The 139,040-nt window shown below is 38.4% G+C and overlaps 19 protein-coding genes across 29 annotated transcripts in view; 9 read left to right on the plus strand and 10 right to left on the minus strand.

The window, feature by feature from the left end:
* The first annotated feature begins 10,330 nt into the window (after positions 1-10,330).
* Positions 10,331-13,316, plus strand: LOC135583241 (uncharacterized). Of its 5 annotated transcripts, none has more exons than XM_065103647.1 (4): positions 10,331-10,616; positions 11,177-11,956; positions 12,785-12,845; positions 12,909-13,276. In XM_065103647.1, exons 1-4 carry the CDS (start codon positions 10,437-10,439, stop codon positions 13,142-13,144), a joined length of 1,257 nt encoding a protein of 418 aa, XP_064959719.1. In that variant the 5' UTR covers positions 10,331-10,436; the 3' UTR covers positions 13,145-13,276. The 5 variants fall into 5 exon arrangements, with proteins under 5 accessions (XP_064959719.1, XP_064959721.1, XP_064959718.1 ...); XM_065103649.1 differs by having other exon boundaries at positions 12,914-13,098; XM_065103650.1 differs by having other exon boundaries at positions 10,333-10,616; positions 12,798-12,845; positions 12,909-13,048.
* Positions 13,317-13,846: 530 nt separating this feature from the next.
* On the minus strand, positions 13,847-17,341 carry LOC135609879 (uncharacterized). The gene is made up of 5 exons (XM_065103651.1): positions 16,985-17,341; positions 16,349-16,538; positions 15,970-16,176; positions 14,418-14,612; positions 13,847-14,324 (listed from the first exon to the last, which is right to left on the minus strand). Exons 1-5 carry the CDS (start codon positions 17,065-17,067, stop codon positions 14,190-14,192), a joined length of 810 nt encoding a protein of 269 aa, XP_064959723.1. The 5' UTR covers positions 17,068-17,341; the 3' UTR covers positions 13,847-14,189.
* Positions 17,342-20,741: 3,400 nt separating this feature from the next.
* Positions 20,742-28,416, plus strand: LOC135585771 (uncharacterized). 2 transcript variants are annotated; one of them, XM_065103645.1, is made up of 9 exons: positions 20,742-21,175; positions 21,733-21,778; positions 21,923-21,989; positions 22,120-22,165; positions 22,249-22,347; positions 26,338-26,406; positions 26,504-26,855; positions 26,962-27,119; positions 27,350-28,416. In XM_065103645.1, exons 1-9 carry the CDS (start codon positions 20,813-20,815, stop codon positions 28,208-28,210), a joined length of 2,061 nt encoding a protein of 686 aa, XP_064959717.1. In that variant the 5' UTR covers positions 20,742-20,812; the 3' UTR covers positions 28,211-28,416. The 2 variants fall into 2 exon arrangements, with proteins under 2 accessions (XP_064959717.1, XP_064959716.1); XM_065103644.1 differs by having other exon boundaries at positions 20,751-21,175; positions 21,712-21,778.
* A 910-nt stretch (positions 28,417-29,326) lies between these two features.
* Positions 29,327-40,194, plus strand: LOC135609881 (probable serine/threonine-protein kinase PIX13). The gene is made up of 6 exons (XM_065103652.1): positions 29,327-29,478; positions 29,748-30,097; positions 30,328-30,463; positions 30,702-30,844; positions 30,930-31,053; positions 39,652-40,194. Exons 1-6 carry the CDS (start codon positions 29,427-29,429, stop codon positions 40,035-40,037), a joined length of 1,191 nt encoding a protein of 396 aa, XP_064959724.1. The 5' UTR covers positions 29,327-29,426; the 3' UTR covers positions 40,038-40,194.
* Positions 40,195-41,889: 1,695 nt separating this feature from the next.
* LOC103981223 (protein indeterminate-domain 5, chloroplastic) lies at positions 41,890-45,412 on the minus strand. Its single transcript, XM_009397872.3, has 3 exons — positions 44,563-45,412; positions 44,029-44,425; positions 41,890-43,156 (listed from the first exon to the last, which is right to left on the minus strand). Exons 1-3 carry the CDS (start codon positions 44,711-44,713, stop codon positions 42,049-42,051), a joined length of 1,656 nt encoding a protein of 551 aa, XP_009396147.2. The 5' UTR covers positions 44,714-45,412; the 3' UTR covers positions 41,890-42,048.
* Positions 45,413-53,150: 7,738 nt separating this feature from the next.
* LOC135608984 (lignin-forming anionic peroxidase-like) lies at positions 53,151-55,051 on the minus strand. The gene is made up of 4 exons (XM_065102073.1): positions 54,525-55,051; positions 54,242-54,433; positions 53,927-54,095; positions 53,151-53,741 (listed from the first exon to the last, which is right to left on the minus strand). The coding sequence occupies exons 1-4, from the start codon at positions 54,738-54,740 to the stop codon at positions 53,353-53,355; spliced, it is 966 nt and encodes a 321-aa protein (XP_064958145.1). The 5' UTR covers positions 54,741-55,051; the 3' UTR covers positions 53,151-53,352.
* A 1,693-nt stretch (positions 55,052-56,744) lies between these two features.
* Positions 56,745-58,611, plus strand: LOC135608985 (lignin-forming anionic peroxidase-like). Its single transcript, XM_065102074.1, has 4 exons — positions 56,745-57,247; positions 57,339-57,530; positions 57,677-57,845; positions 57,959-58,611. Exons 1-4 carry the CDS (start codon positions 57,032-57,034, stop codon positions 58,345-58,347), a joined length of 966 nt encoding a protein of 321 aa, XP_064958146.1. The 5' UTR covers positions 56,745-57,031; the 3' UTR covers positions 58,348-58,611.
* An 854-nt stretch (positions 58,612-59,465) lies between these two features.
* On the plus strand, positions 59,466-62,412 carry LOC135609882 (large ribosomal RNA subunit accumulation protein YCED homolog 1, chloroplastic-like). The gene is made up of 2 exons (XM_065103653.1): positions 59,466-60,100; positions 61,794-62,412. The coding sequence occupies exons 1-2, from the start codon at positions 59,562-59,564 to the stop codon at positions 62,206-62,208; spliced, it is 954 nt and encodes a 317-aa protein (XP_064959725.1). The 5' UTR covers positions 59,466-59,561; the 3' UTR covers positions 62,209-62,412.
* A 332-nt stretch (positions 62,413-62,744) lies between these two features.
* On the minus strand, positions 62,745-66,857 carry LOC135609883 (putative 4-hydroxy-4-methyl-2-oxoglutarate aldolase 2). The gene is made up of 2 exons (XM_065103654.1): positions 66,694-66,857; positions 62,745-63,524 (listed from the first exon to the last, which is right to left on the minus strand). Exons 1-2 carry the CDS (start codon positions 66,837-66,839, stop codon positions 63,014-63,016), a joined length of 657 nt encoding a protein of 218 aa, XP_064959726.1. The 5' UTR covers positions 66,840-66,857; the 3' UTR covers positions 62,745-63,013.
* Positions 66,858-67,571: 714 nt separating this feature from the next.
* On the minus strand, positions 67,572-71,218 carry LOC103981226 (uncharacterized). 2 transcript variants are annotated; one of them, XM_009397876.3, is made up of 5 exons: positions 71,043-71,218; positions 69,153-69,254; positions 68,930-69,023; positions 68,312-68,489; positions 67,572-68,096 (listed from the first exon to the last, which is right to left on the minus strand). In XM_009397876.3, exons 2-5 carry the CDS (start codon positions 69,237-69,239, stop codon positions 68,018-68,020), a joined length of 438 nt encoding a protein of 145 aa, XP_009396151.1. In that variant the 5' UTR covers positions 69,240-69,254; positions 71,043-71,218; the 3' UTR covers positions 67,572-68,017. The 2 variants fall into 2 exon arrangements, with proteins under 2 accessions (XP_009396151.1, XP_018680479.1); XM_018824934.2 differs by having other exon boundaries at positions 67,885-68,096; positions 68,312-68,486; positions 71,043-71,178.
* A 1,688-nt stretch (positions 71,219-72,906) lies between these two features.
* Positions 72,907-76,004, plus strand: LOC135609884 (protein BRICK 1). Its single transcript, XM_065103656.1, has 2 exons — positions 72,907-73,110; positions 75,787-76,004. The coding sequence occupies exons 1-2, from the start codon at positions 72,978-72,980 to the stop codon at positions 75,906-75,908; spliced, it is 255 nt and encodes an 84-aa protein (XP_064959728.1). The 5' UTR covers positions 72,907-72,977; the 3' UTR covers positions 75,909-76,004.
* A 4,225-nt stretch (positions 76,005-80,229) lies between these two features.
* On the minus strand, positions 80,230-83,784 carry LOC135608986 (vacuolar protein sorting-associated protein 41 homolog). Its single transcript, XM_065102075.1, has 2 exons — positions 83,389-83,784; positions 80,230-81,395 (listed from the first exon to the last, which is right to left on the minus strand). The coding sequence occupies exons 1-2, from the start codon at positions 83,611-83,613 to the stop codon at positions 81,273-81,275; spliced, it is 348 nt and encodes a 115-aa protein (XP_064958147.1). The 5' UTR covers positions 83,614-83,784; the 3' UTR covers positions 80,230-81,272.
* Positions 83,785-91,983: 8,199 nt separating this feature from the next.
* Positions 91,984-103,000, minus strand: LOC103981229 (ENHANCER OF AG-4 protein 2). 3 transcript variants are annotated; one of them, XM_009397879.3, is made up of 12 exons: positions 102,528-103,000; positions 101,974-102,050; positions 98,128-100,224; positions 97,521-98,034; positions 97,335-97,443; positions 96,685-96,797; positions 96,428-96,615; positions 93,435-94,017; positions 92,831-93,359; positions 92,616-92,711; positions 92,426-92,525; positions 91,984-92,283 (listed from the first exon to the last, which is right to left on the minus strand). In XM_009397879.3, the coding sequence occupies exons 1-11, from the start codon at positions 102,636-102,638 to the stop codon at positions 92,455-92,457; spliced, it is 4,488 nt and encodes a 1,495-aa protein (XP_009396154.2). In that variant the 5' UTR covers positions 102,639-103,000; the 3' UTR covers positions 91,984-92,283; positions 92,426-92,454. The 3 variants fall into 3 exon arrangements, with proteins under 3 accessions (XP_009396154.2, XP_009396155.2, XP_064959729.1); XM_009397880.3 differs by having other exon boundaries at positions 91,984-92,303; XM_065103657.1 differs by having other exon boundaries at positions 102,331-103,000.
* An 890-nt stretch (positions 103,001-103,890) lies between these two features.
* LOC135608987 (pentatricopeptide repeat-containing protein At5g66520-like) lies at positions 103,891-106,204 on the plus strand. The gene has a single exon (XM_065102076.1). It carries the CDS (start codon positions 104,045-104,047, stop codon positions 105,638-105,640), a length of 1,596 nt encoding a protein of 531 aa, XP_064958148.1. The 5' UTR covers positions 103,891-104,044; the 3' UTR covers positions 105,641-106,204.
* A 2,024-nt stretch (positions 106,205-108,228) lies between these two features.
* On the plus strand, positions 108,229-119,385 carry LOC135609885 (uncharacterized). Of its 2 annotated transcripts, none has more exons than XM_065103659.1 (15): positions 108,229-108,463; positions 108,911-109,573; positions 109,660-109,972; positions 111,805-111,951; positions 112,041-112,129; positions 112,211-112,303; positions 113,849-113,975; positions 114,724-114,788; positions 114,861-115,032; positions 115,339-115,536; positions 115,650-115,697; positions 115,779-115,925; positions 116,731-116,813; positions 118,839-118,954; positions 119,038-119,385. In XM_065103659.1, exons 2-15 carry the CDS (start codon positions 108,972-108,974, stop codon positions 119,118-119,120), a joined length of 2,283 nt encoding a protein of 760 aa, XP_064959731.1. In that variant the 5' UTR covers positions 108,229-108,463; positions 108,911-108,971; the 3' UTR covers positions 119,121-119,385. The 2 variants fall into 2 exon arrangements, with proteins under 2 accessions (XP_064959731.1, XP_064959732.1); XM_065103660.1 differs by having other exon boundaries at positions 108,256-108,280; positions 119,038-119,335.
* A 296-nt stretch (positions 119,386-119,681) lies between these two features.
* On the minus strand, positions 119,682-120,354 carry LOC135608988 (agamous-like MADS-box protein AGL61). Its single transcript, XM_065102078.1, has one exon. The coding sequence runs from the start codon at positions 120,145-120,147 to the stop codon at positions 119,689-119,691; it is 459 nt and encodes a 152-aa protein (XP_064958150.1). The 5' UTR covers positions 120,148-120,354; the 3' UTR covers positions 119,682-119,688.
* Positions 120,355-121,393: 1,039 nt separating this feature from the next.
* LOC103981232 (uncharacterized) lies at positions 121,394-128,674 on the plus strand. The gene is made up of 12 exons (XM_009397885.3): positions 121,394-121,881; positions 122,758-123,026; positions 123,101-123,175; positions 123,278-123,336; positions 123,422-123,557; positions 123,718-123,814; positions 123,958-124,024; positions 124,613-124,711; positions 125,711-125,800; positions 126,565-126,719; positions 127,212-127,313; positions 128,280-128,674. The coding sequence occupies exons 2-12, from the start codon at positions 122,774-122,776 to the stop codon at positions 128,371-128,373; spliced, it is 1,227 nt and encodes a 408-aa protein (XP_009396160.2). The 5' UTR covers positions 121,394-121,881; positions 122,758-122,773; the 3' UTR covers positions 128,374-128,674.
* A 405-nt stretch (positions 128,675-129,079) lies between these two features.
* LOC103981233 (uncharacterized) lies at positions 129,080-136,058 on the minus strand. The gene is made up of 7 exons (XM_009397886.3): positions 135,975-136,058; positions 135,733-135,905; positions 132,683-132,835; positions 129,871-130,003; positions 129,680-129,794; positions 129,530-129,592; positions 129,080-129,335 (listed from the first exon to the last, which is right to left on the minus strand). The coding sequence occupies exons 2-6, from the start codon at positions 135,888-135,890 to the stop codon at positions 129,534-129,536; spliced, it is 618 nt and encodes a 205-aa protein (XP_009396161.2). The 5' UTR covers positions 135,891-135,905; positions 135,975-136,058; the 3' UTR covers positions 129,080-129,335; positions 129,530-129,533.
* Positions 136,059-136,908: 850 nt separating this feature from the next.
* Positions 136,909-139,040, minus strand: part of LOC135609886 (uncharacterized) — a 12,848-nt gene continuing 10,716 nt past the window's right edge. Inside the window, exons 11-15 of one of the 2 annotated variants that reach the window (XM_065103663.1) lie at positions 138,521-138,610; positions 137,790-137,825; positions 137,478-137,691; positions 137,195-137,398; positions 136,909-137,094 (exon numbers count right to left, since the gene is read on the minus strand). In XM_065103663.1, the coding sequence (XP_064959735.1) occupies positions 137,599-137,691; positions 137,790-137,825; positions 138,521-138,610 (219 nt within the window). In that variant the 3' untranslated portion in view covers positions 136,909-137,094; positions 137,195-137,398; positions 137,478-137,598. Of the gene's footprint in view, positions 137,399-137,477; positions 137,692-137,789; positions 137,826-138,520; positions 138,611-139,040 lie in introns of both variants that reach the window. The other variant, XM_065103662.1, reaches the window with a different exon arrangement.

A 139,040-nucleotide genomic window follows, 5' to 3' on the forward strand; every position in this document is an offset into this window, starting at 1 on the left:
GTATGTAATCTTATAAAACACTTTGTATAACCAAGACATACAACAAATAATAAATATAATCATATAAATATATAATAATAATAATAATATTTTTTTTAAAAATAAAAATAAATAAAATTTTATTTTATTATTAATATAAATCATGTTGGTTTCTCACTAAATCATTTTGACAATATTATAATTTTATATAATGTCACATGATACTTTAATTTTTTTAAAAATTATATTAATATCTCATAAATATTAAAATACTAATATTACCTTAGCATTTCTAGTATAACGTATAAGTCATATATGATTTTAAAAAAATATTTATCAAATATTAATTCATATTTGACATGTTCTTTAGACACTCTTAAATAAGTTTCAAATATATTCTCAAAGGGATACTTTGATTGTGATATCCCAAATGTAATACCAACATCACAAAAGTATATATATTGATGTCATAGTTCTCAATACGTAACTAATATAACAAATTACTTCTTTAGATAATTCTTAAAAACCATCATTAAATCATATAAATGGAGAGTATATATATATATATATATATATATATATATATATATATATATATATATATATATATATTGAACGTGATATATTTTTTTAAAGGTTTATTTTAGTTCTTATGATTTTGATCATGAACCACTAAAGTTCTTATAATGTACTCATGTCTAAAATAATATTTATATTTTAAAAAATATAACATATAAGTCCCTCTCATTAAGTCTAAGTTAATAGATATCATGCCGACTCATAATAAATTATTAATATAATGACATATATAATTTAAGTTTAAAAATGGATGAAAGTCAATTTCAACCTCTATGGTTTTGGTCATAGATCACTTAAGCACTTATTGTTTACTCATATCTAAAATAACCTATATATTTTAAAAAATATATCATATAAGCTCCTCTTGTCAAGTCTGAGTTAATAGATGTTAGAATATATTTAGGTGGTTTGTTGACTCATAATAAATCATTAATATAATAATATATATATAATTTAAATTTAAAAAAGGGTTAATGTCCACCTTGTCGAGAAAGAAGAAGTGATAGAGACCATAACAATGGATGAAGGTGAAAAAGCAGAGGTATGAGAGGCCGGAGGTGAAGGTGAGGGAGAGCTAAACCACCACGTTATAGGCACAATGGGTGGGGTGGGGGTGCAAGAGAGGACAAAGTGAGAGGTGATGGAGACGAAGACGCCCAAAAGGAGGAAGAGAGACTAAGAGATCATTACGTATCTACCGTTAGACTCGTCGACACATATTTACCTAAAGTATGACTAGAAGCTCCCGAGTTTATCATCGGTATAGGAAAGACTGTGTGTGTACAATGCCCTACTAGGCAATAACAACTAGATGCTACTGTTGGTGGTCACTTCCATAATGATGCCTCATTCTATCATTGATGGTGGTCTTAGTTTTTTTTTAAAACTTAAATTACATGTATCATTATATTAATAGTTTATTATGAGTCAACATACCACATAAACAGACTTTAACATCATTTAACTTATACTTGATGAGAGAGACTTATATGTTATGTTTTTTTATAATATAGGGTTATTTTAGACATGAATAAATCATAAGGCTTAAGTGGTCTATGGCCAAAATTACAAGGGTCAAAATTGATATTAACCTTTTTTCTAAACTTAAATTACATGTATCATTATATTAACGATTTATTATGAGCCAGCATGTCACGTAAATAAACTCTAATGATTATTAATTTAGATTTGATGAAAATGGCTTATATGCTATATTTTTAAAAATAAAAAGATTATTTTATGTACGAGTAAATCATAATGACTTAAGTAGTCTATAATCAAAACCATACGAGCTAAAATGGATAACTTTTTTTTTATCCTTAAAATTTTGATATAGTATATATATCATGTTTTTTTCATATTATATTTTACAATATGAGTTGGGCAGTAATAAAAGGTTAAATGTCATTATTACAAGATTGGATGGGAGAGTCCAGCCAATTCATGAATGTAAATTCTGGTTGCTCGATTTGTTAGGGGTCAAGAACCGATGAAAGTTTAGCACCTAAGCTTATAACAAGCTTTGGTATCAATGATAATGTAATTCAATGAGATTTTCTATAAAACTTTATTGGAAAATATATCGATAATGTACTAGCTCAATATTACAAAATTATCAAATAATATTCTATCATAGAAAGGTCTACTAAATGTTAGGATCGAGTCGACACTAAGAGGGGGGAGTGAATTAGTGCAGCAGATAAAAGTGTCGGTTTAAAAATCTTCGTACGTTAAAAAGAAAACCGATCTCGGAAGATGGTTTGAAAGCATATTTGTTTGTAAGGGTAGTGAAAGCTAAGGAGGAAGTGAAGCAATTTACAAAGTAAGTAAATGACAATAATAGAAATGCAAAATAGAATTTATAGTGGTTCGATCGTTGTGACATACATCCACTTTCGATTCCTCCTCCGTCGAGGTCACTAGCGTCCACTAATGGTCTTCCTTCAATAGGCGAAGACCAACACCTCTTTACAGTGCTTTCTCCTTTTCATGGGTTTAGAAGATAATCCTTACAAGCCTCACACATCTCTTGAATGATCACAACACTAGAAAGGGAGGAGGAATCGAAAATTATACTTTTACAATACTTTTAACACCCTAAGATTTTAAGAAATTATTTAAACTTTCGTGCTCTTTCATACAAAAAAGGGTATGATATTTATATGCATCAATAGCTTCAAAATTGGAGCCAAATAATATCATATCCCCGGATTTCGAGGTACTAGCGGTACCACCGCCATTATTGGGCAGTACCACCATCTGCAGACTGACACTAAGTGGTACGATCGCCTGACAGAGCTCAGAGACTGAACTCTGGTGGTACCACCACCTGACAAGGATGGTACCACCACTTGGCAGTATTAACTATCAACGTTACCACCGCATGACAGTATTAACTGTCGACAGTACCACCGCCTAGACCACCTGGGAGACTGAGTCACCAAGTGGTGCCACCACCGACCATGACTTCAAGTACTGAATGAGCTGTTTAATTGGCCCAATTCAGCTCTGTTAAGGGCCCAATTGGTCCCTAACTGAGTTAGTTGGATTACCTCCCAATTCTAACTAAACTTAAGGTTTAACTATAATAATTAAGATATTTAAACAAGCAATCTCTGTCTGGTATGTCAATTGTTCTTTCGGCGATCTTCCAGTGAACTTCCAGCGAACTCCTGATGAACTCTCAGTAAACTCCTGACAAACTCTCGGCGAGCTCCTGACGAACTCTTGGCGAGCTTCCGACAAACTTCCGGCACATCGTTCGATTCTTCGACATATCATCTGATCTTTGACTTCGGCCCAACATCTGTTTTATGACTTACTGCTATCGTAGTTAATCCTGCACACTTATCTCAACATATAGATTAGATCAAATAATTTACTAATTGATTTCATCATTAAAATTCAAGATTTAACAATCTTCCCCTTTTTGATGATGACAAAGTTAACCTTAACTCCCCTTATCTATATAATATACTTGAGAAAAGATATTCTTGAATTCAAGGCCTTTAAATTCAAGTATCAAATCGATAAGTTATATTCATTTAAACTTATCAACATGCACATCATGGTACTTATCATAATTTACCAATTTAAAATACGATACCACGTATTTATAAAAAAAATGATATCATGACATCCATTTTCAAGTTTAATGATGATAGGCAATCATCATTTTCAAGTATGATATGAATTTCAAATATGAAATTTAGCAAGATGACAATTCTTAATAAAAATAATAATAATTCATCATTCTGAGATATGATATCGATTGTAAATAGTAAATTAAGCTCTTGATACCATATCATAATGATAGACAATTGTCATTCATGAAACATTTCAAGTATCTACAATGCATATGAAATACATTTTGATATGTTTCAAGTATTTGCGATGTGTTGTGACGTATTTGACGATTCCAATTATATTTCAAGCATTCGTAAAACATTCAAGCATTTACGATAAGATATATTTTATACATTTATCTCAAACATTTATAATGATAATTTGTCATCAATTTACCACATTTCTCCCCCTTTGTCATCAACAAAAAGGAGAATCATTCAACAATACAAATGTGGTAAATAAAATTAAGTAAGTTTCACACCAATTTATCTAAGCCATAAAGGAAGGTAAGCAAAAACTTTGCATGATAACCTTTTTGGATAAACTAATATTTTTACTCCAGGGCTTTTTGGTTCTTCTTTAGATGTACAAGTTTCTTTCTTCCTTTGTCACAAAAATAAGAAGAAGAAGAAGAAAGATAAGGAAAGAATCCATTAAGAACCAAATTTATGAAATGATTTGAACCAAGTCAAATTCAAGACAATAAATGAGTTTCATTAAATCATGCTTCAATTTTAACAAAAAGAATGGATTCATGAAAAGGATCAAGATATCTATGTGAAATTAAATCACCATTCTTGCAAGTAATCATTACACACTAAAATTCATCTTTCAAGGATCAAGATATCTATGTGAATTCATAAAATTCATCTTTTATGAGAAGAGTAAGAAAGAATTCATGGGAAGAGAGCATCATATAAAAAAGAAGTTTACGAATAAAACTTCATAAATCAAATCTATTTCTCATTAAAAATTCACAAGAGTGAAATCCGTAAGAGATGCATTTGTCAATGAATTCTATGAGTGAAGTGATTAAGTGTCTCAAAAATCATTTAAGTGATGGAATAAGGGTATGAAATAAATTTGATACTAAGTAAATTGATATTCCAGATTTCATGAAGGCTTTTTTTTTTAAATCGAGAAAGTCCGAAAAAGATATACAACAAACTCATGCATTCAGACAATTTAACATCCCTAACTCTCTTCTAATAAAATTAAATTATTCTTCATTTAAAAAGAAAATCAAGAAATTTGAAGAATGTATCAAGGAATTTATGCATTCGAAGATTTATCAAGTCTAATTCTCAAAGTGATTAAATCATCATCAAGAAGTGCATCATAATATTGAAAAGCACATGACGTCAAAGGTTATGTCATAGAATGTAAAAGTATAGTATATCAAGGAGTACAACTCATTATAGTACTTTTTAGTTCTCTACTCTCTTTTATCAGTAAAAGGAAATATATAATCTATTCAGGTGGTGGTAAATCAAAATGCTTAAACAAAGTATTCAGTTGCCGACGAATTTGCTGCGTCTCGGTTAAGATTTGATCTTGACGTAGTTCAATTCAATCCAGTCGAGTCACTATTGGATCGGTAGATGAGGAGGGTGCTTGCTCTGTTGAAGGTGTTGCCTTAAGGGGACTGGTAGGAGGAGAATGACTTTTCCTATAGATAGGTGTTTCTGGTTCTAGTTCAGGTGGGGAAAATTTAGTTCTCATATGTAATCTAGTCTGGATTCCATTTCTTACTACACATCTTAATCTCCTTAATAGGTTTCCATTGATGACATTGAATCGATCTAGTTTTAAGGTTCATTCATCAGATGGAATAACCATGTTATGTGCACACATTAGTCTAGTGATTAAACCACCATAAGGAAGTATCATATCTTTTGTTAATAGTTCAATCATGTTTTGTTTTATCAGATATCCAAAACAGTTATTGTGTCCTCTCATAATCCAATACATTATTTCTAATTCTATTTGACTAATTTCATCGTGATGGTATTATTTTGGAAGTAGAATACTTATCACTATGTGATGTAGCAATTTTGTGCTAAAGGGTAGCAAATGTTCATAACTTTTTTGAACAATAGAAAGATTTGGGTTACCAAAGATAGTTCCTAATGCCTCAGAATACATAACCCTAACTGATTCTTCAACCCATAGCCCTCTAAAGTAGCAACCTATTCTTTTCTCAGGAATTCTTATAAGATTACAAATTATACTATCTGTGATGGGTATGTGATGCCCTAAGAGATAAGTGGACACCCTATCATTTTCATCTACTTATAAGTTGTTATAAAATAACCAAACAAGTCAAGGATAAATGAGTTCACTTATTTGGAGGATTGAAAATGCATCTAAATCGGTAAACCATTGAATTGATTCTAAATTATCTAATTCTTCTAAATCTACATATTTTCCCTTATAAACACTTCTAGATTCAAAGGTTGAGAATTTAAGAGCATATTGGGGGGAATCAAATAATGTGGAGTCATAGGTTTCATTTACTCTCCTCTTACCTTTGTCCCTTAAGGATCTTCTAGATGCCATAGAACTATACATATTATTAATGAGAAAATTGTAAGAAGCAAGATCTAAATATTGAGAGAAAGGTTTTTGAGGATTACCCTTGTAGTGATCTCTTGAAAGATTGAGATTGATCTTTACATTCGCAAGAGATGAGGGTTTTCTTGAGTTTCTAGAGGAAGAACAAGGAGAATGAAAGGTGGAGAAGGGTTTTGAGGTGTGGGGAAGAGGTCTAGAAAGGCTTGGGGGCGGTTCTACCATCGGCCCTAAAAGCCCTTTTATAGGGTAGAGCTGCTGGTGGTGCCACCGCCTATAACCAGTGCTTACTTATGGTGCCACCGCTGGTGCACTATTTTTCACAACTTATTAGTTTTTCTTTTCTAGCATCATTGCTTTTCTTTTGAGATACAATAGGTAAGAATTCTTGTCTCCTCTTTTAAGCAAGATCATAGTCATTTTGTAGTACGAGCGCTTATTCGCATAAATTTCGTATCAAGTCAAAATGAAGTTCGATTTTCGTAAATGGGAGGAAGAACTTTTATTAAAATAATCAATTCATAAAAGACCAAACATACTAATGTTCCAAGAATCAGATTTCCCTTTTTGCAATGAGTAGAAATAATAGTAGAAAAAGAAGACTCAATTTTTAAATATCGAGAAATCCAAAAATTAGGAAAATGTAAGAAAGGAACTCATGAAAGAATTCACAAGTTTAAAATATTGAGAGATCAAGATCAAATGTTTATCAGGATTTCAAATAATTATTGCATCATTAAGTCATCAAACATGATTGGAATATAAAATATCTTTCCTTTATTATTTTGGCTATAGAGCTTTATGAAATATTTTGGATCTTGGTCATAAGCCTTAATAATCCATTATCAAGGTATTATTTTTGCTCCTAACTTGTTATGGTAGACACTTCTACAAAAAAAATGATGATTTTTAGGTACTCATTTGATCTTGGGTGCCTCAAAAATCGGTATATAGTGAGCAACTTGCTCTTTGTTGGTTGGCTCCTCTTCTTCGGATGCACTTGAGTTATCTCAAGTTTCTTTAAGTGCTTTCTTCTTCTTTGGTTGTTTCTTCTTTAGTTAGAGACATTCACTTTTGAAATGTCCCAACTTCTTGCATTCGTAGCATATAACTTGTTCTTTCTTGGGTTCAATTATTTTTTTTATGTCATTTTTAAATTTATTTTTTTTTATGAATTTTTTTAATCTTCTTGTCAAGAGTGCCAAATCATCATCATAGTCCTCATCACTTGAATTTTCTTTCAAATGATCTTCATGAGTTCTTAGTGTCATATCCTTCCTGTTCTTTGGAAGGTAGTTCTCAATTTCTTCATGAGCGTTGCAAGTCATCTCATAGGTCATTAGTGACCCAATAAGTTCTTCAAGAGGGAAGTTATTCAAATCTTTTGCTTTTTGAATAGCGGTTACTTTAGGATCCCAACTCTTTGGAAGAGTTCTTAGTATCTTGTTAACAAGTTCAACATTAGAAAAACTTTTACCAAAGGTTTTTAGACCATTGACGACATCCGTAAACTGAGTGTACATGTCTTCAATGGTCTCACTTGGTTTCATACGGAACAATTCATAACTATGAACCAAAAGATTGATTTTTGACTCCTTAACCCTATTTATACCTTCGTGTGTGATTTCAAGTGTATGCCAAATGTTATAAGTCATTTTGTAAATAGAAACTCGATTGACTTTGTTTTTATCCAAAGACAAAACAAAGCATTCATAGCTTTGGCGTTCAAAGAGAAAGTCTTCTTCTTCAAGTCATTCCATTCGCTCATTCGAAGAGAAGATATTTGAAATCCGTTTTCAATGATATTCCATAACTCGAAATCCATAGAAATTAAGAAGATCTTCATCCTAGTTTTCCAATACGTGTAATCCGTCCCATTGATCATGAGAGGACGAGTGATAGAATGACCCTCTTGATTGCCAGCAAAAACCATCTCTCTTAGATTTTAAACCAAATCAAGAGTAACCGAGCTTTGATACCAATTGTTAGGATCGAGTCGGCACTAAGAGGAGAGGTGAATTAGTGTAGTGGATAAAAGTATCGATTTAAAAATCTTCGTACGTTAAAAAGAAAACTGATCTCGGAAGATAGCTTGAAAGTGTGTTTGTTCGTAAGGGTAGTGAAAGTCAAGTAAGGAGGAAGTGAAGCAATTTGCAAAGTAAGTAAATGACAATAATAGAAATACAAATCAGAATTTATAGTGGTTCGATCGTTGTGACAAACATCTACTTCCGATTCCTCCTCAATCGAGGTCACCAACGTCCACTAATGGTCTTTCTTCAATAGGCGTAGACCAACCACCTCTTTACATCACTTTCTCCTTTTCATGGGTTTAGGAGATAACCCTTATAAGTCTCACATCTCTTTTGAATGATCATAATATTAAAAAGGGAGGAGGAGGATTTTTTACACTTTTACAACACTTTTAAAACCCTAAGATTTCAAGAAATTGTTCATACTTTCGTGTCCTTTCATGCAGAAAATGATGGATATTTATAGGCCCCAATGATTTCAAAATTGGAGTAAAAAAGTGTCACATCTCCGGATGTTGGGGTACTGGCTGTACCACCGCCTGCAAACTGACACTGAGTGGTACCACCGCTTGACAGAGCTCGGAGATCGAGCTTTAGTGATACCACCGCCTGACAGAACTCGGAGACCGAGCTCTGGCGGTACCACTGCCTGGCAGCATTAACTTCTAGCGATACCACTGCCCAGACTACTTGGGAGATTGAGTCACCAAGCGGTGCCACCGTCGACCGTGACTTCAGGTGCTGAATGAGCTGTTCAACAGGCCCAATTTAGCCCTGTTAAGGGCCCAGTTGGCCCTTAACTGAGTTAATGAGATTACCCCCCAATTATAACTCAACTTAAGGTCTAACTATGATAATTAAGACATTTGAACATGTAATCTCTGTCCGACATGTCGATTGTTCTTTTGGCAATCTTTTGACGAACTTCTCGATGAACTTCCGACGAACTTCCAACGAATTCCCGACGAACTCTCAACGAACTCCTGATGAACTCTCAACGAGCTCCCGATGAACTCTCGGCGAGCTTCCGACAAACTTCCGGCACATCGTCCGATCTTTGACTCCGGTCCAACATATGCTTTATGTAATACTGCTATCGTAGTTAATCTTACACACTTATCTCAATATATAGATTAGATCAAATAATTTATCAATTATTTTCACCGTAGATTCAACCCTAAATAGTTATTAATGTTGGGAGTCCCACTGACATGTTAGATTGATTGGATACATAATATTATAGTAATTATAAACGTGATGAGACATTAATGTGATGTTGGATCATCCTCATAACGTTATGCAGGAAAAGTTCATAAATCATGTGTTTATTGTATTAATTTCTTAAATATTATTTATCTGTATATATTTAAACACAGTAAAGTTATGTCTTTACCCACTAAATTTAACTTCTCTTAATGTATGCAATTAATGAGGTCGATCGGAATCCGTTACAACTACTTTTATAACAGATATCGTCTCAAACAATCTTAACCCTTCGCCTCGTTGCTTCCGTCATCATCCACCGTTCCTTTGAGATCAAGAAGAGAGAACGGACGGTGGGGAATCAATCTCATCTATTCTGCCGCCTTAAACCGCTCTCATCAACGGGCGAGCTCGGGGCGGCTCCTCATTTGAAATAAAAGAGCGACCGCTTCTTCTTCCTTGAGCTCCGTTTCTACCCGCCCACCTACCTTTCGTTTCTCGGAGAACGAGCGTGGGGCCCGGAAAAACGGCTTGTTGGCCCACCAACAGGTTTCGGTGAATGAAGGGGTAGACGGCTGTCGATGTGCATAATTTTTCTTTCGTGAAAGGAAGTAATGCTTATTGCACTCTTGCTTTCATACCCATTGACGCACCTTAACTTTATATGGCTTGGAGATGGGCCTCTTGTGTTATTAACCAGAGACTTTTGGGATAGGCATGTGGGTACGCGTCAATCTTATGTCTCTGTAACCTTTGTAAGGTGCACAATGAGAGCTAAAATTAAGGGTTACTTCCATTTCCCAGAGGTGCACTAAAAAAGAGCTGTCTTTCTCTCTCCATTTCATGTGGTGGTGATCCTTTCAATCAAAATAAAGTTCAGCAGAAGGTGGGAGAGGCAGGAAAGGGATCGAAACAGAGGGAGAGGGGCGGAAGAGAGGGTGAGGAATGTCGTGCTCGCCGTCTTCGGGGTCGGGGGAAGACGAGGGCGTCGACGCATACCGGAAGGGCGGCTACCACGCGGTTAGGGTCGGTGACGCCTTCGCCGGTGGCCGCTACGTCGCCCAGCGGAAGCTCGGATGGGGTCACTTCTCTACCGTCTGGCTCGCCTACGACACCCTTTCTTCCGTATGTTCCGTGCTCCTCCTCTTCCTCCTCCTCCTCCTCCTCCTGTTCCGAAGAGAGAAATAACAAGAAACAGGAACGTATTTGGATTTTTTTTATTCTTATTTCAATCGCCACTGTTTTTGGTTGTGATTTGGCGGTCATTTCTCGACTGGAATTCATTTGGTATTTCAAAACGATGCGTTTTCGGTTCCAAAAGTCCCTCCTTTGCATGTGCTTGTGAATCGATCGTTTTCTTTGGGAAATGATGACGACACAATGTCGTCTATTGTTGAATTGCGACTGCGCCATTGGATTCATCGATATCAAAGGAGGCCGTGCCTTTTGCCTTTTGACAATCATGTCAGCAGTTTTCATCATTGCTTCATCGTCTGTCACAATTAGCTTCTATGATCATATTCTCATATATTGATGATTGTTGTAGAGATATTTACTCAGTTTCTTCTGCTTGATTTTACTCTTCCTGACAATTTCTCCATCCCATTTCGATTGCTTTGAGGTAATCCATTTTCTGTTGACCCCTCGTGCAAACTTACTTCGGAATTTATGTTTTGTCTTCGTAGAAATTTGTTGCCCTCAAGATTCAAAAAAGCGCGAAAGAGTATACTCAAGCTGCGCTTCATGAGACGGAGCTTCTCTCAGCGATTGCAGACGGAGACCCTTCCAATTCCAAGTGTGTTGTGCGACTACTGGACCACTTTATGCATGCTGGCCCCAATGGGCAGCACTATTGTTTAGTGGTTGAATCCCTTGGAGATAGCTTGCTTCGGTTGATTCGTTACAACCGTAACAAAGGGATTGGTCTGAACAGAGTCAAGACTATATGTAGATCGATATTGGTGGGTCTCGATTACTTGCACAGGGAGCTTGGTATCATTCACACGGATTTGAAGCCAGAAAATGTGCTTCTTGTGTCCACAATCAATCCTGCTAAGGACCCTGTGAGGTCCAAGTTCACTCCAATTCTTGAGCGGCCTGAAGGGTGCCCAAATGGTGGATATCCATTCAGTATGAACCAGAAGAAGCTGAAGATTATGACAAGAAGGGCATTGGTGAAGATTTCTAAGAGAAGAATGTCAATGGGAGGCTATGTAGAGATGGAGAGAAGCTTGGATGGGATTGATCTGAGGTGCAAGGTGGTGGATTTTGGGAATGCTTGTTTGTTTGATAACCAAATTTCAGATGATATTCAGACAAGGCAGTACAGAGCTCCTGAGGTTATTATTGGGTTGGGATACTCCTTTTCGGTTGATATGTGGTCCTTTGCTTGTATAGCCTTTGAGCTTGCAACTGGTGACCTGCTCTTTGCTCCTAAGAATAGCCCAGAATTCACCGAAGATGAGGTACTTTTTCTCCCTCCCAACATCTCCTCATAAGATATCGGATATATTAATTTCTTGCAGGTTAAAGAAGCATTTCAATTATTGTTACTTGATAATCTGTGTTAAAATGCCAACTATCATGATCCATAAGCTGCTTTCTGGAGTGTGAATTCTTATACATATTGTAGTTTTCAAATGGCTACAGCAGTACACAATTATGCATGAGAAACCTGTTAGGGGCATTTATTCATGGAGAAGAAACGAGGACAAGTTTTCTTGGACGAAGTTACCATAAAATGGTTCAAACGGACGTAACCTTGGCTAAAGATGGATGATCATCATTATACTTGATAATCTGTCTTTTTTTTTTCATTTGAGTTTAGATAAATTGTTTTGTGCCAAAACAATGTGCTGCTTTGAATTGTGAGTTCAGTAGCTTCACATGATAAGTTCTGCAGGCATATGGGTACATCCATGTCTATTCTAGTTCCATTTACTGTGCAAGGATTTTCAAAAAAGACAATGTCTTGATTCTTTTCTGAAGTTTGGTATCACATGTCCAGACGTCCATTTCCACAGCAAGTGGAAATAGAGAGGCATGTAGGGCAGGAAAATAAGGGAAATGTAGCTGTTAGAATATGGAATATTAAAGATATGTTCATTGAAGCATCAGAAACAAATCCGACATCTGATCCCATCATTACATGTAACATCTAAAATTTACTATCGAAATCCTGTTCCTGAGTGGCCAACTCACAACATATATTTAACATGTTACATGACATGCCTGAAAGAGTCCAGTTAGCATGGTATCTAAGGCAAATATCTGGACTGTGGAATGACTTCCAGTCCTTGATTTCAGGATCACTTGGCTCTGATGATGGAACTTCTTGGAAGGATGCCCCGACAGGTGACTCCATTTTGTTTGTTGACTTCCCTGTTTATATGACACTAATGTTTTTGCCTTTGTTAGTGAAGATTGCTACTGCAGGATCTCGATCAAAGGACCTCTTTGACAGATATGGAGACCTGAAGAGGATTCGTAGGTTGAAATTTTTGCGCCTGGATCGCCTTCTGGTTGACAAGTACAAGTTTTCAGAAACTGATGCCAACTCCTTCATGGAGTTCCTTTGCCCACTTCTCGATTTTGATCCAGAGAAGAGGCCTACAGCAGCTCAGTGCCTGCAACATCCATGGCTCAATGAATGAGGAGATTTATAAGAGCCTAAAGCTGCTCGAGTATGAAATAATTTGAAGAGGTGATAAATTTAACGCAACCACCACCAGCTAACAAGTGAAGTTTCAGCATTTTCACTGACCCGACTTAATTGTACCACATGAGGTCTGAAGGAAACTACTCGAACTCCGTCATCTGGTTGTATTCATGAATACCTTCGACTATATTATGACTTTTGGTAGAGGTTTTTTTCCCTAATGTTATCGTCTTCCAAAAGAGAAAACGTGAAGTAGCTTCTGATAATGCCCGAGTTATTTTTCGCGGTATCTTTACATTGTGTCTCAAACTGTGTTAAGTCCCAACGCATTCCTTTGTTTGATTAAAAAACAGAGCAGTTCTTGGCTAAGGGCACATTAACACTGAAGCAGGAAATGCTGGCCAAAAATCTAAACCAACATAAGCTATGAATCAATGTTTAAGGTTACTTCTGCTCGACTCAGCTGAATTGTTGCATGTGTGATGGACAAGGTATTAATAATGATGCCCATCAACCTAAATGGTATTCAAGGTGGAGTCGAGTTCAAGAAAGGCGTAGATAGGTGAACGATATGATCATGCAGGCAGGCCGATCTGGAGAAAGTTTGTGCACATTTACACGATTAAATCATTACCACTAATTTGCTTCATTCTTCGTTCCCATCTGTGATCCCACATGAACTCAATGAACTCAATAGTTCCAATAATAAACAATAGAATTGAGGAAGTATTATGAAGAACTTTTGACAATAAATTGTTGATTCAAAAGACACATCAAAATCATCGTCTACGCATCTAAAAGCTCTCTGAAGTTTGATTATTTATGCCATTCTATAATGTGCAAGACAAAAGTTCAGAGACAGACATAAGCTCTCCTCTGGAATCATGTTTGAGATGACTAGTTGTGTAACCCAGTAAACATTCACAAACTTCGCATCTGAGTGCTAAGAGGCTCTGTACCAGATTTAAGAAGAGCATGTAAACTATTACAACTTCTGCTGTGTGTACACCAATTTAAGAGGACAGTTTTGCCTTCATCATCTACTGCATCTTTTCGATATTGTACGATACAGCATGATCCTTCCACACACCTTTCTCCAAGTACTTCTCATAGAATCTCACATTACCATCTGTTTTGACAGACAATGCAGTGGTGCTTCGCGTTCCAAATTGCCGCTGTTTAGCAATAAACAGATTTAGTTTCAAATGGTCGATTTTGAATAATCATAGACATGAAGGAAAACAAGAGTAGAATGATCGGGTACCCACCTGTTTTGTCTCGAACTGAACAAAGATGGAGCTCAACTTGAATTCATATTCGGTATCACAGCCAGTGTTTGGCAACCTATCTCTATCAGCCCTTGCAGTGTCACTCATCAGTTTAACAACCATCTCCTTTTCAGGGATTTCTTCCTCATCATACTTGACAAGTAGATCTCTAAATCTCATGGCTAATCTTTGTGCCTGGAAGAGATTAAACAACGTGAGCAATAGTAAGGTCCTTGACGTAAAAAATCAATAAAGTAAGCATTGATACAATTTATCTATTTCAGAAAAAAGGGAAAAAAAAATGAACTGAAGCAAAGATGCAATATCCATGCTATTGCAAGAATGAAGGATTTGCTTCTGATATTAGGGACTGCTCTCAGATGAAGAAACACTTGCATAAGAGATGGATGTCAGTAAAAGATACTGAAACAGCCTAATTCCCAGAATAGTGTTCTAGTGTTCTTCATCACCTTGTTTCGGTTGCCACCAAGGCAGTAACTTTGCTTGTTAGTTCACTACCACAATTGCTATCCTGGTTAGCTTTAAATAGATAAATTTATGTACCTTTTTGACATATGATCTACATCCTACATAGAAAAACTGCACATTCTTTTCAGAAACAGCACCATATATCTACTACCAGATTCTAATTGAAGTGTCTATACGGCACAATATCATACATTCTGTCCCAGTATTGCAATGGCACTCCCAAATACAAAAAGTTATACATAGAGGGAAATGATGAGCATGTTCCAAAAGAATATTACAAATAGTTTTTTTGAAAGTTGGTTGGACAGATTACTGAAGTGGAAAAGGAAATGCTTGTTTTCCGCAGCCTTATTACATGAACCTCAAGGTTCCTTGATCAGTAAAGATCCTCACCTAATAATATCTAAAAGTTAGGGGAAAAAAAACCACAATTAATTAGTGTAGCCTTATTTTAGGTAATCACTACAAGGTTTTGAGCAGGAATTGAAGTACTTGACTAGTAAGCTGTATATAACAAAAAAAGAAAAAACAAAAGCTGTACATATAATATGTTAAATTGTATTTGGTTCATTCCCATCACAGCAAATATTTCTTAATGGAAATAGGAATATTTGTATTTTTAATATTTAGTTGCAGTTAAAAAAAAGAAAACCTATTTGTTAATCAATCTTGATTTAACCCAAGAAGAACAAGAAAATAACATATTATAATCAAGTTGAGTCCACCACTTTAATTACAAGAATTACTCTAATTTTTCTGACATAGAATGAATAGCACAAAAAAGAGATGGAATTAGTGATCCTGTTTCACATTCAAGAAAAGCATACAAGAAGAAGAAGTTAATGAAAAGCATATCCACAGAGATGATGCAAAGCTTGTAAGGAGAATTTATAACCATCAAGAGTTAGCATGACTCATGTATTCAATTCTTCTTCTTTATAATTAACACAAACCAACACAAAAAAAATCAATCAGAAAAAATTTAATTTGCAGAAAGCAGATATAATGGCATTTTGTTGGGACAATCAGAAAAGAAGTCACCACATTTAAATTGGTTGCTTACCTTATACCACGGAGTGTTTAATTTTGCATTAGAGAGCACATGAAGGCCTGGAGAAACCACTTGAATGGAAATAGGCTCTTCCTTAGGCCTATTTGAGATGTACACCATGAGTTTGGATGGAATGTCAGCTAATATTAGATTAAACCCATTGTAGTCTCTTGCTTCCATGACAAGCTCCTCTGCAAATTCCAAGGGGCTTTTCCAGCTCTGTGATCAAAGATCAAATGCCAGAAGAATATTTCAGAGGTTGCATGAACAGAAGAAAATTACAAAAGGAAAAAAAAGAAAGGAAGAAGAAGATGATCTGTACATGGCAAAGTTCAGTAACAAGGATAGATTCCAAATGAAGACAGCCATGGCGTCAAGACAGAGGTATTACCTGCAAGAACCTGACAGGCAAGTCTCCCCTGGTCCTTGCACAAGGCAGGTGGTCAGGCTCCAAGACATTGGTTAAGAAGGCCAGCCTCCCATCCTTGGTGCACCCCAGCCATGTCCCCCCTGCAAGCACATCCCTCCCTCCCAGTATCTTCCGATGGCCCTCCCCCCACCATGCCACTGGCTTTGTAGGCCTGCCATCCATGTCAATCCAACAACAAAGCAACCTCTCAATCTTTGATCAATAATACCATTAACAACAACAAGAAAGCTGAACTAAAGGAGTTCTTTCTCATGAATCCAAAGCATTACTCTCTTGCTTATGTGCCTTTTCGCCATTATGAACTATGAAGAAACTGAAAAAGTCTCTTTCAGCATACAGGCAGCAAAAGAACAAGGAAAACAAAATAAGAACAAAGACCTGCAGGTCTCAATTTGCGAAGCTTAAGAAGGCAGATTCACACTAAAGGACGCAAGATTCATGTTAGAATGTGAGGGAGAAGGGGGTCTATGAACCTTCCTATGTAACAATTCCAACACAAAGTTGGCATACTGATCTCCTAAGAATAACATCAAGTTATTCTGGACACAGAAGAAAAATCTGAGAAAAAAGAAGACCCAGAAAAGAATCATAACATACCTATCATGGTACTCGTCTCTGTTGAACAAAAGGACGAGCGGGTAGAGAGGGTGCGCCTGCCATATCCATGCAGCTATACACATACTGCTCGATTTCCTCACTTCTCTCTTCTCGAACTCCCGTCTGCCGTACTCCTTATTCCTCTCCTCTCTTCGGAACACTCTCTTCTTCGTTATATACTCTCCCCCGTCCACCCCACCTACTCACACGCCAAAGGCCAAACCAAAGCAAGCCCACAGCAACCACTCCGAATGAATTCATTCTCAGGTCTTTGGTCAACTCCGATAAGTATAGCAGAACCCGTGGGCAGCTCCCGCAGCTGCTGGGAAAATGTTTGGATCACGAGATAGGTAAGGGAAAGAGGCATCCGACATCATATCTAAGGGGATTCCGAGGAAAACCGGCGACGGAGACGGAAGAGGATCCATAGAGAAGACTAATATTTATGGAAGCGTTTCTATTGCACGGCAAGTTCTCGTGTGATGACTCAGCAACAGCACATCATCAGTTGAACATATCCTGAAGCCAAAACTATATAGAAATTATTCAGATATTTAGAATAATAATATATGTGTTTAATTTTGGAGGTGCAAATATGATATTTTATTTTTTTAAAAGATAAATTATCAAAATTTTTATCAGATAAACTAATAATAAACACCTTTATATTTTAAAATGTTATTATTCTCTGAATAAAATATTTTAGAATAATCTCATAATTTTAATTGGGGTTTGAGAAGACTTGTATTCGACTTTAGATATGATAATACATAATACATAATAAATAAAATATTTTAGAATAATTTCATAATACAGGTTTGAGAAGATTTGTATTCAATACCTTCGATTAGTAGCATCATTCATTGGATCTTTCCATTTGATAAAGATTCCTTAGTTATAAAATTTAATTTTTTTATACTTATTAAGCTTAAAGTGACATTGTAATGTAAATTATGGAATTTATCCTTTTTTATATGAAAAAGACTAAAATTCACGTTTAGGTATATGTGCTGAAGTCAATATGTTCATGAATAACTATCTACAAGACTAAAAAAGAAAAAGAATGTTGGGGGTTGACCAGAAAGTCTTTTATTAATGTTTTAAGTCAGAGAATAATATCACGTTATGATAGGTGCAGTAGTAAGGTGTTCACGAAGGTTCTCCCATTCACTCCCTCTTAGAAGTCATCTTAAGAGGGGTTTCCTTTTGACATGAGTGTTAGGCTAATATAGTTTGTCATCATCTTGGTGGCCATGAAGGTATGGGCTTAATGTTATCGTTATCCTATGACGTGCAAAGGAGCCATGGTGTTGGTTGAGGTAGTGATGTCACTCATCTAAAGTTGGATCCATATTGGCATCTTACTATTGCTATATATTTTTTCCTATTTAACACTAGAGGAATGTTTATTCGATAATTGATTATACCTCTATATTTTTGTTCATTCTTAAAAGAGCACCGATTAGATCTGTGTAATCAAGTAATTTGAACACTAATAGAGAATATTTTGATAATCAATCTTATTCTTTTGTTTGATCGTCATAGAAATGCTGATATGAAAAGATAAGGGTCCAATCATCACTCGTATGTGTTGATACGATCGATCGACCCCATGGACAAAGTCCACGACGGGTCATTTGGTCGACTTGGTCGAACCAATCTATGGGGATCGATTTGGTCGACCCCTTCTCAGTCAACCTCCACGAGCAAAATGTTAGAGAAAAAATATTACAATCATTATATGTCCGTCGCCTCTATTGACGAAATATTCGAGGGAGAACATTATGGTCGTTACAAGCCCGTCGCCCCCAATGATGAAATGTTTGAGGGAAGACATTATGATCACTACAAGCCTATTGTCCCTCGTTGATGGAGTGTTAGTGGGAAGACATTATGATCGTTACAAGTGGTCATTTTGATCGAATAGGTAAAAAAGTTGACCCTTGATACTAGTCTAGGGGATTGAATCTTTATGCAACTAACCCTCTCACATTATAAAACTATCCTAAAGCTAACTTGAGCGAGTTATGTCGGGAAACTCCCCCGTCATCAACCTTTGTGTATGGACTCGTTGGCGGGCCAAAACCCAATCCACTCTTGGGCCCCCCTCAAATGCTTAGATTTCGTTCCATAAATCATCTCGGTGCCACCTCATTTGCTCCGAGGTTTGATCGATCGTCTTGGAGAACCATCCTGTGGATTTTCAAACGTCCTATGCCTTCAGATTCGGACCGAACCGAGCCGACTCACAATCGACGTTAAGATTCTTTAAAACACACGTTTGCGACCAACTTCTTCTTGACTAGCCAAGTCTCTCTTGGACTTGAAATAATAATAATAATAATAATAATAATAATAATAATAATAATTTATAAGATAACTCTTAAGCTATAGAGGGTTTAATATATAAGTGTTACCTGGATGTCACGTAATAAAGATAGACCCGATGTAGGTCGATAAATATCTTCAAATTTATTCGAGTCACTTTAGTGCTAAAACAAAATTGAAATCAAATTCATATGAAAATTAATTCCGTATAAACATAAACTGTAAAATGAATAGCCATTCCCCAACGTCATCACATAACAATCTCAAAGGCATGGATGGCTTAGTTGCATCTGTTCAACGTATCAACTCAGTCAAAATGAGATGATTGATATTATTATGCCTTCTTAGCCGTCTCATATATCATATCGGCCGACAGATGCATGCCGCAATGCATATCCTTTTCATTTCAACCATCCACACCTAAACATACTTTACTTTGTTCCTATGGCATTTGCATCCGACACTTGTTTGCAGAAGTCGTCAACCTTCTTTTGACCATAGAAAAAGAGATTTAGTTGATGATGAGCAAACGTATTGCCAAAAAAAAAAAAAAACACAGATAAAGAATAGTTTAAACAATACAAAATGCAATTGACAACTTTATTACAAAAAACACATTGGGATACAAATTGTACAAATAATAATACTGAGAAATATTTCATGTGTTTCAAAAATAGTAGTTCCGAAGAATATTCTACCTATAATTTAAAATATTCTTTCGATTAACCCGTAAAAGATTATCTAAGCATAGTAATTAAGATAGGTTTAATCAAAATGATTGTATCAAAAAATCAAACTGACATTAATCAAGCGAGCATTTAAGCTCTTTCTAACCACACTAGAGTCGGGTTGATCCAAGTATCACTGGTGTGATCCACGTCGCTAAGAAAAAATAAGAATAAAAAGGTAAACTCGCGTCGTATAGATTTTGTTAAAAATAATTTAGAATGTATTATTATAATGAAAAGTTGTATAGGGATTTAGCTCATGCCTACGGTTAATCTTTTTAAGTGTGCTAAATCACCATTGTAATTATGTGACAGTAAGAAAGCTCATAATTTTGCAATGCTCTCACGTATCTAACATGAAATTTGACTCACTACTAATTTTTTATTTAATTTTTTTCTTAATATTTACTTGATTTAATATATGATTTAATTTTATAGTCGTTAATTAATATTTTTGTAATCATCTTTGAAGGCTAGTATGGGTTTTAGATGTAGGCCCAAGGCCCACGGGCCACGGCCCATATAACCCAATATAAGCCCATTGATATCATAGCCATTACACAACGCGCACACACGTCACTCACGCACCCGTCACGTCGCTGCAGTAAATATGGGCGCCTCCCGTCACGTGCGGCGTACTTGGAAAAGAAACAGAAAAAAAGAAATTAAAAAAAAGGAAAAAAAAAGACACGCAAAGATAGAAGAGAGAGAAAAAAAAAAGACGACGAGAGAGAGAGAGAGAAGGGGGCGGGCGGTGGGGGCGTGTGGTGAGATGGGCAACAGCAAGCCGCCGGTGGCGACGAAGGGGAGGAAGAAGAAGAAGGGGCGCCCCTCCCTGCTGGATCTCCAGCGCCGCAGCCTCCGCCTCCAGCGCCTCGAGCAGCAGGAAGAGGATCCGCAGCGCAACCCTAGCCCACCCGACGACGATCCCCGCCGGCAGGCCCGGCCGAAGTCGAACACGGCGGCCGAGGACGACGATGACGAGGACGATCGGTCCGGCAGCCGGAGGCGGGAGAAGAAACTCCGGCTCGTTCTGCGTCTCCCCAACAACCCTTCCGCCGATTCAGCCCCCTCCGGCTCCGAATCCGATGGACGGAGGGCGGAAAAGGTCGGCTCCGTCGGAATCGACGCCCAGGTAATTTGGTCCCCTTCTGTTTCCCCTCTTCCCCGTCCCTTTCTTGCTCTTTCGCGAAGGCGTTGCTCAGATCTGCGGGGATTTAGTCGTTCTGGAATTTAGCGGATTCGGCAAGGTCTCTAAATTTGGTGGAAATCTAGTGCGGCTTTGGCTTTGGCCACGGATCGGGAATCCGTCCGTGCTTCTCGGGTGGGACGGGATGTGGTTTTCTTTAAGGGCTCGTTGGACTTCGTTCTGTTCCTGGATTGGCTTTTCCGTTTATTCCTTTTGGTTTACTCTTCGTCGATTCCATTTCGAGGGTGCGAAAGTTTTGCGATTTGACTAGGTCAACCTTCCCCTCATCATGTGCTTCTGGAAACACGGAAAGCAAGTCGGAGCTTTGTTTGTCTGATTTCCTTTTAATTTCCTTTCCATTCCCAGCATTAATCCGTGGATCTTCTCTGACCTTTATTTCTTCGTCTACCAGTCGGTCTTTTGTGTTGTTACCAAGAAGATGATGTTGTTTCTTTTTCCTTCTTTTGACTGATATGGCGTAGTGTTTTTCCCCCTCGTTACAGACAGAAAGACAGAATCCTGCCTCGAAAGCGACGGATCTTCCACAAGGTTTGGTGCTCCACTCCTGCGTTTATTTCGAGAAAATAGTAAAAGATAAGAGGGGGATAAAAGAACAAGATTTTGTCTTTCGTTTATCTCGGTGAATCTTGGTGATGCTTGTTTATTTATGTGCTGCGCTGTTGCTGCCATCAGATTCCGGGCCCACTACACCATTGCCGGACAAAAAGTTGTTGGTTTTCATCCTCGATAGGCTGCAGAAGTGAGTGCTGTGCTTTCTTTATTTGAAACTCACCTGCGGCTGCCCTTTTCCCTGTTTTGGGTTTTGGCCAATGTGTACCGATTGTCATTTGTTGAGTCTCCTTTCATTAGTTTTATTGGTTTGCTATCAGGAAAGATACATATGGCGTCTTTGCCGAGCCGGTCGATCCTGAGGAGGTGCATTTCATTTCGAGTCCCATTATCTTCTTGGACACTGACGTTGCATGGAATCTTATGTTCTGCTGTGTTGATGTGTTTAGCTTCCAGACTACCATGATATTATTGAGCATCCAATGGATTTTGCAACCATCAGAAAGAAGCTTTCTAGTGGATCTTATGCGAATCTGGAACAGTTTGAGGTCAGTTAAGAATGTCAATGGAAAAACGGAGTCTTGTTTTTTTGGTGACCATGCTTAAATTTAACTGAAAAATGCTGAATCCTGTCTCTTTCTTTTGTACTATTCTTTAACCTTTTGTTCTAGTGTGAATTTGATAGGAAGTCCATACTTCCACTTTCTTCTTGATTTTCTTGCTGATTTGGTGTAGTTTTTAAGCATGTTATCACGTTGTCCATGTTATCATTGTAGGTGATTCATTATTTGATTCACGTTGCAGAATTTAGTTTGTTCCTTTACTGTTGAGACATTGGCATTCATGCTCAATATGATGGATCTGGTGTTTCATTTGAATAACAAAAAGCATATGAAGCTTTTTTTTGTGCTTTAAATAGAGGTTAATTGCTAATGTTACCTCCGATGAAATAAGTTTCCCAGAAAACTAAAGTTTAACTATGGTGCTTCCTTTGCAAGTCATTTCTGTAATATCTGCTTTCATATAGCTTCAATTGGTGCAAGTCAAACATCATTCTCTACCTTTTGTAGCTGTTTATGTTTATTATTTTGATTTTTTTTTTTTTGTATACCTACTCAATCCCTTTTTCCTTTTGCCTTCTCCTCTTAGTTTGATAAACAATTCCATCTATGAAAGAATGTTCTTCTTCATCTATGCTTCCATAAACTCTATGAGCAAATGGGCTGATTTTATGGCACTGTGCATCTATTGTATATATGATCTTGCTGGCTTACGTACATATTTCATTGGTAAGTTGATAAGAATATAAGTCCAATTTTAGTTTTGTCTTTGATATTTTTTTTTCTATAATTTTCTTCTACTCTGCTTATTGGTTCATACGCAGAAAATTTAGTCTAATGCAAATTGGTTATCTAGTACCTACATTGAAGTCATTTGGAATTTCTATGTACTCGGGATCAAAAAATTTGGCATAATTTTATAACTTTTATTTAGATAATAAGCTTCTGTAATATCATTCTCTCCTAGAGGAAACTTTATTCCCTCCATAAAAAAGTTGTTTGGTAGGAGCTTATTATCTAATTAATTTGCCACCAAAGCTGATTGAAGATCTATATTGATTCTAGGATGTTCATTTGCTGCTCTACTGTCATGCAAGTTCAAGAAGACATACAAATACCCTCAAGGATTTATTGGTGCTGCACCTTTTTTGTCTTTAGTTGATTCAAACCCAAGAGGGAAGCTAATTATGATGCCAGTATGTTCATCCGACCCACTGGAGGAATGCATGGCACAAACTACCTTTTGAATGTTGTTAAGGCTTTCTTATCCTCGATCTTTCTCCTTTGTGGACAAAGGAAATATGAAGATCAATATTGACAGATGAGTTCAATTAGGGGGTCTTCTCTCACAATGTGACTGATCCTATTGGGTCTTATGTATTTTCTCAAGAGGCGGTGATGCTAGCCCTTCCTGTCCCCTAGAGGTCAAGTATTCATCAGTTGCAAATAGTCTCAAATGCACATCACCAGTTTGATGCCGCCTCAACCATTACTTAAGACGACTAATAACAAGCCTTCTACCATTATATAAGACGATTAACAACAATCCAACCTGTAGACACTTCATCATAACCCTTATAGGCCCATGGGATGGTCAACCTGGTGGTACTTGAGAAGACATCCATCTTAACAATTTTCCACAGGATAAGCTCCCTTCAATTTGTATGTTGCAACTCTGAAACAACCCTTGTGGAGGTTGAGGTTAGGGACTGTTCTTTACTCAATTGAACAACAAGATGGTAAACTATTCTACCAAATTGCGGCAAGAAATTTATAATGGATTTTATCATCAAATCATTGTTATTATCCTTGCAAGGCCACAATAGTTCAGATTCAACTTTAATGTTTCTAGAAATATCTTTACATGGCTTCAGAAGAGTCCCCATTCATTGTTGAAAATTTCAGATCAACTAAAGATCAAGCTGAGCCATAACTCATCAAATTCTTTACTACTGATTATTGATTTCTCATCTAGGGGAAAAAGAGAGACTAGGAGGGGACAATTGTGGTGATGCGAATTTTTGGAAACCAAAAGGAAGGGGGAGTTTGATGCACTCATTCTCAGTTGTAGGATTGTCTTGCATGGCAAAAAGACCCTATATCAACAATTTTTGGGTTGGCCAAGGGGTGACCAATCTAGGATCCCAACTGCCTCCATGCAGGGGCTTGACCAGCATTTGGGCTTGCCCATTGGAGTTGTGTTGCCAAGGGAGCCCTTGCAATGCTACATTAGGCTGTAGCAGATGCAGACTTTTGTGGACACTTGTTCCAGCTTTACAAAAGTTTGATTGGTTTTCTTGATCATCTGATGGAACATTTTGACCAACTCATAGATGGATTATAATTTAGGCTATAATACTTCAACTTGACATTATCTAGATGAATCACTCTTAAATTCATCCAAGAACTAGCTTGGAAGATCTCTTGATCAATCTGGAATAAAGACAAACATGCTAGGACTGGTTAAGATTTTGGCCCCCTTCTTGGAGTCTAAGAGGAGGAGACCAGCCTATGCCACCCCGAATGGGAAGTGTAGCAGCCCCACTGTGTGATATAAAACATATTCCATATTTTCTTGGGGATGGGAGGCTAGTCCTTGGTGGATCCCCCCATATTTTGTGATGTCCAACCATTCCCTTGGTGCTCAAGATGAAGGTCGGCCAATGGGGAGGATAGCAATGCAACCAAGTGATATTCAAGATATTCTATATTTTCTTGAGTCGTCGTTAGTTTAGAATGATCTTCAATTTTTAGTTGTTTATTTACATTACAACTGTAAACTCCGTTGAGGAGTGTCATAATGATAATTTAAAATGAATACCTTCTATAGTTTCTCTGTTTATTATTTAATATATAGAAATTAAAACCATGTGAATTCCTTGAGCAGAGAAATTGCTCCTTTATTTTTATTATTTAATAGAAAACTTTTATTCTAGCCTGGGGAGGATCAACATACACAATCTCATTCTAGTGACTCGAATCCTGATTGTCCAGATCTTACCACTGTACAAGTCTCACTCTTAGATTCACCCTTTTATATCAAAATAATTATTAAGACAACATATTTGATTCTGATGATTATAATCATTGAATACTGGTAAATACTGGTCTGTATCGACCTGTATCGACGAGATTTGAGCCCTTGATGTTAATCAAACTATTGTATTTTTTTAGTCACCAGATTCTATTGGAATGCTATACATATCCCCATTGTCAAAGACTCAAAGTTGTACTTGGTGTGTTCTCTTTTAATCAACCAGCTTCTGATTGTCTTTTATATACTTTTTTGTTATCGATTTACAGGGTTTATTTTATAGCACCAATTTATCAAGATTGACCTTTGTTTATTTATTATCTATGGGCATATAGTAATTTGAATTTCTTGAATACTCGTATGTGACCAAACTTTACAAATAAAACTATTTATTTTTATGTTCATGTATGGCTTGGTTCTACAGTGACTATCTATGGCCACAATTTTCATGACCTGCTGCGTTGCTGACTTCCATATGTGTTTAGGGCTAGTTAAATTTTCTGTATGTGCACGTTACATGGTTATTCACGTAAAGTTGTTTATTATCTGATTTGTTTGGAGCATTTATGAGAATGAACAATAGATGGTAAATTGATGTTAAATCTTGCAATGGTGACCTGTTGCAGCTGGTCATTCGATCGAGGTTTATGCCAAATTGAGGCACAAGCTTAATAACAACCGAAATGCATTCTTGCAATTTTTTTTAAGTTAGAATCCAAACAGGACAGTTTTTGCTGAGATAAAGGTTGCCATTTTGTATCTGCTTCAATGTTACCAGTTTGTATTTATCTTTGACTCTTGAGCTTCTTTTGCTTAGTGATATTGTTAATATGTGTAGTCTATGTTTCTCTCTTCTTGTGCTTTCTTCAGTACTACATGAGTTGAAATTTGTTTACCATTAAACTGAAGAAATTTCTAACTTAATGCTTATATGTAATTTGCAGAAAGATGTCTTCTTAATCAGTTCAAACGCAATGCAGTACAATGCACCAGATACAATCTACTACCGCCAGGTTTCTGCTTCAGCCCTATCATTGTATTCTACATTAAATTTCGGAGATGACAAGTCAGGTTTTAATGTCTGATGTTGATTGGTGTTTCTCTGTACAGGCACGATCCATACAAGAGCTTGCAAAAAAGAACTTCGAGAACTTAAGACAAGAAAGTGATGATAACGAACCAGAACCTAAGCCAGTAAGGAGAGGCAGGCCACCATATAAGAATGTTCTAAAGAAAGCTGGTAGGCCTCCTGCTGACCATGCTGGTTCCAATTTCCCTTCAAATGCGACACTTGCTAATGCTGGAGATAATAGCCATTGGAACTTCTCACATGATTTCCAACGAAAAGGAATAGATAAAGCCAGCTCGTCTGAGCTACCTACAAAACCTTATGGTCTTCACAGTATTGAAGCCAATAATTTGACTGGCGAGCACAAGTATGAAAAAAATGAGGAAAATTCAGGTTTGGTTTACCAATTATATAATCAGGCACCTTCCAATGAACAAAAATATAAAATGATCGTTTTATTGGCAAAATTTAGAATTTTTTCTTTCTGGGTCTCATGCAGGTTCTGCAGTTAAGGGTGTCTTGATGAAAAATCCTAGGAAGTCTTTGGTTATAAATGAAAATCGGCGCATCACATACAGCCATCCCCAGGTGTTCGGTTCCACAAGTGAGTCATCATTGTTAACAACATTTGATGGAGAGAGAAGGCAACTGGTTCCGGTAAGTATCAAGTTATGTACCTTTATGTAAGTCTTGTCTACATTTGTACCTTCCAGGGGTCCAATGATATTATCCCATTTGCATGTGTTGCCTTGTACCTTTTCATTGTCCATGTTTTCCTTTACTTGTTTTAATGTTTTTCTAACTTATTTTAAGATAGTTAATGTTATTCAAGAGTCTGTCATTAAACGGAATTTCCAAACAGTTGTTGATGGTTCCAATGTAACCAGGTTGGCCTTTATGTGGAGCATGCTTATGCCAGGAGCTTGGCACGTTTTGCTGCAAAGCTTGGCCCCATCGGCTGGGAAATTGCTGCTAAACGAATTGAAGCTGTCCTTTCTCCTGGAACGAAATTTGGCCGTGGATGGGTTGGAGATAATGAAACACCACAACAGTCTCAGCCACCCCTACTAACTATATCTCCTTCCCATATTTCTCAACCAGAAAACATTTCAACCACTACAGCTGTATCAGCATCTGAACATCCCCCAAACAGCATGTTTGTTGAAGTTCGTGCCAACACAAATCCACCAGCTGCATCATCTGCTCTCCCAAGTAGATCAGTAGGTCTGACGGAGGGCGCTGCAAGAAACCATGATAGTGCGTTCAAGCCAGAGAATGCTGTTGGTGGCCATCTTAATTGGCAAAAGACTACATTCCAACTTGAACAAGCTGCAGCCACACAACCCACCATGAATGGTTTTAACACCCCATTGGGATTAAATCGTCTCTCTCAAGTCGGCAAGGTTGTTGCAACATTTGCCTCAACAGAGAGCACAAGTTCAGAATCGGTGAGAACGCATTCTCGAGCACCGGACATGGTTCTAAGAAACAGTAGTCAAACAACCACGAGCCCTTTCAGGATGGACAAGCTGAATTCGAATGCTGATCCAAGTGCATCTTCAAGTTCGGGCAACCACTTGCCTGATTCTGGCCATGATCCGCACGGCACATGGAGGAGGGGATTGTCGCCGAATCCGAAGTTGAGTTCTGTACCTCCTGATCTAAATGTTGGTTTCCGGTCACCAGGGTCGCCTGTTTCTGGCGTTCTATTAGATTCACAGAATCCAAATCTATCATTGCAACTATGAGATTGTAACCCCCTTATCAATCTGGTAGAGTACACAAGCAGCGGCTACGCCTCTTGGTTTTAGAAGTAGCGCCCGAGTGATGCAGGTTCTCTTAAGAAATTACTGAAAGCAGCATTGTGTTGTTGTAAAAGTGAAAGGGCGGTTGTACAGATTAATTGTAATTGAAATTAATTCTCCACATGACGTTTAATCCTTGTTTGGTATCAGAGTGCTGATCCAAGGAGGTGTTCAGCTATAATTTACCTGCAAATACATATGCACTGCAAGAGATTTTACAGTGGATACTTTATGCCAAGGAATGCACAGGAGTTGCTGCTTATCTCAATGCGTGGGCATGGATGCCGAAGCGAAGCAAGCTTAATCCGATTCTTTCACCTTGTTTCTTGTTATTATTTCCTTGAGATATCAAGTTATATACTATCATCATTCTTCTGGAATTTGTTTGTAGTATTTAGAAAAAGAAGAAGAGGAAAATTTACGTCTGCTGTTTGGTTAGCAAAGACGTTTTAAGTATATCTTGAGTTCATGGATTGTAGAGGAGAAGCTTCTTTGCAGGCAGATGGATGAATGAAGACTCTTCCCACTCCCTTCATACTAAGCTTCGTCAAGCTTAGACCGAGTGCGACGGAGTTGGGACGATGTCGTTTGAAACCCTAATCATGAAGCCACCGTATCCCATGTATCATGTGGGCCCGTAGCTGATTAAAGATAGCGAAGGTTTCGGATTCACCGAATCCACTTGCACCATGTGACGACGGCATGCGGATGTGAACGCTGTTGCATGGAGTCGGATCTGGTGAGCCAGGTTTCAGCAAGTCAACCTCTTCCCAAAGCACGTGCATGACTTGCGTACGCAAACCCCGTGCCACGGAATCAGAGCTCGAGCTCCAATCCGAGTGTTACGTGAATGAACGATTGGAGATGCCCCATTTGTCATACCGCCAATCATATCATGCGATTCCTCACCAAAATTACAATTTCGATGGATTATGGATGTTGAATTCCACAGCTTATATGGTGTTGAATTCCACAACCAGCGCAGGATTGACTTTATGAAGACCGGTGACTGTGGAAGAGAGAGTGTGTGTGTGTGTGTGTGGAACAGGTCAAGATTCCCCTTTCTGCTTCTTGTCGACTTGCTGCCATTATCTTTGCCTTGTGTTCCCTTCATTCTCTCTTCGGAGGGAGAGCGGACAAGAGCAAGAAGGAATTGAATATGGGGAATTGCTGTACTTTCTGTGCGAATTATCGGCAGCCATCCAATACAGGTATAATTCCATCAAGAAAGAGAGTCGGATTCATGTGTGTCTATAAAAAGGCAACAGTTGGATTCTTTATCTTATTCTGGTTGTGCTTCCCTCTCGATTCTACTTCTTGTTTGGTTTCTTACTATTTGACCTGGACATTAGCATGTTTCCCTCGACTCATCTCCGCTTCCGACTGTTCCTTCCGAGGTTTTCTGCTTTCCATTGGGTTCTGTCGGGATAAAGTTGAGCCCTTTTCTCCATTTCGTCCCCTTCCTCTCTTGGAATCACAGGGCACCAATCGACATTCAAGGCCAGCAGCAGTGACGCCACCACCGAGAAGCTCTCGACCCATAGTTGCAGCTTCGGTCGGTCCACCGTCAGCGGCGCAAGCGGCGACGAGGAGTTTCCGGAGGGCCGGATCTTGGAGGTGCCGAATCTTCGAACCTTCACGTTTGCGGAGATGAAGATTGCCACCAGAAACTTCAGGCCTGATACGATACTCGGGGAGGGTGGGTTTGGGAGAGTGTACAAGGGATGGGTGGAAGAGAAGACTCTGAATCCTGCAAAGACTGGACTGGGAATGATAGTCGCTGTGAAGAAACTGAGCCCTGATAGCATGCAAGGGTTGGAACAATGGCAGGTAATTCCCCCAGTCATCTTTGAATCCAGACTTGTTGTTCAGTACATATTTCCCGATCATCTCGAGATGTTTCTTGAGGAAATAAATGATCTCAGGAAGCAGCTGACATAAGGATCTAAGGAAGTAGAAAATGCCATGTTTACACTATTTATGTGTTGATTGTGTTGTTTGTAGCACAAGAGAGGTAACTCTTCCCACTAAGATTACTGCTGTGTGGATTATGGTTGCAGTCTGAGGTAAAATTCCTTGGGAGGCTTTCACATCCCAACCTTGTCAAGCTGTTGGGCTATTGCTTGGAGGACAATGAGCTTCTCCTGGTGTATGAGTACATGGCAAGGGGAAGCTTGGAAAGCCACCTCTTCAGAAGTGAGTTTAAACCCAGATACTGATTTCAGTATCTTCGATGCAATTCATCTTTTCTGTTTTCTTCTGGAAAGACTTTATCCTGCAATTCTAGCTTTCTAGAATTTGGAGCTTAACATCACTGAAATTATATACCAGAGAGTGATTTCTTCTCTTGAGCTGCTCTTAGAATGATGTTAGTGATCCCATAAGTCGAGTGTGGATGCCGTCACAGAATTGAAAATTTTCTTTCCTGAGGCAGAAGGAGAATCTTATGAGCCACTGTCGTGGAGTCTGAGGCTGAAAATAGCCATCGGTGCGGCCAGAGGACTTGCGTTCTTACATACATCAGAGAAGGAAGTCATCTACAGGGACTTCAAGGCTGCTAACATCCTCCTCGACTCCGTAAACTTCTCGCTTCCAGCACTCCATATGCTGGCTAAGATCGATCGATTGATCTATTTATGCATCTCATCTCTTCTTTGTGTAGAACTACAATGCAAAACTCTCGGACTTTGGTCTGGCGAAGAATGGGCCAACTGATGGAGACACGCATGTAACGACACGAATCATGGGCACCATGGGATACGCAGCTCCAGAGTATATGGCTACTGGTATGTGTCGTTGATGTTTTGCATTTAATTAGAGTTGGGTTGGATTGTATTATCCTATTTAATTGGATATATATATATATATATAAAGTTATCGATCAATAAAAATGAAGTTAAGTTATGATATAATTTTTTTTATTAGAGATGATATGGGAAGGACTATGCTAATTACTAATTTGGAGATCTTATTCAATGGTCATGTTGAGTGTTGGGAAGGACTCAACATGACCTCCTAGGGACTATATACAAAAGAGAGATTATAGATCTACTCAAATATTTCCTTAGTTCTTATTCCATCGTTTATAGTGATCTTACCAAGGATAAGAAAATAGAAGACGAGTCTAGTATTTCTTGCAAATCGTTTCCTTGGGATCGGATGATAATACGTTTACAGTAGAAGAAATGTATTCTGATTGATATTAAGAGGTATGCATTCTAAATTTAATCTATTATTATTTGATTTTAGATTCTGATATTAAAATTTTTTCGTATAACAACGGCATGATTATAGTTTTTATGCTTACAAATAGTATCAGAGCCTATTTTGAAATCAAATACCCTAGATCATAAAAGTATCATATATGTTTTGTATTTTCGCCCTTTGTTTCCAAAGGGTGATATGATCTATATTGTTTATCTCATAGTTGTCTGCTTGCTTGTGGATGATGAAGGTTTCTCACCTATACGAGTGGAATCATGGACAAAAGGTTGACCCAGGGAGAAGGAAACAATCTTCAGGCAATCGCCCTCCAAAACATTCTCGAGGGAAGGAGCTCGGGGGCGAACAAAAGAAGAAGAGTTCCCACAAAGGCCCAAACCCGAAAGGCAAGACCTCAAAACCTGGAGGATGTTTCTTATGCGGAGGACTGCACATGGTGAGGGAGTGCCCACAAAAACAAGCACTCAATGCTTTGACGGCTTCCATCCACCCCCCCCCCCCGATCGGACAAGGGCAAAGCTGTTGCTCTTAATTCGAGCAGTTCTGAATCCAGCAGCGACGACAAGGAGTCGCAAGGACCCCGAATGGGAGCAATACGTTTGTTGAACACCATGCGGGGTCAAGTGGGGGAGAACATCAAGACAAAGCTACAAAAAGCAGGAAGTAGTGAGCTGATGTATGTGGACATCAAGCTAAATGGTCAAACGACCCGTGCAATGGTGGACACGGGCGCTACCCACAACTTCATAGCCAATCAAGAAGCACAACGACTTGTGTTGATCTTGGAGAAGAGCCCAAGCCGAATGAAGGCGGTGAACTCGGAGGCCAGGCGAATCTCCGGGTCGGCGAAGGGTGTTCCCATCAAAATCGAGACATGGAGCGGAAACACCAACATGATGGTCGTGCCATTGGATAACTTCCAAGTGATTCTTGGAATGGAGTTTATGCACGCGGCGAAGTTGGTGCCAATGCCATTCTTGAACTCCCTATGTATGATAGGAGGCGATGACCCCTGCGTGGTTCCCGTCTCTCGAAGAGGACCCAAGGAGCCCTAACACATATCGGCATTACAATTGAATAAAGGGGTGCGAAAAGGCAAATTGACATTCGTGGCTGCTATGAAGCTAGAGCCACTCAACGAGAAGGTCATTCAAGAACCTGCTGTGGTGGCGAACGTCCTGAAAGAGTTCAAGGACGCTATGCCACCCGAGTTGCCGAAGACTCTTCCACCACGCAGAAGCGTGGATCACAGCATCGAGCTGGAGCCAGGAGTGAAGCCTCCAGCGAGACCACCCTATCGCATGCCCCCGCCAGAGTTGGCAGAACTCAGGAAGCAGTTAGGTGAACTGCTAAGCGGTGGTCTCATCCGCAGCTCTAAAGCACCTTTCGGAGCTCCGGTTCTCTTCCAGAAGAAACAAGATGGGAGCCTCCAATTATGTGTAGACTACCGAGCCCTCAACAAAGTGACAGTGAAGAACAAGTATCCCATCCCACTCATTGCGGACTTGTTCGACCAATTGGGCAAAGCTAAGTATTTCTCAAAACTCGACCTTCGGTCGGGGTATTGGAAGGTGCGCATTATTGAAGGCGACGAAGCGACGACTACCTGTATGACCAGGTATGGAGCGTTTGAGTTCTTGGTGATGCCTTTCGGCTTAACCAATGCTCCGGCCACATACTGCACTCTCATGAACCAGCTATTCAAGGAGTATTTGGATAAGTTTGTGGTCGTCTACTTGGACGATATCGTCGTCTACAGTCAAACGCTCGAGGAGCACGTCAAACACCTTCGGACGATATTCAAGGTTCTAAGGGAGAACACTTTGTTCGTGAAAAGGGAGAAATGCTACTTTGCTCAAACTGAGATATTATTCTTGGGACATCGAATCGGTGATGGCTCCATTCGAATGGATAAGTCGAAGGTGCAAGCGGTTGTGGAATGACGAACTCCAAAGAAGGTGCCAGAGTTGAGATCCTTCCTTGGTTTCGTCAATTATTATCGACGCTTCATAGCGGGATATTTGAAACGTGCAACCCCACTGACGGAGTTGCTGAAGAAGGAGCAGCCTTGGAAGTGGTCTGACAAATGTGAAATAGCATTCCAAGATCTGAAGGCTGCTGTTATGGAAGAACCAGTGCTCAAATTGCCAGACTATGGGGAGCCTTTTGAAGTCCATACAGATGCTTCGGACTTCGCTATTGGGGGAGTACTCATGCAGGAGGGTCATCCTATGGCCTACGAGAGCCGCAAACTCAACAAGATCGAGCGGCGGTATCCAATGCATGAGAAGGAGATGACAGCGGTGATCCACTGTCTACGAGTTTGGCGACACTATCTCCTCAGATCGCGATTTGTGCTGAGGACGGACAACATCGCTCTGAGCTATTTCCAAACTCAGAAGAAGCTCTCCCCAAAGCAGGCGCGTTGGCAGGACTTCCTGGCTGAATTTGATATGGCAATGGAGTATAAGCTTGGGAAGGCAAATGTCGTGGCCGATGCATTAAGTCGGAAGGTGGAGCGTGTGAATGCCGCACAATTGGAGGGCAGAGGCCAAGCAAGTCAGTTGCACTCCAACTTCCTTTCCAGAATCAGGGATGGATTGTATAGTGACCCCCAGGTAGTTATCCTGATGCAGCTCATCAAAGAAGGCAAGGCACGACGATTTTAGGTCCAGGAGGGACTCGTTTACACAAAAGGGAATAGGGTTTATGTTCCCCGAGTGGACAATTTGATGCGTGAACTCTTAAAAGAGTGTCACGATTCCCATTGGGCTGGACACCCAGGCATTCACAGAACATTGGCTCTCGTGGAGAGGGCCTTCTACTGGCCGAAGATGGGGACTGATGTGGAGGAATATGTTCGAACATGCCTTACTTGCCAACAAGACAAGGTGGAGCAACGGAAGCCAGTGGGACTTTTGGAGCCGTTGCCCGTACCAAAAAGGCCGTGGGAGAGTATTTCCTTGGATTTCATATCAAGCTTGCCACTTGTAGGGAGACTCAGATCGATACTCGTGGTGGTCGATCGGTTTTCACAGTATGCAACTTTCATTGCTGCTCCCCTACACTGTTCAGCAGAGGAGGTGGCCAAGCTGATGATGAAGGATGTGGTGAAGTATTGGGGAGTCCCGCACAATATCATTAGTGATCGAGACGCTCGGTTCCTGGGACGATTCTAGACCGAGCTATTCAAATTGTTGGGGTCAAAGTTATACTTCTCTACAAGCCTCCGCCCCCAGACGGATGGCCAGACTGAAAGGATAAACTCGCTCCTGGAGCAATATCTTCGGCACTATGTGAGTGCCAACCAACGAGATTGGGTGAAGCTATTGGACATTGCCCAATTCTCCTACAACTTGCAGCGGAGCTCTGCATCCAACAAGAGCCCCTTCGAGATCATAACTGGACAACAACCGTCGACTCCGCACACCATGGCCATTGGGTATACTGGGAGTAGTCCGTCAACCTACCATTTCGCAAAGGAGTGGCATCGAAATGCAGATATTGCACGGGCTTACTTAGAGAAGGCGGCAAAAAGGATGAAGAAGTGGGCAGACTTGGGAAGGCGACCGCAAGAGTTCAAAGTTGGCGATTTAGTGTTGGTAAAGCTCCAACCAGCATCACTCCAATTCTTTAGGAATAAAGTCCACAAAGGATTAGTGCACAAGTATGAAGGGCCCTTCCCAATTATCAGCAGGGTAGGTAATGTCTCTTACATGTTGCAGTTGCCGGCGTGGTTCAAAATTTACAACGTTCTTCACGCCAGCAACCTAAAAGCCTACCACTCGGATCCACAAGATGCTTCCCGAAGTGTTCCAACTCGGCTACCTCCCATCACAGCCTCCTACGAGAAGCGAGTTGAAACCATTCTAGTGGACCGCAAGATAAAGCTACCCAACGGAGCTGAGCAGACAGAGTACTTGGTGAAGTGGCGAAAGCTTCCCCGAACTGAAGCCAGTTGGGAGCCTGAAGACGCCCTGCGACATGAAGAAGAAATCATCAACAACTACCAACAAGCGTCGACGAGGGCGTCGACAGTTTAAGTGGGGGAGAATGTCACGAACGGTCATCGCGCACTCGCAACAACTCCGTTCAACGAGCTGTTCGTCGCTCACACCTACATGTACAGCTGTTTGACAGCATGTTTTCTCTTGGTTTTGGGTTATTTTGCTTGTAAAAATGTAAGTTCGAACAAGCTGCAGCGTTACAAAACGACTGCTCACCGAACCGAGCAAAACAGCCCAAAACAGCTCCGTTTTCGCGTGTCGCAAGCTGATTTCTGGAATCTACCTTCACTCACCAAAACGTCAGCCATCTCAGCCCCTTTGAACCCCCCGGGTGGCACAGGGCTGGATGGGGCTTCGGATATATACCGGGCGTTGAACACTCTTTCGCAAGTTCGCACGTTGCCTTGATGGGAACTTGTTGTCGCGCCCGGGACCAGGTGAGCGGCTGTTTGTGGGTTTGCAGCTGTTCGTTCAACCTTCTAAAGCCCTTGTTTTCCCCCTCTCCCTCTTTTCTCTTGTGCACGTAAGGTGCTCGCTGAATTCCTTGTAAAGCTTCCCCTTTTCGTGAGACTTCGGGACTTGTCCGTTGCTCGTTCTTTCGATCTAATCAACTTTCTCTTTTACAGGTCCTTCGGGACCTGCGAGAGGTTACAAGTGGGCTGATCCTTGCGGAGCAATATCGCAAGGGCGAAGCGCGACTTAGGCAACGCAAGCTAAGTTTGCGTCTTTGCCGCAAGGGTGACTCGTGACTTAGGCAACGCAAGCTAAGTTCGCGTCTTTGGCCGCAAGGGTGCCTCACGCCTTAGGCAATTCTAGCTAAGGCCATGACACTACGGGCCATTGGTTCCCACCTATTTATAAAGGTCCTTTGTCAACTTAACCCTAATGAATCTTCATCCAACTACCCAAACCTCTTAGATTAGTAGGTCTTTACCCAATGATCTCTTATTGGCTCTTATTGGATCTCATCCATATGATCCAATAATTATTAGCTAATTGGATATCCAATAAGATGTGAGCTCCAACGGATATCTCATATCCAAACCTCTACTCGTCGCAACACCTACCATATGTGTGTGATCCTCTAGTCCCAATATCAAGCTAGCCGTGAGTTATACCTGTCAAAACTCATTCTGGCTCAGTAAATTATTATCTTCGTAATAATTCACTCGACTCATCGACTACAGATGTACTAGGCCACTACGCCGCAGTCCCCAAACGATACAGGAAAATCCAATCTATTAGACCTGTTTATCATCATTTACCATGTATCTATAGTCCTTCATCCATCTAATACCTCAAAGATCATATACCGGGCATGGTGCTATCAGACCCATATGGTTTCTACTCGGGTTGCGCTCTAATCATTCTCCCGAAGAACTCTTTCTCTCACAATTCAAATGATCTTGGTCAAAGATTTATCTAAGCAAGAACACATATGATATTCCTCTTATGATATCGAGAGCAGATGATCCTTTATCAATACTCAATAGCCTCGTAAGGATAACTATCACTCTCGATGATCGATTGTGCTAGATATGGAATTTCCAAACCTATAAGTCCAGTATCAAATAGTATAGTACTTATATAGGACATCATTAGTGTCTCAAGTCTAAGAACTAGGTACACCACTGGGATAATAGAATTATTATTTGACAATGGGACATCATCAACCATCTAGCATTCATGAGCGGATCAATTAGTGAACTTATTTTCCAATGAGCACATGCATTGTATCCCTAGTGTCCCCACATGAGCAGATATGTGACCAGATGCCTTCATTATATGGACGAGTATATAGTATACTAGTCTGTTTGGTATATCGATGTCCCTCTCGAGTAACCTATGACCAGGATTTTTAGGGTCTGTATTTAAAGGTGAATCGATCTTATTATCGTGATTTTATCATGATCTGATTCTCATTACAGAGATCCACGAACATCACAATGTATTTATGTATGTAACAAGTAATATAAAATGATAAAATATCAAATAATAATAAGTAAAAAGAATATGTATCATGTCACACATGTCATCACTCATGTGATTGACTTACAGGGTACCTATGACTAGCAATCGTAAAGTATCAATGGAGGTTTGGGTAACGACAGTGGTCATAGGTCTCCATCGTAAAGTACCAATGGAGGCTTGGGTAACGACAGTGGTTCAGTAGCCTTATTAAGGGCGATAGTCACGTAAGGATTGGCATTTGGTTTCGTCACAACGAATGGAATTTGGCAATGGAAGCATCGTCGGAGATTGCTAGATGTCATAATGAGATAGGAGGCATCACGAGCGGATGGTGCATCGTGATAGTCATTAACGCCAACTTGATGATAGTCGAAGACCACTTCGAGTGTCGCAGATGAGGTACACAGTGAGATGGTTTCCTGTAAACATGTGCTTGTCTGTAGCAGAGTCATTAAAGGCCACAAGGCCCACAATGATGGTCCGTGTGCTACTCGCAAATAGCAGCCTAGCATTTGGGTGATGGTCATGCAGTGGAGATGTCGCAGTGAGATGGTTATGCGTAGGTTGTAAGTGGCATGGTGCCTCAAGTAGCGTTGAAGGGTGTTTTGGGCGATGATGATTTGGGTACTACTCCTAGTGGCAATGTGAAGGGTGGTCGATGAAGCACTGTGATGCTATGCACAAGACAAATGACAACTCATGATCGATGGGTTTGCCACCAGGTTTCATCACCACAATGGAATTTGGCGATCGAAGCATCACCGGATATTGTTGGATGTAGCAGTGAGTTGGAGGCATCACGATAGGAAAGTGTCGCCACGAATGACGTATCAGGATAACGTTCATCAACACCAACTTGATGGCAACCGGAGACCAATATGTATGTATATAAATACATGTATATACATATATGTATATATATACATATATATACATATATATATATATATATATATATATGTATATGTATATATTATATACACATATGTATATGTATGTATATATATATACATATATAAATATATATACATGCATATATATACACATACAAATAGATATGTATATATACATATATATATATATATATATATATATATATATATATATATATATGTATATATATGTATACATATGTATACATATATAACATATACATATACATATATAAGATTTTTTTATTATTTTATTATTTTCTCATATGAAATATTGATATTTTTTATTTGCTTATGATAGTTAAATTTAAATTATTGCTTTTGGATATTTATGTAATTATTCACATATATTAAAATAATAAAAATAATATTTATTTTTCGCATAAACATATGATTATTATTTTATCATGATTATAGTCATCATATGCATTTTATTTTATGCTGATTAATGTTTAATATTTATTATGATTATTAATTTATTATTATTGAACTATTTTTACATGAATTATATTTAAAAAAGTTAGTGAATATTCTTTATAATTTATATTTCTAAGTTTTATCTGACTTATAGTCGGTAAAATGGCTTGAGATGATAAATTTATAGAGTGTAAATCATAAAAATATTTTTATTATTTATATGATATTTAAGATGTATTTTATATTCTTGTATTAGTCTTATAGTTGTCAAAGTGGTTTAGACTAATAAATTTATAAAATTATATTATAAATTTTATTTTAAATGATATTAAAAAAATAATATTTATAATGACATATATAATTATGAGATTTAAATAATTTTGAATGAATATTTTCTTCAAATAATTATGTATGGAGTAAAATAATATTATTTTAGATATCTTTGTAGTCTAAGATTATATACCTTTTTTACTAATAATATCAATTCTTAATAACATCAATATTATTAAGAAAAAAATTCTTAATAATATCTATCAGTAGGAGGTATGCATCCTAATTTTAATCTATTATTATTTAATTTAATATTTTAATATTAAAATTTTTTCACATAATTTATAACTTATTTTATACTTACAAGAGAATCTTTCAAATATCAAATGAGTAAGTATGGATCTATTACATGAAAATTGAAGTGTTCTAAAGTGTATTACCGCACAAACAAATATGATCTTTTCCGCTATCTGTTGTGAAGTGAATTATTCATGATATTATGAGACTGACTCAGTAAGCATTATATGAATGAATGAATGAATGACATGCCACCTTGCTCATCCAGGTCATTTATATGTGAAGAGCGATGTGTATGGATTTGGGGTTGTATTACTGGAGATGCTCACTGGGCTGAGGACGGTCGACACAAATCGTCCGGTCACGCAACGAAACTTGGTTACTTACGCTAGACCATCGTTATCCGACCGGAGAAAGCTGGCACGGGTTATGGACCGTCGACTCGAGGGACAGTATCCCCCGAAAGGGGCTCTTCAGGTTGCCCAGCTCACTCTGGAATGTCTTGCCAGCGATCCCAAGAAACGTCCGAACATGAAGGAAGTTGTGCAAAGGCTGGAGCAGATTGAAGACCTGAAAGGCAGGCCGAGAGAAGAGGCTGTGGCTGGCAGCCGTGGCCCGAGTTCCTCTCACAACCACTCACCGCGAATCGCCTAGCAAAAGATTGATGAATCTTGTTCCTAAAAATATCGATCCTTATTGTTTATTTTGGTGATGAATTATTTGACAATAAGTGAGTATAATCCGATGTCAAATAAAAGTTGTACTTAGGATAGCCATTTATGAGAAAAAGATTCATGATATTGCTAGCCAACTTGGAACCTCGATAGAATGGACTCCTCTCTTCTAATCCTATACATCAGAACGGACCCTTTGTTGGTTCTTCCAACTTTGGGTTGTTGACATGCCATGCCAAATCAGTGGTATTATTCTGGAATGCCAACTCTCTCTCTCTCTCTCTCTCTCTCTCTCTCTCTCTCTCTCTCTCTCTCTCTCTCTCTCTCTCTAAATGTGTTGGGTTTGGATTCGTTTGTGAGGGCAATGCATGTACTTGAGTTGGCATAATATGCCTTTGAAGGTAGCGTTTGCCAGGGAACGGAGCATCTCCTGCTTGGTGGCAGATGACATTCCAAGAACATGTAAGCCAATAGCAATAAGACGACACTTAAAACAAAACCCCTGTCATCAGGTATGCACTCTTTTAATCTGGAATATATGTACTGCTCTTTGTGAGTAACCCATGATTAGGTATTCAGATGCTTAGGTTACATTCATGATTCAGATGCTATCGGAAAACTACGAAAGAATGTTAGGTGTATGGAGGTGACGGGAAGGTTATGATGAGTAACCCATGCAAATACATTACATAGAGCATGCGCTGTTCTTCACGTGTCTTGCTGCTGCCTGCTCCAAACTATCTTCTTTGGCAAAGAAGACGAGTCTGTAGAGGATTGCTCACCCCACCCTTCCCTGATGCCATTGAGCAGTGATGGCGACGGGAGAGGAGGAGAAAAGGAATCCGAAATCCAAAACGACAGCGATATATCATGAGATATTTCTCTCTACCGTCGATCACCACTGCACATCCAGCAGTGGGGATGGGGGGGCGGGGGGATGGAGGGGACGACGACGTGACTCCTCACTCCGACCATGCTAATCTGTGTGTGTGTGAGAGTGAGAGAGAGAGAGAGAGAGGCACCATGTGGGACCAACCAATGCTAGCTAGCTGCATCCGTGAACCTATCGCTCGCCGTGTGGGCCTCCCGAACAGGATGTGCTGTCTTCGCCATTATCCCGAGAACCGATGGCGGTCGCCGCCTCACCGCCGGAGTTGACGATGATTACGACCGTAAGACGATTCCCAACAAATTTAAGGGATAAAAAAAGAAAGATAATAATGAAAAGATTAAAAAAAATGACGATGATGATGAAATTAGAAAAAAAAACTTAATTTAGTGATTTATAATCATAAAATCTATGTGCTCAACTAAAATAAAAAAATAAAATTATAATTATATTAAATCAAATATATGATTTATTTTTTTTCCGCCAAAGAAGTTAATATAGTTTGATTTCAGGAATAATCTGGTGATATTGTAATATTCAATTTGTAATCTTTTTCTGCAATTATTTCCTTTCTCTCTTACGTCAGACGGCAAGCGTGCAGCTGGTGGGCCCATGATGACATCGTTGACGAAGTCAACTTTCGCGTGGCGTAGGCGAAGAAGCATGAAGTACTTCGGTAGTCGTAGTGATCACTGTGGATGAGAGACTGTGTCGGTAGAAATTTCAACACATTCTTTCAACCTGATATTTTATCTCTCTCTCTCTCTCTCTCTCTCTCTCTGTGCCCGCGGCATGCTCACGCATGACATGAATGGATGCAGAGCGAGAGAAGAGGAGGAGTAAGAAGATGTACGTATGCTGCATTATTCTAACCAGTTGTTACTCTCACATATGGGGTTCCATCCATGGTACCTTCCATTAACTTCAAGGAGGCAGGCGTCCGAGAACGAAAATTTTGCAGGTTAAGATTGCCTTGAGACCTTAAAGATAACGCTTGCTAATGCAAAGTCCAGTTATTGCGATCCTACTAAACTAGCTTTAACAGTGACAGTACAAACAGTAAGAACAATACCTGCTAAGTCTGCCTCGTCTTCAGTATCAATTACTGCAGACTGCCACCGACAAAAGATCGAGTCGAGGATCCAGACTTCAGTTCCGGATCGAGAGAGCTGATGTCGATGCCGAGATGCTGCTCTCTTTGCGTTATCCCCCCCCTCCTCATCATGCTTCCAACCCCAAGGAAATCTCTGGTTAAACTGTCAGAGGTTCCAAGGCCACTGGCGGATAGGTTACGCTGTAGCTTGCTCTCGTTCATGTTGCCGATGCCTGAGATGAAGCCGCTGAACCCAGTCTTTTGATGATTCCCACCATTAAATGTACTGGTGTTTCCGTTGGTGAGGGAGTTCATAAGGTCTTGGAAATGGCTCTCGTTCTCCACCTGGGTTGCTGATGCCTGAAAACCTGCATTCTTTGAATTGCTGGAATATAAGCTGCCGATTCCTCTAAGCAAGGAGCTCGCACTGCTACAACTGGATGTTGCACCCATCTGCGCGGCCTTCTGAAGAAGCGCAGTTGCTGACATGTGTGGTGGCACCGATTCAGTGGTCACCGATTGGCCAAACATGTTTGCATCGATATGGTTGCTGATGAGATGATTTCCTGCGAAGAGTGTGTTTGGCTCATTGCTTCCACTAGCGTTGTTGAAATGATCAGAGATCAGCAGGTGAGCATTTTGGTTGATCCCAGAGTTGCTGCTGTTGGTGATGACGCTCCTGTTGTTACTGTTGGAGAAGATGCTAAGGTTGAAAAGATCGGTCGCAGCCGCGGCAGAGGAGGAGGACGAGGCATTGGTGTTGTGTTGGAGGTGATCCTGTAGTTGCATCAAGCCATGGAAAGGTTTACTTTGAAGCAACTGAGTGTCTTCATGGATGTCTTGGCTCGATCCGCTGCCGAGAAAGAAGGGAGTGGCAGACTGAGGTGGTCGGAAGGACGGCAAGGTGACATGGTTGAACGGTGCTGCACTGTCATTTCCACAATGCGTCTGCTCCTGTAAGGATGAGAGTTGCGAATTCAACTGAGGAAGGCCCAAATGTATTCCGGTGTTGCCATAGAAGTGGCTGCCGCCAATGGTGTTGATGCCGGCTGGGATCCTCGCACTTTCCTGTGCTAATGCATCGCAGAAGGCTCTATGGGTAATGAAGCTATCACGCCTGCACCAAACACGATAAAAGATTAATGTATCAGTTGTTCTGAATTCACTGGCTTTTGTTATGCTATCAGAGAAGGATTTGAGAGGAAACTCCCTTGAAGCTGAAGACACACCCCCATCGAAGTCCTTCGGATCATGAAAACCACCGATGGATAATGGCACTTTCTAACTCAATGCACAGCTCCCTTACGCGAAGAAGCAACAGGAGGCTTCACATCCCAAGTGATGTCTCGCACCTCCGGACAAGAATAATTTGCTCACAGCCAAAGTCGATTCTCATGAAATGGTGGACCTCTGAATGCATTCAGTAGCCATGCCGTGTTGCCCACATATCTCCAACTCACAAGACAACAAAGTGGCCTGCTAAGCATTGCCTCCAGGTCACCACGTGAATAGGAGTGCGAGCGAGCGAGAGAGAGAGAGAGAGAGAGAGAGAGAGAGAAAGAGAGAGAGAGAGGAAAAGGAGCTTGGCGTTGGTTTCGAGGGAGAAAGATGAGCTCCTTTTGTTTGAAATCTCAATGTTCATAACAGTTGATTCAGTTCCATCGAGACAATTCACGTGGGTGCAGTTCGTCGCTGCATGCTCCGATCTTTTTCTCACTTTTGGCACCTGGGAATCCAGTCCTAACAACCCTAACCCTAACACAGCTGCGACTCCAGGAATCCCAATCACTGAAACCGAGAAGACGATGTGCAAGACTTTTGTGTGTGAGTGAGTGAGTGAGTGAGTGCAGTACAGTGCAGTGGGCAGTACCATCATCATCATCATCATGACCAAAAGATCTAAGGGGACATGCATGAACGCTGATAGATGCTCCAATAATGGATTCTTCAGCATCAATAGATCAAGGATGCATGTAGTGGAAGTGGTACCTGGAGAACAGGGTTCCGCAGTCACAGCGGTACTCGCGAGTACCGCAGGTCTTGGAATGCGCCTTCCAATCCGACTGCACGGCATAACGCTTCGAGCACTTGTCGCACTTCCACTTCTTCTCGCCATGCTTGCGGCAGTAGTGCTTCTTGATGCCGGTGAGGTCGCCAAGGGCGCGTGAGGGCTCGTGGTGGACGCATGTCGGCTCCGGGCAGATGTACACGCGGCGACGGACCTCCTTGGGGTTCTTCTGCTTCAGCTTCCATGGTAGGTTGTGGCCGCGCCGGTGCAGCTGCAGGTTCTGCTCCCGCTGGAACCCCTTGTTGCACACCTCGCAGATGAACCTATTCGTCGCAAGAAGCGTCTTTGGTGACAGAGCGACCACCTCGGCGTCGGGATCTGTGGATTAAATCGAACTCCATGTAATCATAATTGATGAATTAACAGCAGAATTAAAGGAAAATTAGTAGCAGCAAAGATTAGGATCTGTGAATTAGGGTTTCTGCATGCGGGTGGTTGTAAGTTTGGATACTTGCTTGGATTTCCCGGGAGGTTCCTCTTTTTCTTGGGAGGAGCAGCTGCCGTCGGCGTCGACGATGATGATGGCTGTGGCCGCTGCTGCTGGGTGTTGAGCTTCTCCTCCTCTCTGATTCCAAAGAAAGGTACCGACGACGAAGCCGTTGCCATCTTCTTCTTGGATGTGTTCTTGGTCTCCCTACTCTCAGTAGAAGCTGCTTTCTGGTTTCTGTAAGGATCACTGATGAGTCCAAATCAAAGCCACAAAAGAGCCATCGCTACACAACATGCAACCACCGTCTCGCCTTTGTTCTATCCATCACTGTGTAGCTATCCCTTTTCTAGATCCAAGGGAAGGGGAGGAGGAGGGCAAGAACCCAAATCTTAGTACGCGAGTGTGGATCTACACACCAACAAGACAGACCCTAAACAAAAACCTCCAAATTCTACCACCTGGTGACTCTTGCTACCTCTACTAGAGAACAAAGGGAGCCGGCAATCCAAACAAACAGTTGCACTCGAAGCCAAATACAAGGAGAGAAAGAGTGAGAGAGGGATAGAAGAAAACAAAGGAGCACAAAACCAAACTAAAGAGAACCTCTTCCCTTCCCTTCTCTTTGTTCTTCTGCTACTCCTTGTTGGAGGGAGAGAACAAAGGGTTGCTCTGTGGTTTCTTTGGGTTCCTCGAAACCATCTCTTTCTCTCTTCTTCCCCTACGGATGATTCTTCTTCTTCTTCTCCACCTTTCCCCTTCGGACCTCTATCCTTCCTTACTCCTTCACACCACACATAAGCAATCCACCAAAATTTTCTGTATATAAATTCGCAGAGAGAGAGAGAGAGAAAGAGACAGAGACAGAGAAAGAAAGATGGTGTCACATAGGCAAGAGTGTGGCTGTGTGAGATGGGGCCCACGAGACTGTAGACCTTACCCTCTCTCTACCCCACCTCGTTCTACCGTTTGGAGTCGACATGGGAGGGACATGAGGACAAAAGCCAGCCTCTCATTCCAACCCTCTCAAGCCAGACCAGTAGAAATGAACAGCAGTGATAGCACATTCTCCATCTTGCTGCAAGTCAAAATTAGATTTCAATTCTATGGACACTGGTGAAAACATGGATATATGGTTCTCTTCCTCAATATCAAATGCCTACATGTATGTACGTATACATCAATGCAGGAGAAAATTCTTTATGAATACAACTTGACATGTAAAACAAATGTGACAGAGAGGTTTGTCTTGATGAGGTTTACAAAGCAGTTTCTGCATGCTGTAGCAGTCACTGCATGTAAACAATTAAGACGAGTTTAGATTAGTAGTTGACAAAACTAGAGAATAAATGTGGCAGTTAAAGTATAGTATATATTCCAAAGAATTTTATTTTGGAGTGTGGTTAAATAAGTTTAGAATATGACTATTATACATATGGCTTACAATTGGTGAGATTTAGGGCTTTTGTGGTTGAGAAAGATTAAGAGCTGCTGCCTTGTTTTTCCCTCTTTGGATTATTAAATCAACCATCTTCTAGGTAATTTGTGTATATTATATCATAGATGAATCAGAAAAGACGATGACCGATATGATTAGTAATTTTAACAAAGCAAATAATTCTCTATCGGATAGAGGCGAAATTTCATCTTCTTGGAGTAGATGATTTTATTTTCAAAGGAAGCATAAATTTTTTTTTTTTTTATTTTTGATACAAGAGAATTTATAAATCAAGATAAACGATCGGTAGATAAAAAAATCTTGATGAAGATATTTAGATATTGAAATAGAAAGTACAATAAATATAGACCAAGTCATGGACTCTGATGAATTATTTAGTAGTGATGTTGAAAATTTCAGCTTGTTGTTTTAATTAATTTATATTAGGAAATTTGACAAAAACAGTTTTCGATACATTAATTTATAGGGAGGATTTTTCGGATCGATGGCTATGGTGGATAACATGATGATATAACTTTCCGAGCTTATGAAAAATGTTGCATGTGGTTACTATTGTATAATTACTTTTCTTAGTATTGTTTTTGTCCAAAAAAAAAAGCTTAGAATGTTGAAAGTTATATTAGAAATAATTTGCTAATAAAATTATGAGTTATATTAAATTTGTGATATTAAGAGAGAGATAGTAGGAAAGACAAAGATTGAGATCAAACAAAATGTTGCTCTTGAACACCTTTCTTCTACTCTTATATTGTTTATTATTTAGGAATTATTGAAGTCGGCCATCTTTCAAGTAATTTTCCAGCATAGTCGACATATAAAAATTTTGTTGCAGCCAATCAAAACCTTTTTGTTTGATTAAAAATACAAACAAAAACATAGTTGTCCACTCTTTGGTGTTTGGGAGTTTCACATAGCCATAATGGTAGGACCATTGAAGTTTAATGAATTCACTGCATTTATTCCCATGCAAACAAAGTTTAAGAAGGTTCAATTTAATGAAAGTACCAAATGTGTAGTACTGTCAGTCCAAGAAATGCAAGCCTAAAGTCTTTTTCCTAAAAGAAAACTGTTCATTGAGTGCTAAAAGTAAACGTATGATAGGAGGAAGAAAAAGAGATGAGGGATGAAACAATATAGTAAGAAGAGTGGGTCATTCATTTGGTTCTGACCCTCTTAGCTAATATGTCAGCTTCAAAATTGTGTGTCATGGGAGTGTAACTCCACTTACGTACGTTAGTGAGAGAAACAAGAGAAAGACAGATTGTGATGGATGCTGATGTTTCATGGAGCCTGTTCAAGGTTAACAGATATTTGATGAGTTATTTGTGAAAATGATAGATAAAAATTAATTTTAAATAAATAGAATTTGAATGGATAATATCTTTTCAAGCGAACAAACATGATTTTTTAACCGAAAGAATATATCTTTTTATTCTTATGAGTCTCTTCAATATAGACATCGTCGTCATATTGACTTGATAGAAATGATATAATGCAAATAAAGTTTATTATTATTATAATAAACTAATTACATATTATTTTAGGTAATTAGCTAGTATTTCGATTTCTATACTTTAAAATGTTATATTGATATCTCTATAGTTACAAAAGTGAAATATCTATATAGAGTGGTGAAAGGACTGATCGACAACTACATCGATATCGATATAAATACAGAGCGATTCTCATCTCTTGTCATCGCTCTACTCATCCATAATAGTCATTTGTGATCCCCAACGATTTCATCCGTCATTGCCAACTATAATATTAAAATTATTTTTTTTTTCTTATTTTTATATTTTTTATTAGTAAAATTGATAATTTTAAAGTAAAATGAACTTAGATATTTTACTTTTATAACTATAGTAATGTCAATATATTTTTTTAAAATGTAAGGACTGAAATACTAAAAGTAGATGATCTATAATTAGTTCTATTGTAATTTAGAGTGCTACTATTACAAGAAATAATTATTGTCTCTTGGGTGATGATTACTATTAAAATATAAGTATCAAAATTCATCTTAGGGAGAAAGAGTCTAGCTCGACCAACTCATTTATGATCTAACCTAAGTTATCCTTTCATATTAACCCTTTTCTTTCAATAAAGTTATTTTGGATAAAACAAATATAACTTTCAACTAGCCCGAACAAATAGGCAGCCTATAGCCAAGACATACAAAATCAGAATTAGGAGTAAACGAGCCTTCAAGATGAGATCAAAATCTTGTAAATAGAATTCAAGATGTTAGGAACTATGAAAATGCGGAGATACAAAGTTATTCTCTTCACCAGAAACCAATTCAAAGTTTGAATCTTGCATTGATGAGCTATTGGAATATTTATAGATTGCTGGACATCAAGAGAAGTCAAGGGTTGACAACTTCATGATGCATTTATAGATACATGATTTGTGTTTCATTCACAGACCAGGTTGATGTTGGATTTACTTCAATTAAAAGGCTAAGTACTATTAGTCTAGGTTGGATTTAGCCTTTGATGCTTTATACTGCCTAATCTAAACTATTGGAAGATTGATTTGGTTGACTTGGCACTCGACACGAGACAAGTCAATTCCATACCAATTTGATCGCTGTCTGACGCAACGATCGGTGATGTGACTCGTTTTGTTGATGGCTACTTGTTGTACTGTCATGATCTCTCATTCAATCAGACAAAGATGCCCTTCTTCTACCTTCATCTCTCTAGTCTTCAACAATTACAAGCACAATTGTGGAGTGAGATTGTCTTGTGAAGATTTAGCAGAGTTCTAATTAAGGGCCAAAATTTGTAATTTTCCTTACCCTTTTAGAATCACAAATAATTAAAACTTTCATAAATTTCTCTCTACATCTTCTTCGACCTTTAGTAGTAATTATATTTTCTTGTCTAATACGATCTTCATCTTTTTATATCATAACAAAATTATATTTGATTATTTATTAAAAAAAATATATTTTTTTTTCTATGATTTACGTGATATATCTCGTTTTGCAAGAATTGTTACGCTTGAGAATTAGATATTTGAAAGTTGTCTATATTCGCTTGTATGTTCTTTGTAGATCTGACATCACCGATAAGACTGATGTTAAAGGCATACTCAATAACATCGTATGTTCAAGTAAACACAACACTCTAGTGAGAATCAAAAATAAAAATTTGGATAAAGAATCATCATTGAGAAGCTCATATTATGGAGAATGATGAAATATTCAAGTCATAAATATTTTTATAAATATCCTTTCATATTGATGTGATAGGAATGGTTTATTTAAACTCCACATGTTGAATCTTGATTGGTCAAAATATTGACTTTATACCTATCATAAAATATTATTGATTGTTTTTTAAGATAAAGTGATAAAAGTATTCATCAATGTTTCTCCTGCTTGTGTTTTGCTACATGACAAACAAGGTGTTGGCTGTACACCCAAGAATATGAAACACGGGGTCTGTGTCTCTGGTCTCTGGTCCCTCAACATTACATACATGATTGATAAGTATCACCACCCAGTATCATAGAATAATACCAAGCAGACACATCTTCCCATAGGCCCTATCACCCACCCCACACCATATATATATATATATATATATATATATATATATATATATATATATATATATATATATATATATATATATATATATATATATATATATATATATATATATATATACTACTCAGCACACAGCCCACAGGCCATGCCACTTTCCCTTGGGAATTGAAACCTGTAAATATGCACTGTGCTACCTGATGAAAGATACCTTCAATTGTTCTTCTCATCAACTAGCAAAGTGTTGCAAAGATCTGAGACTCCACAGGAGTTGTGCGGTGAGCAAAAGGAGAAGACATGTCCACAACTTTGCTGAGGTAGGAACAGCATGCAAGTTCCCATCACATCATTCCCCAGACTAAGAAAGTTAGGTGACCGACTGCATGTCATCAGCCTTTCGCCCAGGGAATATCCTTAGGTTTGAAGCTTTGGTATGGGTGATGACACGGCCATTTGTTTTGCGTGCCAAGGTAGGAGAGATGTGGACAGGTAGAGGAGTAGGCAGCTGGTAGGAGAGAGAGAGAGAGAGAGAGAGAGAGAGAGAGAGAGAGAGAGAGAGAGAGCTAAGTGTACTTGTTTATGGGTTTCGTAGGATATGATTAATGGATAATAATTGATGATCAAGTTGGAGTAAAGATGGAATTATTTGGTACAGCTTTTAGGCTCACTCAAAGTGTTGCCATCTTTCCCGCTGCAAAAGGCAGATCGATCCATGTCCTACGATCAATCACAAAATGATTGTTGAAGGCATCCATGATGAGCTCCTGCTGGAGGTCTTGGGCGGAGGAGTAGGCTCTTCACGTCGTACAGCCTTACTATCTCGGGATAGCGACGCAACGATGGGGATTCGAGATAAAGTTTGTGAGGACAATGATGCCCTGCCACCTTGAATTCACATCTCAATCAGTGTCTCTTTGTACTGAGAGAGAGGGAGAGAGAGAGAGAGAGGTGGACTTTCATGGTGAACTACAACTCTCAAGTGAGTGCTGTATTCTGTGGGAAGTCCCCTATGCTTCTGCTTTCTTAAGCCTCGCGAGTGACTCTACATGTGATCAACATCTTCTGAAGATGAACGAGAGAGAGAGAGAGAGAGAGATGAAGCAGTACGTTTCGTCGCCCTAGACTGCTCATGTGGACCAGTGTGTTGTATAGGTAGGACAGCATTGGGGGCCGACATGTGTGTAATCTCGGTAAGCTCACTCGACAACCCTTACAGTGGTCAGCAATGAGAATTTGCCAGCTATTATTTCTGTCTCCGTTTATTATTTTCATATTTCCAATATTGCGCTAATTGTTTTTCCTCAGATATATATTGTTTTGGGGAATGATGCAACATTTGAAACGCTAAATCCATTATTTTTTCTTATTTTTAGAAAAAAATCATCATTTAAAATCTTAAATCCTTACTGAGTGGATTTAATGCATCATTATTAGATGAATATTATAGATATAACATTTACAACGAATGGGACCCTCTTCGATTTTGACCTAAATAGCACTTTTACAGTTGACCCTGAGAAACTAGAGGATCTAATCAGAGTTGACTCTCACAGAGGAATTAAATTCTGATGCTGGGTGTGATGTCCCAACCACTTTCTCATCTCTCTCATTCTCTGCTCATAAGTTTCTTCTCCGTTTTGTCTAACTCAAGAACCAAAGAGTGGGAGGAGGAAGCCACTCTCATGCACATCATGTCACTCACCATAGAGTCAACGTTGACTTTCATACTTCCTTCTCTAAGTCAAATCATAGTCTTTCATACTACTTTCACAAGAAGCTAATCCAAAAGACTCCATTAAATGTTAAAAAAAGAAGAAAAACCAAGTCACTAGCCCACCATTTCATTCTTTTTTGTACCTCTTAAAATTAGGAAATTGTGAGGGAGACAAAATGCTGGTCTGTACTCTCCCTCCTCCTCCCCACTGCTTCCCAACATAAGAGAACCCCTCTCTCTCTCTCTCTCTCTCTTAATCACTCATGCAGACACAATTTTATTTTCTTCATTTTCTTCTGGTTAATTGTTATCCCCACTGCCCCCATCCATGTCTACCTTGTAAAGCACACTAGAGAGCCAGAGCTGAAGGGAAAAGCCAATCAATCACCAGAGAGAGAGAGAGAGAGAGAGAATGATTGAGAGAATAAGAGGAACATCAAATCATGCAACAAAAATTGCAGAGATTGGCAGCACACTGGGAGTAGTAGTCCGAATAAAGACAGGAATAAAGGAACCCAACCATAATCTCATCTCTTGTTTCCGTTGTGCAGATGATTGCAATCCTCGTGACCACGGAATCAATCAGCAGTCGTCGCCTCGTCCCCACACCCAAAAGCCAGCCCCGGTAAAAAGCCTGCGGTGGTTGGCTTCAAGCACCTCTACTCACCACCACCACCACCTTTCCACCTAAATGTGAGAGCACTGTCACCGGATCCCCATGCAGGTGGATGTTCCTACTGTTGTCCTCTTCGCCTTGGCCTCCTCTGCCTCGCTCATTCTCTTTATAAGCTTTCATTTCACCCACTCCATGCTCTGTAACAGGTTTCTCTGTAGTAGAACCACCAATCATTGCTGCCCTTTCTACTTCGGCTCATCATACACATCAAATAGCTGCAGCAACAGGCCACCTAAAATGCTACAAGAATGGACTTTGGTGGTCATTTATCGGTGGTGGTCCTGTGCAGAAACGAGAGCGGCAGACGGCGAAATAGCCACTCCCTCATCTTTTGTATATGCATGCATGTATACAAATACCATCATTTTGGAAGAAGAAGAAGAAGAAGACGCAGGGAGATGAGAATTGGGGTGACACAGGCAAAGGAGACATGGCTTGTCTCGTAGCAGCTGGAATCATACGGTCCACATAGATTCTACGCTCCTTGCCTGAGGTGGCAGCGGCCCCACCGCCTCACGCTGAACGAAGTGGGCCCAACCCATGTGGGTTAGTCTGCTCGGGGGAACAGCGAGATGTGGGGCCCTCCTCGGCCGGCTGGTCGGCCTCCAATCGACGAATTGGCTCCGTTCTGCTTTTGTGATCCGAACCCGAAACCCGATCCGGTTCGGGTCGACGAGTCCGCTTCCAAGTTATCGCAGGTTCATAAGGTGAATAAGGTTTACATACTACGAATTATTAGATGTTTTAAGAATATAAATGTGTAAATCTTGTCTCATCTTCATCTACAAACTTAAGATTGTGGATGAAGTAATAATGATCGATAATTATTTACTATAAAATTATAACCATGCAATTCAATTTCATCATTTCTAATTTGATCACATAAGATGTCACTCCAAGCCACAATTTGGACCAACTCAATCAATTTTTGGGCTGATCTCACATGTAACCTATTAGCCATGATGAGCCCACTAAAACCATAACGTAGGCCGAGAATGCAGAGAACATAGAATTCATCAATGGTCTTTCTTTTCCAAATCCTTCAGAGTTTGATGTTACTTCTATTAGTCATCATTTAACACCGTCAATCTCACATAATGAAACCCTAATATGTCGAAGATAAGATCCTTGATAGCATGGCCTCCACGGAGATTGAAATTAGATGAGAACGAACTTAGGATCTGACACAATCCGTGGGTTGAACGACAGCATTGAAGAACCAGAAACGAATCATTTATAGCATCGTATTGACGTAAGAAAATGGCAATATAAGTTTGATTTCAGTCGGTCTGCTGTTTGATTACAGCTTATTCACAGCAACCAAGTCAAAAGAATCAATCAAACAACAACACGGCACAATTTGCTCCACACAAGAAGAAGAAGAAGAAGAAGAAAAATGATGTACTGTGGATATCAGTTGGTGGCGCTGCAGATCTTTCTGATCTCCCCAGCTGAGCCGATGAGAGGGCTGATATCCCCCATCTTCACCATGGCATCCGCGAAATCCGAAAAGAAAGCAGCCTGATCCTTACTGTAAAGCCTGACGATGTCGTCGGTCGGCCCACGATTGAAGAGGACCTGGTCGGAGTGCAGCAGGCCCTTGTTGGTGAGGAGGTTCTTGTAGTAGTTGTTGTCGAAGGAGTTGGGCGTCACGAGGTCAAGCGGCGCCAAGGTGTTGTTGCCGACAGCCGTTGATGGACACCTACGGCTTCGCGTTTTGGCGAAGCCGGAGTCGATGTTTGTTTCGCCGTAGATCCTTCCTCGGAAAGTGACACAACGAGCCTGCCCAATGGTGTGTGCACCTGAAACGATACGTAGTGTTCAGCTTAATTACATTTCGATTATATAGATATATATATATATATATATATATATATATATATATATATATATATATATATATATATATATATATATATATATATATATATATATATATATATATATATATATATATATATGGTCACAGAATTAAGCTTCGATTTACCTGAGAGGGCAACCATGTCTTTGACGCTGAGTCCTTGTCGATCGAATAGAGAAATAAGTTTGTCGAGGTCGTCGACGGTGGCTATCGGCAAGTTTTGCTCGGCCAGATCTTTGTTAGCGGCGGTTGAGTCCCTTCTTCCGAGCTTCACCGTCCATGTCGGGCCACCCACCTGTCATCAAGTTATATTAGATTGAAAGAGGAGCAGCAGCTCGGTGCACAGAGCATCCGTTGATAGGAAAACGTCCAATTGTACAGTGTTAACCTCATTCAAAACATTATATATATCTTATCGATTAATGAAAACACAGGACTTACATATGCTGAGGAATCCCGAGCAGCGACTGCTAGAATATCAGCACAAGAAACTACTCCCGGACACACCTCCTCCACCGCGGCTTTGATGCTATCAATGACTTCATATCCTCTGGCTGATTGGAAGTTCTGTAGGGCCTTTTGCTCGCTTATAATGCCTTTGCCATCTTTCAGCAAGAGCGAAGCATCACATCCCTGATACATGCATCAGTACCAGCATCAGCATCAAACCCTTGTACTTGGTTTTAGCAAGTTCGCCGGGAAATGTATCCTACGCATTCTTTACCTGAACAAAGCAATCATGGAAATGGAGGCGGATGATGGATGCCGCCATGCGTCTCTCTCTTGCGATCGCAGACCTTACCGCGGTCCTAATGGTGGAGAGTGCTTGTGGGCAGGAATTGGCGTAATATTTGGGTGTCAGATGCGCTTCACAGGACACCATCGCCAGGAACAGCAGCATGGAAGCTAAGTTAAACCTGGAAACTGCAGAACGACTCATATTTGTTTGTGTAGTGGCTAGCGTGTGTCTATGGCTTTGCTGAAGGAATGATTGACCACCTTCTGGGTGATGGAAACAAGGAGGAAGAGATGGGTAAGATGAATGTTTTGTTACTTGGGATGACAGAGTAGGGGGGGCAATTTATAGCTCGCAAAGCTCGGAGCAAGAGGAAGTTCTCTGCACTCAACCACAGTTGGATCAGGCGATTTCGTCCCACGCGCTGTAGCCGCTTCAAAGTTGCTCCTTCAAAGTTTTCTGCAGCTTCTCTGCAATGAAATTGTCTTCCAAAACTTGGCCGAGAGCTTCTTCTCGACAGCTTCTTCCATCTTCCGTCCTGCGAGTTGCTGTTGTGTGAGAACATTAATAGCACACGGACACAACAAAGCGACCCTCGGTTCCCTTCTGCATGAGGTGCGGGATCACCGTCCATCAACATGATGGACGGTTAATATGCGTTTTAGTGGGTGTGGCTCGGTGCGATAGTCCCAATTTGACATTGTCTTCCAATGACGTAATCAAATAGCAAATTGACTTTCTGTCCGGAAAGGTGACCAAAATGAGTTGGAAATCGGCTGCGTGGCATTGACATTGGTCACAAATTAAGTTCATTGCAGCAAACTTGTATATTCTTAGATTGCCGATTTGACCCTTTTAAATTTCTCTAACTCCGCTGGATTCTTCTACTTGTTTAATTATAACATATAAGTCCATATAATAATAATCAAATCTTCAATAGGAAAGAATCCAACATTACGCACGAGGCATCGAGGAAGACAAGATTTCATATTAAGAGTGTATAAAGTATCTTAAGAAGGGATTTTCCCATGAAAAGGACCCTCCTTTTGTTTATTTTTTTTCTCCAAAGCAACCCCTTTTGATAAATGATAAGAATATGACATCATTATGATACAATTTATATTACAAACAGAAATCATGTGAATATACAAGGATAAAGTTTTTAAAAAACCTTAATTTATATTTTTTTCATAATTTTTTTTTTATTCTTACAAAGCATCTTTTGTTTTTTTAAATATGATATTACTCTTATGTCTTCCCATAATTACCTCCGTATGTCTAGCTGCACTAGGGTCTACCATAGTTATTTTCACTATCATTCAGGAATAACCACTATGATGATATTATTATTGTCTCGACCTATATTTTAATTTATCATACCAATGACCCTTGTTATGATGGGAATCCGCATGATGATAGCCTACAAGATCTCTCTCTTCTTATTTTTCTAGTTTGCTCCCAATCGTAGGAGAGTTAATGAAGGGAGAGAGATCGATATAGTGACAATATCACCGTAACGATGATTTATGAAAGGCGACTACAACAATCCATAATGCAATAGGATGGAGGAGGTGAATATGATGAAATACAGGGGTAATATCATCGTTTAAAAAAATAAAAGATGACCTATAAGAATAAAATAAAAATAGATGTTATATGAGAACAAGTTAAACATTTGAGATTTTTTTTGTTAAATTTAACCAAAATATAATGCTAATTATTAAAATATTTATTATATATATTCTTTGATAAATCTAATAATCAGTTTAAAAGCTAAAAAAAAGATTAAGTTGGAGGCATAAACAAATGAAAAATGAGCAAAACACTTGTTCATTACTTCCTACCAGAAAATAATATATTTCTATTGAAATCTTGATTATTATATGAATTACCATGCTATAATTAAATAATCAAGAAGAATATAATGGCGTCTGCAAATTTCGACGAGGGTCAAATTCGCTATTTCAGGCATGTGAATAAAGCATTGTCAACGACAAGCAGCGCTTTCCACAGCTCATCTTTCCCACAGTTGCGAACAAAAGGTCAGCACATCACTAAAAGACCATGTCAAATTGGGACTATCCCACCATGTCGATGAACGGTGATCGCTCACTCCATGCCGCAGGGAACCCACGACCGCTCTGTTACATCCATGTGCTATTAATGTTCTTACCAAATACCAACCTCGCTGGACCGGAAGCTGTCGAGAAGAAGCTCTCGACCAAGTTTTGGAAGACCATTTCATTGCAGAGAAGCTGCAGAAAACTTTGAAGCGGTTACAGCGCGTGGGACGAAATCGCCTGATCCAACTGTGGTTGAGTGCAGAGATCTTCCTCTCGCTCCGAGCTTTGGGAGCTATAAATTGCCCCCTGTCATCCCAAGTAACAAAACATTCCTCTTACCCATCTCTTCCTCCTTGTTTCCATCACCCAGAAGGTGGTCAATCATTCCTTCAGCAAAGCCATAGACACACGCTAGCCACTACACAAACAAATATGAGTCGTTCTGCAGTTTCCAGGTTTAACTTAGCTTCCATGCTGCTGTTCCTGGCGATGGTGTCCTGTGAAGCGCATCTGACACCCAAATATTACGCCAATTCCTGCCCACAAGCACTCTCCACCATTAGGACCGCGGTAAGGTCTGCGATCGCAAGAGAGAGACGCATGGCGGCATCCATCATCCGCCTCCATTTCCATGATTGCTTTGTTCAGGTAAAGAATGCGTAGGATACATTTCCCGGCGAACTTGCTAAAACCAAGTACAAGGGTTTGATGCTGATGCTGGTACTGATGCATGTATCAGGGATGTGATGCTTCGCTCTTGCTGAAAGATGGCAAAGGCATTATAAGCGAGCAAAAGGCCCTACAGAACTTCCAATCAGCCAGAGGATATGAAGTCATTGATAGCATCAAAGCCGCGGTGGAGGAGGTGTGTCCGGGAGTAGTTTCTTGTGCTGATATTCTAGCAGTCGCTGCTCGGGATTCCTCAGCATATGTAAGTCCTGTGTTTTCATTAATCGATAAGATATATATAATGTTTTGAATGAGGTTAACACTGTACAATTGGACGTTTTCCTATCAACGGATGCTCTGTGCACCGAGCTGCTGCTCCTCTTTCAATCTAATATAACTTGATGACAGGTGGGTGGCCCGACATGGACGGTGAAGCTCGGAAGAAGGGACTCAACCGCCGCTAACAAAGATCTGGCCGAGCAAAACTTGCCGATAGCCACCGTCGACGACCTCGACAAACTTATTTCTCTATTCGATCGACAAGGACTCAGCGTCAAAGACATGGTTGCCCTCTCAGGTAAATCGAAGCTTAATTCTGTGACCATATATATATATATATATATATATATATATATATATATATCTATATAATCGAAATGTAATTAAGCTGAACACTACGTATCGTTTCAGGTGCACACACCATTGGGCAGGCTCGTTGTGTCACTTTCCGAGGAAGGATCTACGGCGAAACAAACATCGACTCCGGCTTCGCCAAAACGCGAAGCCGTAGGTGTCCATCGACGGCTGTCGGCAACAACACCTTGGCGCCGCTTGACCTCGTGACGCCCAACTCCTTCGACAACAACTACTACAAGAACCTCCTCACCAACAAGGGCCTGCTGCACTCCGACCAAGTCCTCTTCAACGGTGGGCCGACCGACGACATCGTCAGGTTTTACAGTAAGGATCAGGCTGCTTTCTTTTCGGATTTCGCGGATGCCATGGTGAAGATGGGGGATATCAGCCCTCTCATCGGCTCAGCTGGGGAGATCAGAAAGATCTGCAGCGCCACCAACTGATATCCACAGTACATCATTTTTCTTCTTCTTCTTCTTCTTGTGTGGAGCAAATTGTGCCGTGTTGTTGTTTGATTGATTCTTTTGACTTTGTTGCTTTGAATAAGCTGTAAGCTGTAAGTAGCATGGAGCTAATGGCGGATGGAACAGAGACCTGTTGAATTCAAACATTTAATTGGGACTTACATTAATTAGATGCTATGTTACAATCTACTTTTGGTGATGCCACTTTAACCTACGCTACATCAAGAATTTATGGAAGAAAGCATTCACCACCATAATATTATCCAGTTAATTATCCCAAAAATATGTACTTTTTGTCTATTTTATTTTAGTGCATAGAGCCTGTCAATTAAAAATATAAAATAATAAAATAATGGGTGTAATTACAGGGAAAAAAAGGGATTTTATCACATAAAACCTCACAACTTGGGGTTTTTCCTATTAAATTATCCAAATATTTTTAGGACCATTTGATCTTTAAGATAAAAAAATAATCTTGATGATTTTAAAGAAAAATACCCTATATTTTAAATGCATTATTTTTATTTATCTTCTTATTTTTAAGTTCAAACTATATTAAGTATATGTATATTTTTATAAAATTTAGGAATTTTTAATTATGTCCTTATATCAGGAGAGTTAGTGAAACTCCAATTAATTTACAAGCATACTATTAGTAATCCTAAAAGAATAAAATATAACTTTACTATTTACAATCTATTTCAAATAGGAATTTTTAATTACAACCTTACGCTATCCAACATTATCTAACATTACTAGATGTCTTTTGACATTACTAGATGGATTATATTATCATTCAACATTATCTAATGCTACTTTTGATGTTGCTCGTTGCTACTCATTAAAAGATAAAAAGAAAAAAAATAAAAATAAAAATATATTTATATTTATTTATAATGAGATATTTTTTAAATGCTAATTTTATTTAAAGCAAGGTTGTAAATTATAAAAGAGGATTACCAATAGAAATCCTCCTAATTTAAGTTTATAAATATTTAATAAAGTAGAAAATGGTTGACCACCAAATTTATCGAAGAAAACAAAAAAGAATTATTGATAAATTCTTAAATAAAAATAACTCAATTTTAGCCGCTACCTTATCGACCTCATCCTCGCACTCCAAAACCCTCTCTCTCTCTCATGTCAAAACCTCTGAAAGGAGAGTGAGAAGAGAGCCGGAAAAGAAAACTAAAATGGCGCTTTCCTCCTCTCGCTCTTGCCTTCCAAAGCCCGGCAGATTCTACCGCCCAATTCCCAATTCCTGCCTCTCTCTCTCCATCCCAATCCCAACACCATTCTTCCCCTCTCTGATCTCCAAACCCGTCTCGATTCCCACCGGATTAGCCCTGGTCCCTGTAAAGGCCTCGTCCTTCGCGGTCTCCGAGACCACCGACTTCGGCGCCACCATGGACGACATTGGCGGCGGCGAAGAGGATGAGGACCTTGTCGGATCGCCGTGGGAAGGGGCGGTGGTGTACCGGCGGGACCCATCGGTATGCCACGTGGAGTACTGCACCACCCTTGAGCGGCTGGGGCTCGGGAAGCTCTCCGGTGGAGTGTCCCGGTCCCGTGCCGCCGCTATGGGGATCCGGCTGCCGGTTAGACGGGCAAAAGATTCAGCCTTTGGCGACGACGAGACGCCGGTGCTCATCTCGCTGGATGTCACCAGGAGGAAGCGGAGGCTGAAGCTGGATGGGATCCTGCGGACTGTAATCACGCTCCGCTGCAACAGGTGCGAGTATCTTTCTTTTATCTTGGTAAAAGATGGTGCCTTTTCTTTTCACCTCTTATCCCCTTTCTGGACATAATTTTGCTTTTGTTGAATATTGATTGCTATGTGGTCATTTTTCAAAGCTAAAACAAACTGGAATGAATTGGTAGTTCAGCTTATACAGAATTTGGGGGGATTGAATTGTAGGCATGATTGTTTCTTTCTTGAAGAACTTGATGAGTGGTCTTTTTTTGCTTATTGTTTCACTGGAAATTAATTCCTCTTGCGAGCATATTGTCATTGGCATTATGGTGATCCTTTTCACCAATTTCAGGCTCTTTATAGTCAGCATTACTTGTTATGGCTGTACTATCTCTTCTCTAGCAAATTGATGTGCAAGTGTCTTAAAATGTTAAATTTTCTCAGAATTATTCAGGTCAAAAGTCAATTATCAAAGGACTTTCTGATTCTTTGCTTATTAATATTTGAATTTTAATTATCCATTTCATAGAAGTTGTCAGTTCTATTACTGGGAAATCAATAGGTATCAAGTTCCACTCAACAGTTTTCTTCTTCAATCAGCTATCCATCTTTTTTGCAACTTAGGCAGAAAATAAATTTCTCAATTTTATGATAACTATTGCTTCGGTATAGTTCTTCGAAATATCTTTTTTTGTAGTGTTGTTGTCTTTCTCACCATTCTCACCATGTGGAGAGTGTATCATTTGTCGGTACAATAACAACAAAACCGTAAATCCCAACCATCTGGGGCTGGATACATAAATTTTTGCCATCATTGAGATATGTCAAAAATCATATTATTAGTTAAGTTAGAAGTATTTAAATCTTTATTTATAATTTCTAATATGATTATAGCAAACAACAGTGTTTAAATATTTTTTTAAAGCCATATGACAAGACAGTGGTCCTCCTAAATATATGATCTAGTATGGCTATAGCAAACAGCAGTAATATTAGTTTTGGAACACAAAAATGCCCATTTGGTTATATAGGTCTTCGAAAATTGAATAGAAGATACAAAAGGGGAAGTGAGAGAATTTATCAAGACATGTAGAACAGGTGAAGAGGATAGAGAAACATGGTTTAGAATAAAAGATATGATCTATTAAATGAATGCAAGCAAGAACCCTCCACGCTGACCCTCTTTTGGCTTGGCATGGCTAGAGCCTCATGCACGGAGTGTCTATTTTTTCATTGGTTGAGAGTTTGTATGATAACCTCATGCATCACCATTGATGCAGTTTTGGGCTTGTTTCAGCTCATTCTCATTCCTGATTTTTGTGAGCTCTTTCACCCACCCTCAATGCTTTTCTCGAGTACGTACTTAATAAAACTGTCCATTTCCATTTTCAAGTTTTGGAGAGACTTCATTTTGATTCTCTCTCCTGTTTCTTTTGGTGTCAAATGTGTACAATTTCAACTCTGTGATCATCAACTTGTGTTGAGATAGCAAGAACTAGCTGAACATTTGTCTCATTCTTCTTTTCCCTATCTGTGAAGTTTCTAATTTATGTTGAGCACTTAATACAATCCTAGAATTAAATATTTCTAATTTATGTTAAGTATTTAATACAATCCTATAATTTAAAGTATTCTTGTTGTGTGTTTTTTTTGGCTCTTTTCCTGATATTCTATTTTCTGCTTTGTTTTTGATGGTTATATAAGATAATTTCCATTTCAATTCTTTCCCCAGGTGCGCTGAACCGGCAGCTGAATGTGTATTCTCAAACTTTGGTCTTTTGCTTACCGAGGAACCTATTGAAGAATCTGATGAAATAAACATGGGAACTTTATTTGGACAAGATATACACAGCAGCTCTTCTGGAAGTGATAATGAGATGGATGGCGAGAATGCCATCGACTTGGATGACCGACTCCACTTTCCAGCCGAAGAAAAGGAAATCGACATCTCCAAACACATACGAGACATCATCCACGTAGAGATCACAATAAATGCAGTCTGCGAAGCGAGTTGCAAAGGTCTGTGCCTGAGATGCGGCACAAATCTGAACAAGAGCTGTTGCAAATGCAGCAAAGATGCCGTGGAGGATAAGTTGAACGAGTACGGGCCACTCAAGGGTTTAAGGAAGCAAATGCAGAAAACATGATAGATTTTCTGATCCAACTTATTTAGATGGCACAGATTTAGTGTCTGGTGCAAAGCCTAGTAGTATTTGTATCTACATGAAGCAATTTGTTTACATCAGTTTCTCGTACAGTGAGTTTCAAGCTAAAGTTAATGTGATAGGAGAACAGGAAGACTTGATGTAACCTATAAACAAGTCAAGCACAAATGAAAGGATCTTCGTTTCTGTTTGCATTAAATGTTTAATATTATACAGAAAGACAAGAAATCACGCAACAAACTTAAATAATTTTAAATGGAATGTATTAGGTGCATGAGATTCCCACTAATGTGAGATATGGAGAGGACCAATGTACATATGATTTTATTCATGATTTAAATCCTGAACTCTGGGATCATAAAAGAACAATCTTATTATTATACGAAAGATCATAAATTTGAATAGTTTTAATCACATAAGAGTCACTGTGAAACATTGTTGAAACTCAGTTCAGGCTGAGATAGAAGAGGAGAAAACCTAATATGGTCAACGAAAAGACAAAAACAAAAACAAGAACAAACTAATAAGATTTGACCGTCTCGATTGAAATAGTATAGTTATTTCTTCTACAGACACTAGAAACATAAACACCAGAAATGGCCCTTATTGTTCATCATGGCATTTCTCAGATGAGTTCCTACTCACCGTGGTACACATCAATCACCCGTAAACAAAAAGATGTAATCAATACAAGTGCACATAAATATTTGGAGAAGCCGTAGGTTGAGAACAATCAGTAGCAGTGGGTTGCTAGTGCCATGGCAGAGATCGACATTAAGCCAGGACTTCAAACTGTCAATTCTGTCCTTGAAACAAGGATACCATCAGTATCTGCATAAAGCCATTCGCCATCACAGATCCTTGTTCCTGCAACATTTATCGCAGCATGCTTCTCACCTATCCCCTTTTTGTTAGCCTTCATCGGATGAGAAGCCAAAGCTCGTACACCGATATCACAGCCATTGATCTCATCAACATCCCTGATGCAGCCATTGACAACTATACCGGCCCACCCGTTGTTCTGAGCTTGTTGAACTGGATTTCCACCTAGTATCGCACAGCGCATGCTTCCACCCCCATCGACAACCAAAACTCTGCCGTTACCCTTCTCCTCCAGGAATTCACGCACAAGAACATTGTCCTCGAAGACCTTGAGAGTCACAATTGGGCCAGAGAAAACCTGTCTGCGCCCGTATATTTGGAAGATTGGGTGTAGCGCACGAAGCTCACCACTGAGGATTAGGTGAGGGTTAGCATCGCAAACTTCAGCAGTTGCCAATTGCAAAGCAGCCATCGCCCTTCAGCAAACATAGATTTAGAAGAAAGTTCAAATATGATCAGCAAAGTAGATATGGTAGTTTTGATGAGCAATAGGAACCAATGAAAATGTGAAAAAAGAACAGTGTAAAAGCATTCTGAGATTGGCATAAACAGAACCGGTGGAAAGAGTTACCATCCTCTGACAACAACTTACCTATTGATACAAATAAAAGGTATGGAATCAGCTGATTCATATAAGTTATTCTAAGAATAATATTGATATTACGAAATCTTTAACTACACCAAGGTTGAACTAAGCAAAGATGTATTAACAATATAGTTTTAGCATTCCGATTGCATGTTTTGCTATGTTCATTAGTATCTAAGGAGCTATTAGATCACGGTCCACAGTGCAACAGTCATTAGCTCAGTACATGGGGCTTCTCAATAGTAGCTTATAAGGTTTTTTCATTTAGAAGAAGGTTCTCAGTAAACTGGATGTTTATTTAAAAAAGACATACTGAGTGCACGGGACTGTAGCCAATACGAGGTCTGGGCAGGATAAAAGCATGCAGCCTCACCTCTGTAAGTAATAGAGAGATTATAAGCATGATTATCCAGGACATACAGAACCAATCTCACCATCATACCAGAGTTTATCCTCACGGAATGCCTATTTAGAATACACCAACCAATGGCAATAGCCTAGCTAAACTACAAGTTATCAAACAATTTTGTTATTTCACAATTTATTATGTTATATTATATTGTATTATATTCATATGTATCATATATTTGTATTTCACAATTTTACCATATTCTAATATATTTATTATGTTTTAACATTTTTTTTCTAATGCTATATCATGTATATTATTGTCAAAAGAATAAAATTCTTTGATTATGTTTTACGCTAACTATAAATTTTGTTTCACAGTCTATCAGTTATGTTATTTATATTTTACGAATATTTAGTTTAATCCTATTATTTTAATTAGATGCTTACATTAATATATAAAAAATGCTTTATGTACACATTTCTTGCTTACTTGTCTCACCTGTCTATCATGTGAACGGACACCATGAGGAGCCTATGTAATGGGACCACTGCTGCTTTTCCATTTACAAGAAGGTAGTTGAGATAATTAATTCATAATCAGATAGCTAAAGCTGTTTTTAATATTTAATCACCCCAACTTTTAGCATATCCTCTTGTGTACCTACTTTCTAAATGGAGGTAGTCATGGAGCACATCTTGGAGCCACATTCATAGGGCAATGTCAATTGAGTAAGCATAAACAGATAGGCTTCTTTCTAGTTACTCCTTTGTTTGGTTTAAGGGCTAACAAGAATGTTATGAGGAATCAGGAACTTTTGCAAGTTTGACCGTGGAGGGAGCTTAGAATCTTCCTAATGCTTTTTATATCTTATCTCCTCTCCTCTTTGTTTTGTTTTTCTCTTTGTTCTTATTTTGCCTGACAAATTAGGTTTACAGGACAATGCTTGATGGAAAAGGATTCAAGAGTTTATCTTGATATGGGGGAAGGCCTATCTCGATCAAAGTTGGCTGATCTTCAGAACCTTGCATCTGATACTAATTTGATGCAAGGCCCCTCCTCACATGAAGATAGGGATCCAATGCTCACAATGATGGCTTATCATGACAAAATCTTGCTCATTTTTACAAGATCTACGACACAAACAATGGGCGGCAATGTAATTAATCTTATAGGTGAGATAAGCCACAAAACATTTTCTTTTATTTACAAGAATCTTCTTTTCTAGATCCATCAAAATTAGTTGTCTTCCCACTTTAGAACCATGTAAGGAGGACATCTTGTTCACACCCACTGCCTCTAGGATTTGACAACTTTTATGATCATATCGACAAAACTGATTGACAAATGGGCACAAGTCAAATTGAGAGAAAATCTAGAGGGAGAGGGAGGTCAGAAGCAGGACAAAACACAAAAGTAATGGAGATACTCATGACCAATTAGCCAATCAAACACCAATTGCTCATAAAATAATCAACACACAATCACTCTTCTTTCATCTAGACCTCTCTAATAAAGAGGCCAAAATTGGCATCTTCAAATATTAGTCGGATATGCAACTTGTAAGAATGAATTGACAAAAGCAAGGTTCTGAATATTGGAACAGAAGCACAATCACGATACAATACCTTGTCAGATTGATACAATTTCATAATACATACCTCATTAACAGAATAAAAATAACTAAATTGCATTATATGTTGGTATAAATATGTAAAATAAGTACACTGATATTACTGGTATACAATCAGGTTGGTATGATATGGTCAGTATACCACAATATTTAAAACCCTGATGGTTCAGAAGATGTTCAACTAACACAACATGTGACATCTATAAAGTTTTGACAATGAAGGGAAAGTACAATATTCAATTAAAATTCGTTCATTGAAATTTTAGAAATGGAACACATTGTGAGCAAAAAAAACTTGCAGGTTTCCAATTCACATTTTGACAGCAAACTATTTAAAATTGCACGCTGAGGTAAATTACAAAGGGCATCAAAAGCCGTCAACTTGTTCGAGCGTCGTTACTTTAGAAAATTTCTGCAAATTAGGTGTTATAACTTGAAATTCCAAACGTTGACACGCCAATTAAATTGGGATCCCCTTAAATATCCAGATGATAAGCAATATAGGGAAAATGTTTGTTTTTTAAGGATAAGGACGGCTATGAACAAAGAAAACCCGAACCTTAACCTTCTTCACGAAATCTAAATCCACAAATTCATATTTTGAATCTGCGATCGAAGTTACTAAATCCATTATCCTCTAACTAATCGGAAGTGAATATAGCAATAACTCCAAGTTGCGATTTGTGATGCCACTGCATAATTTGGAATCTTGAAATGGAACCATCAACCGTAAGTATCAGATTCGAGGAGTCATGCAACTAATATGCATTTAAGGATACGATCATCGATACACAACTAAAACGGAATCCTCCATCAACAAAAAGAGAGAGCCCATATCCACAAAAATCAGCTAAGAAACACACGAATCAACCGAAATCCAAATTAAGGAACCCTAACCACGAATCGCACTCGAACGACCATCAATAATCGAGAAAGCATGAACTCAATCATTTGCATAAGAGAGTAAAAAGGAAACAAGAAAAAGAATGATGAAAAGAACAGGATCGAGATGCTTACCGCTCCAGTTCGTGTCCAATCTCAGGGAATCGAGATTTATGCGACGGATCGAGGCGATGCTCCGGTTCGTGCGGCGACTCCGGGCTTCGAATCGAAGATGGCAGAAAGCGCAAGAAGGCTACATCACCTTCCCACGCATAAAGCATCAATGAGTACGAGCAACACTTTTCCCAATCGTTTACTCGTTTTTGTACCCACCCCATAGATTACCTGGCTTTCTATTGGTAAAAAGACTGTCTTACGAGCGGGTCCCAGGAGCCCTCCTCCAACAGTGTTGCTTCTGCAATACATACGAGAAACACTTTTCCTAATTGTTTACTCGTTTCATCCTTCCCCAATTGTTACCTGACTTTTCGTTGGTAGATGGACTGTCAAATGAGCGGGCCCCAGACGGCCTCCTCCTCCAATGGTTCTGCTTAGACACCAAATTCGAGCAATACTTTTCCTAACTGTTTACTGGTTTCTTTACTGGTTTCCGCGTTCCCCACGGTGTTACCTTCCTTGCCGTTGGTAGCAGAACTATCCAAAGCGCGGGCCCCACGAGCCCTGTACGTCCAATTTATTTCTTCTTTCAGAAAAGACGACAATTTTGCTTCTACAACAAAATCGCCCATTAATTAGGGTTAGGGATGACATTAGTGCCTAAAGCTAAGATTAGTTGGATTACGAGCATAATTAACATTCCTATCATGTGACAAGTAAATGACATTGGTATTCAAAGCACATAATGTTTGCTCACATGTAGCATATTTCATATTATATTTAGCTCTATATCATTTGTAATAAGATAATTTGTTTATTAATCTAAACTGATAATAGTAGAGCTATGCCCATTGGAATCATAAGACTAATCACAGTTAAGCATCTGACATAAGAAATATTACTCAAGAATTGGCTCTACTATCACATCTTCACAGTAACATATTTAGCAGGATTAACTCATTTACTCACCACAGAAAGGATACAATTGAAATCTAACCAGATAGAACAAGACGACATTTTAGCATTCAATAGTGACAGCAAGCTCAGGGCAGCATTAGTTGGTGGTGGGTGCAATGAGAAGTAATTCAAGGCAGCTGACTGCTCCACAGTACCAATTTAAGCTTTTACAGTTAGAGTTTCACAGTTGACACCACTTATGTACTACATCAGAGCAATGGGTTACTTTCACTGTCATGCTTCTACCATCAGTGATCACTGCCAGTGGATATGTGAAAAAAGTGGGACAAAGGTTTATGAGCTCCTCAGTGGTAATTAATGGCTGCATGTGTTCCGTTGCCGACACCTTCACAAAGGTAACTGAGCTGTTCTTGCAGGTAAAAGTTCAGGACCAGAGGTAAGCTCCATTTTTTCGGTTAATAGCAAGCGTGAAGTATATGAGAATCATTGTCCCGATGCTTGACCTGCTCATTGTTCCAAGAAACATAACATCTGGTTAAGGATTTATGTGAGTGTGATCTAATTACATTCTTCTAAGTGGCACTTTCTGCAGTCCATTGTTCGAGATAATGATTGTTCATATGATGATAGTATGCTACTTTCTAGTTAAGATTTTATTGCACTGGTAATGTTCGAGATAATGATTGTTCATATGATGATAAGTTTCAATAGCACTCACATGGTCGCGAAGAAAAGAAGAATCTTTCGCGGATGGATGGTTAAGCGATTTGATCTTTTGCACCTTCCTTCTCCCATATCTTGGAAAACAGGGCTATTAGGCACAGATTGTACAGCCTGGAAACTCTTAAATGGCACAAGAGGCTGCTTCAGTGGCTGCTCGGGCAATGAAGGTACTACTACAGAAAACAATGTCAAAATGCCAATCATAGATAAGAAAATTAAGTTTTATGAGAAAAAAACATGGAAATAATGTTAACTGATTGATTTGAAAGTTCAAGTATGGCATTGGAAAAAATTGAGGTTTAAATGGTGAACAACCAAGGGGGTCGAGTTTCACTCTTAGCATGTTGCAAAAGATTACTGACATATTCGGAGCTTATTGAAATTCCCAAGAAGAAATGTTGAGAGTGCATGGAAATAAAATGAGCGCAATAAACTTGAGGTATATTGTCTAGTGTTGGATTTTTAAGTAAATTAAATTTTATGGTTTTTATTAAGTTATTCCATGTGAACTATTATTTAAGACATCGAAGCAACACCTATTGTCATGCTTATTGCATTTGCCAGACATAATGTTTCTAGAGTAATATCTAATAGAAATATCAACATCTTGTACCTTTAATGACAAGCTTCTTTAATGCATCATCCGCTTTCTGCTCTTCCCCATTATGTTTCTCCATGCGGATTGATCCCTTTCGTGAAAGCACTTTCTATGTGTCCAAAAAAGATTAAACTCAAATCTCTTTGTATGACTAACAAATAAGAAGAAAATTTAAGATCTGTTTCTTGATTATTATGCAGATGTCATAAAAAAAAATAATATCAAATACCCCACTTACAGGCATCTTCGGGCTTCCAGTGCAACATAATTCAGTTGGCTGTGTAAGACATTCGATATCCAAGACCACATTGCTGACTTTGTCCATGGCTATGATCTTATTCTGCAGAGAAGCGGAAGAAAAAATTATACAAGAATGCAACATCAAATTAAAAACAATAAGAAAAAAATAATATGGTGGAATCCGGTCAACTTTTAAGAGCTGCAGTAGTCAGACAGGCATTGCAATGTTAACAATCTCAAGGAAACCGACAATCTTGTAAATTATGTCTTCTAAGAGAAGATAGAAAGAGCAAACAGCTCAAAAGACCTGAACTCCTTTCTCAAGCCAGCCTAACCAAAATCTTTTGGACTATTTGCTCAGACTCCATGAAAGATATCAGCTCAAGGACTTAGAACTGACTTCCTTGTTTGTCTATTCATTACTACAAAATTTAGGTTCCGGACTCCAGTAAAATCTTCCAGTTCTGTATAGTGTCCCCTAGGATTTTGCATTCTATTTTAGGACTTACCAATCTTAGCCATGGTCCAAGTTTGAGTTGCACAGGATAGAATCAACCATTCCATTATTGCTCTCTCCCTAGTGAGGTTTCTCTTGTGCCTTTCTGGTGTATGTATCATCCAATTTCATACCCATTGGACTATAAACCACCATTTCAATGTCAGATAAATTTGCACGCTACTATTTGGAGAACATCCAATGTCAGTAGCTATTCTTACTAATAGTTGAAACATCAACTATCATGGAAGCCATCAATCTTAAAGAAAGAATTCCTCACAAGAAACTCTTGTGTGAATGAATATAATCTTATCTGCATCAATCTAGTCCATTTCTAAGGAAAATTCTCTAAATAGTCGATTCAATTGGCTAACAAAAACACATCAATTGGCATCAAACAACTGCTCAATGAGAGAGTAAATTTCAGTTACTAAAGGGGTTTTAGTGACAGTTTTTTTTATGCTTGAATACACCTTGGATTGCTCAACAACATGTGCAAAAACTGATGCCCTTTGCAGTAGCATCTGGAAAGCTTTTAGGACCATTTATCCCCCTTTTTTTGGTATGATCAAATAAAAAGGGCCAACTAGGATGAAGAACAAACATACTTGCATCTGGGTCCACCTATATTTTCTTTTCATACTAGTCTTTCGAAATCATCACCATCATCCTTATCTGCTATCATGAGTTCAATAAAGCTGCCATCTCAATTTTTTTTGTTTTTTCTTTCTTTTGGGGGATAAATATAGCATCATCATAGGACGACCTGAAAGTTGAGAGGCTTCAGATTTCATATTCAGTTCCTAAAATTTTCAGGTATTTTTGACAAAATTCGTAGGCTAAATACTATATACAGTACTTTTAAACTCCTTTCTTCCACAAATACTATCAAATTCTAGAAAAGTTGACCAGAATTCCTTCTCCATCCAACATATCAGTTCACCTCCACAGCTCGAGATGATCAAATCAGATTTATTTTACAGAATTTAGATCCAAATAAGATGCTATGTGTCCAAGAACTAGAAAACAGAGATACAAAAGCTATGTAACCAGAGATCCTTTCGAAGAGATAAGGAGTGCATAAAAGAAAAAAAAATCTATTTTTTTTCGAGAGAAAAAAGCCTTATCTGATCAAAAGCAGACCAATTGATGCCACCGGCAATCGGGAGGCATCATCCACAGATATCAATTACTAAATACTTCCATCAAAAATGAAGGAAAAATGCCACCTTTTGAACAAAATCAAGATGGGAGAGGCTGTTCATAGAATGAGGATCATAAAGAGAGAGAAAGACATCAACCATTACCAAATCCAATTCAAGAAACCAACAGAGCTCAGAGGTTCACTGCATAAATCGCACATAAAAGGCACAATGCCGACATAAATCGTACCTCTTCTCTTCAGATAGAGAGAAAGAAAGAGACCGGAGGCTGAAACCCCTCTCGCTCACTTCCAATGTCTCCTCGCGTCTGCCGAGCTCCAGCCGTCTCTGTGGCTCTTCTTCCGAGACCCAAAACAACGCAAGAGAGGGAGAGAGCATTGAGTTATAAGGAAGGAGGCCGCGTTACGGCTGCAGGCTGAACAACCAGCATTTGTTTTTGTGGGCATTAAAAACCTTCCCGTAACTTTCGATGTATGCCTGTGATGCTGCAATGTAAAAGAAAGGCAGCCGTGGAAGATGATTGGCTCCATGTCGATCCCCACCCCAAGCTTTTGGACCGTGCCATCTGCATCGATGATATCATCATCTAAATCTATGCATTACTGTGCATAGATATGATTAAGATCTCGTGAAATCAGTAGAATATCTAGAATATTAATGATTATTATCAACAATAAAGACAACAGCCATCTCTACACTAATCAAAACTATTAATTACAAGTCAAACTGATTGATGTCTTCATCCAGAATTTATAATCGAATCCTTTCATTAGTCGAAATGCCAATATTGAGTTGCATGCAAGAAATGAGTAAAATGATATTATTTATTTTATATTGGTCTAAAAACAGTTCAATTGAAAAAAAAGTCAATAGAAAAATTAAACAATTATCATATTGAAAATAAGGTTTTTTTTTCTGTGAGGAAAAATAAAATAGGAATTCTCCATGAAAAAAAAATTATACAGAATTTGTCCTAACTATATTATAAATAAAAAAATATTTTTATTCACGAATAATTAAATATAATTTTCGTAAAAAAAAAATGATGGAGAATTATTTAAAATGATATATATATGTATATTGAGAAAACAAATAAATGCCATAGGAAACAGCTGTAATAGCATCCAAACACGTATAGACACATGATTTGTCGTGGAGTTGTCCTAATCGGACATACATGTTGATCAATAAGACAAACATTTTTGTTTTGGTCCCTCGCAACGTTTTCTTAATTCATTCTTTTTTGAATGCTGTACCCAAAAAGTGTTTCTTGTTTGGCCAAAGCATTTCCTCCGACACCCAAAAGGCCAAACGAGGTAGTAGGAGACCAACCGTCCACCCGGTCAAGCATCGGCACCGACATAAGTTACGACCTTAGAATCGATTCTCTATTGCCAATACATTAAAATAATGAGATTAAGATTTAAAGTTAAAAATCGATAATATTTGAAGGTGCTATATGATTTAATTGGTAAAAATTTATCGTATTACCATAAGGATGATATTAGTTTCATTCATCACCGTTTATTCTTTGCCTAAAAAAGAACTCTGGCTCTTTTTTATATTAAATAATATATAAATAATTTAAGATGAAATTTTTATTTTTTAAAAGATGAGATTATTCTTGACCACCTCGACGTCTTATCAGTATCACATTCATTCTGTCATGTAATTAATCACTCGTTCTTGTACTCATCTATCATAATTGAGATGTCGTTTTGATCATTTACTCATTAAAATATTAATTACCTTAATTTTTATTTTTGATAAAATTTAATTTTAAGATATTTGTATCGCACTCCAAATCTTTAGTTATATATCTTGAAATTTAAACTCTCAAATTTTTACGAGTAAATTGAATTCTCATACGTAGATATAATATGCATTATTGGCTTAATCTTCATCCTAATTTGTCACGACGATAATTAACTTTTTAGTTGCGTTAAACCTAAATCATTAGTCTAAAATATTTAAACATATATAAATCCCATCTTATCTTTTCCACGTAGAAATAAATCGAAATATTACGCTAACTTTTCACATCGTACATCAAATTTCGCAAAATAATAATAGAAAACATTTATCTTCCCCCACCGACTTTTACCCTTCGCTGCTGCTCTTTTACTGCTCTCATCCACCGTTTTCCCACCGATCGCGATTTGGGATGGCGAGGGCGGGAGGGATAACGAACGCGGTGAACGTGGGAATCGCCGTCCAGGCCGACTGGGAGAACCGCGAGTTCATCTCCAACATCTCCCTCAACGTCCGCCGCCTCTTCGACTTCCTCCTCCAATTCGGTACGTCTCTTGTTCTTTCTTCGTTGCCGACTAACTGCTGCTGCGGATCTGATCCCGTGATCTTTATCGCAATGGGTTGCTTTATCTTTGTGATGCGCCTCTTGAAGTCCCCTGATCGAGACATCCCAAGTAGGGTTTAACCTGTGTGTTGTATCAGTCGCAATCTTCAGATTCTTGAAGGATTTAGCTTCAATTGATACATGGCATCGCGGATCTTCGATTTCTAAGATGCGGATGGGGAAAGATCCTATCAATTAATTAGGTTAGGGCTTGTATTCTTGTTGGATATGTCTCTGAAAGCTAGTATCTCCGCTACTGCAACATTTATGATCTTGGTTAAGCAATGCGGATCTCATTGCACTGGTTGTATATGTAACTCATTTTCGGTATCTGATCGGACCGCTACATACCGGGCAGTACCGGTCTACCATGCGTCGGAGCATCGGGACGTACCGGTGCTTCAGAGAGGAAAGAAAATAAAGAGAAGAGGAAGGAAGTAGAGGAGATGGTAGAGGAAGAGCAGTAAGAAGCAAGAGGGAGGTGTGTAACGAGGCTGTGGTGGACGTGTAGACAGTTGTGTATGGCGGAGGTGTGTAACGAGGCTGTGGTGGAGCTGGAGACAGTTGTGTGGCGTGCACGAGAAGATTAGGGTTAATATATGGACTGCACCCTTCCTTTTTATATGGGCAGATTGGACCTGGGTAGATTGGGCCGTGGTCGCATACCAGTAATGCTCGGACTGGTATGTACCACCTGTTTTGTACTGGTCCGGGCAAAACGTCATTCTTTATATTTTTTGACACAGTATCAGGTGCATATATATATATATATATATATATATATATATATATATATATATATATATATATATATATATATATATATATATATAGCATAAAAACATTAGAATGTATCAAATTATTCCTAAAAATAAATTTATTTATATATTGAATAAAAAATCATGCTTTGTTTAGCACATAATTTAAAATATATTTGCATCTGGGTAAACTTTCCAAAAAGAAAATTTTGCTTGAAAGCAATTAGATCGTCACCGGTTGAGGGATGCTTCCACCAAACATCTTGTAATAGAGATCTGTGAAGCTAAGGGGTAAACAGATGTGTGAATATCTTGATATGTTTTTTTTTTTTCAGATTATATGCTTCAGTATTAAAGATTCTTAGGGAGTACTGCATTCACACCCTTTAATGGAGTTCATTTCACTAAACTTGTGTATCTAACATTAGTAATTAATGATATTTTTTGCTTCATGTCATCTTCAAGTTCCCAAATGGCTTCTCTCTCAATGCATTAAAAGAGTAAGACACATTTGCAACTGTTAAACAAGATTCTGATTGTTTGAGCCAACCGATGTCTTATTTTGCATTTGTCTCAGTTGATGTCGGGAAGTGTCAAATCGACCTGATTCAGGATGTGCCAAACTCTGCAAAAAATGCATTTGAGGCATACCCGACAAAGGCCCTCTGATGTTTAAGTTAGTTTTGGTTGTAAGGTGTCGACTAAATGTCGAGAATTGGACACTGTGTCGGCCATGTGTTGTGAGTTGTCGACCATGTGATGCCAATATATCGGCCACGTGGAATCGAGGTGTTGGCCATGTAGTGTCGAGTTGTCGATCATGTGGAGCCGAGGTTTAGTCACATAACGTCGAAGTGTCGGCAACATCATTATTCCCATATCAGCAATATTTTCCAAAATTTCAAATATCCCAACAAATGTAGGACTTAATTGTTCCAAGGCTCATCCTAACAAATCATAGGATCAATGCCTATCCATCCCAACAATCTCTTGAATTAATAACATAGACTCTAAGCCTGTCCCCAAAATTCATATGGTTATCTCTGATTATCATTTGTTTGTAGGCAAAGCTATGATAAAATTAGAATAGTCCCCTTAAACCTTTCTCTTATTTTATTAGTTGAGGACCTCTTGGATAAGTAACAGATGCTTGACGGCAAAACATTTGGTCTTTGAAAGGATTTTTTAAAAAAATAATTAAGAGTTGATATTTAATAAGGGTTTGGATTATCCATTATAGTGACATTTGAATGTTCCTTAGGCACTCAGGCAAGGCAAGGTGAGGCCGAAGTGCCTCGAGGAGTCCTAGAAGTATCTTTACCTAAACATGGGTGACCAAGCACACACCTAGCCTCACTTGAGCTTCTGTCACATAACTACATACCACCCCCTCCCCAAATGAAATAAAAAAGGGAAAGAATTCAAACACATTAAGTTTTCTATAAACAATTGGAATTCTTTAATGTAATTGCAAAAGTGAAGGAAGAGGAGTCCATGTTCTTGCATAAAGTTGATAACTCTTAACTTTTCTCTTTCTTTGTTCAGTACAAATATCGAGGTCATCAATATTACGTACAGCCTAGAAAGTGCTTAGACTTGGTTTTGGTCGTGAATAACTAAAAACAGCAGGTTTACTTTGACTGTAATTCTTTGGTGCATAACAATTGTATACTTGATTTTGTTCCATGAGAAATATTTGTAGATAGAAGACTTACAGCACATGTGACTTTGATGGATGTGTTAGGCATTGTTATAAGACTAGGCTTTTGAAACCTTTTGAGCATACTTGTTTTTGTCATTCAAACACCATATGTGTGTTTCCAAACTCATGATTTCAGTTAAGTTTTGTGCTTCTCCAGAGGCTACAACAAAGAGCAAACTGGCTGCTTTGAATGAGAAGCTTGACATCTTAGAGCATAGGTTAGAGGTGCTTGAAGTCGAAGTTAGCAGTGCAACAACTAATCCTTCCGTTTTCACATAAAATTTGTACTTTTTGTTAGACCTCTGGAAAATAGAAGTGATCTTGTCAGCTGTACCTTTCATCTTTCAGTATAGCGTTGCAGATTATCAGGTGATCTCTACTCAGTGTTGATGATGAAATTTGTTGACTTGTATACACTATTACATCCGAGAATCCACTAGAAAATCAGTCTCAGCATGATTTCAGGCGCTTACATTTTGAGCTTTTGAATCCATCTGAAAGGATGATTTCATTTTGTTTTTCAAGGATTGCGTTTGATGAATAAGTTTTCACAATAGCAGTAATCTAAACTTCTACTGTTTGCATATGTTTCTATAGATTACATTGTTGGATACAGGTTCAGGGATTGAAGGTCCTACAAGTAGTTGGAGTTATATAAATGCATGACTTAATTGATACTATGTTTTTCTATGTACCTTTTTCTTTTTCTTTTTGTCCAGGTTCATGATTTTGCATAGTGATAGTGTACCAATGTTAGTATGGAACATATCGAGTATCGATATATCGATATCAATGTTAGGATGTTTTTCTTTTCTTTGTCATCGGATGTCGGTGATCGTCTTCTTGGAATCGGTTGAGTAGCTCGGCTTTGTTCAGTCCTGGTTTGTCAAGTCTGGTGCCACACTGAAGTGGATCTGAGCTCGATATTGCCTTCATGCACAAAGATTGCGTATGGATCATTTTGATGTTTAAGTTAAACATCTTAAAATGGGTTTTTGTAGAGTGAGAGAGAACCTGATCCCAAGAATCTTACTCGCATTCACCTTTTATAATTGATCTTTCCTCGAAAATACTTAGAAAAATATTTCTTGTAAAAAAATTGTTCTTTGAATATTTTTTTTATTCGGATTCCGCTGACGTGGTGTATCTATTTGTCATATTTTAGTAGCATAACTATCACGTGTCAAGCTTTGGGTTAGAGTAAATATTTCTTCTATTAAGTACATATTGAGTTTTAAAAAATGAATAAATAAAAAAATAAAATAACTACTTACTGTAGTTCTATGTTGAACGTTCCAAGCAATATATGCCCCATTTATATACCGCTCAATTTATCTTGATTTGCTCTCGATATGCTGTTGGATTGATAAATAGCATCCATATTTGCAAAACTTGCTTTCTACAAAAGATTTAATTTAATTTAAGATCCTTACAATTATCTAATAGTCTTAACCAGCTAGACTAAAAAGACATCATCCTTACCAATAGTATTGCAAACTTGCTTTTTACATTTGGAAAGTATTGGGTACATGATTTCCAAAACCTTTCGATGTTTTTACAACCTTAATCAGCTACATTAAACCGCCATAGATGTGATTTCAGACTTCTAAAGTAAACCTATTGAGGATTATGATGGTTAATTATAGATTACTCTAATAGTTAGTTATCGTTTATTTATCATAATATTATTAGTTTTACGGATAGAAACATGAAAATAAAGAGCAAAAAGATAAGTTTAATATATCAGTGATGGAAGATAGTGTCGTTGGAGGTCGCGAGTGATTGTTATGAATGAGAAGAGTAGTGACGAGAGGTGAGGGTTGTTTTATATTTATGTCGACATCGATGTAGTTGTCGAATGATGAAAGGGTCGTTCGGTATCTGCATTAGTGTCGACACAATTGTTGAGCGATAAAATGGTCGCTAATATAGATGTCGAGCAACGTCGCTCTACATCTACGTCAGGGGCAACATAGTTGTCAAGCGGCATAAGTATGTGGAGCGATGAAAGGGTCGCTAATATAGATGTCGAGCAACATCGCTTTACATCTACGTCGGGGTCAACATAGTTGTCAAGCGACGAAAGTATGTGGAGCGATGAAAGTATGTCAACACAATGCTGCTCTACATCTGTGTCGGCGTTGATGCAGTTGCCAAGCAACATCACTCGGCATCTGCATCGATGACCCTTTCTTCGCACAACTATGTCGATGCCAACATAGATGTAGAGCGATTCTCTATCTCGTTGTTGCTTTTCTCATCCACAACAACCACCTACGATTATTAGCGGTGCCGTCATCCACCATCACTAACTGAAACATTAAAATTATATTTTTTATCTTTTATTTATGTATTTTCGTTGGTAAAACCGATGATGTTAGGATAAATGAATCTAGATATTTTATTTTTGCAACTATAAGGATATCAATGTAATTTTTTAAAATATAAGGATCGGGATGCTAAAAGTAGCTAACTACAAGGGATAATATATAATCAGTTCATATTATGAGGTTAAATATTATGATAAATCTATTAAATCCCGGATTTTAATGATGAATCAATTGATGAGTTTATGAACTAATATGCTTTTGAGATAAGTGACACGGGAAATATTTCGATCACGAACTCGAACTATCAAAGGACAAATTGTCGAAGTAGGAGAATTGAATGTTGTGCTAGAAAAGTATCGTGTCAAAAATTAGACGACAAGCTAGAGAATTGATCGATGTGCCGAAAATTGGATTTTGTGCATTAAGTTCAAGTATCGTGCTGGAAGGATCGGGCATTGTGTCAAAAGATCGAATGTCGTGGGAAAATTGATATGCCGATAGATCAAGCGATATGCCAAAGGAAAGGATGATGCATTAGAGGTTTGGACAAAGTGTCGAAAGATCGAACAACATGATAGAATGACATACAACATGTTGAAAGCTTTATAATTGTGCCGAATATATGATTGAATTTTTAAAGTCTTAATCGAGGTCTTTTTGGGCCAAATTATGTTGGTATTGGGTCAAAACTATACCAACTTATTAAGAAAGCCAATGGGCTTAAACCTGGGCAGAATTGGGCTCGATAGAAGGCCAAAATAGTGGTCTTGAGTAAGCCTAGGCAGTGGTACCGCTTGAGTAAACCAACAAACACAAACAGTGCTTATCAGCGCTATCGACGGTGGCGCTGCCTGAAAGTCCAAAATTGTAGTGTCAAAAGTTGGGACGGTAGTACCGCAAGGTGTCAATGGTAGTATTGCTCGTACCCTAAAATTTTCAAGGATTTAAAATTTGTCTCCATTTTAAAGTCGTTTAGGGCTTATAGATACACCATCGAGGCTTGGTTGATGGAGCATCAAATTTTGAGTTTGTGAAGGATTATAGCTCTCTCTTTGAGCATTGTTTGAGTATCTTCCTCCATCTTGGGTTTAAAGGTGATTCTAAGTTATCGGAGATAATAGATTTTATAAAAGAGTGAGTGTGGAGGCTATCTCCTAGACATGTTCAAAGGAAAAAAGCTATAATAAGAGTAGTTGATATTCATCCGTTGGAAAAAAAATCAGTAGTGAAAGCCGATGGCCTCGAGGGAAAATGAATCAGGAGTGGACATAGGTCGGGGAGACTGAACCATTATAAGTCGATTTGCATTTTTTCTCTTTCTTTTGATTTGTTATTGTTTATTCATTTACTTTACTTACAATCCTTAATCATATTTTTGGTTAATCGCATTTTCAATATGGATTTATCGATCGAACTTTAAAATCGGACAAAAAATTACTATAGCACTAATTCATCCCCCCTTCTTAATGCTATTACGTACCTAACAATTGGTATCATAGTCCGATTCTCGGTATCATAGTCTGATTCTCTTACTTGGATTAACACACAAGAGAGATCTAATAACTTTTTAGGCAATCAAAAGGTCACTCCATCATTTGTTCTTCTATGTTCAATAAGACGGATTGTATCTATTAGAAAACTAGAATGATAATTTTTTTTATTTCGTATGGATTTTGATTTATGAAATGTCATTAAGTTTGGTTTTCAAAAATCTTTTAAGCCGATGGATGAATGAAATAATTTTGAAAAGAAAATATTTTTTTAAAATATTAAAACTATAAATATTTTATTTTGTGCTTGGATAAAAATGAGTTCAATCGAGTTTCTATGTGATACCACACATTATATTTAGCACTCACTCGAAGTATGAGCAGCATATTCTGTAAAGTCAAAAATGATCCTAATTGGAACAACGTGTTATGTGGGATAGGACATTGCAGTGGTAGATACGCCACAAATTCAATGGAGCTTCAATTTCTTGTAAACCAACCAACTGTAAAAAAAAGAACCACTCATATTGACTTTATATGCCTACTTCCAAAAGAGATGAGAAAATTATGATAAATACTTTAGTAAAAATCAATGCCGTAAACAACAAGATGACACTCTGTGCACCATGAATGTTATTTCAATTTTTATCCATGTGCACTTCAACCAGAAATAATTTCATAAACAATATTCTCTACAAAATTGTAGCGATGTTTGGAAACCATCCTAGCAAGTATTCTGTGATGCTACAGTAAAGACAGAAAAAGATAAAAAGGAAAAACTAAGGAAAACTCAATTCACATAGTTTGATAAGAAATCTTTTGCTCTTACAAGCGACTTGATTAACATATACATGTTCAAATTAAGTTTAAGAAAAAGCCAAGCATTATGTCTAGGTCTTAGGTGAAAAAGGAAACAATTCAAGTTTTATCATGTTTGATTAAAAAGTACTTGTAAGAATTAGCAAGAGTGAACAGCTACAAATTATGGATGTGCCAAATTTATCGTCGCACCAGACTGGATGTGTGGGATACAACACATACAGTAATTGCACAAAGAATCCATTTATAGAAAAATATTAAAAAATCAACTAATTATATGATACTTAAGGAAAACTTCTTGAAGGAACTTTGCTTTGCTTGAATATTACTTGTATATAATAGAGATGGACGAATGATTAGATAATATGCTAATAACCATTAATGAATAATAAAATTATCCTACTCATAAATATTTAGTCAAGCTTGGTCATATAATCCATGACTTTTGGAATTTTATCTTATTAAGTTTGATGTATCTAAACCATATCCATATGTGGATAATGCAGGAGCAACAACATATGAAGCTTGTAAATTCTGAAGTACAAAAGCCCTACAATAGTTGTGTGTGAAACATTACTTACTATTTGAAAATATAGAGGTCTATTTTATTATTAATTAATCTGATAGTAACTTCTTGGTGGCATCAAACCACTACACTAAATAATGTCACAGGTGGCAATACGTCAATACCTACTATCAAGAGATTGTATAGCACCTTGATTACATTCGGTTGCATATGCAGGCACAAGAGATTTTTTATAAAAAGCTAAGGATTATTAACAATATATTGGGACTCTTTTATACATCCAAACTTTTTGTATTCACTAGTCTAGTCCAATATTATATTTTTCTTGAAAAAGCAAAAGAAAAAACAGAATATAAAGACTAGGATCCAAGGAGTGAAATATCGTACCTGAGTTTTTACATTCGCTCGATACGGTACGGTACTAGGATCTTTTAAATGATATATTTGGCAGGGTAACCTTCAAAGAGCTTCCACCTTTCTACTTCTGAACTACCTTGCTCAACCACCTATGGCCACCTGGGCCCCTCTTGGACACACCCACAGGTGCTGATGCTTCAGGGCGATGAACCATGTATTGCAGAAAACACAGACCAACAAGGCCCTATGTTAAGACAAAATGGGGACAACTGTTGAAGTGCAGCCACCCAAAGCATTCTAGAGAATGCTGTTATGAATAGAATATTCAGAATTATACTAAAATCAACCTCAACAAATTACATACAGGATAAGGAATAAAATCTGGAGCGGTGCAAAGGCTGATGCAAACATTCCAGATGGAACAATGTGTCCCAAATAGAAGAATCGTCAAGATAAATGATTGGTTCAGTTTTATAATCATCCCATGAAAGAAATGGTTCACATAATGAGATATTACCAGAGCTGCAATGAGAATGCTTACAGTCTAAGATTTATTAAAACTTAATGAAGTCTTCAGTAAGAACACTTAAATCACCATACAATCCTTGATGACTCGACTATAATAAAATATGCCATTTAATCAATAATTCTAAACAACTTCTAGACAATAGATTATTCTAAAGACTGAAACACTAAAATGAAGAGGATTCTAGCATCCATCTCTAAGTCAAGGTTCACAAGATTGGAATCATAATTTGTCCTAGGATCTAGGATAAAGATCAACCACTATCAAAATCAGCTGCAAATAAAAAGATCTAAAAATATTTTTTAGAAAAATCCAAAAATTATTAGGATTTGTCTACAAAATATAATGCTATTTAGGATAAAATATTGCATTTTAATTTTATACATAAAAATGTGATTCATAAGAGCTGTTGGATTTGGAGGCTATAATCCATACATTGATATTACTGGATATGTAATCCCCATGACCCAATCTTGAGTTCTGTTCCATGTCTAAAATAGGCAGTTGGAGCACATAGATGATAGGTGGAACCCATATTAGTGAACTGCTGATATGCATGAGTTGGAGTATAGGAACTATAAATTAAATTGAACAAGATCTTCGCCTCATTTATAAGTACAACCAGTTTTAGTGAACTGCTGATATGGTTCTCCTCCTCAGCACCTAACAGATCTGGCAGGTTGCCATGTCTATCATAAACAACCTTCTCCTTCCTCTTTGCTACCTCCCTTTCTATTTTCAAGCTGCTATAGAATGACTCTGATTGTTTAATTTATCCTAGATCAGTTGATTTTAGCTGGTTCCGATCATCTCGACTAATTTCAAGTAAATCCACCCAAGAGATTCACCTGTCTTTTCAGGACTGGCTAATCAAAATAAGGATCAGCTTAAGAAATAAATGATAAATTGTTCTCCTCTTCGACCTCCTGTCTCTTTTTCATTTTGAATCTGCAAATAAGCAACAGTGATTGCTCATGTAATCCTAGATCAGCTAATTTTGGCTGGTCCCAATCAATTCAACTAACTTAAGGTAAATCCATCCAAATATCTGGTAAGTGTATTTAGGACTGGCTGATCCAAATCAGGATCAGCCAAAGAAATCAACTATTGATCGTTCCCATAGGTCATGAAAAACGGCTTCGAATTTATGGGATGTGTGCTGATCATTGCTGGACTCGAGCATAAGATCATCCAGGAGTAGTCATCCTGCATGCGTCAATAAGAAAAAAACAGATGGCCATGTAGGTGCAATTATAGTCGTCGTTTGAACAAACAATGCAGAAGCATTGTAAGGACAAAGGTGCAGGGTACTGCCGCCTTAGTTGAGAGAATAGTGCAAGAGAACACAAGAAACCGGAGGTAGCAAAAAAAGTAAGCACCAAGAGGATCCTTGGACGTCTTACCATGCTTAGAACACGTACATAAGCAATGACAAACTCATTCTGATTCTCCTGCAAATTCCGTGGAGGAATCAGATTGAAATCTTGATGTAAATCGAAATAGGTAAGTCACTATCTCAAGAAACTCGATCATTAACACCAGCTACGCATGCTTCCTCGTTTAATAAATGATCAATACTTTTTCAAATTGAAATGATTCTGAAACACCAGCATCATACTCTCTAATTCGATGAGCTAAAGGATTGAAATCAAGCACCAAGCTAAAATATGTTAAACAGAACAGCCAAGAAGGGAATTCAGATGTATTCGACCTGATTGCCCTGGAAATCGAGGATATGGACGGTGCCGTCATGGGTGCCGAGAGCGATCATACGCTCGGCGACGGCGATGGAGGCCACGGCGCCATTGGAGAGGAGGGAGGGCACGCTGCCTACCAGCCTCTGATACTTGAGCCTCGGCTCTTCCTCGGCGTCGTCGTCTTCCTTCCTCTCGTCGTCCCCGTCGATGCCGTTGTCCAAGGGGTCGTCCGACGCCATACCTCCACAGCGAAATCCGATCGCAATCCTCTCCTTTCTTCTCGTCTCTTCTCTTCGGATGATTCGTTGGTCGGTTCGAAGCGTCGAGCGATTCCTGTAGGCAAAGTTAACAAACGGAACTCTCTCCCTCTCTCTCTCTCTCTCTCTCTCGTTCTCTCGGTCCCTCGCTCCCTCGCCTTTTAAGACTAAAAATATATTTTTTCTTTTTCTTTTTCTTTTCGGCCGACCATGGTGGCCCACTTATCCAGCACCCCATTGACAATGAGCTGAGGGACCCACTTAGCCCTAGGAGACTAGTCCACGTCCACTTATCTTAATTATTTTTAATTTTTAATTTCTCGATTCTTAAATTTTAAATATTGATGAATTTAAAAATCAACTTGCTCTGTATTTAAAATTCTTTTATTATAATTATTTTTATTTTGAGCTAATTATATATTATATTTATATTCTCGCAGCATCACAATTTCTCAACTTTAAATATTTATATTAAAGTGAAATAATTCATTTCAATATTTTACACGAGACGTTGCTTGTTAGATTGGGCAAACAAACGAGTAAAATGATAATTTCAACTTCTCCATTTTTACTCTTAGTGGGAGAGGTTGCAGTCACGATGCATGAGAAGGTGACGGCTCCGTAGGAGATCTGCTCGTCGGCGTTGAGGACGTCGACGTCGACGGAGTGAGCAGGACGTTGCTGTAGTTGACGGAGGAAGGAGAAGATAGAAGCGAGGGTGAGCAGGGGAACGGGGGCGGGTCTGTCATCTGTTCAGCGATCTTCTCTTCTCTGTTCTCCCTCAACGGACCAGCAGTTCTCCAGCAATCGGCAAACAGCATCACCCATCGTCACCCCTGCTTTTCCTCCGCCACTGTCGGATTGAGGAAGTCGCAACCTTCCTCACGGTGGTTAAAGGATAATTAAATCGCAATACCCAAAAAAGATGTCTTACTTCCATAGTGGCAAACCATGAGGGGGTATCAATGAATTTTTCACCCTACTCAATCTCAAACCTCGACTAGAATATCTATTATTTTATCTATATCCATCTTTCACACAATTGGTGGATCCTCTGATCCAAGTTAGGTGGATTAAACATGCACGAGTACTATAATAATAAGGTCGATTAGTTGTCATTCCTATCCTAATAGAAAAATGTAGTGAAAAATCTTCAAATGGCAAGCTGTGATCAAATGAAGACATAGAAACTGCTAACCACAGATTATGGAGACCGTCAAAAGATACATCTTCCGCCTACAAAATGCAAAAGTTTCATCAGAATTTGTATACTCTTCGCTGCACTATACAGCTGCAGAAAAATCCTGCAATTTTTTTTGCTAATAAGACTCTTAAGAAAATGAAATGAAAGATACTGCACAATCATATTTAGCTATTCCGTTGTTTCATGAACTAAAGCACAAAGCATATACTACCCCATGGAGAGTTAAATCAGTAGCACATACAAAGTGCAAGACATCATGTAGTTACTACCCCCATTGAGATACACTGAAGCACCAGCACCTGTACAGATGAGGCAAATCTGAATTTTCTAGAGAGACAAACCACAAACTCTACAAGCAGTCACTATAAATAACATCTTTCAAGAATGTAATTTATCAGAATCTGTGTCCTTAAGACAGTCCACACAAATCAAGAGGATGAAGGAAAAATGGTAAGTATTCAAAAGAGAGAAACACATGAATTCCAAGTTGGGATTCCATAATTAACACTTGATAACACTTTATAATTCATTCTACCCAAGGACGCACACTCGCTACATTGGGCATGCAGTGCATCAATGTCAAGTCATCAAACAAAAAACTATAAGAGCTACATGAAATGGATCAAAACAAGTTTGATAAACTATCACGTGGTTAAAAGCGATACGATGAGGAACGATGGAATATTTTTGTAGGCAAAAGATAAATTGGCCTAAGGAAGTGCAATAGAAACAAAATCTAAAGGAACAACCTTTTCTCCATGGTATCCATACGGAGAATGGTTAATTAAAACAAAAATATTAGTTCAAGCGAAAATGATAGCAAGATGTAATCAAACACCAAAGTAGAAGGGACTTATTGCTTACATGTGTTTTATCAGTTAGAATGTTAGATGGTCCGGTTCTGGCATAGGAAATGACAACAAGATAGGAAAACCATAAACTAAAAATAGCAAAAATAGACTGAATTGAACAGCATGAACTGTCTTCTGTGAACTTCTGACACAATAACTGTAAAAGTATAGAAGGAAATAATAAGAAACTATGGTTTCAAGAAAGTGCTAATATATTCCAGGCATATTTCCTTTTCTTAGAAGTGTTATCTCTAATAAAAAACCCAAAGACAAAGCAAAGAAGACCTAGTTGATCAATAAGACAGGAAAATAAAGATATTCTTCCACTGTAGACCATACTCCAACTTATAGTGACTTCTATGGATAACTGTGCTGCCTAAACCTACATCTTTTTATCACTTCTAATGAACTTAAGATCACAACATTGCCAAACAAATATATTGTACATACAATTTACAGATCCTCAAGATAATCAGATAAATGACATAAAAATGCAACACTAACGTCTAAACTCACACTAGTTACTGCAGCAACAATCATAACAATATGTAGCACTTTATGTTAGATAAATTAAGAAAAATGAAGCCAGTAAAATCTAAATTCAGTTTTTATTAGTCTTATAACTAGTACAAATACCACATAATCTGATATGGTGTATCCTACCTGATACGCTAGATACGTACGGATGTGACCTAGACCCGCTTCGATAGACACTATATCTACCAAGGATCCAACCTAAATCCACACAATTCAGTTCTAAATCCACATAGATTTAGGATGGATCTATGGATCTGGTATAAAACGCATAGATTTACGCTAGATTTGCATTCGGCCAGTCCAGATCCACATATATCTAAGCTCATCTACATAGACCCATGATGTTGTATTTTGAATTTCAAATGTAAATTGTATAATCGTATACTTGAATCAGTTTGTTAATGTAAGATAATAGCAATGGACACTTAGATCATCATCATCATTGATAGTGCATCCACTGTGACTACGGTGACAGTGGTGGAGGAATACCCGAACTAATGAAGTGTTTAGCCAATGGAAATTCCATCATGACGAAATACACAAAGATACTTTATGGACAGTCTCTTGAGGCAAAGTTGGATATGTGGAAAGCTCTAAAGATGCAATAGAAACTCCAAAGAAAGGAGCTCGGTAGCCGACATCTAAGTAGTCCATCCATGAGAAGTGTGAAGGTTAGATGGACAATTTTTGGCTCAATACAAATGGATATATGTTTCTAAAATCCATTGCAAACCATATTAAATAGGATGAATGATGTTATAGTAAAAAAACATGTTTATGTTACTATTATGAAGAAAGAGTGAAATAACAATAGATAAAAGAGGCATACAGGAGTTACAAACAACTTATGACATAATGCAATTTAGCCAAAATAATAAAACAAAATGCCTAAACCAAATGCTACAGTCGATTGTCATGAGAAATGAGGTAATAAAGTCATCAGAACGCAGTTGATCATGATTACAAGCATGATTAAGCAAGAATTAGCTTTATCATTTTCTATAAGCAAATCAATAACTGTCAACTAATGATGGCAAAATGTAAACTTGCTAACTTAACAAAAGTTTGTCCAATTTCAGCCAACTATCTCACTTGGAGCAACATACTGTAATATAGGACTCAATTATTTTGACATGAGTACATGTTTTATCACAACAAATATGAGGATAAAGAACTTGCAGAATTAAGGCGCAGACCTGCAGCGTAGGGTTATGGTGCCAAAGGTGCCACTCCCGCCATTTTCTATCCAGCCCCAAAGTATTGTTCCACTTCTAATAGTCTGCAATTTGATTAGACCCTAGAGACCAATAAAAACCAGTTAAGATTTAGCAGAACCATAACTAGTTCGTGTTAACCTAGGGTTGTTTCCTCTTTGAAACAATTACATGAAATCAGGGTATTAAAAAAAAACGTGAAACTGCAACAAAAACATACAAAAAAATCCCAATAATTATCATTACAAATTTGTTACCATCAAGGAACACAATCTCTGGTACTGCACCCATACCAATCCAGGCCTGGACCTGTATGAGTCTAAGCCGCACCGGCATACCATGTGTTGGTGTGCAAATTTGCACTGAGTTTTGGAAAAAGCCTGAAAGAAGACTGAAAAATTGGAATAAAATGTTACTGACTGGTACAAGCCCTGTACTGGGTGTACCATGTACGTTAACAAGGTCTGCACTCCATTGGACTGTTTGAGAGGTAAATACACTGGTTCCATACTGTACCAGAAAGTATTGCAAACCTTGGTTAGTATATCTTACAACTACGAGAAATGATATTTGATAAAAGCAAACAAACAAGGCTTAATTATAAGTCATGAACCCATAAGTTCATCTTCAAAGTCTCCCAAAACACACTAAACTTAGTCCCAAATCCAACATACAGCATGAGGCAACACTGATGAATCAAGATGGAATAAACAACTAGACAAGAATTAATTTTCATACTTTGAGCAACAACAAAAGCTTCAACTTTTCTTCCAATATTGATGACAAATTCTCTGGATTCACAAACAAAAAAGCAGCTCCACGCCTCACAATGGTCAATGTTCATTCATTTGAACTAAAAAGGTATGGGGATAAGTTCTCCAAATGCCATTTTCAGACAGTATTTGTGCTACAAAAGGCCCAGTAAGATATTTAAGTATACAAATTTCTCCATATACCAATTCATATACTCAGCATTTGAAATGGTTTTAGCTGACATGACCTCTGAAGGCTTCCCAATTATTTCCAACACCAATTTGAGATATAATTATATATATACACAAACCATCATATTTTGTAACATGTGAGCAACGATTAAATATCATATCTTATAAATGACTTACTATCATCAATATATTGTTGTGTCGCAACAGTAGATGATTCCAAATTTTCAACATGTCTCAATTGTAAATCAAGATTATATATGTGAAACTCATGCATAATATTGACAACTATTATACTCTGTGCTACTGATGAAACAAAACAGTAACAGTCATAAGCTCATTATCTTTGATTATCCATGTGATAGTAGGGTATTGGGGACAAATATGGCTATGTCATGTATGAATGCCCAGCCTATGGTGCAGTGAACATATGGCCATCATGCCTATACTGGTTCGGATGATAAGACACCCCAATCTGTAAGGAATTCAATTTCATATACCAGACCTGTATCAATCGAAGCCCGGACCTACATGGATCTTCTATGTGCCAACATACCGACACGACATGCTATGGTACAAGAAATGGTAAATAATTAGATCAAAAAAATAATAAAAACCTATTTAGGGCTCTTTCTCATCTTTTCTTGGTACATGAAATCAATATTGGCAACAATAAAGCAATTTCAATTTAGAAAGCAATAAAGGCTAAATTGAAACATATATTAAGGATCATAGACAGTATCTAAAGAATACATATACACAAAAAGGTGTTCTAACATATAACATATAATCATAATAAATTAAATGTAAACCCAAAACATATACCTACCGAACGCAAGTCCATGACAGAAGGATCAGGTTCCTTGAGATAATCAAAGTATAGATAGATATATTACATCTGATGGACCAATGCATAAAACTACTCCCACAACATCTGATACTGGTAAATAGTGTGTTGTTGATGCAAGAACATCGTAAGAATCATCATCTCATCATCATGAACCACCCATGTGGTAAGAAGCACCTATGGCAAGTAGGACCCCGGCAAGTACGACTCTACAGGATGCACTAAAGTTACAGCTTGCGTCTCATTGTACGACTCTTATGTACTGTAAGATGTATTCAACTTAGAAACAAATGATCAGCTTTCATTATGCATCTATTGGCCATTAGATTCACCAGAATATAAAGGTTGAATAAGATGTACTTCTATCAATGTCAATATCGTATAGGTTCTATCTAATCTAGGCTGTTCTAGCCAAGATTAGCCTAGATCTGCACTAGATCTTCAAGGATCAAGCCTAGATGATCTTGATCATCATGGGTCTACTCAGAACTAAAAGAATCAAGGTTGGATCTTCATGGATCAAATCCTAAGCAAAACACAACAAAACAAGAAAAACTACAAGCATGTATGTAAATCATGACCCTTCTTGAAATGAATAACCACCTAAAAGGGCATACATTTGCCATGTTCCACATCATTTAAAAACTTCCATCATCACTAACCATTAGGTTTCTGTGATGCAAGAGGTCATATAAGATATATTTGTGAAAGAGACAAAGAATTCTGTTCTTGAAAAAAGGAAGATCAAAAGGTGATATCTTTCCATTGTTGAGAAGGGCAGAAGCAGAAGACTGTTCGACTTTCACAAAATCATGCACTTTGCCCTGTCTTCTTTTCTTTTCTTCTCCGATACTTTCAATTTAATTACTAATTATTTTTTCTTCATCAGCATTGACTTATTATGCTTTTGCATTTAAACAGTATGCCCTACCATTTAAAACAATATGTTAATATTCTGACTATAGAAATATCAGTACCATTCGATAGTTGACTAATACATTTTTAATATTAATTTTCTAAATTAACATGTTATACCATATTTCAATCAAGGTCTATGAATCAGTAGAAGTGAAGCCCCGACCATGAGACCACTAGATCCAATTGCAAACGAAGTCCAACCAATTCCAAGAATATTCCTACTTTTCTCCAACTAGTCCAGCTAGTTACTACCAGCTACAGAGAGTCAAAATTAATGAAAGTAATTACTATAATCAATTTCAGATCATCCTGAAGATAATACCCACAAGGACCATGACCTGTGTCAACCAATCTTTTGTGAACCAGTCCGGTCATGATCCAAAGTCCTACAACCAGCCCCCATCCCAATTCAAATATCCTGTACCATAACATATTGCCACACCGTTTCACTTGGCCAGAAGAGACCTCTGTCTCTAAATGTACCTTGAACTTTAAAAATTTAAGAAAGCTTCTTGGACACTTTTAATACGAGGCAAAGCTATATCATATCAGAGGGTGAGCCTTGGTGCAACAGTAAAGCTGCTTCTTTCCTACCTAAGTGAAAGGGGTAGAGTCACGGAAACACCTTCTCTGCTTGATGAGGTAAGACCGCATTTGTTTATCTTTCTCGGTCACATTAGCAGGAGCCTTGCTCATTGGCCAACCTTTGAAGGTCAAGATTTACGAAATTGAATCATGCCTAGAAGGTAATGCACAAGCAAAAGTCTACATGTATAAACACAAAAAACATACTAAAAGAAATTTGAGGAGTAATAGGCACTAAAAGGAAGTATTAAACAGGTCACGTGGTAATCTATTAAGAACTTGGAAATATAGCAACCACATATCCAATGAATATAATATCAAATAAATATAACAAAACTAAAAATTAAAGTTGAGAACATTATAGAAGCTGCAAACTTAGACACTAACTAGTTCATTGCATTATTAAGTCCTGAGATCAAGTTGCAAAAATTCACAAAGGCAGCAATGATATAGTAGCAACATGGTGATAATTAAGTCTAATATTGTTGTGAAGCATGAAAATAAGAAAACTTCATCATGTGAAACACCATGATTATGCTGGAACTAAGAAATTAAAGTTTTGATTCCCTGCATGCCAATTGGCCATTAGAATGACACATCAGGTATAGTACACAATGCTTCATACCAAGCATGGCAAGGGTCCATGCCTGAACTTACATATTGGCATGGCCAATTGATTGCACTTTGCCACATTATTGCAAGGGCCATGAGCACTGGTGCTGACGCCTCAATTAATGAAAATGATACAACATGTCAAATTGAAGATAAAAACAACAGTGCACAATCCACTATTGGTCCCTGCCCACTTGATTTCAGCAGACAACATTGATGGCACTAATGATCACCTTTAAAACTAAAATAGGATGGTGAAATCCTAAATTAAAATTTCATCTATAGAAGAAAGCAAAACAAGATTTAGATTTCCCCAGAACCTGATCTCTCACAAAAGTTGTTTCAAAATTTAAGCTCTAGGCTCTCATTAACCAAGTGACTCTTCTCCCAACCAGAGTGATGCAAGCATTTAAATGAGTAATCCTCAAGCTGGTTTTTCATTCATCAACATGAACATAAAGTAATGTCAAAAAGAAATAGAACTTGGTGTATTCATAAACAAGAGCTTCAACTGATTAAGGTGAATGCTGTTACGACCTTGCAGACTACTACAACTAGTGATGCCAGGTCTTCCTCATACGGAAGAGATTAGTTAGTTATTTGACTTTTGACTTCAACATTCCATATTCTCAGAACCATAACAAATAAAAAGGAACTGGATTTCATCTCAACCATATGCATGAATTATGCAACTGAAACATTATATATATTTGTGAAAAGTACAAAAAGTCAAAACCACATGTTGCCGATCGCCTATACAAAATGGGCTTACATTTATATGTGTGGGCTGTTGTAGTTTCCAAGTCAAATTAGAATGTACATAGTCCTTCAAAATAACTAAACAAGGTATCACCACCTCTGATTCTCAGATGGCATCTTTCTTTCTAAAATCAACTAGAAGAAGATCATTGCCACATTGACTGATGCTGCAAGTCTCCAACTCCTGGACACCATAGGATGAAACTGAGACAACATACAAGGAAATACAGAAGAAGATTCTATAATGAAGTGTTCTCCAGTAGATGATGAAGAAATTTCACTATTGCTCTTGCAAAGCTAAGAACAAAGGGATTGTCAAAGGTTACCATATCTAGACATATACATAGAAATGACTTTAAGCTGGTCTCCAACAATTAAGACCAGGAATATCTGGCCTGCCTGATGGCACCTGGGAAAAAGTATGGCCTGGAGTAATAAAATGACACCAATCAATCAAATTGTGATTATTATCAAACTTGTAAATTTCAAACACCAATTCAAAGGAGGGAGGGCAACCTTGAACTGAGCCTCCAGATGGCATGGGATTATGCAAAGGAAGCTGAAATCCCATAGAATTGGATGGTGGTCTTTCCATGCCAGACCTCATAAATCCTGCCCAAAAATGTCAGAAATAAGTACCCTACCATCCTAGGTACAGTTTCTCTTACAGGATGCATAATACAGATGACCATGTTCACATGTCGACTTAGCAGCAATTTGTAACCACATACCATCCTGCACAATATGGGGCCCTGAGCATGATGGTGGTCTTGCTCCGGATACCCAAGTACTATGCTGACTATCCGGGCTAAAGTCAGTAGAATGCACTCTCCTTTGTTCATCAGAAACATATTGTCTCTGACTATTAGGAACAGATGGCAATGGATAAGGATTGAAAGTCTGCTGAACTGATTGTTGATCCACAGCAACATGAGAAAAATGGCCAGCAGGCATTTGTGTATTTGGAAGAGGGTAGTTGGAGGAAGTTTGTGCAGGGGTGACGGAATGGTAAGGTCTTTGGTGAAAGGATGTGTTACCTTGTTGAAACTGGTGAATTTGATGAGAGGTTTGAGGGGCTACATACAATTTGTTATGTCCATATTCAAATGTGCTAGAGGAAGAAAAGTTATTATGAGATTGTGTATTGCCCATTCCAGTAGCCATAAAGTTAGGATGCTGCTGCAGAACCACTTCACTACTTGAAGCAGTTTCCTGTCCCTGCATTGCAGCATTACCAGACATATGGACTAGTTGGTTGCCCTGCAGACAAATGCCAAAACATCAAATATCCAATACATATAAGGCGTAATACATCATTTTATAAAAAAGACTTACATTTGACATTCTGAATTCTTCTTGCTTACTGGGAAAAAATGAGGACGGTGAGGATGATGACGGTGCAGGTGGAAATGGGACTGGGGGCAAAGATGCTTGTCCAGTTGGTGGCAGAGGTGGTGGGAGTGGGGGTGCAGATGGTGATAATGGTGGGGGCGGAGGTGGTGGTGGTGGTGGCGGTGAAGAAGGCAAGGGTGGGAGAGGAGGTGGTGGTGGTGGAGAATCCAAAAGAGGTGGAGGAGCAGTCGGTAGAGGGGGCAGCTCTGTTGGATTGGTCGACGTTGGTTCCATAGACGCACTAGAATTTTCATGCTGCAAGTCAATTTTATGGTTATAATCTCCCATCATGCCCTTCCTATCTTTGGACAAAGTAGTATCTTCCATTTCAAGTTCACCATCTACATCCTTCAGTATGTGATGATGTCTGTCACTTGGTGTGAATGCACAAGTATCAAATTCTTCTAAAGCATTACCAGCTCCATATGACAATTCGTCACCAGAATCTCTGCATACAGTGATAGGACCTTCCTCGTCTTCAAAAACATGAGATGATAACAATCCAGGCAACTGGAATGTTGCATTGCTGAAAGAAAATAGAAATGATGTGACACAATAAGATCAATTACATTGTATGTCATAAAAAAAGAAAATAAATATATCATAATTATAAAGAAATAAGCCTCAGGAAAGATAGGCAGACTAATAAAACAAGTTTTGTTTCAATTCCACTTCAGTTTCTAATTCATTGAATACAACACACATTCTTGATCAAGGACTCACCAAACACGAATGGAATATTTAACTCTACAACAAAGATCATTAAGTTGCATATACTCTTACTTTAGACTTCAAAGAAGAGAACTGGCAGTTTTTCCTAGGTGAAAGCACAAGATAAACTAAAGGCAAAAAAGAACATCTGAACCTAATTAATAAATCATTTATATGTATCAGAAAAGTATCTTAAAATGTAAAATAAAAAATGAATGAAACTATTTGGTCCAGTGTATTTTTCCATATATTTTGGATCAGTTTTGTTTTTATAATTAATAAACAAAATAAATTTGGTTCAGTTAAGATTTACCATAAATATGAAATGATTAAAACAAAAACCTCTAGCCATTTGATGCTCCTATTTTTAGCTCCTACTTTTCAACCTTAATGAGATCAAATGGTTTAGAACAAATGCTCCTAAATTCCTAATGTTAGTTCCTTCACTAGGCCCATATGTAGTAAGTCATTTATTTTATCTTCCTAACACTTCCTCGCGGTCTGTTTAAACAAAAACCCTTTCCCCTTTTTCTCTCAGCAAAGAAGCACATGTATTTTTCTACTACACCACCAAAACTCTTATCAGGTACCAGAATGCAGGGATGCAGGGAGGGTTGCAACGGAATGGAGTAAAGGTGGTAGAGAGTAATAGGTACGACACCACAGGTTGACCTTGAGAATTGATTGGTTCGTGGTAAAATCCTTTGATGCCGAATTACTCAACCACCATCACGGCAACTAGGATATCCAGATAGTTTAAGGTATTTTTTTAGTCTAATATGAACAAATTGTACATTTGTCCTAACTGAAACAAGAAAATTGTAACAGTTAACTTCCATCTTTCAGTATGGTTCAGTTACGGATTAACTAGGAAATGAAAATTTCAAATAGTTCGGTCCAAACATAAGGGAGTACCCAAGCCAAATCAAATGAACATACCTTTATCGTAAAGCTTGAAAAAACCTTTCAGAGCAATCTAAGATCACTAAAATCTGCAATGTGTTACAAAAAAAAATTTCAAGGTAATAGAAATATGGTAGCGATCACAACTTCAGAAATCCTGCTGATACATATTTCATTTGTGAGATTTTAATAATTCAACTTGTTTGGTCTTCATATCAAAGCAGCAAACCAATATGAAGTGTTATACCAAAATAGTTTAGGGGAGTTCTATAAATTCCCTCTCTTTTCTTTTCATTACCAAAAAGTCCCTTCACCAAACACATTTGTAACCTGCCCCCTTACCTATTTAAAGTAGATTGTAACCACCTTAGAGCGAATGTCTGTGACCCTGGCAGAGTCTACAGTCAGTCAAACGGGAAAAAAAGGAAATGACGAGAGTGTCGGTGATTCTTCCAATGCATATTATATTTATCAAAGCATATCTTCAAGAACAACTGACTTTTGCTTGAGAACTCATCTTCAAATCTATGGATAAGCAAAAGGGAAGCAATCGTGAAACAGAATTTGGGAGAAAAAAAAGAAGTAATTATATAAGCAGAAGAGAAACAGAGAAAGGAAGTTGCTGCTGTTGTGCAAGATAAAGACAGAACAAAGAATGCCGCCCTATCAGATGCTGCAGCGAAAAGTTCCATCAAAAGTGAGCAATCTTGAAAACCATCCAAGAGAAGGAATATACATCTAGTATACCACTCAGTTAAGGCTCAATGACTGACATTTGCTGACAGAGGGTTCACCAGCAAGTTTTTATATGTAATGGTGGAAGGGCGTATTACCTATAACACAAGGCTTTTTTAATATAAAATAACCAGGGAGAGAAATTTCTATCAAAAACCCAATAGTTTTTGTGGAATCCTAGAGTGGTCAATCAAGATAAATCAGTTTCATCGAACTATAGAAGAGAATCGAGATACACCAGACAAAGCGTACCTACAAAATGATAAGAAATTCAATTTGCAGAATACAGTTACACATCTGTTGTTGTTCACACGGAAATGAGGTATTCAAAATTTAATTCTACCAAATCACAGTTCAGATACTTTAAATTTGTAGATGTGTCATTATGATAAAAAGTCAATTTCTAAAAGCATGACATTATCTTTAATTATGAACCACTAGACCCAGATAATATTAAATCAAAAAATAATGCAGCTTTTGAAAATAATGAATATTATGAAAGCACTAAAGATAACATGTTGCTCAGAAAGAAGACAAGCATCGCCATTGAACGGATATCAAATAACATAATTTGTGTCACACAATACCTTCCATACTCATCAACAAGCATGCCTTCAATTTCTCTGATTGGATCATCTATAGACCGCTCAGCTCGAGATGGACGCCTAAGAAATATTCCAGCATTCACATCATCATTGGGAACCTCAATGTCATCAATGTATCGACGAAGAAGATTTTCAGGCATAATTTTCCTCTCAAGCCATAACTTCAAAACCTGAGAAGATATTTTTACTTACCAACAGTGACATGATACTATCAAATTGAAAGTACGTAGCAAAATCACCTTGAGACACTGACGACGATTCTCACGTGTACCAGCCCCAGGTGGAGCAGCAGCATCCAACAGACGTGGTAATGCTGCCTGTACATTAGGAATATATGACGACCCAGCAATCCCTATAAGTTATCAAGATATAATGAATAAAGCAAAGTTCATGGATCAATGATTTAAATACCAGTCCAATACCGGTTTCAGCAACCTACCAGACAAGTATGGTACTGATATTCTGAATATTATACAGACCTGTACAGTCTGGTATCATTGAATAAATAATACAAAAATGAATGGCAGTATATGTCTATACAAATATCAAGCTATTTGTTACAATACAGGCACTTAATTAAACTGGTTAATATCAGCCCAAAATGACCAGTACAATCAGGATTTCAAATTTTGCTACAGAGAACACTAACAATAACACAAACCTACAAAACAATAAAACAAAGTCTATATGACATTAGCAAAGGACTGCCATAAGATGAATCCATATTCTATTTTACTAGGTCTAAAATTTCAAACATGGGGGTCGTGGCACAGATTTTATTGTATGTCATATTGTTTAATTTTGATTCCAAAAATACAACAGCACAAAAAAAGGAGGAAAAAAATCATATCTCAAGGAAGAAAAAAAACGCTTCCAGATATGCACCTACCTTTCTGGGCATGCGAACATTGAGTAATAGAGTCAACAAGGAAAAAGAGATCAACTCTACGATGAAAGCTGGGTTCACCCTCCAACTTCTGAAGAAGAAGTTCCACGATCTACAGACGATCAGACCTGTAACCCATTATGATCTATATTGCACAAGCTAGAGACCAGTTTATGCAAGTAAGCTCACCTCACCAGCAATGCCATATTTGGCACACTCAATCGCCAGCCGAGTTGCACGTCCAATACTATCCTTTGTCCTTGAAAGTGTTTCTATCATACCCTCCAAAGCATCACGTGCAACAGCAGCTTCAGTACCACCACTTAGTGAACCACCCAGTGGCCTATATTCAGGACTATTCCTGTGCTCATATTCTTCAAGTTCCACTTTGTTTAGTGAAGAAAATTCCTGAGGAACTGCAGAAGGAGAACCAAGAGGCATGCAAGCATAAGTTCCTTTCATGTTCTTCTGAGAAGAATTTGCTGTTGAAAAGGGAATAGACGAAGGACTTGGGCTCCTTCCATGGATCACAGTTGGTGCGGATATTAAAGTGAAAATAGCATTTTCAGGGGGTAGGCTCTGTGATTGTGCTTGTCTCCTTTTTGCTTGAGCGGCTGCAATAAGGTGCTTCATTGACTTGGTGGAATCAACATATATAGATTCACTAAAACTTATCATTTTAGCTTCTACAGAAGCTTCTGATCTGTAAAATATTGGAAACAATTAGCAAATAGTCATCAAACTAGCATAACAACACAATTAACATAAAGCATCCATCTGAAGAATAAATTTATACCTTTGCCCTCCTGAAACATCCTTTTTAGAATTTTGCTCCACAGAAAATTTGCTCTCAAACCTGTTAGATTTTGAAGTTACCTTTATGTTAATTTCTTTATTTGATATCTTATTTTCTTCGGGCATAGCTTGAAAATGGGAAGAGTTCAAGCTCCCAGATGTGTGGTTGGACAGTTTGGAAGGGGCAATTTGGGATTTCTTTCCATTAGAGCCCACAATTTTCATATGGGGTTTTACAGATGTCTGATCTGTCAACTTCATTGTATCACCCAGGGCAGTAGAGGTCTCGGGTGAAACATTTGATGGTCGACAATCCCCAAATGATGATTCATCACACTCTGGTTCCATGGGACTTTGAGAATTCTGAGAACCTCCGCACTTTTTAACCCTCCTCTCCTTATCCTTTTCAGCCATGTTTCCAAGTAATGTCATACCATCTGAAGTCTTCTCATCCTTGGCCAAACCAGGCTTATCAGTCACAGCATTATTGGATAGAGAATCTCTGTTATGCTCCATCAAAGAGTGAGGTTTATCTTCAGAAACTGAAATTCCTGGATGTGCTCCAACCAAGTTGCTAGTATATTCTTTATGAATTGGGGTCCTCTGCTCTTCCTCGTCATCATCAATTTTGCATAATCTACGTCTACGAAAGACATGGGTACTTACGGGCACTTCATCTTTTAAAGAGTGAGAACTTGTTCGACTTGTACTTGCAGCAGTTTTAGTAGCACGATCTGCCACTGTATCCATGGACTTAGAATGTTTAGCCATGGCAAGGACAGCATCATTATGTTGTATAAGTGTTCTATCATGATGTGTTTCTGTCTCTGATGTCAAGTGAGCTTTCATGGAGATTCCAGATTTCTTTGTCTTAATAACTTTGTCACCTTTCCTTTTGGCATCAACTCCAGATAAATCACAGTGTCTTGAGCTCTTGCTCTTCTCACTACCCACCTCTATCAATTTTGACCTTTTAGCTGGCTGTGAATCTTTGCTACCATCCAGCTTATGTTTTTTATTTCTAATATGAAAATCCTTCACTGTTAATTCACCCGAAGAAATTGACCCTTCAGAGGCATATTCGTTGGAAGCATCAGCTACTTCCTTCCTTGGATCTCTATCCATTTTTTCTTTATCGAGAAAACGTTCTTTGGGCCTTTTCAGGCTCTTTGATCTTTTTGCATATTTTGAGTCAGCATCTATTCTCAAAACATTTTTAGATGGTTCTCTATTATGGTCACGGGAAGCATCCCCTTTATTTCCCTCCCCAAACATATTGTTTCCCTTTCCAAAAGAACCCTTCAGCTGATTTTGTGGAGATGGGCTTTTTTTAACTTTCAAAGCATTTCTCACTTTTTGTTTTTGCTCAGCTACGAGCTTTGTTGTTTGATTCCCATTCCCTGAAACCTTCAGCACGTTAGCTGCATCTTTCTTCTGAGGTTCATTTTCATGTCGGGAATCACCACAATCCTGAAGTCCAACAGCAGCAGAGCCTTCTGGAAGCAGCTCTGCAGTTTCCTTTTTAGGTAACATATCCAGATAATTTCCCTTACTTACGTCAGGATCAGGACTTGTTAATTTCTCCTCCTTATCAGAACAAGTATGAGAAACTGAACTAGAAACTACAAGTTTCGTATCTTTTGCAACCTGGGCACCATTGCTTGAAGGCTTTTCCCGTTTCAAGAGAGATCCAGCTCCAGCTAAAATATTTGGACTCAGATCAGAAGATACATTCGCTTCTTGGCTTCTTGAACCACATTCCATTCCATGCAACTTATCAGTCAAGCAGTAATTCACATCACTCATGCTATGCTCATGTTTTTTTCCCTGGTCTTCCAAATGAGATACTTCATCATTCTCCATTAGATGCTTGCTATCATAAAAATCACTAATTGAGGAAGATGTGTGTCCAGTGCTTGTCCTGTCAATATCGAGTCCTGATTCTGGGGAAAGCTTCTTATGTGATTCTTCAAAGGCTTCACATATCTCCTCCACAGCACGAGAAAAGTATTTGACTGTTTTACCCTGGCAGTGAGCTATCAACTTACTCTTTGACTCATTAGTGAACACCTGAATGTCAGATGGTAAAACAAAGGCACTGCAAAAGGATAGCCAAAAAAATAATTATCCATAAAAAAAGGGCTTACATATCAAGTATTATATCCACAAATTTAAAGTTAAACATCAATCAAGTTCATTTATCAAACTTGAGCAAGATATTAAAAAGCAAAATAAGGCACTTGTGTGAATAATTTTCATAACCAACAAATGCTTCATAAATTTTTCATGACCCACAAATGCTTCATATCAAGTGCAATAAGCACATGAGCAAGCACACTAATAATAGGCCAATAGAAAAGGGTTGGCTAGAGACCCAGTTTTCTAACCAGCCAGATCCCTTTCCAGTTCTATAAAGGTACATTATTTTTCATTTGTAGAAAAAGATCACAGGAAATCCACATGAATTTGACAAACAATATTCAAAATTTCACAATATTTAATTGATATAGTTTTCATTTTTATCGATACTTTAATCAATCTTGAACTTCCTTATATCATAGGCTTTTTATTAAAGCACATTTACCTTGTCTCAAACCAAGAACTAAGCTTCGAAATGTCAAAGGAAGCAGTAAATCTGTTTTCAAGAACAAAAAGCATGACATACTTCATCTTCAATGTTCAAACTCATAAATAAAGATCTTCAATAGTAATAGATAATAAATCCAATTACTACACATGATAGGATTTCCAAACATCAAACATTCTATGAGGATATGAGATTTGAATCCAAAGGCAACCCACTAAACCCTTATTTACATGATTCATGTTAATTCAGATATTTATATTTCAAGGTAATTTCATCAAATATACATAAATAAAAGTACCCATATAGACCAAAGGTAATGATGCAAAGTTTTAGTTTCATAGTTCAAAACAATTTGCATGATGTTTTGCATAGATATCCTCCTCATCTATGGGGTAGTATCTCCTTTAGGAGTTCAGTGTATCTTTTCAGCATTAAGAATAAGAATAGAGTTAATCATTGCAGTGCACCACTCAAGATGATTGGCTGCACCGTGTCATGATCCAAACCTTAAACCATTGATCCAAAAAGCTTAAGCTCGGATTACTCATATTGATAGTTCAACCATCGAACCCTTATAAGTTCATTCAAATCATTTCTCACTCTCAATGCATAACTAAGTTGGGGTACCATGATCTCTGCCCACTCAAGGGCTTGGCATTCTCATTAAGGACCAACATAATCCGTAATCAAACTAGTATAGTACATGTAAGGCCCAACTCGGTGATGGCTCCACATAATAATGTCTCTAGTATCATCCACAAGTAATCCTTTCCTACTCAAGCCCTTGGCATGCTTAGTACCAGGTTGACTCTGATCCGTCGATCAATAGGAAGATGGAATTATTAACTTTGTCGAGCTTGAACCAATAATCCATAAAACTTAAACTCAGGTCAATAATAGTACACACATCAAACACTTATAAGTCCCTTCAAGTTATCTCCTACTTTTGATATGGATTAAACCTGGGCACTGCTTTTGATATGTATTAAACCTGGGCATTACACCCTCCACAGACTCCAACCTAATGTTTTCACTTACAATCATAACAAAGATAAATTTATGAACTTGAATTTTGTCAATAAAGAATTATTTTCCTTTTTTGTGTTCATAGTTAAACAATGGTCATAACAAATATTAAAATTGTGATCATCTTCATCTGACGTCACGAACAAACCAGATTATCAGGAAAAGATGTAGCAAAAGTAAAATAGAATTTCAAGGACAATAAACAATAAATGGAGAACAAATAATGAAACTTACATTTCAGAAGTCCCAAAGAACTGAACAAAATATTTCCTAGGATCTGGTGATCTATCGAAATCTTCTGGCCTGCTTATCTGAAGAGAAGGCAGCAGTTTTCTTAATGCAGAATAAACCACATTTGCAAAAGGTGCAACCGGAATCAGCACACACAAAAAAAAAAAAGAGGAAAACAAAAGAAGAAATTGAAGCACTATATAATCTGGAAGAGACATACAAAGATTCTGAATGAATATTCAGATAACTACATGTTACAAACGGTAAAGCGAGGATGTTAAATTCTCCAGCACATGATTGAACACAAAGAAAAAGATAAATCAAATTAAACAGGAGATGGAAACAAGGTTAAGAACATACTTCCAATGAGAATAATAGCCCGGTATCAAAGAATAGCAACCGAGCAGAACCCTAGAAACCTTGTTCCATAGAATCTAACCAGAGCATAGCAAAATAGCTTATGCAACAGGGATATTGATCGACTCCAAATCACGAGAACACCATAATCCATCTTCCGGACATTATCAGGCCCAAGAACATCCAGAAATCGAGCTTACCTTCGCCGGCCAAGCGGGGTACCCCTTCACCTTGGCGAGAACGAAATCCCCCAGCTTGAGTTGCCCCATTGCCTTGACCCGATTCCCGCCTCGCCTCCGCCCGGGGGCCATAGCGGCGAACCCAGAAACCCTAACGCAATTCCGTCTTCCGCGAATACAACCCCCCACGGACAAAGGCGACCAAGGAAGCGCAAAATAATCCCTAGGACCTCCACGTGCGGAGACACTCCCCCTCTGATCGAGGGACAGCACCCCCGCCCCGTCCTACGGCCGCGACGAGGGGCGGCGGCGACGGCGCGCCACGGTTGCAGGATCGTACGGCGGCGGGGTACGGGCGGCGAAGTGGCGCGTCGGATTACGAGCACCGGAACGGGCGGAGTTCAGGGCAGAGAGAGGGAGCGCGTGGGAACGAAGAGGAGAGACGCGTAGCCGATCGGAATTTGGGTGAGAATAGACAAGTGGAGACGCCGAGTTACGATGAATGCAAATAAGAATGACGTTCTTTGCGGACTAAACCGGATTCGATTTGGCCCATCTTAGACCCAATGCGAGCCCAAATTAAAGATCCATTCAACCCGTTAAATCCCGTACTCAAATCGGATTCGGATTGTAGTGGATAATGTGTTACCGGAAACCCAAATCTATCTAGTCAAATCTCGTGGCTAATATAATAAATGAATAAGTGTTCTCTTCGTCCCAAATCAGCATAGAGTTTATTTCTGATAATATTAGAGAGACATAAATATTAACCCCTTATTTTAGTCTTCCCAGCCGACATTGAATGTGCATTTGTAGGTGTTCATGTCCATTTGAAACCTTTCGATGGTAGCAAAAGTTTCCTTAAACTCGAATATTTTATATGATATAATCTTTGAATATTTTATTAATCTTGATATATGATTTTCACACTCTTTAATTTAAATGAGATGGTTTTATAGTAATAAAGCCCTCCTCGATCTATCTTTAATCTAAATGACATGATTTTTCTCGCATATATCGTGTCCCATCGACTATAAATCTTTGTTGTCGAGCGCAACGAGATCTTACCCAGTAAACCGGTAAGTTCTTAGTTTTCAATCTCTTGATACGATCATCGTATATTTTTAATATTTCTTTATTTCTTAGTTGATTTAAATCGGTTATCGAATCAATAATTTTTTTTTTCTCTTTTATCTTTTAACACTCTATATGAATTAAAACTCTCATTCTAACGAACTAAAGTATTTCTAATTTTATTAATTTGTTATAAAAAATAGAGTTGATATATATGGTGTGTATATATTGATTATAGATTGCATGCATACACAGTAATCTTTTTGGTCTCCACTGTTTCATTTAATGATCTGAATCATCAATGTTGATCTATATACAATTAGATGCATGCAGAACTTTATTCTCTTTTCATTATTCCATGTTGTTGACCGATCCAAAATATTTTTTTTATTCTGTTGAAAATGGATCAATTTTCGCCATCCTTTGTGCTGAATTCTTTGTGATGCACAATTGCACACAGAGGAATGGCCGCCGTCGGATCCTCGGCGAGAAAGCTAGAGCTCCTCCACTGTCCCGACCTCTCCCGCTGCCTCGCCGCCTTCTCCTCCGCCTCCGAGCTCAGGCGCGTCCACGCCCTCGTCGTCACCTCCGGCCTCTCCTCCGACCCCTTCACCGTCGCCCGGCTCCTCGCCGCCTGCGCCGTCCCCACCTCCGGCAATCTCCGCCACGCGCGCTCCCTCTTCGCCAGCCTCCACCGGCCCACCCCGTTCATGTACAACACCATGATCCGCGCCCTCTCCCGGAGCCCCCGCCCCGTCGAGCCCGTCCTCCTCTACCTCCGCATGCTTCGCTCCGGGTTGTCGCCCGACCGGCTCACCTTCCCTTTCCTTATCCGCTCGTGTTCCGTGCTCGGCTTCGCAGGCCTCGGCCGCGGAGTCCACTGCCACGCTGTGAAATTTGGGCTCGATTCCGACGTCTTCGTCGTGAACAATGCCATAACCATGTACTCGGATTGGGGCGACATGAGCTCCGCCCAGCAGCTGTTCGACGAGCATGCCGACGTGGTTGATGTCATCTCGTGGACAGCATTGGTCACAGGATACTCGAATTACGGGCGGCTGGACTGCGCGCGGTGGTTCTTCGAGCGGATGCCAGAAAGAAATCCCATCTCCTGGAATGCGATGATTGCGGGGTACGCGAAGGATGGGAAGGTCAAAGCAGCATTGCATCTGTTCAACAAAATGCCCCACAGAAATGTGGCCTCCTGGAGCTCGATTATTTCCGGCTTCGCGCAATCGGGTCGTTGCGCGGAGGCGTTGGCCGTGTTCAGAGTAATGGTCAAAAGGGAAGTCACCCCGAACGAGTCGACCTTGGTGAGCGCGGCATCAGCTTGTGCGCAGCTGAGGGATTTGAATCAAGGGGAGTGGGTGCACAGGTACGTTACAGAGCATACAGTGGAGATGAGCGTCATCCTAGGAACGGTTCTCGTGGACATGTATGGCAAGTGTGGGAGCATCAGCAAGGCCCTCAAAGTGTTCAAGGATATGCCCGAGAAGAATGTGTATTCGTGTAACTCCATGATCACCGGGTTGGCCATGAATGGGTCGGAGAGGCAAGCGCTAACACTCTTCTGGAAGATGCAGCTGATGGGTTTGGAGCCAAATGCGATAACCTTCATCGGATTGTTGAGCGCCTGTAGCCACTCGGGGTTGATCAACGAAGGCCAGCAGTTCTTCGACATGATGACTCGGGTTTATGGGATTAGGCCTCTCGAGGAGCACTACGGTTGCATGGTTGACTTGCTTGGCAGGGCGGGACTGATCAAAGAAGCGGTTGATTTCGTGGAAAGAATGCCGGTGGAGCCTCATCCGGGACTATGGGGAGCTCTTGCCGGTGCATGTAGGATCCATGGCGATGTGGAGCTCGGCGAGAAAGTGGGGAAGCAGTTGATCGAGTTGGAACCGCATCATGGTGGGCGGTATGTGTTGTTGGCGAACATGTATGGAGCTGCAAGGAGATGGGACGACATGGCCATGGTGAGGAAACTGCTGAACCAGAGGAAAGCTGCAAAATTCCCTGGAAAGAGCTCAGTGGAGGCAGAAGCGGCAGCCTCTGTTTGATGCTTCTCGCGATCATATCTCAGCAACAAAGTTTTCACGGAATAGCTGCTGCAGTGCTGCGAGACTCATCACGCTCAACATCATCAAGCAAAAAAATTTGCTGCAGAACCAGCAAGAAGGACAGCAATGTTTTCCTCACATATTTGAATGCTCTTGATTTGAGTGGGGATATCGCCCAACGCCGAGCTCAATCGAGGAAAACGATTTATATTCGCCACACTGCAAATATTTGGGACATTTCAGCTTCTTGTGATCTGGAGCTCTTCAAGATCAAGATTCATGGTATTCTCATTAGCATATATATGCTTGGCTCATATGCCAGAGAAAGTGATTCTTTAGTAGATCATGGAATCTGCTCCTTTCGTCATGCTGCGTGGATTTCCATGATCAATCATTCGGAGTTTAAGATTGGATTTTTTGGTTATACATGTTGAAGTGGAAACTGGGTGGTAATACCACCCTCAAAATTGGATCATGATTTGGGTTCCCTTAGAAGTAAGATTAAGAGTCCTTTATAATTGTTCTTTTGTTTTTTCTTTCCAATTTTGACAACTCCTTTTATCAGCTTATCTGTTAAATTGTTTCTGTAGCCATGATCGTGTAAATAAAGGACCAAAATCTATCCTTCTGGACAAGTGCTTCACAATATTACTTGTCATCCAACGTCGTTTTGTTTAATTATTATTACGATTATTATTATTATTATTTCAAACCCTCTCATGTCATCACCACCTTCGACATGAAAGACTTCTCTCTCACGATCGTTGCCAAGCACCTCTTTACCATATCCGTCATAACTGTCAAAGGTGTTACCCTATGATAAAACAATAAATCGACATCGGAAGAAATGGTGATGCATGAGGAGGGCTCAGTATAACAGGTAGTAGAGGTGATAGCAGAGGGCAACTAAGTGATGTCGAGGGGAATTATGGGTATTATAGAAACTAAGGAACAAAAAAAGCAAAACCTATAAACACTTTATAGAAAAAGTGAATTTTTTTTTTTCAAAAAATCACTCAAAGAATATCTTTAATAAGACAGGATTCAAATTCTTCCCCTCCTTCTATCATCTCCTCTCACCCATCTCTATTTCATTCCTCATTTTGAGTAGGCAGGGGATAGAGAATCCATAGATTTGTCATATTCTTCTGATTAATATATTCATTTTAAAATTTAAAATCATTATCAAAATTAATTAATAATACTAATATTTAGAAAAAATAATAGCAATATTTGTAAACATGTCACAACAATATTCAAATATAATTATATCCAAATATAATAACAATCAAATAAATAAAAATACATCAAAATAAAATTACAAATTAATATTTTCCATTAATCCTACTTTTCTAATTTCATGTTCGAATCTTACATAAATAAGAAAACATATAAAGTATCAAGCAATAAAAAATTTAAATATAAATAATATTATTAAAACTAAATGATATATGAATTGCCTCAGAATCATCTTGATCCTCTTCAAAGGACGTGTAACGTTTCGATCATGCTATTAAATATTTGTTAATTACATAAAAAAGAATAATAAAGAAATTAATATTGTTAAAAGAATAACATTTAAAATATTTTTCATTCAAATTAAAGTTCATACGAGACGTTCCGTCCCATAACTAGTTTTGAACTTTTGATAGAATATGCTATCTATTTTTTTACCATTTTTTATTTTTATATTTAAAAAATATATATTAAAAATAAAATAAAAATTTTAATGGCTAATATTAAAGTATTAGAATTATAGTTTTGGATTCAATTTTTAAAGATATATTTTTTATTTATATTCTTAATCAAGGTATATAATGTGGTACCATACCGATGTTTCTGAGGTTGGCTCGGTATGATACGGTACCGGTGTACCGAGCGGTACATCCTGGTGTAATAAATTATTTTATAACTTTTTTTATATTGTAGCACTGCTACGGTATAGCACTGTAACGATACCGGACGATCCGTACACCAGTATGTCGTCGGACCGATACATACCACTCGGTACCATTTGGTACTACATACCTTATTCTTAATAATAAATTATGTATAATATAATACGAACAAAAATGTGCGGTGAAAAATAGTCTACCCATTCAGTCTCATAACAATTGACATCTCTGGATATAAATTTACATAAGGTGCAGTTGCAGACTTCTCTGTCCGAACGCAGTGAAGCTATCCCCAAAAATGACCTAAACTTATTTACTGTAGTAATTATGGGCAGGCAAATTTAAACCGATTCGATTCGATTCGCCATCATTTGCGCGTCGGCTCGGTTGGGCTCGACCCAATGTGGACAAATTCGACATTTCGAGTCTCAACGTAATAACTTACGTCACGAACGATTATATGGCTGGCCGTGGCCACCGCACCCGTGACAACAACCGGGGTTTGAAACCTCGAACCCAAAATGGACCGGGTGAGCCGAACTGTAGCGCATCTGAACCGTTTAATTCACGACCGACGGTGTGATTGCATCGTGATATCGCCATCGGACGACTAGCAAACGATGGTCAAATCCGTCCGCTTCTATACTGTCTTGGTTCCCAAGCTTCACTCTGCCCTCTCGTCCTCCCCCTTTGTGTCACCATCTATATACCAACGTTTCGGTCCGTGCCTGCGTCGCATTTCTTGGTATCCTCTTGCTTCGCTCATTGAAACCCTAACCCCTCATCCCTTGGTTCCCGATTTGTGGATGGCTCGATTGAGAACATTCCAAGCTAGATTCTAATCGGTCTTTCTCCTTTTGGCGAATTCGATTTTTGATCGCGAAGACTCGTCGAAGCAGAGGCGGGTGTAGATTTCCGAGCTTTTCCGGTGATATTTTCGCTACCTTTTCTGCTTTCCTATTGGTATTCCCCGTTTTGGATTCGTGGACCAAGAATTGATGCTCCAAAAAACCCTATAATCGAGCATATAAATAATCGCATTTCTATTTGTTGATGAGATTACGTGATCCCGGAAGGTTTTTGTTAAACTGATCCTGTTGCTTTGGTAGCTCTCCTTGCAAATGGTTGTGTAGCTTAAGATTTGATTGATTTTTACCCCTCATATTTCTACAATTCGATATACATGGTTGGATGCATGTCCTTATGCCTCGATGTATCTCTCTTAGCTGCACGGAAGAAAGAGGTTCCATATAATCGTTTTATTGATATAACGGCAAGATATAGGATTAAGGATCTTGTCCCTTTAACGATCATGACATATTTAACGAGTTTTTGTTATAATAATAATTTATTTGAACATAAATGTTTGATTCAGGGGGTTCCCGGAAAGATATGATCAAAGCTTTTCACTTTGGAAGGAGAAAAGGATACCAATTATGGCGTCTCAGGCAATTGTCAAAGGAAGGAAGTACGTCCTGAAACACCTAAGCTTACCTGTGCGTTCTTGTTCCAGTTTCTCGAGTTTGGGGCACGGAAGATATGCATCTGATACAGACACGAGGGTTCCAACTTGGATCTCTGAGCAGAGCTGCAGTGAAGTTGAGAGTAGTGGGCAGAAAAAGCATGTGGCGGTAACCACCAAAGAGGACTTAATCTTCTTCAGTGCTCAGGGTTCTTTTCGGCGTCCATCCAGTATAATTTACAATTCAGGATTTGGATATGGAAGGCAAGAGTTTGTTCTTCCATTTGCAGTCAGAGGTTTGGCACAGTCTGTTGCCACCGCGTCTACAGATACAGCTGGTCGACCTGAGAAGCATAATGAGGAAGAGCCTCGCAAAGATCAGGGCCAAAAAGAGTTTAAAGAGGCATCTCCTGAGGAATGCGATCAGGCTGTGGAAGGTTTAAGCACTGCAAAAGCAAAAGCAAAAGCCAAACAGATGCAAGATTCTCAAAAATCTGCTCAGTCATTCATACACAAGTTTTGGGCAAATCTTCTGGGTATTGGTCCTGCTCTGAGAGCCGTGGCTTCAATGAGCAGGTATTAGCTATTTTAAATTGTTGTATCCTTTCTTTGCAGTGACTATTGGTTGACTTTATTTTTCTGTTATCTCTTCTGCATGTAAGAGCGGATTGGGCTATTAAATTACGCCACTGGAAGGATGAATTTGTATCTACCATGCAGCATTATTGGTTAGGCTTGAAATTGTTATGGGCTGATATGAGGATCTCTTCAAGATTGTTGTTGAAGTTGGCTGCTGGAAAGAGTCTCACAAGAAGAGAAAGACAGCAGCTGACACGTACCACAGCCGATATTTTCAGGCTGGTTCCCTTTGCAGTTTTCATCATTGTTCCATTTATGGAGTTCTTGTTGCCAGTGTTCCTGAAGCTGTTTCCAAACATGTTGCCATCTACGTTCCAGGACAAGATGAAAGAACAGGTATGCTCACCATTGAGTCTGTATAATTATGTCAGTTACTTGATTCTTTCTTGTGCTAACAAGATTTTGATCATGAAATTGAGCTTTCTATAAAATGCATCCTGGCGTGTCATAATAACTTGATGTTTCATTTTAAGTTGAGTACATGCATATATTTTCTGTCATGCTACAAATTGAATATTGGTTTTCAGTTGAACCTTTAGGTGGGACTGCTGCAGACCAAATGAATTTTGCTAATTTGTAGAACACTGTCAGAAAAAGCAGTAGAGTCTTCGGAGGTAAACTGATCTGGTTCTGATGCTAAGGCGAATAAATTGTCATTCAGAAGAGAAAATCAGATATATAATCCAGTGATCAGAGTGTCTAATAAAAAATTGAAAACACTATTTACTAATTGAAATTTGATGCTTGCCAAGAAGCATCTTTGACATGGGAAAAAAAAAAGGCTCTCCTGTAAGTGGAGACAAGATGAAAGAATTGTAATGCAGTGGATGAGATATGGGATAATCAGAGTTTCAAGCCAAGTTGAACCATCCATTTTTTTCCTCTTATAGTAATTTCATCCATTGCATACCTAGTAGATCTAGATTTTGTCCTTAAGATTTGCAACTACAATCCTCCATCTTTGCCTTTGCATACGGTTGACCAGTTAATCTTTCTTTTCTTTCTATCACCAAGACATTCTTGCCATAAGAAAAATCTCCTTATATGTCAATCTTCTTGATTAAATCAGACTTAAAGGCTTTTGGTCTATGCAAAACATTTGGACTAGGATGAAAAGATGGGCTGATGAAGGTTCACTCTACCTAATATTTCTGTGAAAACTGATCCGTTATCCTGTTAAACTTATTGGTATTATAGCAGATCTGCATGAAAAAGGAAACTGAATCTACCGAATCTACCTGCACCATTTTACAAAAGGCTTTGATCTTATTAGGAAGCCTTCTACCTATTTGCAGAAAATCAAGTTAATTTTATGAGTTGTGGGGATGTTGCCGATGACACAACACCCCTTAACAAAAGCAGATGAGAACAATAAATTGAGTTGTTAAGGATAAGCTTCAACCTATTTGCTAAAATTTTGTTTATAATTTTGATTACTGCAGAGTTGATAATCAGCCTAGGGTCTTTAACCTAATCATTGCCTTTTTTTAGAATAACAGTAATTTAAGCATAATTTTGCCTGCCCAAGGTTAAATTCCACTTGCATGCCGTTTGTCACTTCTGCAAGTTAAGTTTCACTATATTCTTCTCCAGCACTTGGTGTAGAATCTGAATTTCAAAATCATCAAGTTCCAGGGCCTTATCCCCTTTTCAAACAAAGAATATCTTTTTAACTTCTTCTAGTTCTTCTTCCTGGCAAAACAATTAGAAGTTTGGTCACCATTCCAAGAAGCTAAACCAATTAAAGGTTTTCAGTTATGCTGAAGATGCTGATATTGGTTCTGGCTATCCTCTTCTCATCTCTTATCACATCCCAATCTTCTCCCACTATTTGCCATATAGTGGAATTATATAGTTGTTTTATCATCTAATCCAAGAGCATTATATGATATTTGGTAGTAATACTGTTCCTTCAAACATAGACACTTGTCCAATTCAGTCTTGCAATATTCTGGTTCCTACAATTCCCCAGACAATGGAATATGGGTTCTAAATTTCTTATGTATTTCTCTTTTCTATTCTCAGTATCCTAGCTTTTTTGATTTGTGTAACTTTCTCTTTTTAGAACTCCTTGTCTTCCAGACATTTCTTAATGAAATATAAATTACTTTGGCCATTATTTTCTTTTCTAGGACTCTTACTTTGGATTTTCCTCTTCCGACTTGTAGGAGGCACTGAAAAGGAAACTCAAAGCAAGAATAGAGTATGCAAAGTTTCTGCAGGACACAGTTAAAGAGATGGCAAAAGAAGTCCAAACATCACATAGTGGAGAAATTAGACAGACTGCAGAGGACTTGGATGAATTTTTGAATAAGGTACATTGCCTTCTTCGATGAACATTGGAGAGTATATGTCTATTGCTTCTGCCTACAATTAGGTCCTGAGATGTTGGTTTTGCAATAAGGTCAGGACTGGTGCTCCTGTATCCAATGTTGAAATCTTGAGCTTTGCGAAATTGTTTAATGATGAGCTGACATTGGACAATATAAGCAGGTCAACATCATATAGTTAACTTGTGAATATACAATCTTGTTGATAATTGATCGAATTTCTAATATTGTTTGCTTCCTGCAGACCGAGGCTGATCAATATGTGCAAGTATATGGGAATTCCACCATTTGGAACTGATAATTACTTGCGATTTATGCTTCGAAGGAAATTGCAGGAGTAAGTCTCATTCTGCTTTCAGAGTGATTTTCTCTCTGCAGTAGCCTTTTCAATATTACAGCTTTCTAACTTGTGTTATGTTGCTATAATATTGGTAGACTTAAGTTTAACCCTTAGTCAGTTTAGCCCCCCATCATTAGTGGGAGAGCACTTAAGTTGGGTTGAAAAGAGCTTGATGGGTATAGGGCGAGATATAAAATGGTATCAGAGCTGATGGAGTATTGGGCATGAGAAGTGGTTTAAGTAAGAAAGAACACCATGTGAATAAGGCTAGAGGATACGTCATAGTGTAAAGCCACTACTGGACTGAGTCTCACGTGCATCTAGGCATATTGATGACACTGTCAAACAAAGTGAGAGGAATTGTAACATCTCAATGGCAAGTGAAATGTGTTCTAAACAAGGTATGCAATACCGTATCGTACCGGTGTTTCGAGGTTGGCTTGGTATGGTACGGTACCGGCGTACCGAGCGGTACATCAGGGTATACCGAATAGTTTTATATATTTTCTTTTCCTACTGTAGCACTGCAACACGGCTACAGTATAATACTGTAGTACTGTAGCACGTTCCGTCCAGTACCAGGCGGTATACGTATCGGTATGCCATCAGACCGGTACGTACCGCCCATACCGGGCGGTACCATTCGGTTTTGCATACCATGGTTCTAAGCTTGTAAATGATGCATGATGCTTTTAAGCTTCTATTTCTGCCTATTGAACACTGTTGTGAGAATGTAAAGAATGAATAATGATGCTTTTGAGCTCCAACTTCACGTCTTTAATACATCAGTTCTGTCGCTATAGTAAAAAATATTGGCAACAACAAGTGATGGGTTTGGTAAAATCTTATAAATGTTGTTCCATGGTGGCAGCTTCTGAGTGTTGCAGTTTTGATGGATAATGACAGTAAAACTTCAATATTTAATTTAAGAAGGCTTTGGATAGCACTCAAGAACAAAGCCAAATGCCAAATGATGAGTGTATGGTGAAGTGCTCACAAATGTTGCTTTGTGGTGGTAGCTTCTAAATATAGTAGTTCGAAATTCAAATGATGGTTCTTTGAGACATCAGTATACTAATTAGGAGCTTCAATTTTATGTCATACTGCCTATATAGTATATAGTATATAGTATATACTACAGTGAGAAAGGGTTTAGTTTTCAATGATGAGTGCTATAATTTGTGATTTTTTTTCCTTTGTCTGTTGTTTCATCCAAGGTATACAATACCGTATCGTATTGGTGTTTTGAGGTTGGCTTGGTATGGTATGATACCAGCATACCGAGTGGTACATCAGGGTGTACCGAACGATACACCAAGGGTTACCGAGCGATTTCCTCTTATGGTAGTACTGTAGCACGATCCGTCCGGTAACGGACGATCCGCGTACCGGTATGCTGTCGGACCGGTACATATCGCCCGTACCGGGCGGTACCATTCGAAATTGTATACCATGGTTTCATCCTTACAATTGTGAATGGTACATGTAGATTTGTTGCTAGTTTTCTTGTGGGTTTTGATGATGTTGTCCTGTTTTTTAAAGGATTAAGGAAGATGACAAGCTGATCCAAGCAGAGGGTGTGGAATCTCTTTCTGAAGAGGAACTACGGCAAGCTTGTCGGGAACGGGGTCATCTTGGGTTGCTTTCGAAGGAGGAGATGCAACAACAGGTTTTATGACTTAAAGTTTCTTTTAGTTACTGTTACTCTCCATGCTTCCTGGCAATATAAACAGTTGAAAATTAAATGTAAGAAGATGTTTATTAGAACTTAAGCAGCAGCCCATGAGGCAATAGTAGTAGGTCTAGTAACTAGTTAGCATTTAATTTTGTTGTGTTGCCATACTTCTTCATCTTATTGTTTCTCCTCTTTAATGCTCTAACTCATTATATTATATTATGGATTATCTATCTTGTTAATGTTTTTATGTTTATCTACATTGATTTTCATGGCTCTGTCTTTTTGAGGTAGAGTCTAAACTAATTTATGTTCATCAGTAACATTAACTATTTTCTATCTGCAATCTACAACCTCAATTATGTTATAGATTAAGTTCTACCATAGGAGTACCTCATTGTGATAATCAACAATTCTTTCCCAGCTGAATCTTATTATAAAATTTAGCAAGAGAACTACACTATTATATCAAAATGTGTGCTACTTTTTTGTCAAAACCCACGATTACAACTATAGATTAATATAATATAAAAATAGCCATGGTTGTCTTGTTTTATGCTTGCTGGGATCTTATTTGTAGATCTTGGACTCTGAAAATCTTAGGAAGAGAACTGAGCTGTTCTTTTTCTATTAGAAATCTGATATTTTCTCTCCACTATTTTTTTAACCTTCCTAAGCTATATTGTTATTACCTGTAGTGAATTATGAAGTTATTGTTGTTTATAGTAATCTTTGTTTTCAGCTTCGTGACTGGCTGGATCTGTCCCTTAATCGTGCTGTTCCATCTTCATTGTTGATACTCTCGAGGTAATAAGTTTTATGTAGCTATATTTGTTGGATTATTTGTGCATCCTTCTCTAATTTGGTAATGTTTTTCAGAGCCTTCACTGTATCTGGAAAGGTGAAACCTGAAGAAGCTGTTGTAGCAACATTATCATCTCTACCAGATGAGGTGGTTGACACAGTTGGTACTGGTTTGCCATCTGAAGATTCTGTTTCTGAGAGAAGAAGAAAATTGGAGTTCCTCGAAATGCAGGAAGAACTTATCAAGGTACTAAGTATTCTACAACTTGGAAGTTGTTCTTTTGCTTTTTGTCTGCTGTGTAAAGAAATTTAACATTTTCAAATCCTGGTCTACTTTTTGTCCTTTTATTTTGGATGCTGCTGAGCCATCTGATGTCTTGAGATCAACTTAAGCTGATGTGCCTTTCAGATTTGCTTCTATTCCTGGGAATAACTTAATAAAACTATATATTATGTGCATTGATGAGTATGTTTTGACCATGACTTATAAACATTCTGAACTGATTTAATAGGGTTTTGACTGATACTGATTTTCTATGCTAAAAATCTGTAGGAGGAAGAGAAAAAGCTAGTGAAAGAGGAGAAAGCTAAGGTGAAGGAATCTGAGGTCATCGAGGAGGATCTAGCATTGAAGGAGATGACTGGTCCTACAGCCAGGGAAGCACAGGAGTTAGCAAGTGGAAAAACACTTGAAAAACAGGAGCAACTCTGTAAAATCAGTCGGGCGCTGGCTGTGCTAGCTTCAGCTTCTGTAAGCCTGTTGCTTTCAGTTCATTTTACTTTTTAGTATTTGGCTAATTAAATACATCAGTATTTCTGCCAATCGCTTCCTGAATTAATGATGAATGTTCATTTAACGTGCAGTCAGTGAGTAGGGAACGTCAAGAATTCCTGAGCCTTGTTAATAAAGAGGTAATGTCTTCACAAATGCTATTATTCTGGAATATTTGCGGCTTTGTATGTGACCTGAAATTGGCTATATGTTAACTGTAGATTGAACTTTATAATACCATGCTGGAGAAGGAAGGTACTGATGGTGAAGAAGAGGCAAAGAAAGCATATAGAGCCGCTAGGGAGAAGAGTGATCAAGCAGCTGAAGTAGCTGCTGCAGACAAGGTCTCATCAGCACTAGTAGATAGGGTAAGAAATAACTTTCTGCTTATAAGTTTAACTCATTTGACTGCTTTCTTTATCCTGAGATTCTGAATTCATCTGTGGTGTTAGGTATAGTTGCAAAATTGAAGTAAAAAGTATTTCAGCTTTTATATTATTTTGATTTTTGGAGACTTAGTTTAATTGTTTGTATAGCATTGTATTTAACATTTTATATTCCTTTTTATGTCTAAACATTGGTATCTAAATGTTTCCTCGAGCATTGTGGTGTTAGTTTATCTAACTGATCCTTTTAAGATTGGACCACTTTAACCTGTAATTGGCTTTACTGCTTAGTTAGAATTGGGTTATTTTGGTCTAGTGTAGCACTAAACTGGATTATATTTAAGTTTGGTATTTAGCTTTAGAACCATATCAAGATTTCCTATAGCTGATGTACTGTGAAATAAAGATGTGTTCATTATCACTGATGTCTTTGACAGACAGTTTCAATGGTTTCCATGATAGATACTTCATAAAAAAGAATCAGATCTTGCACTACTGTAATGGAGGAACAAGTTTGTGTTTACTGCTGAACTTGTATGAAAAGTTGTGCTGGACAAATAAGTGCACACATGATGCCTGTACCTTGACATTATTGTATTTGTTTAATATATTTTCAAATATGCTTTAAGTTGTATTCGATCTGTTCTAACAATGATATTTTGGCACTTCAGGTGTACTTTGTTTGTTTGCAATTCTTGGATAGCATACACTTGTACTTCTTGGATGGTCGTGTAGGCTGTATATTTATTGATATTTGTTAATGTTTATCCTTGTTTGTTCCGTTTAGGTTGATGCCATGTTACAAGAACTTGAAAAGGAGATCGATGATGTAGATGCTAAAATTGGTGATCGTTGGAAAATACTAGACAGGTGCTCTTTTTTCCTCATAATGTGCTCTGGATTTGATCTAAGACTTCTTGTCCCTCTTATTTTGAGTCTAAATCTCACCTTTTTTGGCCATTGTTTTCTGTTGGCATAGTTAGCTTTATCTATGCACTTATCCCATTCGTTAATTGGTATCCCTGTTTTTAGATGTATTATCGTGAAACCTTCCTCTAAGATCTTTCACAATAAACTATATTGCGACAAATTGTGTAGTATCATGCAAGAAAAGTTCTGTTCAATAAATGTTGCATATTCATGCAGTAATTTTTTGTATGTTGCTATGAAAAGTTGAGGTTTAAACTAATTGTTTCATTAATAATCCGCTCATCTACAGTTAAGGTTACCATCCATATAAATCATATATTTAGAACTGATGTTCCTTAGCTGAAAAGACATTACTACATTTAATGCCTTCCATATTTCTTTATGTTATAACAGGGGGTTCTTTGTTTATTTCACCTGCTAATAGTCGCATTTATAATTGGGAAATTGCTAAATTGATTTGTTCCTTGTATTATAAATACTATAGTTCTCTTGGTAAGAAGCATTGTTGCTTGGTTTGATGCCTTGCAGAATTTTAGCAATCTGTATATATTTTCCTTCTTTTGGTACAATTACTGATAAGACATGGCTTTGACCATGGGATATACTTTCTTATTACTTCGATTAGATCAATTGGTTTCACTTTTGCCCTTCCCTTATCTTTTTCAACAATTTCATCGGATTTTGGTCTAAAGTGGATTTTCATTTGTTCCTAGAGATGCAGATAGGTTCGGCGAGCCACCCATTGAAACCATCCAAATTAGAAGATAAGAGACAGAAGTAAACACACACGCACACAAGAAAAGAAAATATGATTGGCTGATCCTGTAGAGAGAATGGATCGGTTGGAACTGAATATGCATTTCGGTCCCCTAGATGCAGATAGACTTCAGCTTGACCCACATTTAGAATCATCTAGCCTAATACACACAGTCTTATTATTGGCTGATGCTGCCGATAAGTGCTGCTCTTTTATGTACATGATATATCAATCTGGCATGACATTTTTGGATTTCCACTTTGGCAAAGATAACAACTAAACAATTTTTGTTGATAATGTTATTTCACGGAAGATATCAGCATAGGAAATTAAAACACCTGTACATCAGTGCAATATCTGCATGAATAGTGTCTCATTACTCTCACGGAAGAGACTGTGATGTGGTGCATGTTTTAGTATATAGAAAGTAAGACCTTTGTTCGATATATGATTTCTGGGTTAAGATATGATGCATATGCCGGAAAGTATATGCTCAATGTGGGGTTTTAGTCAATTTAAACAAGTTAAAACCTATTTGGTTTTCACACAGTAGTCTTGCTGCTTAACTATGATTCTGGTGCAAGAAAGATTATAGAAATAGAATACAAAGAGGAAGATAGAGAGAGACCAGGAGGGTAAAGGGTGATATGCCAGTGGCCTAATAAATGCACAAATTCATGTAAATTATTATCATTCTCGTAAAAATTTTCAAATGAATGCTTTTCTACAGGACATTGAATTTATCTTAAATTGGCACTCTAGGCATGTAAGAGTAGGGAAGAAATTACCTCCTGATAGCTTGTCCAGAACGGCCAGTTGTTTATTTGGTTTGGAGGATGTTTCTGGGTCAAATTATGATATTAAGGTTACTAGCTAACTAGATCTTGAGTGTTATTATAGGACATATATATTTTTTTCCAATTTTCTGTGTGAAAATGCAAATTAAATTATGCTAAGTTTGGGTCATGCTCTTTCCTAGGCAATAAGAATCTTTCCTATGTTAAAATTGCTCCATAGTACATTGTATCTGGATGTTCTATGACACTAGTAAAGTAGGACGAAAATAACACTTAAATTAATTTAAAAAAAAGACTATATCTCTCAATGTGGATATCTAAATTTAATTCGGATGCATTTGAAACTTAATCTAAGTTAGATGACACCTTGCGTCCATACTGAAATAATTATGAATTTCAATCTGTATGCAGAGACCATGATGGCAAAGTGACTCCAGAAGAGGTAGCAGCCGCTGCCATGTATCTGAAAGACACCATTGGAAAGGAGGGTGTCCAAGAACTCATCAGCAATCTCTCCAGGGATAAAGGTTCTGTTTCTTTATTACTGCTTTTGCAGCTTATCGATAAACCCATATTATTTGCTAACTTCTGCAATCTGCTTTTGCAACAGATGGGAAGATTCTTGTTCAAGACATTGTCAAGCTAGCATCCGAAACCGAAGATGCTGATGGTAGTGAAGCGGCACGCTTATAGTCAGAATGGCTGGTTGGTTACATGTTCTCAACTGTCCTCCATTCTTTTTTTTGGCATGATGTCATAAGATGTCTGGTAAATGCAACTTGCTGGTTATGCTGATCCTATTAGTGTTGCATGTCAAATGTGGATTATACGTTGCAGTGCATTGTCAGGCACAGCTTGTTAAACAATATATTCTTTGATGCTATAAAATTTTGAACGAACTATCTGTACATATGTAGCAATTTACCAGTTAAAAAGGGTAACTATTGTTTCTCCTCTATATATCGTCCAGCTAAAGAGTCTTTGGAAGAAATATTTTGATTGGTTCCAGTCCTAGTATGCTAGTATTGAACAACGCATGAAGTCAAACTTCATGTGTGAAATTTACAGATCTCTCTCTTCCAATAATTGAGAAAAAAAAATAATTGAAGCATCCAAAGAAATAAAACCAAAGAATCAAGTGACAGGAGGGGTACCAAAACTGTGGCTTCCTGCATTGAAACCAGCAACCCCACTCCCAGCAAGAGTACCTTTCTCTGCCTTCACTCGAGCCCAAACGGGGATGTCGTCCACGGTACCAATGTCATCCAACCACGTCGGCCTTCGCCAGCACGAGCCTCCGCAGCTTCTCCAACTCCTCCACCCCGCGCTGCAGCTCCTCCAGCACCGCCCCGCGGTGGGGCTCCGCGGCGCGCTCATCGCCCTCCCCGAGCAGGAGCGCACGCATCTGCACCAACTCCTGCATCCCGCCCAGACCTGCACGGTCCCGGAACTGGCCGACGAGGAAGCGGCGAAGGACCTCGTCGACGGAGGGATAGGAGTAGGCGTAGGGTCGGCCGGAAGGGGAGAAGACGATGACGGCGGCGTGGGCGCCGGTGTGGGCGCAGAGCTCCGCGGCCATGACGAAGAGGCCCTTACGGCGCTTGCTGAAGGTCACGGCGCGACGCTCGGGGTTCTCGATCTTCTTAATGCGGATTTTTTGCCGGCCTCGACTCGTGCGCTTACTTTTCACCGCCGATGCCATTGCTAACGCAGGTTCCATGGGTAGGATCAAGAGAGACTAGAGAACATATGGTTGTACGTTGCTCCGGCATCGTCGTTATAATCAGAGTACTGCAGGCAGGACTCCAACTCGGTTCCAGAAGTAGGGCTTAGGATGCTTAGGTCGAGGACAGGACTCCAACTCGGTTCCAGAGGGCTTAGGATGCTTAGTCCAGGACTCCAACTCGGTTCCAGAAGTAGGGCTTAGGATGCTTAGGTCGAGGACAGGACTCCAACTCGGTTCCAGAAGTAGGGCTTAGGATGCTTAGGTCGAGGAGAGAGAGAGAGTAGGTTTATTTCCGGAGGAGAGAGACTGAGTAGGTTTCCTTTTTAAGGTCAGACAGTGCCCAAAAAAGTAAGGCGGATTCCGTATAATTTTATAAAGTAGAAATATAGAAACGGATTCCAGTGGAAACGGAATCTTACAAGCGTGATTCTTGAATCATAATAAAGAATTGAATGGATATTTCACTTTAAAAAGTTGGGTGAATTCTAACAAAAAAAAAATATAAGTTTAATTTTTTTTCGTGGACAAACGGCATAACTTTTAAAAAAAATTAAATAATATTTTTTAAAAATAATTATCCTACCCTATCATTATGTTTTGTTCTCCTTTTGTTCTAGTAATCATACTTTCTTGGTCACTTACTGTTCGCGCATGGGCTAGTGCTGTTGATCACCCTTCTCCCCTTTTTTGATTGCTTACACTTTCGCACACAGATTGATCCTATTAGTTGATCACTCCCCCCTCCTTCGGTAACATGTACCTCCGCACATGGATTGACTTCATCGATCGTTTTCTTCTACGTGTATTACGTGTATAAGCAAACCTCGTTGGTCTCCTCCTCCTTTCTCTTAGTTATATATATCTTTGTGCATAAGCTGATCTCACCACCAATCGTATTCTTTCCCTGATCTTTTGTGTCTCCGCTCGTAGATTGATCTATTGGGTATCCTCCTTTATTCGAAAAATAATCAGATTTTTAAAATTACAATGCTATAGTCATTTCAATGGTAAGCGGTCTATTTAAATTTTTTTAAAAGTTCAAATATTTTGTGAGAAATTATCAGACTAAGCAGTTTTTTTTTTCAATAATTCGATCAAAAAATTCTAGTTGATTTTTTTACCTTGGGGCGCCTCAAAATATCCTATCATCCTCCATTGGTCGTCCCGACCATCACCGTCGCACCCGACCATCGTCACCGCTGTCGTTGCCCATGGGTGACACCGCCTCATGAAGGTGGACGGGGAAGGGAGGAGGGGAAGGAGGCAACGAGCGACACCATCTCACGGTGGGGTGGAGGCGACGACGGTGTTGGCGATGGAGGGCGAAGGGGCAGTTTCGTCAAATTGATAAAAGAAATATATATATATATATATATACCGCCCAGGTTGAACATCGTTTAGATTAATAAGCATGATGAAGTAACATGATCGATCCATCTCTCGTCTGATGTGCAGCAGAGCGGGTCCAAGCGAAGGCTCTCGACATTCCTCTTCTCTTTTCCGCTCCACTCCGCCCTACTCCTGTCCTCTCCTCCCCTCTGCCGGCCTCGCCGTATTCTAGGGCTTCTTCCCTCTCTGATAAACAAGGCCGGGAATCTACTTTTGTCGAGGGAAATTCTCTAATTCCCGTGAACCTAGGGTTTGCCCACCTGGTGGATCTGGAGGCGAACGTTTCTTCTTTCACAGTGGAGGAAGTGTGCGATGAGATCTGAATCCCGTGGCTGCCAGGTGACCTCTCTTCGTCCCACACTCTTTCTCGAATCGTCTCTCTCGCTGAAAGCTTAAGTTAGTGGCTTGCTGTCGATTCGTGCTAGCTCGAATTATTTCTAAGTTGCAAAATTTCCCAAGTTCAGCGGGAAATGCAATTCTACCGGCGATTTCTTTTAATTTACTCTTCACTCGCATGCTTGAATTGCTTGTTTGGAAATCCTTTACTCGACCTTCTCCCAAGAGTCTGATCTGCTTCGCTTTCAAGTTCGTTTCTGATTTCTTCAAGTGAAAGCTTTTTGGATGGGTGGAGTTAAAAGGAATCTCCTTTTCGGTTCTGCTTTTAGTGCCCCCTTTTCTCTTCCCTTGTTTGTTTGTTTGGTGTCCTTCTGCCGTGCGAATCTGCAGCGCAGAGAACAAGAGACGTGTCAATTGAGCGTCTGGTTGGCCGAGAAAAAGTGACTAGAACAGTCGATTGAATGCGTTAGCGTTGATGGACTTGTGGAATTGGCCCGACTGCGAGTTTTCTGGACTATCCACTCCTTACGTAATCCCCGTGAGTCACCTATAACTTTGGTCGTCGGCGTTTATTTAATCCGTGCCGCGTTTGGTTGACCTCAAGATTGTTATGCCACGTTTCAGTTCTCCCTGGTGGATGCCTTTCGTCGGCAAGCATGGAAGTGTAGTCATCTCATGTGTTGTGTGGGAGATCTTTTAGCTTTATTTCAACATTTTGTCGCGTTATTGATGATTGAGGGGCGCACTTTCCTTCCTCCATTAGCTTCGTTGTTGTCTTATGAGTGATTGGTGTATTATTTCCTTGTTGCCTTATGAGGTTCGATTTATTGTTTGATGACTGTTGGGCACTCAGAGTTAGTCCATTTTGCATTCTGGCAGAAGTAAGTTCCGGAACATGGGATGCCTGTCTTCGAGACCAAAAGATGCAGCTGGAAACAGGAGAAGGCCAGGGAACGTTGGAGAGGTGGCAGTGTTTGTGCCAGGCCTGCGAGTCCCTAAGGATGTGGACTTCTTTCAGTCACTGGGTGACAGATTGCCGAGGAGTTTAGTCGAACGCCTCTCAGCCCTGAGAACCAGAATAGTAGTCATGGCTGCTCAAGAGGCACCAACTGTGACGAAGCCTAGGAGGAAAACAGCCACGCAACATGGTCAGCTTATTCAGATCTGATGGACCTTCGTCTGGTTTGGCTAATCTGACACATAATAGTTCTCTTTAATGCAGGAGGTTCGAGTTTGGCTGATCTGCTGCAGGCTCTGGAAGACTACTTACCTGTCCTACTGGGATTGGTAAAAGATGGTAATCCGGTTCATTTGTTTTATGAAAATGATTTGTAGATTCAAGTTATATTTATTCAATGTGTTTCCAACTCTTGACAGTTGTATGAACTACAATTTACAGGAAGTCAACTAACAGATAAAGTGCAGTTTGTATGGGCTAACCAGGAGGATAATGAAGAGGTAGTGTAATGTGTTAGTTGCACTCCCTATCAAATACTCATCCTAGGGTGAGAAGAAGCAGACCTGATGGCTGATTCTGTTGCAGGAAACGAAAATGGCAAATGCTTGGTATGAGGTGCTTTCAGTTCTGCACTTGATGGCCATGCTGTGTCTCTCTGAGGCCAACTCATTGCTTCTTCCAAAAATTTTTAGTGATGGACGTCAGCTAAACGTATCGGAAGGTGGGTGCTAATATCTAGATTTAAGGAAAAAATAAAGCACCATCACATTTTAATAATTTTACCTCACATAATTATTTCATGATGTGAAATTTTACTTCTTTATGGAAGATATATGAATCTATTTATAAAAACATACTACAGTTTTGCATTTCTTTTACAGAGAGCAGGAGGAACTCTATTGATATATTATTGAAGGCAGCAGGTTATCTCGATTGTGCTATTCAGCATGTTTTTCCTAGACTTCCTCCTGATCTTAGGTTAACATCTCATGAGATTTTATCCATAAAGATTATTTTTGTTTATTTACTTGATATATCATGTTCTCTCTTGAAGATGCTTGATTGGTTTCTTTTTTTTTGAGATTGACATGTCCTGAATTTTCTGCCATAACTATTTGTAGGAAAGATCTTCCTGTTGACCTTGCTGAAGGAGTACTCCAATCTCTTCGCATGCAAGCAATGGGTCAGGTACTTATTCTCTTTTAGTTATAATGCATAAACTGATTCTGTGGGATAAAATAACTTTATTCTACTGCCAATGTTTCCTTTTCTGGTTGTACCTATTGTTTTAATTTTGAACAATCTGAGCTACATTTTTATTCTTGAGTAGAGATGATCTTTCCATACATGCTGTTTTAATAAGTTCTCAATGTTGAATTGAATGATTTGAATGTGATTTGGACACAAATTCTGATAATAGTGCTGATAAAACATGTTTCATATCTTTTCTGTATTCACAATGACAATTTATCTATTTTTATCATATGTTGATGTTGGCTAGGAATCAATGATAAACATTATAAAATATGAACTCGTGTAAGACAGAAATTCCATGATCTATGTGATACTATGTTCTTCTTAAATCATAAGCATCGCTAGTTCTGATTCTGGCTCTCTTATAAAGTCATTATATATGCATACCAGTATCTGAATTGGTTGAATTTGCATTAGAATTAGTATGCACCTTGGAAGCACCTGTACTTATGTACATGAGCTAGTCTTTTACTTTGTCTTTGTCTAATTTGGTTTTCTTCTCCATTCTCGTGATTGGTATAGAGTATCGATCTTCAACTAAGGATGGCAATGGGGAGTCCCAGGGCAACACTTGCTGTAAAAAGGAGATTAGCGTGTGAGATGGTCAAGTGCTGGCATGAGGTAGTGCAACATTTTAATCCTTCTATGCGGATCAGGCATCTACAGCTTGTTCCTACTTGCTTTCCAAGTGGAATTTTTCTTTATATTGTCTAATTCCTTTTTCCTCTGAAAGATTTTTTCTGCTACCTCTTATTACAGTGTAATAGTGGTAACATATAAGTTTTATTTTTATTTTTGCTGATTAATAGGCTATTGTAGACCTCACTTATGTGATGTCATTTAATTTTCTCAATATCTTATGTTCCTTTATGTATGTTTATATGGTCTAGGTGTATTTTATTGTTTATATCCATCCCTTGTGCAGTATGTCAAGTTTTTTTTGTTTTTCTATACATGAAGGAGTTTCTGCAAATATGCATGGTGGCAAGTACTGCATTAAGTAGAAGAGAAACTGTTCTTATAGTCTTTATCCAAAATCATGTCTATATGAAGATCATTGATGTTTTATCATTCCTCTAAGACAGTGTAGATCTTCAAGGAAAGATGGACAACTATATGAGTTGTCATTTTCAAACTGCCTACATTAAGCTTACTTTTCCAATAATCACCTATGGATTATATTGGGTACTAAATACCTGTATTTCAACAGTTCTGTGTTCTTATTTTTGTTGTCTCTTATCTTCAAAGTAGCTTTTCTTGAACCTCAGTATTTAGTGTTATGCATGTTATGATGCTTCAGCAACTCATATACAATACTTATTACCAGATTTCTCATTACCAGATTGATTTCCAGTTTATTCCTTGAGCTAGCAGGCACAATATTTAAGTATTACATGCACATTAATTTCATAGTTTCTATGAGTTTATAGAGTGGCATATGGTAGTAGAATTGAGCGATAGCATGAGCTGTGATTCTTGGATTTTTTGTGAATATGTTTTCTTGGCTTTCTTACCACAAGGAGTATGTTGAACATTCGGTTTTACGTGTCATATTTTAGAAGACTGTGTGATGCATGTGGACCTTTAATTCATTTGATGAAAACTGTGTTGGTGGTTCAGGCTGAGAATAACATTACACAGTATCCGTTAACTGAAGGTTGGGGAGGAAAGCATCAACTCTTTATTAAGTGGAAACATGTTGAAGCGAAGGTTAGTTGTTTACTTCCTGTAACTTTGAAAGTTCTTTTTAGTGAATAAACCGATGGTCCAAGAACATTGGCTGGTTTGCAAGTTTTGATATGTGGCTTTGTATATCTACACCTTATGCTGATAAGAGCATGCATTTTAGAGAAAACATGCTTAATTTACAACCATGTTGCACAAGTTGCTGATAGCAATAAGTGCTTAATAGACTTGCAGACGGAACAGTAAATTATCTGTTGTTGACAATGAGAAGTACTTAATAGATTCACTTCCAATTAGTATTTGAAGTATATTCTAGTGCATCAGTCTGGAATCTGCTATTGAGAAGCTGTCTTGGTAAAATTCTCATCAACTTGTTTTGAGGTTAAAGTGTTGACAAGGCAGAACCTACACTATGATGCTTATTTATTCGATCTTGATGATTTGGATATGAAGCAATAAGATTTTAGCATGGATTGCTGGTGGTGTAACCGTGTAGAAATAAGCATAAGATTCAGGAATTTGTTATCCGATCAGGTGCTCTGGTTCTTTGTTTCAACTATAATCTCATAATTCATACAGTTTCCGTTGATTTCACGTTATGTAATAGCATCTGGTGGTAATCTTTCTTCACTCAAGTGTCTGTTTGAGATCCATATAACTAGAAATTCATAATTCATACAGTTCCCTTTGATTTCAAGTTATGCAATAGCATCTGATGGTAATCTTTCTTCACTCAAGTGCTTTAGTTTGAGATCCATATATCTAATTGGATTGTTCGACGTCAACAGGCTGCTGCTTATTATTTCCACGGGTTAATCCTTGACGAGGGAAACACAGAGAAATCCCATCGGATGGCTGTCAATGCTCTGCAAGTAGCAGAAGAGTTCCTTCAAGAAAGTAAGAGAGCGTCTGAGGCGTTCAATATGATGCCTCCTACTTCAAGGTGGTTCCCTTACCTTTTCTTGCCACCCATCTTTTACTACGATATAGAGGAATATCATAACGTTTTTTTTTCTTGACTCATAAATAATCATAACTTTTACATGCAAGAAATGTAAGTAGTTGTGTTAAGCAATTCTCATTTCTTTGTTATGAACTCTTGACATTGAAAATGTCAAAGATAAATGAAACAATGGGTAAATTGCAGAGTTTCAAATGAAAAAGAAATGGACATCAAACTAGAATTTGTGTTTATTTTATGTTTGTGACTATTTGAAACAAGAACCTTGACCTAAGATGCAGAGTTTCTAGAGAAATATGGTTGTTTATCTATCAGTATGTAGAAACTTTGAAGCGTATATTAGAAAGAAACATATATTCTTATATTTTTTTTCAGAAAAATCATGGTTGATAATCATAATCTACTAGCTGTTATTTTCTTAAAACTGCACAAATCAAATTGTGTCAAATGTAGTATTTATTCTTTTAAGTACAGGAATCCTCCTCCCTCGGGTTCTATGAAGTATTTGCACGAAAAAATCCCCAAAGATGTGTCCAGCAAGGTTCGGATGAATCAAGATCTCTATAGCCAAGACAGGTACCAACATCTCATTCGACTTTTAGTAGCATTACTTCATTTTTAACCGATAAAGATTCAATTTTAATCACATACCAAGACAAAAAATTTCCATTTCCATGCCTGGCACTGATGTCCGGTAACTCAATAAACATGACCACACTTTTTCCATGCTTCATTCAGTGTTGTGCAAACTGCAGCCTCATAGGCTTAGGACTAAACTTATTGAATTTATCACCTCATATAGCCCATTTCTCTTAAAAGGTTATCATCATGAAGTTGCAGTAGGCTAATTACATATTACTCCTTATACTTGGATCCTATTAACATTGCAGTTCTTGTACTTAAAAAAATTGCATTGGATATCTCTATAATTCTGAAAACAAAACAAATAACCTCATTTGCCCTAACGTCGTTAGTTGCATTGACGAAAAACATAACACGTGACATCACGTGCTTACATCACATGCTGGATCAACACGAAAGTGATAGACAAGAAGATAGTTTTAACATTCCTTCCTTTCTAGCACGTGAGATGTGAAATTATCTTTTTTTTGTTGATAAAGTTGCTGAAAACGAAATAGATGTTTGAAATTATTTTTTTGTCTATCACTTTTGCAAAACTAATCCAACATGTGGTATAGCGTGTTGTGTTTTTCATTAATACAACTAAAGACATTAGGATAAACGAGATTATTTGTTTCATTTTCAAAACTGGATCCTAATATAAATATTTTTAAGTATTGAGACCGTGATTTTAATAGGATCTAAGTACAGAAAGTAACATGTAATTAACCCGGTGCAACTATTACAATTCCTCTGGGAATTAACATTGTTGACCTCTTTCCATCAAAATTATGCCCTACAGCAGATGCATTGCAAATGTTTAACCGTGATTTTGGACTATATATAGTTGTTTTCCAGTAACTTTTACTTGGTGTGATTAAACTTTTGTTGAAACTGTAATAATCTGAGGTCCATTTCCAGGATCCTTGAGAGGGCACCAACATTGCCAGATTTTGCAGTGGCTCTGAAACCAGATGACTATCAACTTACTGCATTGGATCCTTCGTGGAACTAACGGCATCGCGAGAAGAAATAATAATAATAATAATAGAATATGTTAGTTCTGTAATGTATGTCTCAGCTTGAAAGAGTGTGGCCGACTCTCACCAAAAAGCTTGTGAGAAACCAACTCTCCTTCCATTATCTTCCTTGTTCTGCTTTCTTCTCACTTGCGTTCTCTCCTTGCACATCCTGTTTATCTAATAGATCTGTTGTGTACAAAGCGTCACACATTGCATTTAATGTGTAGAAGAACTTTATACAACTTGTATAAAACATCTTTATACAATTCCAAAGTGGCATCCACCTTTTTTTAATATCTTTTTGGAAAGAATAAATGATGAAGATGAATTTTGATTTCAATAATCTGATGAGATCTTTACTGATCAGGCTAATTATCACATTTCCTCTCATTGTTTGTATCAAATCCAGTAATAATGGAATGAGCAGATCCAACAATGTTTAGAGGCATTCATATGTAGCTGCCATGCCATCCTGGATGTGTCTAAATTGGCCAAGACCGTTATGCCATCTGAGCGAGTCTGTCTCCGTATTCGAAGATTCACACGCCCACAAGAGCATCTTTGTATAGTGGTTCACCATGCTCCGGAGCTCGAATGGGTTCTCTAATACTACTCCCTGTCAATGTCATGTGCTTTCTCTAAATAGACGTTGCCAGGCATCTACAGCATTATTGTATCTACGAGCTTTGGCCACGACCATGACATTATCACGGTATGATATATGTGCAATCTTAAGATGAAATCACATATAGTTTCCCCACATGAGATATAAAAAAGGTTCAGAGTAGTTAGTTCTATTGGGTCATACCCTATCTCAGCACTCCAACAAGTTCTTGATCCATCATATCTCTCCACCTTTAACCACAAGACCCTAAGAAATGATCTTTTGATCTTTATCAGTATGGGTAGATCAACGTGTGCAACCTTCTCGCTGAGAGAACTCACGACCCGTGTCCTGAGGAAGTGTATATGTTAATATGTATTCGAATTAATAACCTAAAGGATACAAAATCAAAATTCACAAGTAATATTACGAATTACTCCTTTAAAATGTCCGCACTAAGGTCCTTTCCAGGTTCAAAGTTTCGGCCTACTGCAGTTCTAAATTCTAATATCACTGATTTGATCTACTGACATTACTAGAATTACCATATCAATCTTCAGCTACGCCATTCTCTACGTCCATTGCCTCTGTCTCCTTTTCTTGCTCTTCTGTACGAGAGTCAGATGACATTACATAACCACAAGCTCAGAGACACAAGTAAACAGTAATCCATCAGAGGATTATTTTGTACTTACGCATGAGCTTGTATAGTGCTTTTTGTGTTCGCCTTTCGAGCTTGTCAAGTTTCTTCTGCACATCCCTCCGCAGATCCCAATTAGGTTTCTTTGGGGCAATATTTAGAAAAGGGTCCTGAACACAAAATTGAGTTGATACTCCCAAGTACAAGAGAACCGTGCATCTGATAAAACTAGTCTGATTGCAATACCTCAATTTTCTCCGGTGGAAGAGGTGCAGCGGCGACTGGATCTTCAAATTTTGGTAGGGTTGCTGGAGCCACCTTGCCCTCCTGTAGTTGCTTGTCGTGTGGAAGGTAGTTTCTGAACTTCATACTTGGCATCCTATGAAAGATTGAACACAAACAACCATGTTTGTACAAATTAGACAAGAAATTAATCGACAAAAGATAGTAGGTTCTTGCTAGAAAGTAACAGAAAACAAAATAAATCTTGTCAACTAAACAAAAGAAGGAATTTATTGCAGAATATAAACACAAAACTTCAACATATATCTTGGAGCATTGAGACAAATGTAGGAAAAAGGAGAAACACAATAATTTGTTCGGGCAACCGAACTAAGGCATCCATGTCAATGGAGAAACGGTGTTCAGTTTATCTAGCCAGATTTGATCATAAATTACCTTATGACAACTGTTCTCTTATTGCAATCAATGATTAAGAAAGAAGAGGAGTCATGCTTGAAGCACAAAGAAATCAGTATCTGAGGTAGGCATGATGAAAATTTATATGCAAACATAAACCAAACTTTAATTAAAAGGTTCATCTTTATGCTTTATCAGATCCAACTCATTCATTTTATGACCTGAGACAGGACAAAGTCAAAGAAGTAACAATGAGATGATCTACTGGCAAACATCAACTCTTGTCAGGAAATCGTTATTTAGGTGGTCTGAACTCTGAACCAGAACCACCACTGAGAGTTGTCAGGAGTGATGTGGTCACTCACAGGTATGATCCGGTGGGATCCTATGCATCGGCTCAACTCATCAGGAATGTGAGAGGTTACATCACCCCTGACAGATTTCAGTGGTCATTCAGTCCACCTAAATTGCAATTTGACAGTTATTTTGGATTCATGCGGTGATGTAAGCACTCAAGGCATCAAAGAAAGTCTTGAAATCCATGCATATGCTCATGCTTCGTCATTTTGATATACTGTTTGAGATTGAGACTGACGCTTCCGATACAAAAACTGCTGCTCTGTTTGACAATAAGATAATGTGGCCACAATTTCTATATCAATGAGAGTTGCTGGAAGCGGTTACCAAAATATCAAATACCAGTCAAGCCAGTACATACTGTTCCAACTGGTATGTACCAATCCAACCAAGGACCAATGTTGAAACGAGTATCAAACCAAGATGATTTTAGACCTTGGTGGTGAAAATGATCTCAAGACAAAAAATGTACTTGCTCAGGGCGAAATTACACTAAAACAAGTCATCTGCTCAAGTATATCCAGTTTTCTATAATTAAACTTTTGGGAGTAAATAGACACAGATTAAAGCTGAGAGACCAATTAAAAATTGTCACAAAGTTAAAGAACTAGTGGTGGCAAAACTGGTCAAGAGTTACATCAGAAGGCTAATATAAAACAAACTATTATTACAAAATTCTACATCAGCAGGTCCATCAAATTAGCCATCCAAGCAGTGTCCAAGAGACCTAAGAAGTGCCCAATGGCACCAACGCCGAGATATCAGTGCAGAACACAGATAACACAGCACTATGACCACAAACACAATGAGATGTAGTTAACAATTTGTTATTTGGTACTTGAAACGCCACAGGATAGGTAGTCCTTAGTCCATTTTGAGCTAAAGCAAGCATTCCACCGGACCCTCTTGTGTGTTGAAAAGATTTCTTTTAGGGAATATATTCACAAAGTCTTCCATGTGTCAAAGCTCAAACCATGGAGGAGCCTTAGGTAATGTCGATCCAAGGTCAGAATCAAAGTCGAGTTGATGGAAGATTATATTCTAAGGTTCTTGATCGTGGAGTGATGGCTCACAGGATGATGCTACAAGGAAGTTTCATGCAAAACTCTTTAATGCCTTCCAAAGATATTACATTGGGACAAGGAGTGACTAATAAATGGGTTGCAATGCAGGGCTTCCAATCCCAACAGCCTTGTCCAAGAGAGGCAAAACTTCAAAGCCCCACTCTGACAAGGAAATGGGAGTAGGATATTACAATTTCATGAAGCTATGCTATATAGCTACAACTGTTTGTGCAGAAAATTAAAATTCATTGCTCCCAACCCATATCACAAGGTCTTGTTGTGGCAAAAACTGTTTGTGCAGCCTAAAACCTGAGGAAAAAGGCCAACTGATAAACAACAAAATAGGGAGATAAGCTACTGTATTATGGGAAGAGTTGTGCTACAAAGCTAGTAGTTGATTTACATTAGGATTTAGCATTAGAAATCTATAAGTAAAGCCATGCAAGCCCCTTGGAGACACTTAGTGAAATATTAACCCTTATTCCAGCAACATGATGTTATTTTTCCTTCTGCTTGCACTTGAGTATTTCTCTTCCTCAGTTTATAAAAGCACTACTTATGAGGTGTAATCCCTAACAGCTCATGAAGTTGAGAATTGACATGTCTCACAAGCAACAATATAGAGATGAAGCTAGGTCTATTGCCTAGGGCTCCTATGAGATGGTAAACAGTAATTTACACCAACAAAGTTACAACTTAAATAGCTTTCTTAGAAGTTCAGCACTGCAAAAGAAATAGAAAAGGCCACTTTGGAAGTCACATGTCATAACTGATCAAAATAAAATTGCTAAAAGATGCATCAATAACATGCAAGATTTACAAATTGACAATTTTTTTCGCATGTAATCTTAATGAAAAGCATTTGAATCCCATACCTCTAATACATTAAAAATTCAACTAGAATATGGTGATAACAACACTGTTTGTAATGCTATCCAACTTATCCTAATAGCAGAATAATACTTCAAAATAAAAACATGAATAAATGACTGGCTTACTCATCCTCAGAGTCTTCTGTCTTACTATCATGTTTTGCTGCTTCTTCATCTGGCGTATCCAAAAGCTCTTTGGCCATCTTAAGAGCTTTTATCCTTTCACGCCGTGCAGAAGCAGCTTGTTCAATTGGATCTTCCTCTGCATCCATTTCTTTCCTGGAATGATACGATTAGAAAAAGAAAGTTCAATAAATAGCATCAAGATTTTGTGTTATAAGAGAGAGCAGAATGCCAAGCTACTAACCAAGATGATAATACTATACAAACGGAGAACAAGACACACTTGAAATACCCAGAGTGTGGATTTCAAATGCACGTACCGTTCAATAGACCAGTATTTACCGGTTTGACCACCAACCGATATGTAGATTAAACTTGCCAGGTCTAGTTAGATATAAGACTTACTACCGGTAAGCTCGACATCCGAGGCTTACCAGATGCTCAGCAGATCAGTCTTGAGCTGTACTGGGTGGTATGTTTATTGTTCAGTATTGTTACCAGATCTCTTTTAGCGTTGACAACTGTCGGCTATCTTTCTTTTTTTCCCTTTTTGTGTTTCTATGCTTCTTTCTGTCAGGTTCTCACTCTTCCCTCCTCCATGTCAAAAGCTCCTCCCACCATGTTGCTCCCTCAACCTCCTTCCCACTACATAACAGCTCTCTCGTCCTCCTACCCACCGCATGATCAATGCCTCCTCATCTGCATTGGTGTCTTTTCCTTGTCCGTGTCGACACGTCTTCTTCTTCCCACAAGTATGCTTGCTTCCTTCTCTTCCCCCTCTATTTCTCTGCGTCCTCTCCTCTCCTCTCCCCTCCTCCTCCTTGGCCTCCCCCATGCTCTTAATAGCATTTTGAATCATGCAACTGGTTTACTTGGCACACAATTTCATAGGAAAATTAAGTTGGATTGTATAGGATTCATATGTTATGATGTTAAGAAACCAGGGCCCCAACAGCTTGATGGTCCAAGCAGATCAGCCAGTCAACAAAGTTGGAATTTAGGTTCAGTCAAGCAGCAAGACCCCGGTCTGAATAAAAACAGGTGTTCCCAGATTCAGGCACACAGGATCACCATGTGTCCTTGTCAGCTTGCTACAAAGGTAAGCGACCACCATTTGGAGGGGAAAAAGAGGTTAGCTACCTCTACAAGCTGAAAATAAGCTATGAAGCCCAATATAGCCTACTCAGCAAAGCTGAACAGCATGATAAGCTCGACTGATTGTACCAAGTCGACTCATGAGTCAACCTGAGTCCATTTGAATTTAAGTTTCAGAGGCCGAGTTAACTCACTAGGCTTAATCTGAACCATAAGATTGCACAATCCTATGGACCAGATCGCGAGTTTGATAGCCTTCCTGTAGAAACAAGAGTTGTTGTTTCCCTGTAAGTCTATGGTTCCCTGTAGAAACATGAGTTATATTGGTGAACTTTTCCCAAGATTTCCTCATTTATCCTTTTATTTAGGTGTTAACTAATCATACCAAATCACTATCTCTAAAATCCAAGGTTGCAAAACTCACTTTTTTACCTAGGATTGTAAAGGGACTCACAAACTCAGATCATAAGATTGTAAGATCCTCAAAAAAGTAATTTTAAAATACATATATATACTTAAAGAAATTTATAAATAATTTTTTGATAACATTTAATAACACGTGCATAACCTTGAGTTAATAATTGCATTCTTCTTAAAGTGAATGCATAATATCTTATTTGCAATATTAATTAATTTTATTATTTTGCGTCTCATTTTTTAAGGGCTTTTTTTTTCATATAATGACTTTTTTGCAAGAAGAGGTGCTATAAGCTACACATCAAAGCCTAATTAATCACATGTGATGGTATATGAACAAAATCAAAGAGAATGACAACTTATGCATTTACATGACCTCACTTCTTTTACCAAGCAAAATAAGTCTAGCTTCTAATAGGATAACAACAGAAGATTTCTAAGTTTCTTAAATAAAATGCAATGCAACTGAATCAAGGTTGTATGGTACCTTGAGATTTGGACATTTGAATGCAAAGAATTGTCTAAGTTCATCATGAATAAATATATTTTTTTCTCCACAAATGAATCTGGATATTAGAGAAATAAAATCAAGGAGAGGACAGAACAGGAAAGAAGAAGAGAGGAGATCACATGAGAAGGGAAGAGAAGAGACGAGCGAAGGGAGGAGAAGAGATGAGAGAGGAAAGGAGAGGGAGAAGAGGGAGAGGAGAGAAGACGGGAGAAGAAGAGAGGGGAGGAGACAGGAGAGGGCGGGAGATAGGAGGAGACAGGAGAGGGCGGGAGATAGGAGAGAGGGAAGGAGAGGGAGGAGATGGGAGAAGAAGAGACCGGAGAGAACAGTAACAACAAGAGGAGGTGGCTTCATCTACGGGAGGTGGCACCTTGCAGTAGCAGCCAAGAGAGGTCGCTCGGCCAGTGATGTTGGCAGCGGCATCAGACAAAAACCCAGGGCTCACTCATCATTTGTGCCCTGACTTCCGACAACTCGATAAATTCAACCTATTGTACCGAGTCAACTCACAAGTCAACCCAAGTCTATTGGATTTACATTTCATAGGCCGATTCAACTTGATTTTATGATCCAAAGTTTGATAACTTATACATAACATTGAAAGCAGAATAAACAATGGCCATGAATTATAGCCATTTAATTACATGAGAAAAAAAACAGTAGGAAGAAATTAAGAATGTGAAGGAAAACATCGCCATCTAATAGCACTCCCAATTTGGCATGTTTGTATGACAAATATTAGTTGGGTATAGAAATTGCACATCAAATTCGATTAGATTTCTTATTAGCATAGTCAGATGTCATAAGCCAACAGAATTTTCAAGGAATACGCATTGGTCACCAAAACATAATAACTTGTTCCAGAAATCGGTTGCGATACCGCACAGTCTTGAGCAAAACGTAATCGCTTGATCTTAACTATAGCAATTAAGGTACGAGTAAAGAACACCAGCACCAGGCAGTAATAATCGGGAAAATAGAATTGAAACCAAATAAGAACTGCTAAACACAAAAAAAGAAGAGGTCGTACACCACAACGTGATCATCTGCCGGGCCATCTGCTTTGGCTTCGTCCTCGGTCGCTGCATCGTCCGGCATGCTGTGGTACTCCTTAGCCGCGCGTAGAGCACTCAGCCTCTCGCGGCGGGTTTTGCTTGCTTGCACGATCGGGTCCTCTTCGGTGGTCATTGCCGCCTCTCTTCTCTACAATCCACACAAACAACGCAAAATTCAACCTCTACTCGATGTTACCCGAAGAACAATCGATCTTACCGATTTGCGAAGACTCCTCGACTGGAAGTTGCGATAGATTTCTAGGGTTTCGTAATGGCTGGCTCGGGCTCGAAAACAATAGAAATGACGATGACGCCTGGGTTATTTAAACGAAACGGTTCGATTGGACCGATTCGGTCCGCGTCAGGGTTAGACAAGAATTGGACCGGTCAATCAAATTTGTCGATGATCGTATAACATGAATCAAATGACAAAAACCATACTGATAAGGTTATACTTCAGGAGGTCACTAATGGATTATGATTGCGTATATGACCGAAGTCTTAGTATTGGTGATGTTTACATATTCATCCTTATCAAAATCGAAAATAAAAATATTACTCTTATAAATTCTAAGATCCACGTTAATATCCATGAAGAAAAGAGGATAATTTCTTATTCAACCATCAAGCAAATATCTATTAACTATTTTGTAATTTTTTTTAATAAGTGACTAAGAAAAAATTTGAATAGAATCTTACAGCCTCAAAATCTTTACTAACTAAACTTACCAACATCTTTTAAAATATATTGAATAAAATTTTGAATCTTCAATCTTTTTAAATATCTCTAATATATCACCATCAAACTAATTCTTAAGATGTAAAAAATATAAACACTAACAAATCAATACTTAAGGTAAACAACATACATGCATATTTTAAAAAGTAGAAAAAATTATAATGATAAGATCTTTTGAAGATATTGAGAGGCATGTAAATACTTTCGCCACCAATGACTAGTTTGACAGTGGTGAGCATGACCAACAGGTAGAGCTCAAACTGAAGGAGAAAAAATAGAACTTACTGATCTTCTTCAATTGCCACAAGCCATTCATTGATCTGTCACAAATGCTAGCCAAATATACAAACTATCTTATGGTCTCCTCACCAATGCAGTACTATACCAGTATACCTACATTTGCCAACAATATCTCACTCCAAACATAAACCCAGTTGTAAAGCAGTTGCTTCTTTAGATGCAAAATGTAAAAGCCATGGTGTTAGCAGTGCAACTTGGCGGTTCAAACTACATATAATTCACCCAAATGCAGTGTTTTTTACAGAATAGTCATACAAATTGCAGCAACAGATCCCGAGTTACAAAATTGCCACAACACCTGTAGTAAGCAGAAAGGGTTTACATATGTATGAAAAATATACTTGAACATATGATTTAGCTAATTTCACAGTAGAGTGGGATATCATATTTTCTTTCACCTTTCCCACATGGAAGCTAAAATCTCTGGTATACATCATCGGTGGTAATGAAAAGACCATCGCACTGAGAAGCAAAAACAATCAATAAAGAATTGTGGTATGTGTAGTTCTTGCTTTGCTAGGCATCAACGGCTCAAGTTGAGACTCAACAATATCGGCCATTCAACTTCTATTTAGTTTAGCTCAGGAGCACATTTGGGAGATCTGCAGGTTGTGTAATGAACTTGCACATTATAACTAAGGTAGTGCAGAAACATAGTAAATAAAGTGTCATCATACTCACCTATAGAAACCACCAGTCATGCCACTGATAGACAGACTGTTATGTCAATTCTTGCCATGTTTAAGATCTTGAACTGAGGTCATTATATTTTCTTATATCACCCTTTTTTTCTCATAAATACTTAAAAAGGATCCACCCATTCTCTATCCTCATTCACAGCCTTATTCCAGCGTGCCTTGAAAATTTTGAGCTCAGCTGTTGACTGCCTTCTGATCTGTTGAATGATAGAATAAAAAATAATAATAAGTAATTATTATTAATAACATCCATTTAAATCCATCTCATTATGACTATAATATAGAAAGTCCTTACGTGGGTCCGTAAGTCCAAGGATCTATGATTTGATGCCTGCAGTAAGAGGGGAAAAAATCAATTTCACAGTTGGCATATGGTGGGACATGAAAAGCAGATAACTCGACTTGGATACCATATCTCAGTGTTGTATATTTAATCATGATAAAATGACTGCAACACCAGGATTTTAACTTCATACTAGAATCCCCTCGTTTCTCGTTTATGCAGCAGTCACTACCGTATATATCCATGATTTCACCAAACAAGATATTATATTTACAGCTGAACCCAGTTGATTGTTTGGTATAATAAGTGACCTGCCTTATCCTCAACTAAGAAACAAAAACAAGAAAACATTTTCTTAATAAAAGCTACAACAGAACCATTATACCATCAATCATTAACATTTTAATGTCAACAATCATTATAGAAGTAAGAAGCTCAGTTGTATGACTTGGAAACACAGTTTTCTTAATCCATGCTACAATGGCCTGCTAACTATTATCCAGTTAATGTCAAACATCTTGCACAATCAAAATGAGGAAAGCAAAAAGAAATTAACCATCTTTACAGACAGAACACTCCCATCAGAACTATTCTTTTTACACAAACATTACAACTATACTTCTTAAACGCAAAAAAACAACACTTTTGATATGCACAAAATTCTCCTACAAGTAATAATTGGCATGTTGAAGCATATAAGTACAGGTAAATGAAAAAGACTATCCATGGGGGAGGTTGAGCACCTTGTTAATAGAAGAGCCTCCTAAAGAGGGTATTCCCATGTGAACAATGAATTCAGTGTCAATCACCCCAACCTTCTCCGTTCGATCACCCTAATATTCCATAAAGTATATTAAATATGATTACAATGAAGTTCTGCTCATGTATCAGAATCCATGACAACCTATTGATGATCAACATTCTAAACAATATTTTAGGAGCATATATTCTGCCAATCATGCAGAGCCAATAAAAAAAATTAAATAAGCAGTTTAACCCTTGCAACATAGAAGCAGCAAATATGTGAGCATAACAAGTTAATGAGAAATTGGCAAAGCAAGCAAGAACTTCTGGGCCTCAAGAGTCGTAGTAACAAATGCTACTTAAATTAAAAATAATGATGGTGATAATTAAAATCTATTACCAGTTCCTTGTTCTCTTTTCTTTTTTTTGGATTTCCCCCTTCTTTTGACTAGGGTGACACAGGGTTTTAAGGTCATCCATCAATGATTATCTAAAAAAGAATGTCAGTTAATTTTGTCC

This window comes from Musa acuminata, chromosome BXJ2-4 (assembly GCF_036884655.1).
Source record: "Musa acuminata AAA Group cultivar baxijiao chromosome BXJ2-4, Cavendish_Baxijiao_AAA, whole genome shotgun sequence".
Taxonomy (NCBI): Eukaryota; Viridiplantae; Streptophyta; class Magnoliopsida; order Zingiberales; family Musaceae; genus Musa; species Musa acuminata.

Excerpts from the sequence above, each read along its gene's own strand:
- LOC135609884 (XM_065103656.1), top strand. The coding sequence starts at position 72,978 with ATGGCGAGGGCGGGAGGGATAACGAACGCGGTGAACGTGGGAATCGCC. Across the intron at positions 73,111-75,786 it reads CGACTTCCTCCTCCAATTCG|AGGCTACAACAAAGAGCAAA; the intron begins GTACGTCTCTTG and ends GTGCTTCTCCAG.
- LOC135609883 (XM_065103654.1), bottom strand. The coding sequence starts at position 66,839 with ATGCTTTATGCGTGGGAAGGTGATGTAGCCTTCTTGCGCTTTCTGCCA. Across the intron at positions 63,525-66,693 it reads ATTGGACACGAACTGGAGCG|GGCGATGGCTGCTTTGCAAT; the intron begins GTAAGCATCTCG and ends TGTTTGCTGAAG.
- LOC103981232 (XM_009397885.3), top strand. The coding sequence starts at position 122,774 with ATGGGATGCCTGTCTTCGAGACCAAAAGATGCAGCTGGAAACAGGAGA. Across the intron at positions 123,027-123,100 it reads GAAAACAGCCACGCAACATG|GAGGTTCGAGTTTGGCTGAT; the intron begins GTCAGCTTATTC and ends TCTTTAATGCAG. Across the intron at positions 124,025-124,612 it reads GCATGCAAGCAATGGGTCAG|AGTATCGATCTTCAACTAAG; the intron begins GTACTTATTCTC and ends TGATTGGTATAG.
- LOC135608984 (XM_065102073.1), bottom strand. The coding sequence starts at position 54,740 with ATGAGTCGTTCTGCAGTTTCCAGGTTTAACTTAGCTTCCATGCTGCTG. Across the intron at positions 54,096-54,241 it reads CTCGGGATTCCTCAGCATAT|GTGGGTGGCCCGACATGGAC; the intron begins GTAAGTCCTGTG and ends ACTTGATGACAG. Across the intron at positions 53,742-53,926 it reads AGACATGGTTGCCCTCTCAG|GTGCACACACCATTGGGCAG; the intron begins GTAAATCGAAGC and ends GTATCGTTTCAG.
- LOC103981223 (XM_009397872.3), bottom strand. The coding sequence starts at position 44,713 with ATGGCAACGGCTTCGTCGTCGGTACCTTTCTTTGGAATCAGAGAGGAG. Across the intron at positions 44,426-44,562 it reads GAACCTCCCGGGAAATCCAA|ATCCCGACGCCGAGGTGGTC; the intron begins GCAAGTATCCAA and ends TTTAATCCACAG. Across the intron at positions 43,157-44,028 it reads TGCGGAACCCTGTTCTCCAG|GCGTGATAGCTTCATTACCC; the intron begins GTACCACTTCCA and ends TGTTTGGTGCAG.
- LOC135609885 (XM_065103659.1), top strand. The coding sequence starts at position 108,972 with ATGGCGTCTCAGGCAATTGTCAAAGGAAGGAAGTACGTCCTGAAACAC. Across the intron at positions 112,304-113,848 it reads CTTCGAAGGAAATTGCAGGA|GATTAAGGAAGATGACAAGC; the intron begins GTAAGTCTCATT and ends TGTTTTTTAAAG. Across the intron at positions 115,698-115,778 it reads TGAGCCTTGTTAATAAAGAG|ATTGAACTTTATAATACCAT; the intron begins GTAATGTCTTCA and ends TGTTAACTGTAG.
- LOC135609881 (XM_065103652.1), top strand. The coding sequence starts at position 29,427 with ATGGGGAATTGCTGTACTTTCTGTGCGAATTATCGGCAGCCATCCAAT. Across the intron at positions 30,464-30,701 it reads GGAAAGCCACCTCTTCAGAA|AAGGAGAATCTTATGAGCCA; the intron begins GTGAGTTTAAAC and ends TTCCTGAGGCAG. Across the intron at positions 31,054-39,651 it reads TCCAGAGTATATGGCTACTG|GTCATTTATATGTGAAGAGC; the intron begins GTATGTGTCGTT and ends TTGCTCATCCAG.
- LOC135608987 (XM_065102076.1), top strand. The coding sequence starts at position 104,045 with ATGGCCGCCGTCGGATCCTCGGCGAGAAAGCTAGAGCTCCTCCACTGT.
- LOC135608988 (XM_065102078.1), bottom strand. The coding sequence starts at position 120,147 with ATGGAACCTGCGTTAGCAATGGCATCGGCGGTGAAAAGTAAGCGCACG.
- LOC135608986 (XM_065102075.1), bottom strand. The coding sequence starts at position 83,613 with ATGGCGTCGGACGACCCCTTGGACAACGGCATCGACGGGGACGACGAG. Across the intron at positions 81,396-83,388 it reads TCGATTTCCAGGGCAATCAG|GGCCTTGTTGGTCTGTGTTT; the intron begins GTCGAATACATC and ends GTCTTAACATAG.
- LOC103981229 (XM_009397879.3), bottom strand. The coding sequence starts at position 102,638 with ATGGCCCCCGGGCGGAGGCGAGGCGGGAATCGGGTCAAGGCAATGGGG. Across the intron at positions 97,444-97,520 it reads AATATGGCATTGCTGGTGAG|ATCGTGGAACTTCTTCTTCA; the intron begins GTGAGCTTACTT and ends GATCGTCTGTAG. Across the intron at positions 92,526-92,615 it reads ATCTGGAGGCTCAGTTCAAG|GCCATACTTTTTCCCAGGTG; the intron begins GTTGCCCTCCCT and ends TTATTACTCCAG.
- LOC135609879 (XM_065103651.1), bottom strand. The coding sequence starts at position 17,067 with ATGTGTATAGCTGCATGGATATGGCAGGCGCACCCTCTCTACCCGCTC. Across the intron at positions 16,539-16,984 it reads AGAGACGAGTACCATGATAG|GCCTACAAAGCCAGTGGCAT; the intron begins GTATGTTATGAT and ends CATGGATGGCAG. Across the intron at positions 14,613-15,969 it reads TAAACACTCCGTGGTATAAG|GCACAAAGATTAGCCATGAG; the intron begins GTAAGCAACCAA and ends AATCTCTTCCAG.
- LOC103981226 (XM_009397876.3), bottom strand. The coding sequence starts at position 69,239 with ATGGACAAAGTCAGCAATGTGGTCTTGGATATCGAATGTCTTACACAG. Across the intron at positions 68,490-68,929 it reads AAAGAAGCTTGTCATTAAAG|TAGTACCTTCATTGCCCGAG; the intron begins GTACAAGATGTT and ends TGTTTTCTGTAG. Across the intron at positions 68,097-68,311 it reads CTTCTTTTCTTCGCGACCAT|GTCAAGCATCGGGACAATGA; the intron begins GTGAGTGCTATT and ends AACAATGAGCAG.
- LOC135585771 (XM_065103644.1), top strand. The coding sequence starts at position 20,813 with ATGGGCAACAGCAAGCCGCCGGTGGCGACGAAGGGGAGGAAGAAGAAG. Across the intron at positions 21,779-21,922 it reads AGCGACGGATCTTCCACAAG|ATTCCGGGCCCACTACACCA; the intron begins GTTTGGTGCTCC and ends TGCTGCCATCAG. Across the intron at positions 21,990-22,119 it reads ATCCTCGATAGGCTGCAGAA|GAAAGATACATATGGCGTCT; the intron begins GTGAGTGCTGTG and ends GTTTGCTATCAG.
- LOC103981233 (XM_009397886.3), bottom strand. The coding sequence starts at position 135,890 with ATGACCACCGAAGAGGACCCGATCGTGCAAGCAAGCAAAACCCGCCGC. Across the intron at positions 129,795-129,870 it reads TTCCACCGGAGAAAATTGAG|GACCCTTTTCTAAATATTGC; the intron begins GTATTGCAATCA and ends TTTTGTGTTCAG. Across the intron at positions 129,593-129,679 it reads AGCACTATACAAGCTCATGC|AAGAGCAAGAAAAGGAGACA; the intron begins GTAAGTACAAAA and ends ACTCTCGTACAG.
- LOC135609882 (XM_065103653.1), top strand. The coding sequence starts at position 59,562 with ATGGCGCTTTCCTCCTCTCGCTCTTGCCTTCCAAAGCCCGGCAGATTC. Across the intron at positions 60,101-61,793 it reads ATCACGCTCCGCTGCAACAG|GTGCGCTGAACCGGCAGCTG; the intron begins GTGCGAGTATCT and ends TTCTTTCCCCAG.
- LOC135608985 (XM_065102074.1), top strand. The coding sequence starts at position 57,032 with ATGAGTCGTTCTGCAGTTTCCAGGTTTAACTTAGCTTCCATGCTGCTG. Across the intron at positions 57,531-57,676 it reads CTCGGGATTCCTCAGCATAT|GTGGGTGGCCCGACATGGAC; the intron begins GTAAGTCCTGTG and ends ACTTGATGACAG. Across the intron at positions 57,846-57,958 it reads AGACATGGTTGCCCTCTCAG|GTGCACACACCATTGGGCAG; the intron begins GTAAATCGAAGC and ends GTATCGTTTCAG.
- LOC135583241 (XM_065103646.1), top strand. The coding sequence starts at position 10,437 with ATGTCGTGCTCGCCGTCTTCGGGGTCGGGGGAAGACGAGGGCGTCGAC. Across the intron at positions 10,617-11,176 it reads CCTACGACACCCTTTCTTCC|AAATTTGTTGCCCTCAAGAT; the intron begins GTATGTTCCGTG and ends TTGTCTTCGTAG. Across the intron at positions 11,957-12,784 it reads CAGAATTCACCGAAGATGAG|TCCTTGATTTCAGGATCACT; the intron begins GTACTTTTTCTC and ends AATGACTTCCAG.